We start from the raw sequence: 120,189 nt of genomic DNA, 5'->3' as shown, positions 1-120,189 counted from the left end.
AATGTATATTTAGTAACTGACAACAAACCATTCTTTTTTCAGAATCGAAGAATATCATTAGGGTGACCCTCATACTGGGAGCGCTGTTTGGCTTCCTTGCATCTGCCCTCTCAATCAAAGTTTCCTTGAAGTTTGTTGCCATAGTAGCCTCAGTTTCATGTAAGTAACGAATTCAAAGCTTATGACGATTGAATAACGCTTATAAAGTGAATTTAAGCTCGATCTGTTGGAAACAATGATAAAATAGACTGGGTCGAGCTTCTTGTTGATATGAAACATTAAAGTTGAGGTCCGCTAAATTGCAAAAGAAAGAGAGTCCCAAACAGAAGCGGGAAAATTATTTCTCAAAACCAGTGTTTTAACGATATGGTTAGGCAAAAAAAATGATTTTGTTTATGCCGAAAAGGAAAAGACTTGCGCCTTATCAGTGTAACGATATATCAAATTCCTTTTGTTTAAATGCGTCATGTGTTCTATTCTAGGCTCTTTCGTTACTTCTGGGATGGCCATCTTCACCAACGATACACAAAGTCGCATATCACGAATGTTAGGGTTTCAGTACGATTGGGCATTTATACTCGGATGGATTTGTGTTGCTTCCGGGTTTTTAACTACAATTGGTACATCAATTGCCGCATGCCTGTTGGCCCGAAATTCGGATATGGAGTCATTGGAATGAGTAACCATAAAGGTGAAAACAAAACAGAAAAAAATTTAAAAGGATTTTCAAACTAATAAGTTGTATACTTTTTAACACTTTCTGCTTTGGTGGGCTGTAACAAGCTTGTAAACAGGTTGAGATTTAGTGAATATCTCTTTCCTTGACAACAGATTTTTGAGCGGGCGTAAATATTACAGAACTTTAGAAAATAATCTAAAATGTGTAAGGAGAATGACATATCAAGAACAAATATTGTATTTTAATGGAATAAAGTCGTGAGAGATATTAAACTGACTTTCTGTGCCTGCAGAGATAAAAGAAAACACTGAAGCTCAACTAAGGGAAATATATGTGAAGATCGCAATTTATCATTTCCCAATCTAAAATGAACAGCTTATGGAAATCTTTATATCAAACTTTATCGTGAACGCCATTGACAAAAAACGTACCATTTACAATCTGGAATTACTAAGTTCTGTTTTTTCACTTTGCTGACACTACATGCTGTCTACGTATGTATCTAGATATCTAAATATCTAAATATATCTTTGTGCTAACGCTAGACATATCCGAGAGTAAATCCTATAGGCTATCTAAAAACAACAAACCATTGAGGCATACGCATATTGCAGCGTGTGAAAGTGATCACATGAAAATTTCACATCCTGATTGACACACATAGGAAATGGGTTGAGTAACCCTAATTAACGGAAAAAAACCAACATGCGGGTTGAACATGAGAAATTTCGTTAAGAGTGTAAGAGCTATTGGCAAGAAACTACAACGAAACTTTTCATGAAATATTAATCATATTTACTTTACTTTATAGAGAAAAGGTCACTTGCAAATAATGCTCAAAAATTCAGAAATAGCTGTAGTAGGATTTTGAGGCTTTAGAAGCCAGGGTTGTTTTTCTTTGGGAATGTCTTCTATTTCTTTTGAGTAAAATAACCAAATATGTTCTTAAACTCAAGGGTTTCTCATATCCCTTATCCCTTGTCAGATGAGAAAGGAGCAGTTTTACAAAGAGTATCAGGGTTGCACTATTAAGAGAATCAAAACCGAAACAATACTTAAACTTCCCGTACATACGATCTTAGAGCCAACAAAATTTAATGTCAAAAGTCAAGGGGAAAATCCTTCCAATCGTTTGCATATCTTGAAACAGTTGGAGACAACTGCCAATAACTGTCGATCTATACTGAACTCGATGTCTGCTGGGCTACTTTCAACAATGCTACAAAAGATATTCAGACATGTTCTATATAATTGCTTTTCCAAATCTGTAATAGAAACTAAACACTGACAATGCCTCATAAGACTAGCTAGTTTCCCCTACCGTCTACAGATCAAACTTTTCCTTCGACTACTGCCTGAAAAATTTGCTTAAATGAAAAACGCATATTGGTTGACATTTACCAAGGTTGTAAGATGCTAAGGATAAGGGTTTCGAAGAGCCGAACGGAAGCACAGATGTTCACCTTTGTGTGAGACAAACCAAACCTTCTGGTGCCCAAAATTTCGCTATGAAGACCTCCCATTCTAAATCTACCAACAAAGCTTCCCGTATTTCCAGATAAAATCCCTTTCTTTTAAGTATGAATATTCAACTTTGCAATTTAACTCTTCCTAGCAAAATAAGTTTAAATATGTAGGAGATACAAATAAAATGCCTCTTGCCAGTGATTGCTCATAAAAAATTAATTGCTCTTTTAGCTAATCTGCTTGTACTAATCTCTCTCGTTGTAAACAGACCATCATTTTAGCTCCGAAAGAAGAAAAAAATTAAACACAATGAGTGAAGGAATAAACCATTGACATGCATACCCATTTTCCATCGTATGACTAGAAGAGAAACTGGCATTTTGAAAGCTTTCCTCTTCAATGTTGTCTAAAATCAACCAAGGGTATGTCACAGTCAGAATTTATAACACACAAAAAAGTTGGAAAAGACATTGGTACCAGTTGGTCGATCGTCCCTCCTTGAGTGGTCCACGAAATCTTCTAATTCCAATTGAGCATTAAAAAGGGAGTATAAAGATCGCCTTCTTCTCTCAATAAATAGTGTCTCCTATAAAGGGCGTGGTCCATTGAAGTTTCCCTAAGTTAACGTTCTATAGAATCTCTACGTTCTTACCGAACCATTTCCAACGTTTGGTCTCTGTTGAGTGTTGACACAACAGATGTTTTACACAACGATATAATTTCAAGCAGATAAAAACCTAACCTAAGTTAACATCTACGATAGTAAGAACAGTCAACTTAGGAAAACATTCTCCCTCAATGCGCAATATTGCCCTTAAGATAGATAAAACTTGGAGATACTTCTGTCACTTTGAAACGCACATAACGAATACAGATACCACTTTGAATACTAGCATCAACACCTTAACAGGAGCGACAAAAAGTCCCAAAAAACGTAGTAGCAATACTAATCCAATGGTCGCTAATAGCAACAAGGAATCAATCAAAATGCTTGAAAGACCTCATGCCTTGCAAGAAGGCGTAGGCTAGACTATATCATGTGTAAGTAAGAGCAACAGTTAAAATACTCACAGCCATTCAAAGGCAATTCACCAAAACTTCTTTCATTTTCAACATTAAGTGGCTAAAAAGAAAATTAAATACATTGAAATTTTAGAGCAAAGCTGAACTTATCGGTGACTGTTTTTAGGGAAAGAATTATCCAAAAAGAATCGATGATTCAATTACTGAAAACGATGTGTCAATTTAAATGAGAAGAACAACGTGGTAGGGAACTTTAGAGCTCTTTGAGTAAATACGTGTATCATGGCAAATATGCAAACATATTTGATCAGAAAGCAAACACTTTCTGCTACAAAGCTGGACAGGTCAATTCAAGATTTACAGAAAAACGTTAACATGGCATTTTTTGATATCAACTACCAGTTTATTGTGCGATATATGAATATGTTTTCTGTATACACAGTTAATGTAACAATTCATATTGATAAATGTTTTACTTACAACAGTTTATGTAACTTTTCATATAATTATTCATGTAATCCATTTACTTTTTACAACAAAATTTGCTGATGTATTATGTTATGCCTGTGACATAAGGCTTCCAATGTATCATCCAACCTAAAAACTTTAGCTGGACACCCCTGCCCTACACCTCATGCTAGCTATGCCCATGATAACCAATCAAACAAAAATCCTTTAAAAAAACAAAGTATCTTTTATGACATACGGTTAATGACCCAGCCTCTGGGACATTTTGCTCAAATGCACAGCCAAGGTTGTTTCTAAAATCTGAAATGATCCCAAATATACGGGTTCGATGGTCTTCAACTTCTTCAGCTATTCTTTGCTCCATATCCTTTTCTGCAAAATTAAAATAAAACCCTACTTTACAAAGAAATCAATTAGATTACTATAAAAACAATAAATAATCTTACTATGTATGTTGAAAATTTATATTTGCTGCAATTCAAAGCAAATTTTCAGTTTACTAGAATCTGAAAGCTACACCATGTAGTTCTGAAAGCTACACCATGTAGTAAAAAATAGCTCTAAATTGATAACATTGACAAATGCAATATCTAAATTTGGAATGCTTTCAAAAGAAAACAGAGTGGCATTTTCAGAATAGCATTCCTCGCTAATACATTTTTACGTATCCATGCATATGTGTGTCTTACCAAAAAGCATTCATTTTAGACTTCACAACAAATCTTTGCTGACAGATTGAAGGATCCTTACATCAGTTGGATATTAAGATGCAGTAACAAGGTTTATGACAATGTTAACTCTGAGTCTGGCACTTTGACATGGTGGAAATCAAATTTAATCAAAAGCTCAAATTACCCAGATGCTGGAGCATTTCCTCTGTACACAATGGCCTTACATAAGCACAGTCTTCTTCTAGAAATGGTACATGGTGTGTCTCATACTGTTCACTAGACATCAAGTGATCAACTGGCTTTTCTTTTTCAAGATGATCAAGAATATCCCCATTTAGTCTAAATTTGCTGTTGCTAAGGAAAAAAAGCAAAAAAATCACATATGTGTACATAGTTACAGTTGCAAATGTAGGGATTCAATGAAGAAACATATTTTGACGGTAAATTGTGTATCTTACCAATTATCCTCACTGTATAAAGTCATTTTATTTCCATCATCATTCTCTACACTGGAATTCATCTTGCTTGACTTAGCTTTTAGCTGGTAAAGTAAAATAAAGAATAGCTTTTTATAAAAACAATTGTGAAAAATCAGTGACAGTGAGCAGAAAATCTCCACAGGTTAGGTGCATTTGCATTGCAAAAAAGTTATATGGTAAAATAGGGTAAAAGTAAGGTATTAAGTTCAATACTTGTATTGGAACAGAAATATGAAATGGCACAGAAACATTGGAACAGAAATATAATTCAAATCAAATTCAAACCATTGTTAAAATTGCAATAAATTTCTTAAATAAAATCAGACCACCGGAGTGGCTCAACCAGTAGTTATATATTGACTAATACAAATATTGACGAAGATAGGAAAAAGGATATAATTGACAGTTGTTTTGCATCTATCAAACTAATACAAGATTATGTCGATCTTGAGGAAACATGATTCTTCATTTACCCTTAGCAATATAACACATCCATAACCGCGGCCTAGGAAAAAAATCAAAATAGCACTTACTGTTCTGTGATCTCTGTAGGCCAAAGTCAGTTTCGATGTATGTATGGGTTTTTAAGGCAATTTGTTTTCCGAACTGGATGGTAGATTTTAATGAATCAATTGCAATAACATAAGTACCCAAAAACTTTGACATCCTTTTATTTACTTATCAGGTGGAATGGCCTTCTCTACTAACTCATTTATTTCCCGCCATTGTAGGCAATACGCTCCAGCGCAGCGTCCAGCAAAATAGAAGCAGAGAGGCACTAGTCTGTCCCTTTCAAAAGAAGTACTCTTGTCAAAAATAGCCCTTTCTTCGGGATAATAACAACTTTATAGAACAATAATGTTGATGAAACCACATAATATATCTACAAATAAATATAACCACCTTTCCTCGTATTCCGTAAAATGGCACTTTGATAAGGATGTTTGAGTATAAATTGGTGGATCAAATAACTCTTAACCATTTCTTTGATTTGACGCATTTTGACAATTTTGCTCTAGTCGAAGGATGACAAAGACAAACTTCCTATCAAGGTAGAATTCTATTGCAGCACTCTGTTTTTTGTTTTTTGTTTTGTAAAGTGAGACTAGGTCAGATAATACAGTCAATAACAATCCAATGCATTTATGCAATATTCTTCATACGATAGCTTTTGATAAAATAGTAATTGTCTTCATTTTTAATTATAAATTAGGCAATATTCAAACCATGGAGAAACTGTACAACAAAGATGAAATGATGATTTTTTGAAGACACCTGTGCAATGACAAAGGTGAAGGATTATTATCAAAATCAAACATAAACTGAAGCATAACTTTATCTACTGCTAAATAATGCAATTACTTTTCTTGTAACTTGTGTTACAACGACATTTTTTATCCTGCAAAGACTGCCAAATTTCTCAATTCTACTTTCTACACCGATTGCAAGGAACTTGGGGGGTCGTTGCATCGTGTAGGATCAATTTCTGTTACTCGCAGTCCCTAGTTTCATACACGCAAACGCGAGGTATTTTGCTAAAAGTGGCAGACCAGGAATGGATAGTTAGTCTTTATACAATCTTAAGTAGCCATTATGCGTTACTTTAATTCTCAAAGCTGAATTCAGAAATGCAAATTGTGAAGTTAACCCTTGCATTTTGCTCCTACAATGACATTGCCCAGCCCAAACCATTAATTTTTTATTGCAGCTTTTCATTATTTTAACCATTAAAAACCAATATTTAGGTTGCAAATATAAAGTTGAATGCATTGAAGAGAGTCCGTTCTCATGCCATTGCTGCTCTTGGAGAAAGAAAAATGGCCTGCATAAGTCAGTTGAGCGCAGAAGGAATTTTTAATGGAAGGGCTATTGCAAAATAAATCTTCGATAAATAACATCTTGTCGTAGAATAGTGAGTAAAAAGCTACTTTGTACCTGCTTTCATGCCTTAATCACTCAATTGTATGACAACAATAATTATTTCACAAATACCGAAAACCTACGATCCTAATTGATATAACTCGAGACATTACCGATGGGATTTTCAAAATGTAGGGAATGTTACACCTACACCCCTTCATATCCTGTACTTGATAAGGCCTAAAGAATGTTAGACGATTTGTTAGACGAACAAAATGCTTTGCCTCTTAACTTTCAAAATATAATTTACACTACACTGTAATTTAGCTTAACAATGTACACTAGGGTCCTTTGACTTCACTACTATTGATACCAGATTGATGTTTCTTTGAACAGTTTTCTGCAAAGCAAATTCTGTATCGCTTTCCTTTTTAGAAATTGAATCAGACAGTGTCTCGGTAGCATTCGGTTCTTTTAGTTTCCAGGGATTGACGTTTCCCAATTCTGACGACGGCTGCAATTCTGTACGCCTGAAGTACGTTAAAGCTGCAAGTCTCGGCACGAAAAGACACGAGACGTAGGCTGCAACAATGACAAGGCATAAGACACTAAAAGAGTACTCTTGGAGAAAACTTGTTTTATCTTTGGCATATACACTAGACGAGGCAAGGTAGAGGAACAGAACGAAGCATGTAAATACTGAAGCAAATACCGTTTGCTTGCCCTCATATACTGACGCCGGTAGCTTTTGTGACTTGGTCTGCATAACTAACACGGTGGCAAGTGTTGATAGTATGCAAGGATATAAGAAATTGACTACCAGACTCAAGAAGTTAAACGTACAGTGCTTTATAATGTGGCTGTTATCAGAGGATTTGTAGCTCTGTACAGACATAGGATTTCCAGCTAGCCAAAGTGTGGATAACAGTACTTGCATAGCGACGAGTCCCAAGCAAATCAGGCTTTGCGATCGTTTGTCAGAGAGCTTCGGAATTGACACAGAACGTCTTGCTTTCCTGACGACTCTGTAGATTACCATGGCTTTCAGGAAAAGAGGTACACTGCAAAGTGTAAGCCCTATGCCAAACAAACATTGCTGCAAGTTACAGATGATAAGAGATGGCTCTGACAGGAAAGCTATAGGAGAAAGAGCCAAAACAGCTAGGCCTAGTAGCGAAACAAGCGAAAGCTCACGACTCGAAGCTTTCACAGTACGAGAATTGAAGTATTTGATAAAAAAGAACAAAGAAGCTAACAGGAAAAAGAACAGACAAGTGGTGAAAAAGATGATTAATACTGGAAAGGGAGTGCCAATCTTGATGGATTGCAGCTTCATCGAAAGACATTTTCTCTTATCTGTATCGCTGAAGGTCCAAGACCGACAAGGCTGGCACGTGTTGTTTACCACAACATTGTTTTCGGGACACACGGAGCAAGTCCAACAACAGGGATATACTGCATCATAGACTCTAATTTCTCCGCTAGAACAGTCAAAGCCACACCGGGAGACTGGAACTTTTTTCAGCCTCCATTGCATTTTTGAATCATTTAGAAATAGCCTCTGTTTCATATTTCTATGTGGAATATTTAGCCAAGAGCCTACGTTATGGAATTTGACGTTGCCATTCCAAAGTTGTGTATTATAAACCGTATAATTGAGTCTCAACCTGTTCTTAGCATTAAAGCGTAACTGTTGGCCTAATGAAGTATTGAATCGAATTCGCTTTAGATAGTCTAAAACAGGATTCTTGTACTGACCGCTTCCTTCAAAACATTCCCCACTCAAGCAGTGCAAGGGCGTTTCGTTACCAGCTAGCTTGAGAGCGGCACCAAAAGACATCACTGCGTTTATGATCGGCTGGACTGGCGCGTCTTCATAAAAACCTCTTCCTTCTGACATTGTCTCGTTTCCATTGCATCGTTTTAGCGGTTTTGTATACGAAACAGTCTCGTTGCAAAATTCTTCAGATACTGAACAATTGAAGAGCTTTTCCCAGAATGGTTTGAAAAACGCGTTTCTTTTATTGTTTTTCGGTGTTAGTGAGAGATAGTAATTATCGAAAGTGGGATCATGTTGAGACTCTACCTCAAGAGTTATCACTCCAAGTTCCATGAATTTATCATTGGGGAGGATACCATCCTTTGTTCCAAGATGCTGACCTCCAACAAAATTCAGATTTGCAAACTCTTTGCTGTGTTTTGAAATATACCTGAAAAATCCTGCAGCCATAATGTCAGTCAAAAGTAGGAAAATAACCTCGACTTTCTTTTGCTTTTTCAATGGGGCAAGAACTTCAGAAAACGAAAAGTCTTTGTAATTGTTGCGCACTGAGGCAGAGTACTTAATGCAGATTCCTTTTTTGCTGGCTACACTTTTGAATTCGCTAAATCCACTGTCGCTATCTTTTGCCGCATACAAGACAGCGACGTACGTCCAATTGTAGTGCAGAGCAATATCGGTGAGAGCATCAACCATATCTGAGTTTCCAGGTACTGTGTGGAACAGATTGTTATACTCTTGATCATCCTGCAGAAGATCGCTTGTTCCACCGTATGTAACGACTGCGGTTTTGGTTTCAAAACTAGAATAAACCACAGACGCGATGTGGACTGGGGACGAGTCTTCCGGTCCAATAATTCCTACCACTGAATCTGTAGTGCCAACAGAACAAATTACTTGTTGGTTCGCATTTCCACAAGTGTCAAAAATCAATGCACCAACGTCAAAGTTTGTGACCGATTTTATATCCAAGTTCACTAAGTCAAGAGCATAGAAAAGTGCTTCTAATCGCATCATACCATATTTTGCATCAATTGTCTGGCAATTTCCAGCTAGGTTGCTGTGGATGCTTAAGAAGAAAAGTATATGTGCGCTGTTATCACGATAATGCACTTCGTGGACTCTGTTATCACTGCAACCTAGATAAGAATAGCAAAATTACATTCACTTATTAATAGTTCAGTTTTATAGTTCAGTTTAATAGTTCAGTTCAGTTTTATAGCTCAGTTTAATAGTTCAGTTCAGTTTTATAGTTCAGTTTAATAGTTCAGTTCAGTTTTATAGTTCAGTTTAATAGTTCAGTTTAGTTAAATGTCTTTGAAAGTAAGATAAAGGCTTCGCGTTCAAAGTGATAGTTGTTTGGCATAACATGTGACACCTGTCCTCACAGACCGCTACACGGCCTCAATTTACGCATGTTTAAAATCTTATACTAATGAAAATTGTTGTTCGCAGGCCTTCATTGAGTGCCAGTGCAGGATTAAGCCCAGATTTAGCCTGGTGCTGCAGCACAGAAAGAATCTTCTATTCGGCCTATTCAGTTTCAGGAAAAATCTGCAAATAATGCTGCAACACCAATAGCAGGCACCATAATCCGGCCCTGTAGTGTTCAATGCCGTGTAGGCAGACCTGTACTCGCTTTGGCGTGTAGAACAGGACGGTTCTAAATTTTTTTCGTAAAGATCTTAGTGAAGTGATACACTGCAGATGGTTGCAATATAGGCAGTCACCTGCGTTGCAAACTGTACGGAGGAGAATTAAGTAATCACTGGAATAGAAAAATAGCCACATGAAGAAAGTATTTAATGTTGTAAACATATGTAACCCAAATGTTGCAAAAATATTTCAAACTTGATTTATAGAGTTGGTAATTTATGCATTACTTATAATCAATACAGGAAGAGGATGAAATAAACTCTCAATTGTGTTCTTCTGTGTTAAGGAAACCTGGTACTAATCTTTGGTAAGAGAGATAGTTCATGTTTATAAAGAATTCATGTCAGATATCATGTCAGACGTCATTGGTAATTGAACAATTAAAGTAATTTTATCAAAAAACACTACTCTTAGCCAATTCCTTATCAAAAAGTTCTCTCAATTTTATTTGGTTTGCAATAGACAACAATACTCTACAATTAACAAACATCACTACATTCTGCTACAACATATGAAAACAGTTTACAAACAACACTACATGAACCACCCTCAGAAAGAGAGGGTAGGTTGGAAGAGACAATTTTAGATCTTTAATGTGTCCATCTTTGCATTATATGCACATCTTATTATCCCTATTTCCATTGTAACATAACCAGCAACACGTATATAGCGTCCCATCTTTTTATGTGGCTCCGTGTTCACTGCGCGAAAATTAAACAACCTGGAACCATTAAACAACCTGGAACCAGCACGTCTGTTGTTTGATGGAAAACATTAGGGAACTGCAGCATATAACCTATTCATCCTTTCAGCAGGGAAGTGTTCTATCGTGCAAGTACGAAGGGACGCTCAAAAGAAAACGAGCGTAGCTACACCCTCACAACGTTTCTTGATAGAAAGCTCAACTAAAGTAAGCAAAGACTAAACATGATTTCAAATTGCAAAAAGATGTAGAGAATGAGCTTCAATTTCCTCCCCCTCATTCTGTTAATGTGGAGACACTCAAATCAGTCAGAGTCAGCCAATTAGTGTTTGCTTTCAAGACGTAGACTATTAGCTCTGATAATTATTGTTCATAGGTTTGCTCTTAGACGGACTGTTCAAACAGCAATAGAGGTAACCTATAATGAGACATAATATGTCAGAGAGGCACGATGAGAGCAAGACTCGAACCCGCGACCAGATTTTCTTAAGTTGATCATATTTCTCTATAAATTCTTGACGATTTCTCTGTTTCGAACAGAATTGACTTAAATGTCAAATAATTTGTAAGGGTAAATAACGAAGCATTGCCTGCAATTGTTAGTTCGTTATACTTGGTTATACATAAAAAACCTGAAGAGCACTTACTTTGCGCAATTGCGGAATAAATCAATGCAGACAGCACGAGACCAGATTTCAGGAAAACCATTACGCTGAGAATCTTCATTCTGTAGTCTCTTGCTTTAATCTAAGAACCCAGTCATCTAACAGGCTGTGGATAAATGATCATGTAAAAATTTCATGGCAAATGGTAACCAAGAGGCACATGTAAAAAACGCATTCTTTCTAAACCATTGCGGCCATCAATTATTAATGAATAAATGAAACTCGTTTAAACAAATTAAATTCAAATATTTCTACCTAACTTTAAATAAGAATTAAATCTTCTTGCTCAGATTTGTGTGTTTGCAAACGTTCTAATAGAATGCGCCAAAGCCTCATTACACGATATAAGACAACCATTGTCACTCAGACGAAACTTGTTGAATATATCTACCCGTAAAAATCGTGTATAGCTTTGTTGATATCTTTTTCATTTTTAAAAAACTAAACACGGCTGCACTGGGTTCAAAGTATGTGGTTCCTTGACAAATATTCAAAGTTATATCAACTGATTTTATCGTCTTCAAAGATGTCCATCTGCTAGTTTTTGTACTGTTGTAACGGCAAGCCACTATCTTTATAGTTATACATTTTTAATTGTTTTTGTTCCTAGCTACCTTATTTAGAACTTCGAGCCTGAGCAAAGATAATCTGATTCTTAAATCAAAGAGAGAATTTGGCAAACAATCTTTTGGTGGCACAAAAATTAAACATTATCTATGAAGCAAACTTTTTGAGTCATACTAAAGCCTTTTTACACTCTTCAAAGCATAAAAACATCAAAAGTCATCTGCTCACTTTTCTGATTGGGTACAAATACATCCCGGGGAAGAATTTTTGATCTAATTTCCGAGGTTTTTTACTCTGACGAGTGTCAGACAAAAAGCAATAGCATAACTCGAAATGTTTGCTTTTTTCAAAGCCATTTTTAAAAGAGTGTAACAATTTATTCCAGTATCTAAATATCTTAATTTTTTCACTGCTTCTACATAATCTAATAGCTTCAATACCATTTCAGATAACGCTCGTGACTTTTAACGTCAACATTTTATCTATTTGTAGTGTTTCAGTTCGCTTTATTAGGCTTGCGTTGTCTCAGAACATTATGTTTATTTCGACTTACTACTTATGTAAACTGTCTCACACTACAGCACCTGTGCTATGTTACCATGCCTTGATAAACTGGCTAGTTTTGCTTTTATTCCCCAAAGATAATACTTTATGCATGTTATATTTTTATGTCACAACAATTTTTGTTCAAATAGAAGCAAATTTTCCCCTAAGCTTTGAAACAGACTGGAGAGTTGAACACGATGGTTAGTGATTCCCGTGACGTAAACGAAATTTGCTGATCTACCAATGGTAGGTGCAGCTTTAAAATTTCGGACACCCGGTACAAAGACGAGAATTCAGCAAAGAGTAACAGGCATGTTTTACACACCTGCTTACAAAATTAAGCAAGTTGTCAAACAAGTTGTGTTATAAATCTTTATCAACTAATAACCACATATTGGCATTCTACACAACAACAATCCATCTTTTGATATTGGCCTTGTGGAGTTCTCAATGTGATTGAATACTTCAAATCTCTTAATTGTAGACATGTAAAAAAGCATTTACTGGCAAATGTCGCTTTTTCAGAAAACGTGCCACAAATTTTTATCACAAATCACTGATCATTGATAATGGCTTGTCTTGTGCTATATTATGAAGGCTAATAGACTATAGACCAAACGTTTTTTACGTCATAAAGTAATGTAGATCTAGAGTACATGAATAAAAAACAATCCTTATAGGAACAAAGCAGATTGGATGCCATCCCCGTAAATCATTTTCCATTCCATCTATCTGCTTAGATATTTCTACAAGAATCTCAAAGTGGAGATTTAAAACACATATTTAACTAACTGAATTCATACTTCATATAGAACAATTGATATGACAATTTCCAGCCTTGCACTTTTAAGGTTTCAGAATGGAAAACATCTCTTACCACACCATCGAATATTCATATCGTCTTCTGACTCCCGTACACCAATTTCTTAATAAGCCAACGTCTGCTGTTTCTTTAACTGTTTACCAAACTATAAAGGGCGCCACCTGCTTCCATATCAATGCATTGATGCCTTTCACATGTGACTGATGTATATCAAACCCAGCTGAAAGACTCTTTGAACAAGATTGCTTTCAATTGAAAAACAATTCTAAATGATGCAATCTAAAAAAATTAATACAGATTTCTCACTATGATACCAAGCCACTAAAGCGTAATGCACAAGCAAATGTTTACGTAAATCATATATTTGTTCTAATATTTTTCTCAATATTTATTCAAACACAAAAATTAGCTTTCTTAAAACCCTCAAAATAATCAAGACCATTTTAATGTGCTTACAGTACTACAAAATTTCTTTTGATAACTTTCTGCATATTCTTCAGCAGCTGCAAACTTACAATAACGTAAATAGGACACCGCCTAAACTCTATTACTTTATTCTTCTCTTCCCTTCGGTAGCGGCATCAAATGCTAACGAGTGGTTCCTATGTTCGTTAACTTTGTGAGTCATCACCCTTTGCGCATCTCTTAGTGCCAATTCCTATACAACTACTCATTTTCCTTTAGAAGACCTTATGTAATATATATTGACCCTTCTCAAAGTATTTTTAGAACGATTCTTAGAACATTACGAGGACCATGCTTTAACACAACCACTGCTTTCCTTCAAATGGTATTTGGGATCTCCAAGCTTTGCGAAAATAAAATGAATTATTTGAAAGTAATTGATCACAAAACTAAAAAAATCGACGTCTTACTAGCCATGCATTTAGAGCTAAAATTATGCATGTACACCTGCAACTAGGAAATTAGGTAAGACATACTTCTTTGGTAGCTTACACTGTGTTTATTGAAGGGCCGAAAAGATACAAGGATATTTTTTGAATAGAAAACAAGCTATCGTGTGCGGTTATTTGCATTGAAATAGTATATGAGACTTTAAAGTAGAACAAATGCGCCTCTGGTGGCAATAATTTCCAAAAGCGAAGGCTTACTGACGCTCTAAATTTTAGGAAATCATTACAAGCTGCAAGTTGTGTACCCCCAATTAACTGCATAATGATAATAGAAATAAGCTTGAAATTAAGCAAAGAAAGGAAAATCCTATCAACTCAAGCCTACATATTGTTTCGAAATGCAAGATATTCTAAATACCGCCCCTGTAGTACAATGCTGAGAATATTTTCGACCTCGATTCTTGCATAAGTCAGTGTCATATTGCTTAGGCCACCTGATTTATTCCATGTGAAGTTATCTGTTTTTAAAATGAAAGGTCGAAAATAACGAACCCACTCAATCGAGGTTGGTTTATGATAATTGAGACGTGGAAGATTCAATTCTCCATTTCTGAACACGTGGAAGAGTTTGTTGTTACTTCTAAAGGTTCACTTATGGAATAATCAGATGATCTCCATCAGCTTTAAGGCAGAGAAAGGGATTGTTCATCAATACATTGATGACTTCATTTTTCTTATTGGGTGTTCTCGCAAGGAATGATAGCAATTGGGTGATAGCGAATCAATGACAACTCTGTTTTATCCAATCCAATGGTCAGATTTTGGCAACAAAATAATTCGCCTACTTCTGTGTCGAGGCGTTCTCCATTGTCTTTTAGGCATCAAATCATGACGGGTCTTTATCTTTATATTGATGACATCTTTCACGTAGGACAAAGGAAGTTCAGATATTTTGAGGCATTAGCCATTGCCCTATTCGCATTGCACTTCCCATGATCTGTCTTAAAATGCAGTACGAGTTAAACAAGAAGCTACTTCATTGTTGAATTCCACACAAAACACGTGAAATTGGAGGGCATGAGGGATTGATCAGAATTTATAAAAATCAACCACAAACAAATTTATTTTGCTGGGAACACAAGAGAGCGTACATAGCGTTGTAATAGTAATAATCCGATGACAATTGTGAGAAAGTTTGTTAGAATCTTGTCTGGTTGAGGCCTAGGACTGAATTTCGTGACCATTCGATAATTCACTAAGTTTTTATCAAAAACAGTTCATTGCAAAAAAAAATTAACAACGTTAATCAATGAAGACATTTGTCTAATTAGCAGGAAAATGTCTTGTTTTACGCAAACTTAATTTTGATCACAGTGCGAACTGATCAACTTTTATCGTCCTTTGATGTCCACAACCATGATTAGTTCAACATCTGGCGAACCCATGCTCTGCTCACACGGGTGCAATATGTTATGAATCATATTTCCTCTCAGTGGTAGTTTACGTAAATGATAAACAAAAAATTGAACAAGGGAAAGCAAGCGAATAGAATGAATGATAAACCTAATTATGAAATACTCTTTAAAGATTTTTTCCGAGATTTGGAATCTTTATTTTCAAAGTTTAAAGTTAAAAAGAAAAAAGACTTGAGTGGAAAATATTTTTGAAGCCCTCTTATGTATGATTAACTTATCCATGTTTATGATTCGGGTTCAGAATGAAGAACAAGATCAACATTGCGCGATACACAATCAAATAGCAGAAGACAATGGTACTAACAATGTACCATATTATATTGGTCATAAGAGGAATACCTTGATGCATACTATGCAGGTGGTATCATCATCAGAACGTTCGTCTTATCAACAAATCCTGCAAGAGACCCAGTAATAATTACGGTAGTCTTCAGACGCTTAAAAATTAGAAAAAAGCTGTCACCCAAATCAGCGCTTTCTTTGTTATTTTCAAACTTGAAATGGTATTCTATTGCCTAATGATCGCATCAAGCGTTAAACTCGGAGCAGCAACTTAGAACCGTCCTGTATTGAGCACTTTATGAAAGACTGTTAAACAGTCATTTTCATTGATCAGGATGTGTCATCTTTTAGTTCAATAATATCTAAAAACAAGAACACGTTCTTTTATATTTATACAAAGTTGGGCTTAAATAAAAAGACTTTTGTCACATAACTCTGAGTTTCAAGTTTCTGTATCGATCACTTTCTGCAAGACAGTTAAACTGTAAGGTATAACGGTGTACATATATAAATTCAACTAAATTTAAACAAATACCAGTAAGCCCATAAAAAGGGCTTGAAATTTTACACTCCACAAGTTTAAGAGAAAATCAACTCAAATATAATCAGATAAGAATAGTTTCTAAGGTTGGTTTTAGGGGCAAATGAATACAAACTTAGAATATTTCACATAACTGTTATCAGATATGTAAATATGTGACGATGTTTAATGATTTAAACATTGATCTAAAACTTTTGTGATCTTCTACTGATACTAAAATTCGCATTCCCTTTTGACATTTTTGAACCCACCCCTTTCACCCCTATCACCAGTAAGAAAATCGAGCCTACCAAGCATGCGTTCACTTAATGCCTTATTCACGCTGGATGTATGAACTAAACGTTAAAAACACAATATCATAAGTCGAAAAATGAAAATGTGACTTGTACATACCAATCTTTGATAGCTTCATTGTAAGCCTAGGAAAATCGTGGCATCCCCGCATTGGATCAGGTGATAGCTAACAGCAGTATGTACAAATAAATTCCTCTGAAGTAGTACTGTCAATAAAAAGGCCTTCGGTGACATTGTCTCTTCTAAAATCTGAACGAATGTTGTTTCTTACAATACTGAGACATGAACTTGAAGTCCAACGAAATACCCAAAGCTGCATCTAACATCAACCAATTCTATTGCCCGATTAACAACGACAAATTTTGTTCCGTTGTGTATTTTTTTGGAAAAACAATTTTTCACTAGATTGCTGAAAATGCAAGACTAATTTGGCAAGCCAGCTGCTGGAAACATTTCTGTCGATCTGTGGAAAACTACCAGTTTGAAAAGTCGATCATTGATACGATTTTTAAATTTCTTAAAGTGACAAGAACCGAACATGTATTAATGCATCTCTTCAGCCCCAATGCAGCGTTATAAAAAGATGAAAATGAAAACTTTAAGTGGTGCTGTGAATTTTTGCTCTGTATGGAAGGTCGCGAGATGTGTAAAGCAGTAGAAAAAAATCTATCCCCACAAGAAAGGCTCACTAGAAGGACTACGTAAGAATGAAATTTTCTAGGGGATTTTCGGATGGATTGGCACAAAAATGACAGCGAGTACTTAGCATTCAAGCAGCAGAAAGAATACCTACTCTTTGTAATAATCCGATAATAATTTGTAATAATCTGTAATAATCCGGAATCAATTTATTGAAATTACGTCTTTCCTCTAGATATTGTAACGGAAAATCGGGATGACGACAGCTACGACAGTAACGTTCGAATGTTAGAACAGTTTTTAGAGCTAGACAGTCACCAATCTTGGGCATTGAACTAAAAGCAGCTCAACCCCCTTCCTCACTCTAAAAAATATTGTTCTATCAAACCTTCATCTCTGTGTGATCCTAACTTTCTGAGGGGTCGTCAAAAAGTACGAATTGCAGATTTTCGCCCTATACGAGTTTTTCAAAAAAGCCTGGATTCTTCCTCAGTTATCCCTAAATCTTCGATTTATAGCCTTAATCCAAATAATCTGAGCTTGTACAGCAGATGAAAGTACAATCGCTATTATGTATGGCCAAGATTCGTAGAGCTGTATTGCCTCGTCTCCCAAACAAAGAATGACGATAATGACGTAAATAGCATCCATTTTAATAATAACATCAATTTTAGGAAAATGAAGTATTTATCTAACCATTTTTGTCAAGTAGAGAGGTAGTTTTTTCAGAGGACCAAAAAAATTGGTCGAACTTCGAAAAATTCGAATTAAAGAGACTCAGATACAGAGGTTTCGGTAAAGGTTTGTTAGAAGATCATAAATAAAACAGATAATTTCATGCGAATTAGTGAAAGTTCGAATTACAGGAATTTGAATGAGACAGAGCTGACTGTGTGTTAGCAAAGCTCTAGTGGTTGTCCAATTGATTTCTATCAGATAGTTATGATATTTAGCTTTGCAACTAACAATGCTTTAGTGGAGATGGGAAGCAGTACCGATCGTTTAACGCGGGTCACTACTTCGTTGTTTACAATTAAAAAACCAAGGTATTCGAACAACTTTTCAAAACAACTCCAGAAGGCATTCACAAATTCTTCAATTTGTTTGCATATGCAATTGAAATACGAAAAGGGTTTTTTCGCTGTTTGTTTATAAAACTACGGTGTAAATCACATTTTGTTGAAAAGTAGGTCGTGAGCAAACTTTGATTGGAGTATAAAGTTAATAAACTCACCGCTAATAACTAACTCTACCACAAACTGAGTACATCAATTATCTAAACTTTATTAGAAATAAGAATTCTCGCGTTGGCCCAGTGCAGACAGGTACGTTTGCAAACAATCCTTTTGCAATTTCAATGTCATTGTCATATCCAGGCCTTGAAAAATTTTTTTCTTCCTGGCAGCAAAATAAAAAATTAAAGATTTCCTGCGAAGCTTCGAGAAAGTTTCCAGCCACTGAAATTGATATTTCAAGTTGCTTGATTTGTTTAAAAATTTGTCCTAAAAACAAACTGTCACACTAAAAAGAACTAATTGTTGGTCCTGCAGTCTTGATCATAGCTATTCGAAACAGGAATCATTTTGTTTATACTGTATTAGATGATCAAGGAGAACATGATCAAGCACGATACTCATAGTTTGTTTTCAAGGTTAAAGAAAGTAGATCTGAAAATCTATAACAACTTTGATTAAATTTCATATCAGTACTAGCAAACTAGATACTTTATAAGTATTGATATATCTATACATCCTGCCCAGGGTGGGTTCATCATCAAAGCTAGTAGTTCATACAACATGTAAGAATACTATTTTATTTTTTAATGGTTTAAATAAATGTTATAAATCAGGCAAAAATTTAAGACCAAAACGCTAACATTTTATAAAGCAAGTGATGAAAAATATATGTGAATGCCAGTAGAAAAAAAAGAATAATAATGGACACATCCACACAGGTTTTGGGGCATGTTCACCTTAAAAACAATTGACGTAACAAGATTGGCTGTCTTTAAGTGTTTTTACATAATTAGAATGGCTAATGTAAAAAAAGGAATGAACTTTGTTTTAGCTTGCTGGAATTAAATTAATAGCTGAAAATCATAATCATGCACGGAAATTTGGCATAACAGATGCTTATAATACCAGATGATTGAAAGCTAATCTTGGTTTTTTGTTGGTAGTGCAGAACAAAAATTATACAGTATGTATATCATAAGAAAACAGTATTCCATAGAAATATTGTAACATTAAATCAAGCAATGGAGATTTTACGTTAAAAATTTCCTGGCAAACATCAACAATTTCCTGCAGTTAATTTGTTCCAAAAATTTCCTGGCAGCGCCGTTGCCGGCGCTGCCGGACATTTTCCAGCCCTGGTCATATCAAGTCAGGTTTGCTCCATTCCGTTCTAAAATAACACTGTAACTGAAAACATAAGGTTACTGAAAACAGTTATAAGCCTGGAAAAAAATCATCGGCATTCTGACTAGGATTAATCTAAATTCAACACTCTTCACAAAACGAACTTCTAGTTTGGTAGAATGGGAAGAAACATGGTAGATTTATTCTAGCTTGTTAGAAACGATTCGGCTCTTTAAAAAAATAGATCATAAACTTTGAGGAATTGCTAGGAAGAATTGCAGACAGAGATCTAGTTGCTTAGCAGTATTTCATAACTGCAATACTATCATAGCTGCATTCAAGATTGCATGGAGCACGCAGCATTTATCCTCAGAAGATAGCTCCTCAAATTTGTTGCTGGCAGGAAATGCAATTAAAGATCTAATTGTTGACTCAGCAGTATTTCCTATGAGTGTTTACTTGCCAGTTTCCCGAACCTAGAGCAAAATAGTGGTCTTAAGCTCTAAAACTACCTTGTTGTACTTCCCAAGCTTATCTGGCTATTTTCTGCTACAATTAGCATAGACAGATGTGCAACAGTATGTTACCCATTCTGGTATCAACAAAAAGTAAATTGCATGCAGTGTACTATATTCTGAATTATGAGTGTAAAAAAATAGGTAATTGAAACTTCATTAAGATCTTCTTTGGATTGAAGCAAAAACCTTCACGACGTTTGTTATGAATGAAGCATGAATACGGATAAAAGGTAGGCCGTTGCAAGGGTTATAAGACGCAAGGATTACAAGACGCAAGAGTTACAAGACGTAAGGGTTACAAGACGCTAGGGTTACAAGACGCAAGAGTGACAAGATGCAACGGTTACAAGACCCAACGGTTACAAGACGCAAGGAACCAGAGGACGCAAAATGGCAGGCAACGCAAAGCCTAGACAGTTGCGTAGATACAATCCCTGTATCTACTTCTTTAGAAATGGCTTTGAAAAAAAATCAATCATAGAGCTTCTGTCTACGCTATTGTGTAGACACAAGACAGGAGTTCGTTTCCAACTTAGGACTCTATTGGTAACATTCTCAATAGGCAAGGGGCATTGATTGGGCAACCTCAGCAGTCATGTGCTCGCGTTTCTGATTAGCCTATTTCGATCCACAACTAGGTATATAATTTTGCCTAGCGTAGAGTTTTCGATCTATGTTCTAAAAGAGTGTCAGACGAAATGCTTTAATTTACTCAAATGTTTGCTCTTTTAAAAGACATCTCTAAATTCTGCACCACAAAAAGATTCTTTAGAAACAAAGAAAGGCGACTGGCAGTTGCAGAGATAATGGCAAAGTTTGTGTATGCTCTAATGATCTAAGGAATCATCAGTGTATATGTATCTAAGGAAGAAAGAGCGTCGAATCTATCGACTTTGGGAATTGTTGAGATGCATTAATACACCCTGATGGGGGGGGGGGGGGTGGTTGGGGACATTGAAGTCCAGTCAATTCAGTTTTATATTTGTAGCAGCTAACTGGATTACAAACTACTTACTCATAAAAACAAAATAGACATTATAAAATTACCGTCATTTTCAGTCATTATCAGTCCGTCATTTTAGAAGAAAGAGTCAAGAGTGATAACATTTTAAGAATTTGACGATGGAACACTACAGCAAAGGCGAGAGGTAGCAAATTGCGAAAAATTTGTAGAAATAAATGTAGAAAGAAGGACACGAGACAAAGGAGACATGTGTACGATCTTCAAGCAACAAGAGAAATTGGATAAAACAATGTCAAATAGAACTCGAAAGAAGAACCTTCTTCATAAACCATTTTCCATCCAAAACATGAGCTAACTTTTAATATGGATTCTCACCTCAACATTCATACATTATCTTCTAAAGTTAATTTGAAAGTTACAAAGCGTCACGCAGATTGTTTGTCATCTTCTTGACTTTGCTTGCAATCGACATGTCAATGTGAAATTCACCAATATCGACAACCATGCCACCAATCAATTGTGGGTCAACCTAACATGCAGATAAATAATTTAAAAGAACTATGCAATGTACATGGACTTTACTTGATTTAGCACTATCGAGTCAGAAGATTGTTGCCATACTTTACAAACCAGTATATAAAAACAATAGCCTTTAAGAACTGTTTTTAAGCTTCTATGAAGATACATCAATTCCTAACATGAGCGTTGAAAATTTAAAGCCAAAGCAGCAGCAACAGCATTTTTCCGCCGTATTTTTACGCCGTATTTTTAATCTCCTGACCAATTGCAGTGTGAAAACAAACTGTTGGGGGAGAATGAACTGATCTCTTTTATTGTGTATCTTAAGGTATAATATGATATGATAAATGACAAAATATTAAATTATATTAAATCTATTGATAAAGTATATAATGACATCTTTAAAATTACCTTTGTCTCAACTTTAAGTGATTCAGTTTTTTTGATAAAGCCACCAAGTGCAGATGTCAAGTCCTTCAATTGTCCTGGTTCAACAGTCTAAAATGTTAACAAACAGTAATTGCACAAAGAAGATAAAATAGTGAAACTGTTGTATTATTTCAAAAATGCTCCTAGTTCATTTTTTTCATTACTGCATCATATACTGCATTATGGACAGTAAATGACAAAACAACAGAAACAACTAATGGCAACAACAAGTGCAGAGTGTATGACAAGTTGGATTAGAAAACTCCAAAATAAAACTTAATATTGCAAAAAAAAACAAAAACATTGAATAGAGAGATAAATCAGTGAATAACAGAAACTTAACTAAAAAGTAGGAAAACAAAAACCATGATATGAAATGCAGAGAAAAGCAGACAAAGTCAACAAAATATTTAATATTTTCTAACAACATACCTTTGCTGTGGTAATTACACAAGGAACTTCACCTCTGTGTGAACTCATTAATTTTGAAAAGGCATTGAATATTCCATTTGCTTTTTTAAGACGACTGTTTTCTGCCAACGAACCTAAAAATGACATCCAGATTGAAATTATGTTGGGTCAAATTTGCATAGTCAGGGCTTAAATTTTTTTTGGATGAGGTACAATGTTGCGCAGTCCAAAAACTGTATGCATGCAGACAAGTATCAAGACTACAAATTGCTAATTTCAAAAGAGAAATGCTTCGTGAATTGGAGTAAATAAAAAGGCAATCTCCTATGCAACCAACTTTGTAGTAAAAAAAATATTTTGTTGATCAACATTTTCCCCCCGAGTTGAACACATTTTAGCTGTATTGTCAAAAACGTTTTCATCATTAGGTATATATACTTTTCAAACAAATTTTGAACAATAAATACCCAAGTACGCGACAAGATTTTGTGTTTGACTGAATTAAAAACTCTGGCTCTGGCTTTTCCAATCTCTTTGCCTTGTTCCATGCAATAGGCAGGACAATTGCAAGTCCTTTTCTTGTTTGCTGACGAAAAGTTTGCCGGACAGAAAAATGCAATTAGTTTGTTCATGTTTTCATTCTTACATTATAGTGCTGTTTACTTTTCTTCATGGTTTTACTGTACACAGATGTACTTCTTAATAAATTGTTGCGCATGATAGCTACAACTTTAGGGGCAATTGTTCCAATTAACACCTACTTTTGAGCTCTGATAGTTGTAAGTGTGAACCCATTTGTAATAAATTATGCAGCTGCATCAACTGTTTAGAATTCATGTCTAGCCCATGCATAAATTCTGAGGGTTGTGGGCAGGAAAATACTTAATTTGACAGAATAATACTCTTAAACCGAATGGTATATACTTTCGAGAGTATAGCATTTGTGAGGAATCAAATTACAAATGAAGCATGATAACCATTTATCAAGTGTGGCCAAAGAACATTATGCAAACATCACTGGTCTGAAAGAAGCAATAAAGAAAAAGTATACTCACTGAAGAAGTTTATTACAAGCTCGTCAAACTTCCTTTCCTTCAATATTTTCTCTAGAACATCTGGGGTAAAAATAAGATTTTGAAATAAGGTTCTATCAATAAAGTTGTAGGGTAAGAGCTACAATATACACACAATCTATTCTTGGTGCTTAGAACGGGGTAGTTTACATTGCTATTCTTGAGTGTCAGAAGGGCAGGACATTTGAATAATGACAGCACAAAATTAAGCTTGCAGGTTGTAACAAATCTATCTAAACAATTACTTGGCAATGAAATATGGCCTGATGTCACATTTGGCTAAAATTTGATCAACATTAGAACAAAAACAAGGAAAATACTAGAAATAACCGATTTCAACTTCCTTATTGAATCTTTCTGTGACATACATTTTGTCAAAGATAAAACATAATACTGGTACTTGCATAGTCTATACAAAAATCTTGTCTTTAGAAAACAGTTTTAGTGTACAATGCATGTTTGCAGAAATAAGAAGATAAATGTTAATCTGTATCAAACATCTTTACTTTGGTGAAATACAGAAATAATTCGATCTTGATATATAACAACACTCTTATTGCATTAGGCAATTATACTCATAACATATCAAAAAAAAACATTGAACATACTCTGCTTGTCTCTTTTGTTTACAACAGGATCATTTACATATGCAGTCAGAAGTGGTTCTGATTTCAATAAATCCTGAAAAATACAATCATTTCAAAAAGCAATCAGCAAATAGCACAAAAAAGCTAAGAATAACATCCTCAGAGAATAAACTTTGGATAATTACCAAATTATAAGCATAAATTTATATCCAGGTGTGGACTTAAGGAAGCAAGAGAAAGAATGGTGCCATTTGTTGTGAAGTTTAAGCGTAGGTATTATTCCATGCGTGTAATTAGAAGAATTGTAGCATGTGATAAGTGTGCAAAGACACATGACAGGTCATAGACCAAGGTCATTATGCCATAATGAGGTAATAGTGGAAACACACACATGGGCGTAAAAGATCCGATAGTAAGAATTGTAGTCAGGTACAAGAGGGAGCTCCAAAAGGTCATAGTTAAGAGACGACTACTCCCTGGCATAGGCCAGTGGAGTGGTGGAGAGAAGCTCACATAGACACATCAATGATAATTAACCAGATAGTCGAGATAAAGGCCTAAAGTAAATAATGCAAATATATAGATGCATATCATCAACAAAGGTGTCTTTGTTGTCTTTTTCCTGAGAATCGAGTGAGAAATAACACTTTACAACACCTTGCACCCGTACAATCCAAAAACCCCCAAGGTGCGCTTTGTATCGGTTGTGCAGCACTACATTTTGAAATACTTTTCTTTTTTCCCTTTTGTTTCTTTGCTAATTTTCTTTTAAATTAACTTTTCATTTTTTGTGTTTGTTATCTTGATGGAATTTCTGTGGGCAAAATCACTCTTTAAGGTCCACTTTCCATTACTCTGTTTTCCTATATCTTCGTTTTCAGATGATTCAGTTTTAGAATTTTATTGAGCTGTTTCATTACACTGGGCCACTCTGCTTTGGTCAAAACAAAAACGAAGCTATTTGCTTGTTTTTGGACAGAGAATGAATGACTCTGTTTTCGGATGACTATATTTTTCCGTCTCATTAAAGCATTGCGTTTTCAAATGACTCTGCTTTGAACAGCCTTTTCAAATGTCTCCAGTTTGGTATCAAATGACTGTTCGAGCATATTAATATGAATGCAACATTTAAAACAGATTCTTTCAACTCCATTACATACAATTAATGGAGTAATGGCAACAGGGCATAAAAAATTGTATGCTTTTTGTTTAATTACTTTGTTTTCAATAAACTTCTTCTGAAATTCTGTAAAAATTATTTTGTAAATAAAAACCTCATACACTTTTTCAAACTGTGATACACCTCTTCCAATACATATATCTCATTTAAAAGGTTATTACGTCTTCATAAAAATTGTAAGGTCTCCATTTTATGGTTAGCAGGCCATCGTACACCTTAACTTTTTAAGGCATGCAATTACGAGCATGTCAGCATATTTCACATTACAAGACTGCTCTTCAGATTACAATATTCTTAGCGATGGTTATGGAAATGCAAGTAAAATTGTCAAGGTTATGACTATTCATTAAATCAAACTTTATGGCAGCTAATTTTAGGGATGTTGGTGGTCTGAACAAACTTTATTATAATAATTACATTTTTATTCCTATCATAAAAACATATATTTATTAAAAAAAGACCAATTAACTTAAGTAGATTAATTAACTGACCATGTGTTTTATTTGTATTTTTTGTGTTTTTTCCCATGTAGATAAAAGCTCTATAAAAGTCAAAACAAAACCATTTGAAAAGAGTGTTTTGAAAAGACGATTTCATTTTGGGAACAGATTTTCAAACACTAAAAATCTATATTTCAGCAATTGGAAATAGCAATAAGTTAAAAACTTATTTGTAAATGCATATGTGATTAACTATCAATAATTATTAAGAGCCTTAGATATGGACCTAGGAATCATTGGCCAACTTGTATGTAATAACAACTAACTTGGTCGATATTTATCTTTAAAATAATAAAAAACAGACACCTACCTTGACTTTGCCTATATCTGCTTCAACCTTATCTAATGCATTCTTTTTGCTGGCAGCAGAAAAAAGGGCATGTGCATAGCGACCTTCAACACCATAAATTTGGAGTGGTGGCTTTACCACTTGACCTCTGACAGCACTGCTAACACTAAACTGCCTTGCCTAAGATTAATGAGAACAAATGTGAATTATTGAAAAGCACAAAGAGTATGAATTCTTGAAAAGCACAAAGAGAGACATCAATTGGAATGATAAGATAGTATGACATATACAACAGACTTACAAACAAATTTGTGTTTATGCAAATAAAGAAAAGTGGTACATAGGCATGAAATTAATTTCAAATAATTTTAACAGCAATACTTAGAGACCCTTAAAAATATGATGAATCTAAATAAGAAAAAAAGTAAATGTCATCACCAAGCTGAATCATTGTGGCACTCACAATACAACAAAATAGAAACAATACAACAAAGTAAAATGAGATAAACTCAAGAAAGTGTTAAAAAAGACAACAATTTTCAAAATTGTCATTTTTATTATGATTCAACACCAAAACACACACACAGCAAAACAGCTAAGAATCATTAAAAGCAACAAATTAAGCAGAGAAGCTCCAGCTTCTTTTTGCTCAGTTATTGTTTAGGATTTTATTCATCAGAAACAAAAAACATCCTAATACAAGAATCTGCTGGATGTGGTTTTTGAGTTGGAGCCCCTTCATTTATGAACCAAATAACCCTGAAAATTGTCAAGGTTCTTAATTGCAGAAAAATTAAGCACCATCAGCAAAAAACAAAGGTGGAACTGCCATGCACCAAATGCATCATCATCATATGCTGCATTATTCTATGCAATATTGGGTGTTTAAGATGAGTTTTAACAAAAGGAGGGAAATAGGCCTAATCTTTATCGAGTGATAAGAGAAAGTGCTAGTGCATTTTGCAATTGATCCAAATATACTTGAAATAGAATGAGCATGGACTAGAAGGTCTAGTCTTGCATCAATCAATGCATTTTTGTACATGCAGTTACTCTTTCAATAATTCTTTACGGAACCTAATTTTTAGACAAACTTGAAAAAAGCACTTTGAAAAAACCCAAAAAACCTTTTTGTATTTTAACAACCTTGTCTTCTAATGACTGAAATGAAAGTTTGGGTTTATATGCCTGCCGTGCTGGGGTTAGCCCAGATTGCAGAGCTCTGCAGTTTCCAGTGAGATTTTGGGTGTGCAAGAGCAAAATTTCAAGTGTGCAAGTGCACTTTGGTTAAGTGGGCACTTTAATGCAGTGATGTACCTCCCAGGATCTTTAAATCCTACATAGGTAAACTATATACCAAACGATAGCATTTGATGTTTCCATTAATATGAGACCATCCATAGGTCCATAGGATAAAGTTTCGCAAAGTTAGTGTAAACCAGTTGAATACAGAGAAATAAACAAGACACATTGCCGTTAGAAACGAAATAAACAGGAAATTAGAATAAAACCAAGAACCAGCATCAGCACAACACTGAAAAAAAAATCTAAAATTCATCAAACAGCAGACACGTAGGCCCGCCATTTACGTTGTAGTAGCCGGAAGCCTTCAGAAACACAATTGCAAAGGAAATCGAGAGTGGAACGGGAGGTAAGAACACAGCTTGCAAGTGCGTAACTAAAATTTTTTTATTTGGGAAATGGGCGGAAGAAGGATTTGTTAGAGGTTTTTCACGATATTTTATGACTTCTCAACGAACACCTATTAAGCATGAATCATGGGATGGTCAATTTTCGATTAGGAGGTCTGAAATTGGCCTCCATGATATAGTTTATTTTTTCCTCTATTTTTTCTATTTTGAAAAATCCACTGTCATCCACTGGTTTTGTGCGAAACCGTCGAAAGTTTTGGGAGTGAGCTATCTTTTTGGTTGGCAACAATCGGGACCAATAAAAACCCTTAAGCCCTCTGTAATGACATACAGTTCTTTTTTATAAGAAACAAAGGTGGAATTAAAGTACTCTAGTTTCTCAACGCCGTGGAAATTCCAATACTCGTTGCTTCTTCAGTTTTTTAAATATGACATTATTAACTTTAATATTGGCTTCCCGGTTTCAATTTTTAGCGCTAAGAAATTTCCCAGAAAAAAATTGTTTTAAAGATTTTCGTTGCTGCAAATTGTCAATATTTATTTTGAAGTTTTAAAATGCTCATGACATTTCAGTCAAAATGTTCATTTCCAGTCTCTGAGTATTCTCTGTCTCTGAGTCTAAATTTTATGCCAACCAGCCAATCATGATGATAGAATTTCACAAAATTACTTGAGTCACTTCTTAATTATTTTTCCATCAAGTACCTAAGTTCACCCATCACGAGTTTCTTATAGCGAGTTTAATATAAAAAAATATGAGTCCATGAGTATTGTATTGTATTGTATTGTATTGTATTGTATTGTATTGTATTGTATTGTATTGATTGTATTGATTGTATTGTAGATCATTTAACGTTAGTTTTTACAATACACCAATTCGACTTACGGCCTCATTTTGAAAAATTCTTTTGTACAAAATATTTGACCTCAGATTCAAATTGACAGCAATGATTTTAGTCTACTTGTAAGTTTTCATTATGATATTGCTCACGATATTGATTTTATGACGACATAAAGATAAAAACTTTATAAGGGATTTGACCGTGATTGGCGACTAGGGGGGTAAAGTTTCCCCCCGAAACGATTTTTGCGGTCAAGTCCCTTACAAGTTTTCAAACTTAATTTCTCGGTAAAATCTAAAATACAAGCTCAAATAATATGAAAAATGGTATCCTGCCTAAAATCTGAGCGATAAAACCAAATCTGAGCTTACAAAAGTCGTATAATTAAGTTTGGAGAAATTTCCAAAACGAGGTCGTAAGTCGAATTGGTGTATAGTGAATATACACTAATTAAGTCTAACATGAAGCAATTTCAAGGATTGCATAAGACAGTTCATTTACTGCAAAACGAGCATGCGCACTTGTTTTCAAGGAACCAAGTTTTGATCAAATTCTTAAATTGTCTAGTATTTTGTGTTGTCTTTATTGATTCGGGGAGTGAATTCCAGATTTTAGGCCAGATTTTATTTGATACAAGTGAGTGTATGTTATGAACCAAAAATGATCCATCTAGTTATGAACAATGAAGTAAAAGTACACAAAAGTGATTAAAATAATACGAATATTTTTACAATATAAGCTACAATTATAAAGATAATACTGTCATCATAAAAGCAAAAACAGCAACGCCTGAGCAGAAGCATGGGGTTCCATTCAATTTGTAATCACCTACGGGATTCCTGTGTAATTATGAATGCCAGGCTATATTCATGATGACCTTTCAAGTTGCCCAATCAGTGCCGCCTGTCTATAGAGAATGTTACCAATTATTTTTTGTGCTCACGTAGATAGATTCCAAAACTGCTAGATGGAAGGACGATCGGGCTTCACCAATATTTATGATTTGGTAACCTCGACAGTCATGTGCTCGCTTATCCTATTTCGATCCACAACTGGGTAAATATAATTATATTTCCTAGCTTAGTGTTTTGATCTATGTTCTGACGTGACGTTTTATACTCTGAAGAGTTTACAGACAACAGGATTTTGAAGATAATTAATAGAGAGTGCGGGAAAATAACGTCAGACGAAAAGCTTTAGTATATGCAAAAGTTTGCTTTTTTGTCAAAGCAAAGTTTTAAGTTTTGTACCACCAAATGAATGTTTCTTTCATCAGCAAGTTTAAAGTGTTAACAAATCCAACAATAGACATAAATCAGCAATTTCAACTGAACGCAATTATAATGCAAGGAAAAAACTTTTACTAAACAAGGGTCTTGTTTTTAATATTTTGGGAGCGGGAATCAGACTATTCATCTATTGATAGAGTATCCACCTAATATCGTATTCATCTAAAGTAAAAAACTGGTAAAAAACAAGGAGACTCGTTTTAAATGTGCAGGGTTTAAACGTGTGTTGGGACTGGATTTATATGTGGTGGGACTGGAAAACGGAGGCATATTTTAGCGACTACGAACGGGGCGATGAGCTGTTGCTGGGGAGATGCGCCTTTGCAATTTTGCATTTTAAGTTAATTGATGACATTATGAAAAAATACTCGCTCGTCTTCCCAGCAGGCAAGAGCAAAAACAACTCAAGTCACAATAGGGTCAACAAAATAGAGCTTTTTACAGACTATGTGGTGGAATTCATATACTACAGAGATTAAAAGAGACATCCTAAAGAAAAGTTTAAACTAGAAATAGCTCTTGCTAGTACTACCCGCAAACAATTAATTCCTTGATAATGATTGTTTTGAAAATTTAGGTCAGGATATTCGAAGAAGACACCATCTTGGGTTTTCACAATTTTATAAAACAGCTGCTCTAGTTGATGCTAAACTATTCTTTTTATCAAGAATTTTTGGTGTTCAGTTTGCCTTTGATTTAAGTCCAACGCCCTTTTGAAAATCATGAAGTTTTTCTAGGGTTTGACATTTATTTTGCGTTTTCGTGAAGCAAAGACGTATGAAAATGGACACGTGATAGAACGGGTACAGCTAAAATCGATTGCGATAAAGGATTCGTACAGCGATGTACAGGCTATAATCACGACAATCATAACTTTTGCTCGTACGGTGTAGAGTTTTTGGGAGAAAGGTGTGGCATTCGACTGGTTTTGATTCCCAAAACTTCGAATCAAAACTTCCATCCATTGCGGAGAACCGAGCTGTGATGCAGCACCGTTTTCGTGCCAAAAAAACCGAAGGCCTTTAACAGAGTCTTGGCAGAGCAACTCTCCGAAGATAATTCCCTTCCGCACAAAGAGGTGGCGGTTAACAACCTCCTCGACAAAGCCGATTGATTGACAATGAAATTGATTGACAGTTGTCATGGCAGCAGAAAAGTGACAAAATCTGCTGACAAAGTGCTGACAACATGAACTGAAGCTTCCATATGCTACTTATACGTGGGGCAGACTATAAGCCCTTCACTCCCGCGCTATCGCGCGCGAGTTGCGGGCAATAACGTACAGTTTCGTTGCTATTTGATGTCATAAATGAAAAAATGGACTGTCCTTAAATCTCTGCAGCCACATGAACTCTGCCAGGTAGTCTGGTATAGGTTCGCGATTTGTTGAACCATGCTGGGACTTGACTTTATTCTTTGCCCGCTGCCACATTGCCTCCACATGGTTTGTAGTGGTCCTGGTGACCAGGTCGACTAAATTATAGGTGTGGCTCACAGTCCGATGTTGGTAGCCGATGATCCTACTGGGTTGTATGCCTGCCACATGTCTGAACATACGATGGAGCCAGGCACAACTCAAGTTTGCAGAATTGGTAGTAGGTTCACGGCATCTCTCAGAGGAACTGGAACCAGGAACCCTTTTTTGTCGACCGGGTCATATCCTCAGAATATCCAGTTTTGAAGAAGAAATCTGCTGCAATTATATTTCCTTTCCTCTTGGCGAACAGGCTCTCGTCAATTTCCACAATGCGGCCAGATCTACCAATCTGTTGCGGATTGTTCGAGAAAATGCTCCACACAGACATCAAGGCAGAATTGCTTCCAATCAACCACCGTGTGTTCACTTTTAATTTCAAGTACCTTGAAGACATGCTTCTGCGACAAGCCCCTTGTGCGTCCACAGTCTAAAACTCCAGGAATAGGTAAGCCCTATTATTTGCCACAAATGCAACTTCGAACCTTCAAAGAAACTCCCCTTGCGTATGTTGAACCTTCTTCGACATTGTGGGCACCACCATGTTACCCCATCCTGGCATCTATTGAGGGCACCCTCAACACAGTCAACATGGCAGCGCTCACACAACATCATTCGTGCAAGCAGCCCATTTCGCCGACACCAGGCAATTGTAGCAGTAATGTTCTCTGTGAACTGTCGGCATATTCCAAATAGAGTCATTGCGTCGAATTCATCATAATTGGGCACAAATCTTGCCATTTTGTTGATGGTGTTTCTGCCGACAGTCCTCCAGAGTGACTTACTCTTCCTTAATGATTACTGATTTGCGGGTAAATAAAGATACCTGACAGTTTGTCGGTACCAGTGAAACTTAATTTTAATGTAACTTTGCGAAACTTTATCCTATGAACCTATGGATGGTCTCATATTAATGGAAACATCAAATGCTATTGTTTGGTATATAGTTTACCTATGTAGGACCTATAGATCCTGAAAATATATACAATTATAATGTTTGATTTAATTCCTTGTTTTAAATATTAATGGTATCCGTTTATCAGTTTTGTATATAATTCCCAGTTTGGTTACGTTTTGTATATAATTATAATAGATACATTATTACAAACAGTTTCAATCGTAATATTGCTACACATTCTCTCGAATTATTGTCATTTTGACACATCTCATGCTGTTTTTAGACCCATATTATACAAAGCGCGAATCTGGGGATGAATCTGGGATGGAAAATACGCATGCCTAGGCCCGCTAAAAACATCAAGAATAAATTGGCAAGAAAAAATTTTTATCAAGTGGAATTAGAAAGGAAACTCTGGAAATAACATATTTTCTTGCTAATCATTGTCATTTCGATACATTTCGAGCAGTACAAGCAAGTTTTCGAATCTGGGGATGAATCTGGGGATGAATCTGGGGATGAATCTGGGGATGAATCTGGTGCTGAATGGTACGCGGTGCCATACTCTGCTGCCCGAGTCTGGGGGTTAGCCTTCCTGAAGAAGCCAAAACATTATAGGGCAATTGATAGCAAAAGAAAAATGCATGAATTGCCCGAACGAAAGCAACTTATTTTCCATTAATTTTGCGAGGTAGCTGGCTTTGAATCGTACTTATTTGACAGTCCGCAGATAAGAGAAGATAGAATCCCGGCGCAGAGGCCTAGGGCCTTTGCGTCTATCCTGTTTGCAAACGTAGCGTGGCAAATAGAAATGTTCGACAATTGCTGATACAAGTAGATAAAAAACTCGAATATAAATAAAAGTAAATGGTAGATTAAGTTAAATTATGGTAAAAGCTTACTCCAATCAGCCGGGCAAGTTTGCTGCAACTTCTTTGGGTAGCCATGTTGTCCTCCTGGTTGAGAAGAGACCGAAAAGGATTCTGGGCAAAAAAGTTGATTTCACAAAGAGGCCAAAACTGACAGAGGGCAGGCCACTGGGGCGGGCCATGATCTAAAAAAACTTTTTTTTTTAGATCAGCGGAGCAGGGCAGGCAGGCAGGTTTGAAGTTGAAGAGGGCCAGGGGTTGCAAGAAGTAAAGGACATCAGAACAATCCCTACGAAATATGGGAAATGATTGGGAATGCCATGCAGGCACCGCGCAGTCATTTGGCTAGCAGGGGCTTTAGCCCATCCACTTTTTTGCAATGAGACTAGAAAATTTTTTGGAAAGTTTACTCTAACGCAACTTTGGATAGTTTACTCCTATGTAGTAACAGTTTTTCTTAACTGGAAATCTTTTTTGTTCATTTTCTAGGTGTTTTATCTTGTTGAATAATATGATATATTTTCTAACTTTGTTAGCTTGGTTTTTTATTACCCTCAAGCTAATTTTGTCTATTTTTATCGTGATTGATATCTTCTCTGAACCAGACTGTTTATAAAAATTCAGTAGAAGTAAGAAAGTATTTTCTAAAAGGGGCGTTTTCTGGCGTTCTAGAGGGCCCTCCACTTTTACACTGGCGCGTGGTCCCTGATGCCATGGTATATAATAGGGACATCTTTAATATTTCTGAAAAATGCTGGAAAGTACCCTCTTTTCTTAAAATGGAGCAACTAGCTACACTTACATTAAAAAAGTATAGAGGGACACCTTCGATTAACACACTATGGCGTTGCGAAGGTTTTCGATTTTGCAACTGAGGCTTGTTCCGATATTGGCAGTTTATTTTGTCAAACAATCTAGTCCTATGAATCCCCAAATGTGGTTGAAAGTTGAAAAAACACTTCAGCCTTTGAATTATAACCATAAAAGCTTAGGTTCTTACAATTTTCCTGTATATATAACAGTTCTCTGAGAAAAAACCTTTGTCTCGCAGCGTCGTAAACTTCTTCGGTCTGCTAACCCTTCGTAAATTTTAACTGTTCTTGTACGGAAAAAGTATTTACACACCACAAAACCTGCACTCAATTAGCATCCGACAATTGATGCAATTTCACGACAACTATTCGCAGTATTTTCGCAGAAAGCAATTTGCAAGCACTTCTCGTAACTTAGTTCTTGATTATAAAAAAATCCATGTTTAGATCTCAAGGCCAAATAACTTTATGGTTGACCTTTTTTTCAATTTGTTGGCGTACGTAAAAAGCATCAAAACGCTAACAACGTCTTGCAAAAACTTCATGGAAATAGCTGCCGTACCTTTTTAATGCCAAACGACTTTAAAAAGGCCTTTCAAAAGTTTCTGCATAAAATGTTTTCCAAATTTTGAAGTTTTCCCAACATTTTTTCAACGTAAGTGTATAATCCTGAAAACAGGAAACTTTGCTGAAAAGGGGAGAATTCTTTAAGGGCCTCTCCAGCCAAATTTTGCACTTGCATTTTATTGGCTAATCTAAAGGAGTTGAACCTGCTGATCACGAATTCGTTATTTGTTTTTCGATATTTTTTACAGTTTGTGAGATATAAGCTTTTGTCGTTTTTTTTCTCGGAAAGGTGCAACTTTAAAGCCTTATAACTTCTAAGCTAATTGGAATTTCGCAAAAACAACGACTTTGCCATAATACACGCACCAGATGCTAACTTTTTAGTCAATAAAAAAATTTTTTTTTTGGCTGGAGAGGCCGTTTAACTTTTGGAAATTTGTAGGGATCAGGGCCTTCGTCTTCAATATCAGCACTTTATTACATGAGATTTTTTTCATAGAATTTCCCTTAAATTCTTCATGATTGGTTTCCTTCCATGTTAGCACCTGCTGTTTTAATAAAACCCCCCACCCATTGGAACATATAATTCCTTTGGTAGTTTTCTTACAACTATAATTAAAATGTTCTTGATTCACGATACATCAACATATAAAATTTTAAAAAGGGAAGGTCCGTGGGGGAGGTAATTTCAATAGGCGGAAGAGGGGGTTGTACCACTTTAAAATATGAAGTGAAACCCTAAAATTTGTAATTTCTCCAAAAACACTACCCCAGAGTTTATGCAATGCATACCCTAAATGTAACTCAAGTAAGAGATGAATATATTTTATGACGATTAAATTAAAGATTAATAAATCTCAAGGTCAGGGGCCGATCCATAATTTATTTTGACTGCCACATGGATGAAAAAAGAGCCAGGGGCATAGCCTTCAGAATCTTTTTGCTTTCCATGCAGTCTAGTTCTTCATCACCATTTGTGGAATCATTGTGTGATACCAAGCCTTTTTGGAGGGAGGTTATTGTCTCCCTGGATAGTTTGGGGGAAAATACTGGGTTTCAAAGTTGCAATAAAGCTAAGCAGTGTTTCATGTAGGCAAGAAACAATTAAATTGATCTCTAATAAATATGGCACCACCCAACCTGTGGGGATTTGCTGTTCTCTAGTCCTATTCTCTTTTGTAGCTAGGCTTGTTAGGAAAGAGGATTTTCTTGGATTTGGTAAAACACAAAGAAATTGAATAAACCAACAACTATATGAAGAATGGACAAAAACTCTGTCTTAATGCATGTGACATATGACAATGTGGATGTCTCATGCAAAATGTGTGAGATTTGGAAGGTCTGGTAACTTCATCTCTAGTTTCTAAGAATTTCAGATAAAAATAGATTTATTATGTATGTGCATTTATGCTATTTTAACAACCAGCTTTAACAATTTTAAAATGTAAATAGTAACAGAACTACAAAATCAATGACTGATATTAAAAGTTTCTGAATTTTACATTTCCTCCTTCTGTTTCGTGAAATAATTTAGCTTCTCTTTTGGATCAGGAACAATCTAAGAAAAAAAAAATAGAACATATATAATTGTTGAGATTCATGACAAGGAATTAAAATTGTAGCTTGGAAATAGGAAGCAGAATTTTTTTTTGCACCAGTAGTATTCTAAATCAAAATATGCAGGTTGAAACTAGTCCAGAAAGATAAGCTTTTGGATAAATGTTTGAAAGTTTTATTGTCATTTGTCAAATATTTCTCAGAACACTGCAGCATTCCATCAAGGGGCAGACACTTAGTCAAATTTTGGGGGGAAGCCTATTGTTTTAATAAGATGATATAACATTTTACCATTGTTTTAGAACAAAATACCATTGTTCTCCAAAGAATTGGGTGGGGGGGCAGTCACCCCCTCGCTGCCCAGGTGTCCGCCACTGATTCCATCAAATGAAAAAAAGGGTAGAATGGTTTACTATTAGTAAAAAATTTTTGCTTATGATTTGCTTACCGTATCTGCTCCAGGCTTCCATCCAGCAGGGCATACTGTTGTCATAAGAAGAAAAAATTGCCTTTTAGTTTGTGAACATTAGATAATATTCTACACTCTTGAATCAATAAAATCAGCCCAATTTGATTTGAGGTATGTGCTAGATTCCTCCTGACAATGATTATTGAGCCAGATTCATATGGGGGATACAGGGGGTTGTTTCAAATCGGGGAGGAGATAGGGAAACAGCAACAATTTGATACCTCCTATCCAGTGATTTTTCTAGAAAGAAAATTGAAGAAAAATTGGCCCAGTATGTCAAAAATTTAAATTTCAATGGATAGCAAAATATGTCAATACCTTCTCCATGTTTGTCTGTATATTGGAATGCTTGTACAAGCCTCAGTGTCTCATCAACTGATCTTCCAACCTTGAATCATAATTACAAAGCTATAACTGTGCATATTTAGACATTAAGATCAAACACAGCCATTGGCTACAAGATGGTGCTAAAAGGCACAACTGGTAGAATCACTGAGGGCATACGATAGAAAAAAAAATTGGTCTTGAACAAGGCTATTGCTATATATTTGCTGGTCATTGATATATATCTGCTTTTAAAACAACCTTTATGAAATTTAGTGAACTGCAGTCTATATAAAGAAAAAAATTGATAAAAAAGAAAGATGTTTCTAAGAAGCTGAAAGTATAAATATACATACATACATCTTCCATATTGTTATGTCTGGGTGAAATATTAGTATTTGTTTAATTCAATCTATTTTGGAAAATATATCTCATAACATGGGATTCTTGTCGCTGTTTTGCTTTGTTTCTGAATTTTATCCTGGTATTTCCATATTATTGCTTGATTATTATTATTGATAAACATAGACTTAAAGGTTCCATTTTATGTAAGAATAAGACAACAGCATTAACATAATAAAGAGCTGCGTACATGAAGTACTTACGGGTAAATCATTCATTGTAATCTGTCTCAGTATTCCATTGCCATCAATAATAAAAAGGCCCCTACAAAGAAACAAAACATGTAAATAAAATTGAAAATCTATATATAAATATCCCAACTATGGAGATGCTGGAAAAGCTGTCACCCACTGCACAGAGAATGCTTGTTTGTGGCAAATAAATACTTTGGATCAGAAATTTAAAAAAAATTGATTGAGATGACGAGCTTATGCAGACTAAAACATGTTACAAAAATGGCTCTTGGCTCTTGGATTTTATGCCATAGCACAACCTAGCCATGATTCCAGTGCTAAATACTTCAAAATTATAAGACCTGTAGAGACATGGTCAGGCAATAAGACAAAAGAGACAAAAGAAATGAAGAAGCTACACCTATGATTTACAGTCTTTGAATCCACAAATTTGAAGTTGCTCATTACCGTAATGTATGTCCTTCATTTTCCAATAGCACTCCATAATCCTTTGCAATTTGTTTTGTCAAATCTGCAAGAATAGGTATGCGCATCTTGCCAAGCCCACCTTGTTTCCTTGGAGTATTAATCCTACAAAACAAATCTAGCTTGTAAAAGATTTCTTAAACAACTTTCTTTCATATAAAAATATAAAAACTCTTATCAAAGTATTTTTTTATAAAAACAAAATTCATAAAGTAGCTTGAACTTATGAATCACATATTGTTTTATTCTTGCAGCCTTTTTGATGACTCTGGTAAAATAAGTTGATGCAAAACTTCCCTCTTGTCATTTAGACTCAATAGGGACAAAAGTGAAGATAAGATACAAAACATTTCTTTTCTAATGACAACTGTCAAGCAAGCATTTTCCACCCAAATTTCCAACTGATTGATATGTTGTAAAATCTTTGCTTTTTCAAAGCCATTTTCGATCGATACCTTTAAAATCTGGAATAATTGTCAAGCTCTAATAACTTTAAAAATTTTAAAGGATTTCTAATGTTGAACAAAAACTTTAATACTGACCAGGCTAAATGTGTAAAAACTGAATCTACAGAGCATGCAACAACCTCTGTATTCAATTTTTTGAATTCTTCAATTCTGTCACTATATGCGATGATTTCAGTTGGGCAAACAAAGGTGCTAAAAAATAAAGGGTCCATTAGTTTGATCAAAATAAAAATTAAAAAAACAAAATTGTATATCTAATAGAAAAAGATCTTTAGTGTCGAACAGGAACCATAAACCATTGAATTTTCATCAATCAGTTGTTAAACCAATGACTTAGCAGGAACTCTGCTAACTGAGCTCTGAATACTTACATGATAACTGAAGCCACTGGACTTGATAAAGCAATTTTAATTGAGAAGGGAGAAGTTTTTAAGGGTGATTTGTGACTTATTAAGAACATTGCTGTAGATTTTATGAAAATGAAAAAAACTTACAAGTCTAGTGGGTAGAAGAAGAACACCAAATATTTCCCTGAAAAAATACATTAAAATTAATAAATGTTGAATTGAGAAAAAAAGTTATGTCAATGGAGTACTTTCAATGATCAAAGAAATTAAAAAACTAACTGCAACATACCACCCAAATAGATCTAACATGTAGAGTAGTTTGTTCTGTTAGAATTCAATATTCAAAAAGGGTTGATGGGACAAAGACCTTGGGAAGCACAGTTAGATTCTAAAAATGCCTGTGAAGATTAGCTCATTCTGAAACATACTACTAAGCTTTTCATTGTTCTCTGGTGTTTTGATACCATATTGTTGCAGATAAAAGCTTTTAGTATCTCTTAAAATGTTAGTATTTTTCAAAGCCATTTTTAGATTCTGCACTGTCAAAAAATTTTAGTTTTTATTCTATGAGCATTGTATCAGGGAAACCTTTACAACGAAAAAAGGTCTGTGGAACTTCATTGACTTTTTAACTTTCCTGAACTGCTTATAGTTATTAAGACAACAGACTTTTCTTGAAATTTCAGTAATATTAGCATATACAGGACAAATGTTCACCTTTAAAGTCTGTTAATTTCAAGTCTTTGAATTCACCATCTACAACTGCTTTGCCTTCCCAGTATGGTGCTGGTTGTGAAACTACAAAAAACAAAAACATCTCAAACTGGTACATTGTTGTGTGAATGACAAGAACTGACAAATCCATATTGTGATAGTAAAAGCTACATGGACACTTTGAGCCCTGGAATACTTGGAATCAGCAAGGTACCAAGGAGCACCAATCTGAGCAATTTGTTTTGGAAAATACAGGACAATGCCATCATCAAACTTTCTTTGTTGTAACCTTAAAAAACTTGAATTTGCTAGTTCTGTATCAGACCCATAAACAAACAATGCAATAAATCAAATTGAGATTGGTACAAAGGAGAGAAGTACATTTTGCACTGTTCAGTTAAAGATATAGAGGAAGCAGTGATGCTTTGTCTGAAAGATTTAACTACGCAAGTTTGAAAGGGGGAATAACAAATTCCAGGCTGTGTATTTTCAAGAGATGTGGAATTCACTTTGTTGAGATTATCAAGGTCCAGACTAAGTTAAATACCAAAGCACATTCTTATTGCTATCCACTGATGCTATAAGGCTATAAAAAACACTCTTTCTACATAAGAAATGTTTTAGTCTGGAATGCATTAGTAGAACATGCAGTCCTTTGGTAAATAATTTTCCTTAAAATTGGCCTTAAATTTCAATGATTGAATACCACAACTTATTTCAAGTCTACATTTATGAATGTTGATGGGGGTGTGTGCTGCTTTGTGGCAAACGTGTTGGTGCCAAAGGTTGTATGTAACGGTACAGTCTCCTTTGTCTTGACTTTAAATCAAGCAAGTTTTCCTTTTTGCTAAATATCTCAACAGCCTCGACTTTTTTTTTGTTTCTACGGGAAGGGCACTATCCTCTATATTTTTACTGATGCTGACTAGAAGCCTGCCCTACTTCACTTTCAAGAGAATACTTACTCAATGCTTTGCTCCAGTGAAGAGCGTGGTCGTGCCCGGTTTTTACCTCTTGTGGATAGACTTGACCTCCTGCATATGTTCTGCAAGAATCATCATCTTTATCTTTGCAGAAAACTGCACCAACGATGACAAACAGTAAAAGCACAGCTCGTGTAGTGGTAGCCATTTTTGCTCATGTGAAGTTCCTCGTTTCGGAGTGAGACAAAAAGAAGCGTTGGCTGTACGTGGACCAATCAAAGATCAGGACCTGTTAAATTGTCAAGATTATGCTAGATAAACAATTATTTTCATCAATACAAGAATCACTATATTCTTATGGTTGCTACATGACAACTTCTAGGCAGCTATTATCCAGAAATATTCTCTTGATTTTGTCAAAATCGGAACACAGTTTAATTTTGGATACATAGACTGATTTTTGCCTCCTGAGCTACGGACTTTTTATCCTACGGACTTTTTGTCTATTGATTGGCCAAAAACAATATTTCAAATCAAACGCTGCTGACATTTTAGTGCAGGCAAGAAACCATATTTTTAGAAGCTTTCTTCACTCTCGCAAGCTGGCATATGAAGGACTAATTAGGCCTGTTAATCCCTCTTTCCTCAAGTCGACAATTAACACTTCTGTGTGACTATTTATATATGCACGTACAAAGGCAGTTTGAATGCTGAACATAAAAAGCTGCCGTATATAATGATACTACAAAGCTTTAAAATGTAAAGATCAAATTTTACATTGAACACATTTCATTTATTCGAGTGTATCAGTGGAATTCAGCCATATCAATATATCAACTAACGAAATAATGTGATTTTGATACTTTTTCAAAATATCAGCCTGGGATAAAAGAGTTGCCTTTTAATGGTGCTATTAAATTTACGAACACATGCATGAAATCACACATGGGTGATTAAATTTATTCGAAACGTGTCAATCGATTGATTCGTATACAAACTATGTGCCTAGGGACTATTATCATTCATACAAAGACGTGAACTCTTTAACGCTAATTTTTACGCTTTGACACATTTGTACAACAACAAACAAACACTTTCAAAAATGCTTCTTGTTGACATTGGTGACTGACAAATGGTTAGTTGAGGTGGAACTTGTTGCTAATAAAAGCTGTGTTTTGTTGAAATTTGTTAGAACGACTTGGGTACAAGGGTCGAAACCACGAATATAACACTGTTGGGACATACTTCTTCAAGTTTGTGTAAAGAAATATACGTTGTTAGAATAATGTCGTTTGTCTGGGTAAATTGGAAAAAACAAGTACCAATCCCTCTTCAAAAAGGAAGCAGAAATAGCATTTGCCAGAGGTTAAACTTAGCTGCAGATAAAGTTCGAAGACCATCACAGGAATCTCGAAGTACTTCAATATCGACAAACGTAGAATGCCGTTTGCCGAAAGTTTGCCAAAATGAAACAGAAAATGAACAACTGCACAAAGTACGAGATGTTCAAGAACGGATTGCCAGGCATAAAGCAAGGAGAAAGAGTTTTACCAAAATCAATGCAAGGAAAAGTATAAAAATTCGTTTACACGGAACAAAAGAAAAGGTCTTGAGTGAAGACCAATGCAAAGATGGTGATTGTACCAGTGGTGACGAAGCTGTTGTTTGGGAACCAGAAGCAGCAAAAGAAGAAGTTAATGTCAAGGTGACAAATGTTCTAGAAAGTTTCCCAGTTGATCAAACAGACGATGCAAATGAGATTTTTGAGCCTAAACTATTTATTAAAAAAAAGAAACAGTCTGTATCATGGGCTGTTAAGGACAAAATTACAAATCGGAGACAGAGCGTGCGAAAAAACTTTCTTGGAGCAGAATTTGGCCGCAAAGCCTCAGTTGATGTCATGGGAAGAAAAAGAAGCGAAACGTTTCCTAGGTTACATTATGATAATCCTATGGATGAAGTAAAAAATGGAATAACAGCGAGGAAAAAGGATTCCAAAGCTTATTGGAGTAAAGAAGATGGCACAGGACGAAATAGACTGCCTAGATTAAGTTACTCTGACATAAAGACACTTTGCGATTTGGATAAAGTGCTTCAAGCTGAAGGATCCAACCGGAGTCTCTTCTATCGACGTGGCACAAAAGCATATGACGTATCAGAAAAAAGAAGATCGACAATAAAAATTCCAGCCTTACCTGAAAGAAAACCGAGCCTTAATAAAAAGTTATCGATCACAGTGCCTAAGGCCGAATTTCCCGTTTTGAGAAATTCAAACAAGAAAACTACGAATAGAAGAGTCAGCAGAGGCAATCAAGAATTTGTAGAAAAGGACCTAAATGAAGAGCGTCGAGGAACTTTATTGGATGCAAAGATCCCGCATAACTTTAGATTTAATCAATCGCGAACGGTTGATGAAACTGGAAATAAAGATATCGTCTCTCCATTCCCCTCTATGCCAAGACTAATAAACAAAAGACTCTCTGAGGCATTCCGAGAGATACAAGAATGCAGATATTTGAGACTTTACTCAAAAATGTGACACATCACTAAAAAGATACACTTTAAAGCTTTGTAGATAATGTTGGCTTCAATGTTGCAGCAGTAACACTCAAGCCCGTTCTCTTACTTATCTCGAATCAATTTGCGTTAGGCCTCATGTTAGAATAATAACATTGTCCTTTAAAAACTGTGTATAAAGATATCTTCATAAAATTATATAAAGTATATTTTCATTCGATATTGAATTCTGATTTCATACTAATGCTAGAAATTTGGGAGTGTAGTTTTAATCTACGTTATCAATAAAACTAAACATATTTAACTTTCAACATTACACGCGAGGAATAAAACTCAAATTGAGGCTGGAATAAAAATGATATTGTTATTATCTATAAAATCGAATTGTTTTATTGATTATTCTTAGAATGCTTTCAGGATGACTGAGAGGCTTCATTTGGTTGTCTTGACAGCTGAATAGATTTAACATATGTCATAATTGATTTAAGGTGCTTTAATTTTCAACAATTTATAAACATTCTACCAAAATAAGAATATACCTCAATTGTTACTTTTAAAGTTAAAAGAAAGCCAATGATTTCAGCTGATGACATGGTCGAATTTATACGGCAACTTTTCTGACTAGACCAGCTTGTAAACAAACATATTTTTATGAAATTTAACCCACAATAAATTCCTGAAATGGTTTTAAAAAAATTAAAAATGCCCAAACCCATTGTACTCGATCACCAGCCTTTAAAAATATAGAATGCCACATTTACTCCGTCCATAACAATGATTTCGATACTATTAAGCGTAAAGACGACAAATAATATTCCCTACATTTGGGCAATGGTGCTTGTCAGGGCCGTCGAAAGTCAGCTCAGACCAAGGAGTGGTTCACAATAATGCCCTTCAGTCTCTCCGGGAACTAGGGAAACGCCCTTTTCAGGTACATTTGTTGAAAAAGTGCAAGAACAATGTAATCATGAATCAAGAATGTGAATATCGGATTTTTATACTAAAAGTAAGTAAGACTTTTGCGTTGTAAAAAAATCTTGTAACAATGTGATAGGAACATGGTGTAAGATCATTACGGGCCCTATCGGGCCCTTTGTTTCCCCTAGCCCCCTCTCGACGCTTATGGTGCTTGTTCGTAAGCTAACGCCTCCCTCGCATTTAGGGCCCTTCAATTTAAAGCTTACCTTAGAACCTTATCCCAAAATATCTTAATTTTGTAGATCTAGATTGGTGCCATTTTTTATAAGAATTGACGCAATGGTTTAATAATCTAAATAAACCGGGAATTTTTAAATAAAAGAAAACACAATTTCGTGGCAAACTTGCATGGAAACTTCCAGTTTATGAGATCTTGTATTTTTGTGGCTCTCTGACCAAGAGAAAGATGCAATATGTTTATCAAAAGTCTTCGAGCTTTAAAATGATACAACAACGTTCATTTAAGCAAAATATTTTTGAATTTCGAAAGTTCCTTAAAGAAACAAATACGCTAAAAACTCCTTTATTAAGTTAAATAATTAATTGAGACATTTTTGTTGAAATTTGTTTGAAAAGCAAAGAATTTTCGTGTAACGCAAATTTGTGATATTGTACTTCACGGAATACTACGTAATTAGTACCCATTCTTCTTTTCCGTAACCAGTCGCAACCTTGTTTACAGAACAGGTGCAACAACATTATATTGGAAGCAACTTCGGAGCTTGCAGACAGCCTATCGCCAAAAACTGTTTCTTTGGTTTCTTGCCAGTATTCTTAATCAGACATGTCTCTGAAAACTCTGCCGATGCTATTCCTCAATCTTGGGGGTGAAATGATGTACATCTTAGACCAGAGGCTACGTGCACAAAATATCCCTAAAGAGAAATCTCGGAAGGGTAAGCAATTAAGTCTAGAGAACGAATATAATTTTTTCTAGGTTTCATGGAGGGATTCTACCATATTTAGAGAATCAGTCGTATTATTGTTTGCAGAGATCAGGCGGGGAAGGAGCAGGGTTGCTGATAAAAAGTGCCTTTGTTATGAAATGTATGAACTTGAAAACATATATTCTTTGCAGAAGAATAGATTAGAATAAAAAGAAATCACAAATCTATAGCCAAAATTAACATGCTTTGTCAGTAGCAAATATTTCTCATTGATTGAAGTTAATGTCTTTTTTGATAGTTTTATGAAAGTCTTGTGCAATAAGTAGCGCAAAAGAGATTTAGAGGACAGTGTCTTGCATTAACTATCATCTTGGTTGGAATACATAACTAGTAGTTGACAATCCTAAGTTAAACCTTAAATTTTGAATGAAAATGTTAAGGAAAGGTATTTTTATACCAAAGCATTTACATTCCTAACTGCAGGTAGTTGTTGTTATATCAGAATATGATATAACAGCAATTAATGCAAATGCATGCAAAACTATGTGCCTAAAAACTGTAAAAGAGAGCTAGGAACAGTAAGGATGTGAATCTTCCACAATTTATGGCCTTCTCAATCATATTACTGATGATGTATCCTCTACCCAACAAATAGGATATACCCAAATAAAAAGGAGTAAAGAATTGAAATAAACATTACTTCTCCCTGAAATCCAAGGTGATACTTTGTATATTTCTATATTGCTGTTTAGAGTCTTAAGACACACAATATTTCCCAGAAATTTAGTTATCTTTCTTAAGTTATGTCAAAAGTATAAAATATATGAAGTTCTTTTCCTTAATTTCTGAATTTATTTCACAGTCATGCATGATATTGTTGGAACAATGCTGAATGGAAGATTTATGACTGAGCTCTTTAAACCACAAGATGCATACTCGAAGAAGGCTATGAGAACTGTTTTTGACAAACTTGCTCATGCGTCAATCATGAGGCTTAATTCTGCAAGCATGGATAAGGTGTGTCCCATTTTAACAACAACAACCTGAGATTTCTACATATGCATTTCATTATCAATGTTGTCAGCTTTTGGTTGCTGTACCGATTTGCTGAAATAAGATCTGAGCTCAAAATGAAATGCTTATTGCATACCATGCCATTTCAAGCATTCTTTTTCAGGAGGTAGATTAAACACTGCTTTTCAGGATATGGATCTCTTTGATAAAACTTGTCTTCTTTAATAAATAACATAAAATCTAAATAATTGAATTTGAAACTTTGACCTAGTAGCTTTTTGAATTTAGCACAATCAATCATGGTTGTTTTAAATTTTTTGTAATGTTTTTCTTTGTTTTCTAGCTTTATGATCTGATGACCATGGCATTTAAACACCAGGCAAGTATCAAAATTTCATGAATTACATTGTGAATGCTTGTACATAGTCTATACAGTGGGGTTGACCGCCCCCAATACTTTAGAGGACAATGGTCTTTTGTTCTAAAACAATGGGAAATGTGACACCATCTTATTAAACAATATCCTTGCCCCACCCTCCAATATTTGACCAAATGTCCACCCTGCTAACAGAAATCTTTAATATTTTTAGGTCAGTTTATGCCAAAGACCTCAAGATATCCTTCTTATAACGCTAAACCACCTGGATGCCATGCGAGAGTTTGTCAAGGAAAACGAAACAGTGTTGCAGCAAGTGGAAAATGTCTTTGCATTGCTAAAACAGGTTTGCTTTTTCATAATGCCTAATTTTAAAATATTTCTCTCAGAATGGCTAAAAGTGAAAAATTCTTCTTACCATCTTCAGATATTCAATTTCGTGTATAAATATATATTTTAGATTTTTTGTTTGCTTAAACAAAACTTGGAAACAAATGATCAAAAGAAAAGTCTATAAGTAAATTATGTTATTTGATCAAAGGCAATTTAAATTGAGAAGCTTTTTATTCACTTCTTTCATTTTCAGCACTACGGAAACTTATGTCCTGGGCAGTTTCAGCTAATAAGGATGACCATACTCTCTTTTTTCCAAGACATGCATATAAGGGTAAGATGTTTATCTGCCATTCTATTAATACCAGTTGTGCTTATGCATTGATAACAATTTACATTGGAAGTATTATTTTCTGTGTCTTCCCTGAAAAGTAAGAATCTGCATTAACAAAAGTAATTGATAATTTTGCTTTCAGCATTTAAAGTTTGAGGGAGAAGGTTTGCTTTGGTACAAAATAATTTGAAAAACATATTTGTTGGAAAAAGCTGGGTTTAGTAGTGCTTTGAATGACAATTAAAATATATCTGCCTTGTATTATTCTGCAAAAATGATATTGTATTCTAACAATAAACATCATTTTTAGGTGTCAATTTTCCTGAAAGACAAAGTTCAGACACCTAATGGTAGATTCATATTGCCAAAGGATGGGCAAGTTCCTTGGGACACAGAAGTACCTGGAACCATAAGGTGCGTCGAGAAATATCAACTCGCAATTTAATGACAAAGTTCAGCTAAAAAAACTTTAAATTTTGCTTATTATTTATTCCTTAGTAATGCAAAGTCAAAAAGACACTTGCAACCATTAGCGGGATGATAGGTCCATCATAAAACAATTTAGACCATAGGAACTCAGCTATATGGGAGCTTAAACTGTCCACTTTTACTCCATTAGACTTTTTGAGAATGGAAAGCAGGCTAAAACAAAGTCATTCAAAACCAGTGTGAAGTGCCAACTTGCTGACAAGCCAGGATCTTATGAGCTCCTTGGTGATAGAGTGACAAAACTTGGAAGAAACATGTGAGTCTTTATGTTATATCTTTATGCTCATGATATCTAACATCTTTTCGCAAAAAGGCTAATATGTTTGCTGGGATGAAAGCTATACAGTCTCTTGAACTGTCCCCCAGATCAATAGGGAAATGTTCGAGTCTGTCCACACTTAACTGACTCTATCTAAAAAGTAAAAACATGCTTCTCATTCTGACTTCAAAACATATCTAATCACGAATTTTGTTCACAAAATGCATCTTTCTTCAAATACCTATCATTTCATAGACTATTTAAACATACTCTGAATCTAGAAAGTAACCAAAGGCATATTATGCCGATCTCTTAAATTCATGATTATATTTGCTGCATCATGTCAGATAGTAATTTAAATTATCTAAATAATTTCATTTGCAGCAACTTACATTTCCTTAGTGGTTATAACTTGTTCAATCACATGTTTGTCTGATCCATCTTGGCAGAGGCATTGTACAATCTTTGTTGCTTTCAAATCTGTATCAACCAGAAAATATCATTATTAATTTAAGGTATGAAGCTGCTAGGCAAGTGGATACCACTATTCAGAATTCTGGGCCTAAGCCTGCACCACAAGCTGTTCCTGAACAAGTAAGTGAATGCACTTTATTACAAACTATATTCCAGGAGATCCCAGACATGATTCTTCTAGCTTGGGGTCTTGAATAGCTCTTGCGACAGTCATGCAAATCATAAACCTTTTTGTAAAATTAGAAAGCCGGATGCAAGCTTGATATAAAAATAGAAAATAAAAAATATGTGGTATTTTTGATAGAGTTATAGTGTTAGCATAATTTGATTTTCATTTAAAATTTTCAGAATCTTTGAACTTGACCATCCTATGTAATAAAACACCATAGCATGCCATAAGAATGTCTGTTCCAAACACCATAGCATGCCTAGATAATTGTTATAGTTTTGGCTTGGTTCACAAGACCAAATTACAAAACCATGATTTGATAGGAAGTGTGAATAAGTTTATTGGGATATTTTCAGCCATTGTTGATCAGATTTAATTCTTTCATCATATGCATGTCTTTTTGTGATGCTATTTCAGATGATATGCTGTATCCTGATCTAAATTGAAAAGCTCTTTGAATATTTATAAGTTTTCATAATTCTAAAAGAGTGTCTGAATTATTTGAATAAATTCCTTCCTTTTAATGTGCACCGCTCTGATAAGCATCCCCTAAAACAAAAAAAATTAGATGAGCTCCCCGCCCGTCGATTGGGCACCCACAGCCTCATCAACAATTTAAGACCTAAGAAAATATCAGTGTATTCTATCACTAATCTTCGACAATGTATGTGGCAATCTAGCTGTATGTATATTTTTAAACGTAAATTCAAAGAATATTTATTTCACTTTTATCTTCTGACGCTTATCGTCCACAATCTATTAATGATCGGTTGTTTTTGCTGTTTAGGATCTGCAGAACGAACTTAATAATAATGGGCACCCCTTTGAATGAGCATCCCATTTCGAGTGAGCAACCCTTACGAATAAACAGCCCTTGAAACCGCAGAACATTTAATAACGCCTCGGGCACTCATTCGAGGATTTACAGTAATTGAGCAATTGAATCTGTAATAGAAATGAAAACTCGTCATCTTTTTCTTTTCAAGGATTTGGAAAATCGAAACCCTCTTGCCAAAGCTGAACTAAATCTTCTTTCATATCTAATAGCAGGCGATCGACAGTCTAGTGGTATGTTCTTAGAAGAAGTTATTATTTTTTTTACAATCACTTACATGCTTTGTTGTATAGAATATGATAGTTCAAAGTATTAACTCTTGAAATTAACGTTTAATGGGATTATCAAGCAATATTTGTGTCCCATAGTTATATCTTCAAAGATGATATACCTACAATAAGGTTGCGGTTTATTTTCAACTACTGTTAAAAATTAGAACTTGCTTGTTGCAGTAAATCAAGGAAATGAGATTGATTATAAAAAATGAATAATAGGTAATAGCGAATTCTTTTTAACATAAGTTTGTTGCAGTCACACTGTAACATTTTAACATTTTATTGTTAATCAGCCACATAAATTTGAAACTGAGATTGATGGAAATAATGAATTAGTTGACGATCTTTAAATCAAGTTCAAAAACTGCAAAGTATAATTGTATTTAGTTTCTTGTATGACATTGCCAATTTCCGATTTCCATTGACATAGGTCTGTTGCTATTCTTGGCTATGTTTTTATTTACAGCCATCTAGGTATGTAACTACAAAATTTCTTTATAGGGAATTCATTCAGGCTTAATCTATTTAGCACAGACGAAGAAGAGCAGTGAGTAATATTTTAATTTGTTCTTTGCTTTGGAAAGCTTAAAGGCATTTGACACAGGTAAATGTGGCTTACAGCCACTCGACCACGAGCGGTTGACCAATCAAATTGCGCACAGAGGAAAACAGGTGTAGGAATTCACCGAATCTGTGAAATCCTTTCTGCAAATCTGTGAAATCCTAGAGCAGCGCGCAGTGGTTTCACATGAGCAGTTTGCAACTCCTTTCTTGTACGCGTTCTCTGATCAATTTATTTTTAGATTCGCTGTACTTATGCATGTCAAATGCCTTTAAATTCTTTCAATTTTTCTAAAAGGCAGAAGTTCGGCATATTAACGAGTTAAAGAAAAAAATTTGTACAAGTAGTTAGTTCAAAGGAAAGGCGTTGGGCATATTTATGTAAAATATTAGTATTACAGAAAAAGCGAGCACCAGAAACCTGCGAGCTTGAACTATATTGAATCGTAATGAACTATTGTTTGAACTAATATTTAGCATACTATTCAGGCCAACATGATTCAAGAAAAGAAGCATTCATACCATCTGCAGGTTCTAACAATATGTAATAACTTAATTTACAATGAGGACGTTCAGGGGACTCTTTGAACATCTTCAAAATAAAAAGCAGTGGATTTAAACTTCTTGTTGTTTTCATTGACACCGTAAAGGGATGGAAGAATGTCTTTCAACTTAAGTGCTGCAGAATGACGTTTGAAGGGTTTGGTTGTAACAACAAGGTGTCATTTTACTAGGATGTTGGCTTTGCTTGAAAATTATACAGCTCAACCTTCCTTTTGTTTATGCAAGTTGCTATTGTGAATAACATCTTTAAGGCTTTTTTGAATTTATGGTTCAGTCTGAGGTTCATATTAAGAAAGTCTGGATAACACAGAAAAGAAGGGCGATTCTTTCATGCTGATATTACATGTTCCTCCTAAGAAGCTGTTGATTCAAAAATGCAAGTGTAAAACTTCTCTTAATGTCATTACAATTCTCTCTTTTAATCAAATTTAGACATCAAATATAAATATTAGTTGTCCTTTTCCTACTAGAACAAACATCAAAACCGTTTATACATATCTCCTTCAAAGCTTTGAATTCAAGTTGAAAAATTGTTCAAATATTGACTCAGAAATCTCCAGATTTTGTTTGATCAAATTTTAGATGGAATTTATTTCCTCCAATGACTGGTAGAATCAAATAAGAAGTAACTGGAAATGTTTGAAATCTAGAATTTCCAATCACGACAAAGGCCACTCCGCAAAAGACCAAACACCACTCGGGTTTGGCCCCGGTATTGCTGTTCTGGGCCAATCTATCTGCACCATAAACTAGAACGAATAATGATGCTATTTTTTGCGACACTGCAAAATAATCTAATGGTGTTTAAAATTTTCATTTGTTCTTCTACCTTTCCTAGCTGATCATTTTTATTCTTCATTTATTACTTCCCTGTTTGGTGAGTTGATCTTGGTGAAATACTTCATTATATACTAAGAATTTTTAGCAATCATTTCACTGTCATTATTTAGAAAGTGTCACTTGCTAATGACAAAAAATTGCTGTTGAGTACGTGCTAATGAATTTTTCGTTTCATTTCTATATTTTTGAACAATAACTGTCGCTTCTGTCCTTATTTAGTCTTCAATGGAGAGAAATTATCTTATCGTTTACATGTTATCTTCAAATTTATAGAAATGCCGAGAAAGAATACGCAAAAGTTCGCCATCGAGAAATACTTATAGATGCAACACAGGTGAAGATAGTCGTATTCTTTTACTACTGCTCAGAGAGTTAAAAGTAAGAGATGTCTTAAGGGTAGGATTTCCAGGTCATAGTCCACAAATAAAATCTCTGCCCCAACCCCCCCTCCCCCACCCCCTCCACAAACAGACTTTCAATGTCACATTAGTAGGCTTATGCTGTGTTTTCTTCACTTCTTTGTTTCGTTCATAGTATTGTCATTATTGATTGCTAACCTACCCCTTACTATTACTTCTGTCGCTAGCCAAGCTCTTGAGTCGCCCTTGAATATCAGGGCAGGGTTAAAGACATTCTTGGTAGAAACTAAGGCCTTGCCATAGTTTCTACCATAGAACATCTGTCGATAGTCAACATCGAATAGCCGTTACATGGTATATCAAGAGCAGTTTTCCTTGTGAGCAGATTCAGTTTTTGAAGCTCAACTTGTTTTATATAAACTACGAAAGTGTATTAAGCTCTAGCCTTAGTGCTACCCGACATTTCATTGAAGTGAATCGTCAAACAGCATGGCTGATTGTAGCCGATTTTACTACTGTGCCCGCAACATTGTTTAATGATTTAATTCAGTGGTATGATGGAAACGCTGGATCAAACATATTCTCGTGGAAAATCTAATATACGAGAAGTAGAAGCACTGCTAAAATGCGGTCGGATATTTTAACCTTGTTGAAATTATTAAAATGTTTAGCTACATGAGGTGTTTATTTATTTAAAGTCGTCAATCTTTTGAAAGTATCGCAATTTTATTCCAGTTTTACAGGAATATTTCACATGTAGTATTATATATTCCAAAATATCATCAGTCTAAGTCAATCATTTCTTCATTCTTTTCAGAAGAAGCAACAAGGAGCATTAAGTCAGCTCATGAACGAGTTCTCCATTGAAGGAACAACCGGTTCTACTGATAAAGGCGATGATTTGCTTGAGCTAATGGATGCTGCTTCGAAATGAACACAAACTCTTAAACATTAGAATTTAATAACAACGACAATTAAAAAGGGTAGCGGTTTAAGTTACTGCTGTCAAAAAGTAGGGACTTCAACTAGTAGGGTTTCGCTTATCAATTTCCTTTTAACCTATCTTGTTTTTTTATCAATATTTCCGTCACCTTTCTTAATGTTTGGCCAAAGTGAAATACCTTTGTCAACAAAATTTTGTTTGTCGTGTTCTTCATTCCTTGTTTTGATTCTCATTATAACAAGAACATTATAACAAGGAAGATGGCATTTTTTCGACATTTTGTTGGAGAATCCAGTGGGAAAGTGTTTTGTAACATTATTGGAGGTTACATCTGTGGACTAAGATTACCAGGAAAGAAAAGAAGAATGTGGTCAGATGATTTCAAGGAACGGGCGAATATTGATAATTATGGCGATTTTAAAAGAATAGCAAACAATAGAGTTTGGCGGAAGGTAATGATTGGCAACCTGCAGTACACATAGATACATATCAACAGGAATGAATGAATGAACAAGAAAATGATTCATATTCCCCGCAACTAAAAAATCTGCATCTCTTCAAAAACAAACGAATAATAATTCAGAAGTGGGGGAATAATTGTGCATGACGGTGTGGGCGAGGGGAACACAAGGTTCAATTTTGGGCCTTTTGCTGTTTTGTTGCCAGCAATGCAGCCGAGCTTTTAAGCGATTGTAATTTAGTAAGATAAGCCCTTCATTTAAGAGCTAGCAAACGTTTGCACAACCCTTGCAAAAGATAAAAAAAACTGAGAATTCTAGCTTGCTATTGTTGCTGAAGATTTTGCAGGAACGAAATTTGAGAAAAAGTCTTTAGACTGCTTATTCTGTACGGATTGATAACTTCATTTCCCAATAATATTTTGATGTAAGCAAATGGGTGTTTCAAATGCAAATGGCAGAATACAGCTCTGGTAACTAGTGACCTTACATGGTATATCGTCTGTTTACTTCACTACAGAGTGTACATTTTTCAAAGCAAATTACTGATTTTTGAATCATTTGTATCAACACTATGTCAGTCGTGTCTGATTTTACCTCAGCCCATAACGTACAGCATTGGCAACATCAGAGCAAGCAATGTTTGGTTGACTAGTTTGTAAAAATATACCCGGAATCAAACCTTTTCAACACAATATTTTCAAAAAAACCACAAATATACCTTGCGACTCAACCCGAACAAGCGCAATTTTTAAAGTTCTAGGGCAAGTTGTCTGTGATCTATTTGAGTCCAGCCTCACTTGGGTCAGAGAAAATTTGATTAGCTGCAGTGTTATTGCCATGGTGACATGATATCTCTTAACTTTGTTTCATTTTCTACGTATAAATTATGCGAATGCAGCTGGCATTGAAAAAGTTAGCACAAAGTCACTAATTTCAAGTTATTTGATTGTAAAGCCATATCAGGTATCTAAAGAAACAGAATTTGAGTGTATCGAAGTTCTAGATGAAGCTTTATGTGCAATGGGAAGTTTTCACTTGTATGGGATGACAGATCTTGCAAACGAGTTGTTTTTCAATTGCAAACAACGGATGAGATTTTCCAATCAAACAGACTCCCACCTGCACAATGGATGCTACAAAAACATTAATTCTTGCAGGTGACAGGGAAGCAACTGTATATCTCAATATAAACCAGTTTTTGTAGTTATCTAGTGGAAAAACTTTTTAGCTCCTATCTGTTATTTTAAACATAGCTTTTTAACACAAAAATGTAAAATAATGTTATCGATCGCACAAAGGTATATATCCGATTAAAGATATCACGCTTTGACATGGGAACAGGATCATTTTTGAGCTTCGCGATCAGCTATCTCTATGGAAAATCTTTATAGTATGTTTTTGTCTTGGTCTACACTTGTGCCGATAATTTCATCAGTTCAGTTGATTCTGATGCACATAACGGCCGAGAAACAAACAAGCAATAACGATATTGCATAAAGCAGCATAGCATAAGTGAAGAATTTGTGCCAAACCAACAGAACGCGTTGTGGTTGAATGGCGTTTAGAAAACCTCCTCATACTTTATATTCATCGCCAAGGTCGGAAAGCAAATGGCTTAGACAACTTAATCAACTTAAAGAAGACTAGGGTTAAAATTAACACAAGGTACCATAAATCTATCTGAAACCCATATATGCTACGAAATTTTGGCAAGAGAAGACGACTTAAATTGTTATTATGACGTCATATTATCAGATTTTGACAGCTAGATTTTGATTTAGTTCATATAAATACCAGTAAAGTTGTAATAATGGTAGACGTTTAAGAGTTATAATAGTTGAAAATGAGCTTACAGCGAGACTTTAAGGGGAGCTGGTGCTTGAATGGCGAGAAAATTTCAGTGGTAGAGTTTTTATGTTGCGCAAGTCATAGAATAGAAAATAGAATGGGAACTAATTCGGCTAAAAAGGATCCAAGGAAGGCAAAGAAAAGCAAAATGGACAAGAAAACAAAGGATACATTTGCTAAGCTTTTGAGTGTGGACAAACATTTGCCAAGCCAAAGGCAAGAAGACTACACTACAAGTTTTCCACTTCCTCCTATCAGCCGTAAGATTAACCCAACATCAGCTGCACAAACAGGTCAGTTTAAAGACCTTTCTCTTTATGATTTTCGCAGAAATGAATAGATGGACAAACATTACAAGCCCCCACCCAGTTTCGTTCGTCACCCGTCCCACGTTGGAAATAATTGGAAAGCAAATTATCTTACGCTTTGCTCTGGATTTTCAAAGCATAATGTCTTTTAACGTAGATCGAAAAGGGGGTATGTTTTAAAAAAGACTCGATCATCAGAAACCCCTGTAAGATTTCGACAGATTCACTCTCAGATCCACTCTCGTGTAAACGCAACCTATTGGGGCTCGAAGCAACAAAATGCATGTGCTAAATATTTTAACGATTATTTGTGTAAAAATAAGTAAAGAGGTTCACGTTTCGTAGATTTAACTCTATTGGTTGGAAATGGCTTTGAAAAAAGCAAACATTTAGTAAACTAAAGCTTTTCGTCTGACACTCTTCAGAGTTTAAAACGTCACAACATAGATCGAAAACTCTACGCTAGGAAATATATATAATATATATCTATTGGTTGGGTTTAAAAGATTTTCGACAATACCTTAATAAAATCCAACTGTTACATCCTAGATTCATTTCGGAAGGAAACGGCTAGGCCATCAACCGAGAGCAAGATAACAAAGAAACTGCCTCCGATTATTGAACAAACAGAAAAGAGGCTCACATTGGAGAAAAGAGCGCGAGATCAGGCCCTAACATACACTCTATGGAAAACGCCTCCGTTGCGGTCAGTCTATATCAGATGGAAAAGCACAAATACCTCTGTAGCTTTTTGCGATGTGCAAACAATGATGGGCTTTTTTAGGCCGTATGGACCGATCGAAAGAGTAGTTTATTCTTCCCCGAACAGTGCCATTGTTGTTTTTAATCTAATCAGGTCAGCTTGCAGCGCCGCAGCAAATGCAAGCCAAAAATTCGCACAGTATTCGCTGTTTGTCGTGTGGCTGCCACAGTATTTGCAGGTACCAATGGAGAAAAGCTTTAAAATTCGCTAGATGTTGGTTTATTTTCAATTATCTGAGTAAATTCGTGTTATTTATCATTTCCCTGCCTTTGTCATGTTTTCTGAAACTAATTCGATGAATAATGGGAAGCCATTCCCAACAAGCCTGAATGTGACATGACATGCAACAGCAAAGCATGAATAAGTTATCTGAGTTTACTGAGTGGCTGGCGCTCGCAGATGATACTTTAAGACAACTTTGAGCAGATCATGTCAGTTTTGCGTAGGTACTTCAGCAATGAGAAAGCACAAAAATTATCTTTTTCGAGTTGTTAAATCTTGGAGGACTTGTCTCGATATGGCCGTCCAGGTAGAATTTTCAAAAGCATGTGTTTTGTATGCCCTGTGATATACTGACTGAATGCCAGAGTCCACAGAAATTATCTATACAACTAGTTTATAGTCAGGGAAATCTATTTTAAAGAGAATACAACACAATCAATCAGTTATTTGAAGTTGTAGCCCCTAGCTCCTCGCTTTCGATACTCCTGATAGTTACCTTCCAAACCGAATCACAGAGATGAAAATTGGCTGTACATTAAGCTCATCAAAGCATATTTTGATCTGTTTGAGTCTGTTTGGATCTTTACCTTTCAATGTATTCACTAGTGATCTGATTTTTTTATACAAACATAAATGGAGATATGTAACTTGACTAATGAAATATCAATAAGGACTGAAGGAGGCACTTAATATTCTATAGCATTTGAAATCACTCAATGCCAAAATCCAGCGAATTGTAAACATCGATAGAACCAATTTCAAACTGAAAGTTAATAGGATAAAATTACGCCAAAAGGTTATCCAGAAAGTACAGGCAATGTCTCTGAATGAGTTAAAAAACAAAAAAGGCATGGATCACAAAGCTGGCCTTGATAAGTTGCAGTTAACCAGTAAAAAAGCAACTGTAAAAAGGTTTGGTACTACGATAAGCGTTATTTTTTTATGGCGCCGCATGTTTAGGCATGCTAAAAACAGCACGATTTATTTTTAAAATTTTATTTGCAGCTTGCGTATGTCTTTTATTGTAAAGTAACATATAAGAACTTGAAAGGAAGAAAAGAAACGAAAATAAGAAGAAAAACTGACAATGGGTTCAAAATGTTACAAATAATATGATACTTAACTCCAACATCTAAACATAACCAAAATCTTTTCAAACAATCTTTTTTCTGAACTTTTCCAAACGTATTACAGAGTTTGGACTAAGCCTACGTAAAGCATAGCCTTATAATGAGTTGCAAATCAAACAGGACATACTAGCGCAGATGTTGGTGAAAAAAAGTGTAAAAAATTTGAGAATAATTAAGCTTTTTAAATTTATATGTTTTTACTATCCATGCTGAAATAGTTAAAAAGCTTTCCATTGATGACATGCAGATAGACAAACCAAGCCTGAAACTATCAATATATCACTGTTGCTTAAAAAAATTTGACATCTTCTACCAACCCTCTCCTTCGCCCCGGTACAATGTTGATTTATTTTCTCCGTATTTCCATACGCCTTTCAGTGACAAAAGTCTTACATTCAGCATCCAGCCGGTGTAGACTGAGCACCATTGTAATGGAGAGAAGGGGGAACTTTCAAGGATTTACGAGGAACAGAAGGGGAAACTTCCTCTTAGACTTCAAAGTGAAACAATTCTAAAGGCTTTTTTATTCTCACGACTTTTGCTACCAATGCAACATAAATTGATCGATAAATATAAGGCTAATACTGCAGAGGGGGTTTGGTGTGGACTACTCATACAATAGTACCTGGAAAAGAAAAGAGAACCCGGAGAAATGATGGCCGTTAACTTATCTGGAGGGCAAATCTTCGAGAGCAGGGCATTTTTATACCATTTGAGTCTGAGATTCAAGGCAATTGGTAGTTCAGAGCCATTGACAATTTTTCGATGACAAAATCCGGACCACTATGGAGGATAAAGACGGAGTCAAAAAATACCCTTAAAATATTTTTCTAAAAATCTACATCATCATTTTCCAGAGAGCGGCCTGTTTGGAAACACAAACAAGTCACCAAACTTGCATCAGGTGGAAAAATTGACACATTTGCTGAGTTGAGGTGACAGTATTCCGGGGCTCCGCCCACTACCTACCGATTGAATGTTGCAGCTTTTGCAGAATGATAAACATATTTTACTGGTGCAAGCATGTTCATAATGTATTCTCGTGGACAGATATTTAATTTTGAATTTAATCCATTTATTTACCCTGATGACAAAAGCAATTTTCTTTGCAAACCAACAGGTGTCGGCAGTTGATCTAAGAAAGAGATCTACAGACGACGGCTTATTCAAGGGAAATTGCACATAATTGCACGTTTTAAGTCTAATGTTGAGTTGTGATTGGATAAAGTAGATCATTTATGACAGTCTGTACCTGTAGTCTGTTATCAAAGTGATTGCTGTAGAAAAGAAGAATGAACTGGAGACTGAAATTCATCTTCAATTTGCTTGCCGTTGGAATTTGCACCATTGCTTGTAACGGTATATATACCTTTTTTACATCAAATTTACTCCGCTTATCTACAAGGCAGCAGTGGTGTTACAGACTAAAGTTACCTCTAGTTCAAAAACTTAGGGCCTCCAACCTCTAGAAGTCCTCAACAGAAATTTTATCTGTGTTATTTTACTTTGAAGGTGGTATTCAGGATGTCAGAAACGAGTTAAAGGGGCATTACGCTGGTATTGTACCTCAGTCTAAATCAATGGGAAATGTGTTGATCAGCTTTTGATTTTTATCTATATTGTTTACTGACAAAAATAATGTGGGGCTGCGAACTGAAAAATCAGGAGGGATTTGCGGCAACAAGGAAGTTACGCCATTGCAATGAAGAAGCTCGTATCTTAAAGAAATTGATAGATCTGCTTCTGAATCCTCAAAGGCTTCACTGACAATATTACTTGATCAATGAAACAACATAGCATTTAGAATCTTTTGTATATCCGAATGATAATATGTGTCAATGGGTAATATACCAACATTTGAGGTGAAATTCCGCCAAAGGAAAAGTGACTTATTGTTATTGGCAGATATTTTTTATTCCTTTTTTAATACTATAAGCTTAGTGACTCAAATTTTTTCTCCAGTTCTAATCTAAAATGAGGGCAAAAATTTCACAATCTTAGCCAATTTTCACAATCTAACTTCCTGCAGTCAACATCATGGAGAATAGTTCTGTTTATTCTCACAACTGGATTAATGAAATGTGAATTGCCTGAATCTCTCGCATATGTAATAAAGCAAATTTTAGATACCTGCTTCTCAAGATTGCAGATTCAAAATAGTGTTACAGGTTTGTGAGGTTTTTTTAACGCTGCATTTCGTATAGCAATGATTAATGATGTCTCTTAGTTATGACATTTTATACTCTGAAGAAAGCCAGACGAAAAATATAGGGTATGTTTCAAAATGTTGCTTTTTTCAAAGTCGAGAAAATCTCATAGTGTTTGCTTCAAGTTAATCAAAGATCAGACATAGCTCAGAAGAGGTCCACCTCCTAATTTCTAGTGTTACACTATCATGGCCATATTGTTAACAGAATAGAAAATCTTGTGCTCTCTACATCTTTGAAGTGCTAAAAACAAAGAGCAAGGTAACTATTTGTATGGTTTTCATTTTGGAAATTTTTTTGGGGAGGGGGGTCTGAAGCAACTCAGCCAATTCGCTTCAGTGGTGCCTGGTCTCTATATCTTTTCAAAGATAATTCCAGGTTGAACCTTTACCTTTTTTGCGTCTAAATGAATATCTGATATTTTGCTCTTCTTACCTGGCATGGTTTCTTACCTTTTTACATTCGATCAAAGGTTTTAAGATTCAACTATTGTAGATCTTTATGTTGGGTGTTCTGTATTCTATAGGAAAGATATCATTTAAAGTAATGCTTATTCATATGTTTATACTCTGAAATATAGTTTGAAAAAATCACAAGGTATATAAACTTATTTAGCCCAGAGGTAGTGCTAAAAGGATAAGGAAGAAACTAGCCTCCTCCACCTTGCAAAATCTAAAATTAAGCGCTTGCACTAAAAAGCAAATTACGAACGTGTTGGTGTGTTGTTTCAATGATGGTTTTTGAACTCAATAAAGGTACCAAGTTACCTAAATATGATTTTATTTCAGTAAAATTAAAGAGTAGATCAGCGTATTAAAAGTATTGAAAGCTTCATTGAAAGTATTTTGATTGACGTAAAGATACCATTACAGCAAATCGAAAGTTGCAAGGGCGAAGATGGAAATTGCACATTGCTCAATTGAAGTTTCTTTTGAGCCATGATTAGTCAGGCAAAGATAGAAAATGCTTGAACTGAAGCCTTTTTCCGCGAGGATTTAATTCATAAATTCAACAATCAACCTTGTTATCGAAATTGTTCTATTCAAAATTGTACGACTTTTTAAAGCTCAGATTATGATTAATCACCGTAGTTCTAATTGAATCGGTTTATTTCAGCGGCTTCAACCCAGAGTAATTTTTAAGAAATTCCAACGCTTACAGACCAGTTGCTATTGGCATTTTGCGAAGTGAATATTTAATCAAAATAAACAGAGAAGACACATACGTCCAACGCGCTTTCAATACACGGTTAAGATAACAAACAACCTTTGTTAAGAATTTGATTGATCTTCTCATGATCACAAATTTGATCATCTTTGCTTGTTTTTCAATCTAATTTAGCTCCACCAAAGGATCCTTGATTTTGGAATATCCTGTTTGAGCTTCGGGAAATTTATATGCACCTGTCTGCCTATTTGTAAATCTAAAATTTAACACTTGCATTAAAAAGCAAAGTATTGCAAGTTTGAAATGTTTGCGCCAAAAATTGATCCTTTACGATTACTCCTATCGATGTTCCACAAGGAGCTGTGCGAGGGACAGTCATATTCATCATTGGAGCAAGCATCAAAGGCTTGTTCAATGAGTGGCATATTGCAAGCAAACCAATCGGTCTCTTTATTTTAACTTGGTCTTAATTTTGTAATGGACTTCATTTGTCAAGCCCAATCTGATTGCAAATGTTTTCCACAAATTAATTCAGAACTGCAAGGCTCTGTTCGCTTGTTTTGATAACTAACTTTACATAGTACATGTACACACCATTTGTATCTTCAGTTTTGCTGAGCCTCAATGTTCTTTAAAAAGTTTGCCCGAAAGCCAAATATTATTCTAAATCCAATCTTAAGCGACACAGTGTCGGAAACTTTCTACGAATTGAGAAAGAGAATTGAAATCTTTGCTTCTGTGTTTCTTCTCAAAATGAAAATATGTCAGGAACTGAAAAATTCAAGCAAAATACAAGTAAAGCTTGATAAGTGTACTTCAAATATTTCACTGTATTGGAATGAAATTTGAAATGTCAAACTATCTGTGAATGAAATTCAAGACTTAAAATTCGAGATAGAAACTACGATTAATCATTTCTGGAAGTTTAACAATTTCGAGCCTAATTTCGTACCAGATACTTTTTTATATGAAAAAGTATGTAAATCATTCTTTTTAAATCAGGCTTTGAGCACCCTGATTTTCATTGGACATTCGACTTCAACGATGGACAGAGTACATACGAGGTAAAATCAGCGCTTGAAAACGTAGGAACGTTCGCAAATGGAACAAAGATGACCAACAGCGACGGCCGACATGGATTAGTGGCCTACTTCAGTGGCAACTTCTCCGGAATCGTTATCAAAAACGTAACAAGCAGCTGCTTTCTGGACCCTGCCACATGTCGAACTGGGTTCAGTATGAGCTTTTGGATTAACTGGGTGCAGGCTAAAGAGCAGTTTTTATTCATGTCTCCAGGCAAGTGGGATTAATATTGAATACATGAACGTGGATTTTAACGGAAACCTTCCAATAACGGGTGAGGAGCATATTCTAGCCCATCTCACCCAACGCCCCCTATCGCCCTATATCGGAAAATTGTTAGCGTTGTTACTGCTTTGAAAAACAGACAAATTGATACCTTCAATAAAGGACGCCTTCAAATAGGGAATTCTTAAAATGTCTGTCTTCCCAACAAAGCCTTGCAAAAGTAACCTGCAGGAAATGTCTAGGTTTTTACAAGGGTCTGGAACGCTAGTACTAGAAGTTAATTTCATAGGAGCTTTTGATGTATAGGAGGCATTCCACAAATGTAAACTTGAACCGATTAATTTTGTTTTTAAATCACTGTATTGTTTATTCCATTGCGCTAGTCCACAAAGTACATTTATGATATTTATAGCTAGATTAGGACTGGGACCTAGTTTCTCTTACTCGTAGATTTTTTTACTTCGTGTTGAGATTTATACATTTTTGACTGGGTTTATAGATAATTTGGTATATCTGATTATATTGCAACATTTAGTGAAAGTTAACTTGAGAATCTTTGATAAATTTGGTACAAACTTGAGACTTTTACAACGTAACCTAACGTGACGTACAAATATACGTAATCATACACTTAACTTCAAGTACGTAAACGTAACTTCAAGACGTTTTAATTTTTCAAATAAGCTCTGACGAGCAGAGAGTTAGCAGCCGTAGACAAAGATTGAATTATTTTTTAAAGGCATTGAGTCATGGTAAATAGGCCTCCTCTATAGGGGGTCATTTGGTTTCGGCGTGATTTCTGCTGTTTCATGTGATATTTGCATCCGTTGTTGAAAACTTTCTATTGATGAAAACTGTTTTGTCATTCAGTACGAGGTGAGTTCATGTGACCAGTTCAAGGTCAACCAATAGCATCGCAGTCATGAAAATCATGACTTAACGGATTTTGGCACTTAGGGTATACCCAATCTATTTTATCATGGATTTAATCAATGCCTTTAATAATAAAGATTTATAATCGAAAGTATAATTGTCAAATAAGAACTGTTTGATTTAATTGTTTCGGATTTTTTACCAGCCATTTCAGCGAAGCATGTAATGGCCGAAAGAATGGTGGTCGAAATATGGAATGGTAGTAAATCATGGACCATTTTTCACGGATGTTCACAATCAGCTGGTTGGCAACATTACATGATAACATGGGACAAAGTGAAAATGAAACTTTTTGTTGATGGTGAAGAAAAAGAGGAAGCAAATTTGGCAGATTTCCGCAATGGTCTAATTGGTAGTGCTGGCGCCACGTTTCCAACGAGACTAGCGTTAGGAAGAGCATCCACAGACGAAAGTGTCACGAAGTTGGCTCAAGTTTACTATGACGACTTTAAAATATGGGAAAGACCGTTCAATGATACGGAGGTGTTGGAAATCTACAATACAGGTAAGATCGATCTACATATTAAAAGAAACGGCAGCCTTAAGCCGATAATACTATACTACAAAAATACAGCTTTGAATGCTGGTCCAAATTTAGGTCCACTTCTTCGTGCATTGGAATCAATATGACGTGACAGCAATCCAAGCTGGAAATCATCTCATAAATGTGTACATTTCAGGCACCACGGAGCGTTAAGAAAAGTGGAGGGTCTAAAAAAGTGGGGGGGGGGGGGGCTAAAACCGTATAAAAAAGGCTTTTCTGGTAGTTTGATAATACTTAATATTTGGCATTTTTTGCAAAAAGTAGGGGGGGGGGGGCTAAAGCATACACAAGAGCTCGCGCAACGTTGCTCGTCGCTCAAATACCTTTGCTCGCAGGTTGCAGCTGATATTGTGCTGTTCCGCACAGCTAAGCGCAGCCAAAATCATACATGTCTTCTCGCCTGGAGCGATGATGTGATTTTGGGGTTTCAAAGATTCCCTTAGATTCCTCAATATTTCTACTTCGTATCGACAACTCGGGCAAATTCAATTTCTTGTAAATTCCTATAAAGTTTGCGTTGTCAGTTGCAGACCAAAATTCATGCAAAGCAAAATAAATAAGGTTGGCTAGGCTATGCATACATGTTTTCCTTAGTTTCCAAAAATAAGACAATGATGTAAATTCGATTCGAAATGTTGATTTCATAAAAAAAAACAGAAAAGGTGTTTCTTTAAAAACTGTTTATCAATTAAGAATGAGTAATTACCTTTCACTTGTTGACTAATTCATCGGTTTCTTCCGTTGTGGTAAATGACATTTCTTACTTACTGAAAATGTAGAGGACCGTTGAAAGCGTGTTGCTATTTATGCTACCCTTATTTGATAGTCTCAGATTGATACATAACCCTCGAATACGAGATTACGCGGGGAACATTGAAAAGCTACAGTAGACTGTAGATGTTTTTTGAAGAATATATAACTCCTTGCTTGGCCTCAATATTCTTAAATCTGATGATTTGAGCCTAAGATTATTCTTGAATTATTTTTAAACGACACAAGGTGTAAATTCGCCTGAAGATCAGAGAAAAAATGGTTCAGCCGCATAAGTTTTTTCGCATGCATGTTTAACTACACCAAAAAACCTGAGAGTTGACAAAATCATATTTGCATTAAGGGTGCATAACAATTTATCTAATTTGCTCATCTTCGACTTCAGTGGGTATATTGACAGCAACTTTTTTTTCTTTGTGCTTAAAAACCATTTTAAACTCGAAAAACCCTGTGTTCTTTGACGCTTCCAGTTCGAAACCTCTCTGAACATACTACATCTTGCTTAATTGAAAACAACTACATCGTTCCACAGAGCTGCTAAACGTTACGCAAGCTTTTTGGCAAGCATAAATGTTCATCAAACTTTTCTGTCAGAAATGCGAGACGAGCTGGCAAAGTTTTGACCAAGCGTTTTATAAAAATAGTACTACAGTTTTCGATGAAAAGAACAGTTTTAAATCTCCGTGAAACTATCATTTTTTGGTAGAACTGACATTTGATTTCCTAACAAGAAATGTGTAAATTAGGAACTAAATACATTTAAAACATTTCTATGCTTTAGCTACTGTAGCGTGGCACGGAACTCTGTTTTAGCAAAAGTCTGAAAATGTATTTAGTGACTTCTCGTAATAACCCAGGGTTGATACCTGCTTTTCTTTTTCTAGAAGTCTACAAATTACATCAGCCCATGACAGAAGATATCTCTCAAGCAATTCAATTCACTTCATTTATGAGTAACACCAAATACACAATGAAGGTGTCCTCGGTTATCACTGAGCAGCAAGTAGCCAGTTTAGAGGACTGCTACAGAATCTGCTCAAAAGAACTGAATTGCAAGTCGGTCGCTTTCAAGACAGGGCTGTCTCAAAATACTTGCAGAATTAGTGACGAGCCTCTATCAATTGCGGATGAAGGCGAGAATAATGATGGATTTCGATACATTTTTGTTGACAAGGGCAGCTAAAATCTAGCATGGCTACAATTTTCTGACTATAAGTGAATACAAAATGGCTCTCGAAGCTTTTGAATATCAAAACTTTGTCACAGAAATCGTCTTTGGCGATCTTAAAAACCTTTAAAAATGACAATCCACCGGAAAACTGGATTTCTTTACTACTTATTTGATGAAAATCTTTACTAAAGGAAGACTCCATATCATATCATAAATCGGCGATTGAATAGTTCAAGCAATATTTCTTAGAATTATATTTTAAAATGTAATGGTAAATTTCCATCAAATTTTTTATTAGTACGGCCAATAACGTGATAATGAACAGCATAAGAAGTCGAATCACTTTGTCTTGTCAACAAGAAGCCATATCTGGCAGGCCCAGATTTTATGTTGTACTATCACAATTCAATATCTGATACGTCCAGATTTTATGCTGTACCTTCACTATTTCCCATTAAGTAGGCCTAGATTTTCTGTTGTACTATCAAGATTCAATATCTGGTATGCCCAGCTTTTATGTTGTACCTACACGATTCCATATTAAATAGGCCCAGATTTTATGTTGTACTACCGTGACCTGAGTCATTGATACTCCATCGACTTTCTTCAAGATGTCTAGTGCCCTTTTCTAAAAATCCCCATACGAAAGTTAGAACCCCCCAATCCACTGTTCTAAATTTTCAAGAACCCTGTCTTAAAATTATAAAGACACGTCAGTTTTCTTGCTAAATCTAAACAATTAAGTTAATATCAGGCATATGTTGCTTCGGAACAGAATAAAAAAGGCCTTTATAACCTTGTCATCATTTCAATTTTTTCAGATTGTACCACCTTAATATACAAGAATGTATTGCGAATATATTGTAAAATGTATTTCGACGAATGTATTGCGAGGAAGTTCAAATATATTGTAAAATGATCGGTTTTGTAAATAACGAGACATTATAGCATGGTACTAAAGTAGCTTTGGACGAATAATTCGTCAAATTAAGAAACCTATATTCTTATAGAAAGAGTATGAACACTTGAATTAGCTTATCCAAAATGTTTAATTTTTTTGGAACTGCTTGGATCAGGTTGTTGTAACATCTGTGACGTTTTCTTATCTCGTTTCCTCATTATATAAGCCGCATCCTCAGTTGACTTTGCAAATCTATCATCTGTGACGTCACATTTCAATTCTCGTCCACGACTTGAGCATCGACCTCTCCCCAGGGCAGCAGCTAAGTAACTATCTGGGTGACTTTCAGCCAGACTATTTTGCCAAACACTGTGAATTTTTGATTGGACTTCAAGAAGCTTCCTTTTTCTAGGGTCTTTCCCTTCCCTACCTTTACACGCCTCGGCTTGTTGTTTAAATTCTCTCAAACGGCGTTGTTTGACTTTCTCAACCCTGTTCACCGATTCAACGGTGGAAAGAATATCTGAAACCCGAAGACGTAGCTTATTCTTAACTCGATTCTGAGGCAAAAGCTGTTGCTTTGGTATCTCATTTTCATTTTGCTCGAATATGATATGATCAAAGGTATGACTCTCCATTTTGGAAGATGAACTTCTCGATCGCCTTTTTCCAGTTTGGCTGTTTGGCGAATGACACGAACTGCTACCAGCAGTCCCACAGACTTTGCTAAAAAAGTTCCCTGTTGAAACATTACGTGATTTTGAAATCGTCTTTGAGATATCGTCCCCAGCTTTCTCGCTAGAGAAACAACCATCAATCTTTGACTTACTGATAATGTTTTCAATTAGCTGTTTCTTCTCCCAGTTGCTTAAAGGAGTTTCTGCCGTCTTCAATAGCGCAGGGTTCCTTGTAAATGACAAATCAATAGTCATGTTTTTTGTGGAGCAATTCTTTTTTGACCCGCTTGTTTTAGTGACATCCCCTTCCCGTAATTGCAAAGTGTACTTCTGCACACCTTTATGCGTCAGCATAAAAACGCTCCGGCAAGCATCTTTGTTGCTGTCCACCATTTTGACTGGCCTATAACTGCATTCAATGTTCTTTAAATCGCTATACGAGTACCGACAGACTTTCAACGGTGATTCACCAACACCTTGCCTGCTTTTGGATGATGTGTGACCATCTGATTTTGCTGCTGATACCTTAGATGCTTTGGTCTCGTTCCTGCTGCTGCCAATGTTACACTCAATGCTTGGTGTAGTGCTGGATCTTGGACGTAAACTACCCATACTAGACTGCCAGCGACAGCCCTGCAGATCACTGTCACAAGCAATAACTTCATCCGCATCAAATTTCAAAACACTGATCTTCCGCCTAGATAATTTTTCTTTAACTCCATCTCTAGCACTTTTTGAATCACGTTTCTTCTTTTCGCCATTTCTGTCTTTATCCTGTTTGTTGCTTCTACTATGTGGTACTTCATTTATACGGCTGCTCTCTATATCTTTCTCTTTTTCATCAAATATTTCGTAATTACTCTCTACTGGTGATGTTGCAGGCGGGATAGGCATTTCTGTGAACAACGAAAAGGAGATTCGCAACGGAATCGGTATGTTGTGATCAACAGAGTTGCAAAACCTTCGAATCTTTGCACATTTTATAGAGCATCGGTGCTTCTTGCACAGCGGCAGTGATGTGCATCTAGGCCCAATTATATCAGAACCTCTTGTACCACCACTAGCAGCACCATCAACTTGGTTTAGTAATGCCGAGTAATAACGCCGAGCAGCTGTAAACAGGAAAATACAGCTTTCAAAGCAGCAGCAATTTACAAAAAATATCATTACTGACGAAAAAACAACGGCATTTTTATACTGCAGCTGATAACACTTTGCATAGTCTTGAAATTAGTCTTGTATATCTCTTATCTTTATAAAATTACAGGGAAAACTAGGAAAAGTATTACAAACCTGTGAAAGTTGTCTTGATGACGAGTACGTTTTCGAAAATTTGTGTTGTCAACAATCAAAACTAAATTTATTTTATTTTATTCGCTCATTATATTGTCGTTATTTGGATGAGGTACCCACGCAACTTATATATTTAATTGAATTTTTCTGTACAAGTTGTGCCAACGATATATAGAGTTGGTAAGAGAACTTTAAGGAAGCAGATTAGTAGGAATAAAATACGCCACACGTATTGATTGAAAAATGTGAAAAGTGTGAAATGTGAAACTTTTTTTGTTATTTGGAATTCTAAAAATGGTTTGTTTTCTAAAAAGAAGGCAACTCGGCTCGATATCAAGTGAAAATTGACTTTGATACAAAATTGATTTTCGATTGATGATCAGCCTAGTGTGTGAACAAATTGCTGTTGAATAGTGTTTGCAAAATCGCTCTTATAGTTTTTATTTATACCCGATTTCATATCCTATAGATACGAAAATAAAATTTAATGTAAGCAAAATAAATTTAGGGCGGGTCAAATGTTATCTATCTGACTTTAGCGACGCGTAACAAACAGAAGACAGATTCTGGCAACCTCAAGGTATCTCCTCGCCTATTTGTTTCAAGCCTTGCAACCCTCCCCCTCCCCTTAAAAATTAAAAGCTGAGATTTGAGCCTTGCAGTTGGATTTTCTTCGCATATAGCATGATTTCTTTTTTCTTCGCGAAAACATAACCGGGTAGAAAATAACCGGTTTATTGCAGAAACTGGAACAGGGCCCACCTCATAGATAATATAACAAAAATTGCTACCGGAGCAAAGAGCCGGCAAGTTCACAAAGACAAGCAAAATTTTGCATCTTTTACCTTTGCTGCCTCTGTTTTTCATTTTTTGTATTTCTTTTGCATCCGGACTTCCTGAGTTTCTCTTCATCTTGCTTCTGTTGCTTCTATTAACAATCGAACCCATAATGGCGGAAAGACATCGTGAAGATGGCTTTCCTGTTTACTCATCGATAATTTCTTGTCATCTGAAACCTAAAGAAACTTTTAGTCCAGTTGCACTTTTACAAAAAGTTACCAAATCTGACGTCACAATGAGATGCTTATTTCAAACTAAACCATACATACCATATGATCATGTGATGTATAACGAAGGAAATGTTGAGCCTCCCACACAAACCAGGGATCTGATCACGAGGCTGGTTTGAACTGGGCAACAGCCCTTGCGGATGAAAGGTCAAAATGTTGTATCAATACTGACTTGATGAAAACTTTTCTAAAAAACTTGGCAGCAAGTTATATATTAATTGAACGCCGAAAATGAATTATATATGGCAGCAAATTACTTTTAGTTTCATAAAAATAGTCATTCTGATGAAATGAAATCTATGTATACGTAATAAAGTGGACGCATGTTTGGTGAAAATCACATCAAATGCCTTAATAGGAAATTATCAATGAAAACCTTCAAGAGTTTCACTTTGGCAAAGCCTCCACTACAGATAAAACTTTAAGATATTCACAGGCTGGACAGAAATACAAGAGAGAAAATCGAAAAGAAAAAAATTTCAAAAGGCATCGACAGTTATGACACGAAGCAGTCCTAAATAGAGAGAAGAAAAGTAGCAAACAACAGACCAAGTCATGGGTGTAATTCTATCGTTATCAAATTTTATTATTTTGCAAACAGAAGTTTATTCAGATTAGGAATATTTGAGCATGTTAATAAGTTGTTGTCGTTTGATTCAGGTTATTGGTATTCCGGTTACTGGTATTCCGGTTACTGGTATTCCTTGGCTGCTGCAAGCATGGCTTTGAAAGTTTCTTCTCCGGTTGGTATGATCTGACTTGCTGGAAGAATGAAGCCGTACTGGCCTTTGTCTCTTAACTCCAGAGCGTATGAGTATTTCACCCCAAGGACACCATAAGTCCAGTCAATACTTCCACCAGAAACAGAATCTATTAAAAAACATAATAAGATCACTTATCTTTATCAGGAAATAGTTATGATAACATCGAGGACGATATAACACCTAAGCAATTTTTAGGTAAAAATTTAAAACACAACATTGCATCAATTCAAGAAATATTTAAGTTTGTTTGTTTGTTTGTCATCAGGACCCTAATGACAACAGTACATATTGTACTGATAGGTTATCCTGTTAAAATATTCGATTTATTATTATATAAGGATATGACTTGGTTAACTGTTCCTTTTGGTATCATAGAATAAAGATAGAAGTTTTTTACAATATCAACCCGGGAAATTTTTGCTGCAAGTTTTAAGGTTTTTGCAAGTCGTAAACTTGTATAGGTGTTGCTTTCAAAATATTCGAATGAATCTGGAGCATGGTACATAGCAGTGGAGAATGAGCCTTATTTGTTGAGATAGTTTCTTTGGCAATAGTTTCTATAGCAAGTGTTATGGTTTTAGATGAACTGTGCTACAGGTTAGGCACTTGCGAAAGTAAAGTCCACATCAAAGTGATTCTACATTATCTATGAAATTGAAAAAACAAATTGAAAGAAAACATAGTTTTAGTTCTTTTGAATGTGTCCAATATTATTACCGTTATTATGAGAAACATATTTTTCGTAAGTGTAACACATGGTTTGTAACTGAAATTTTTTTACCAGGCATGTCCATCTTATGCTAGTTCATATATTTCTTTCCATTCAATTTTATAGATGTCCCGTAGGTTTGACTTTACTTTTGAGAGCCAAGATACTTTTGGGCGGCCTCTTGGTCTCGGTTTAACGTGCCCAATCGCCATAAAAATTTTCTATGGTTGATTGGTTTTTTGCTTTCTGAACTGTTCAAAGTCTTCTTAAATCTTCTTAAGAATTCCGTACTCATTACCATCACCTCTCCGCATCGAGGCTCGCTGAGCATAGAACAGCTCATTATGTTTTAGAGTTGTATCAATATCGGCTTGTGAAGCTCGCCTGCTTTCTAAGCAAATGTACAATTACCACTTACAGATGACTCTTGAAGGAGGACCAACTCGGTAAGAGGTTTGATGGACTGAAGTCAAGGCTCGTGTGGCAATATCAGCAACTCGTTTCTAAGAAAACAAAGCAATCCAAATGAAAACATGTATTACCGTAAAATATATGTTATCGAAAAGCAATAAGTACATTAGCTCCAATTTATCAACATTGCTGAAACATTTCTATGGTGATATCGAGTATCATATTAGGATCCTTTCAAAGTAATCACCTGGTCAAACACAAATGCAAGCGTCGAGAAAGACTGCTCAAACATCTTGCAAGGTGATCAAACAAGTAATTAATGTTTTTAAGACTAGCTCATCAAAATCAAAAAATGATCCGCAATCTGCAGTACAATTTACTTTGAGTCTATGAGCAGATAACCTTAACTGGCAATTAAACAATAACTCTAAAACCATTATAACATTAAACAGTTAATGACAGTAAGTACATCAAGTTCTTGAGTCAATATTACATAAATATCTTGAGTCAATATAACATAGACGAAAATTTCAAATTTTTGATATATCATCGTCAATTTTTGGAAAATCTGCTATTCCTAGGATCCTTTGTTTGACCAATTCCTGACTATTTCTTCTCACTTAGAATTCGATAGTCTTTGCTGGCTCGCCCTATAAATTCTTCATGTAGCTCCATGTTTCCAATCTCTTTTCCTTTTGTCAACTAATATGCTTTCACGTACATCAAAATTGAACAGATTTTCACCCTAAAAGTCTCTTTCCCTTTTCATCCCATTATCAATATATCAAACCCATTCTATTAAACATGTAAACATTGTATAACACATAAAAAAGGACAAATGGTTTGTCAGCTGTTGGTCAAGGGGATGCGCTGATCTATAACCTATAGCTTTAAAATGCTTGATTATTTTCAAAATTTTGTAAATCATCAGCTTTTTTATGTACATTCAAGCAACAGATGTTTAACCGATGGTCTATTTTCTTGTAGCACTGCATCATAGTTAATTTTAATTCTTTATAAAGAATGTAAAATGAGAGCAAAAACTTTGATCTACAATTTATGCAAATTATGCATTTACGTAATTTATGACTTCTGAATCGCGATGTAAAAGACTGCTTGGCTCTTTTGAAATCAAAGAAGACAGGCTGATTCAGAAACTCACAATTTCTGCATAATCTCTTGGATATGTTGTTGTGTATGACCATGGTGTCATCCAGAGCTGGCTGTAGGCATGGATATTGTAGTATGCGATGAGCTTTGTACGTATGCCATACAAATATCTGGCAACACTCGCTACTTCAACCTCGGAGAAAGGTTTTTTGCCGTGGTAGGTGTCCTGGCAAGGATATGAAGATGTTCCAACGCCTTTAAAGAAGAGAAACAAGAGAAGCATCAACGTGATGCAGCCGCATAGTCAAAACTTTATTCAAAAGTGACAGATCCCCGTCGAATGCAGTTGACAGATCCCCATCAAATGCAATTTTTTCCTACGATTCTCTGAGCAAAGAAATTTGAAAATTAAGGTTTTCTATCATATCAGCAGACAACTTGGCCCAGTCATCTCTTGAATAAAATTCACTTATTACCTCATCAATGATATTTCCTCTCTGAATGAAACACGTATAATATCCCTCAAACTCTTACCTCCCCATCTGTAATTCCAGTTTCTGTTTGGGTCAGCCCCTTTACAGTTGTATCCTGCATTGTCTGACATAGTCTTCCTCCACAGCCTTCTTCCATTGTGCGTGTACTCGTAACCATCGACATTGAAGACCGGCAGAATCACCCAATCGTATTTCTGTACTAATTGCATGACTTCACGATCCCCGGCTGTGTACTTCTCCAAAAGCTGCAGAAAAACGGGATATGCATGTAAACACAATGACCACCGAAGATGAAGGTACCACAAGGAAGATGGGTGAAAAAAATGTGAAAACTAACAAACGAGGCCCTGCTTCAGTGATCCAATAACTGTTCCAAAATTGATGAAAATTGTTAAATTTCTTATATTTTAGAATATCTACTAATAGAAAGTAGCGCTTTTTGTACAAGCGTAACAATGAAACTCTACAAAAAACAGACTTGTGTAAAACTATGGACTAGCTACACATTTTCCCAAGGGTCAGGCACTCTGACCAATGCTTTCGTTACTACCGCTGGTACTGTTACCGTCTTTGCTTGTCCATTAAAAAAAAATTATTTTTCATATGTGGATGCTAACATAAGGCAAGCAGTTGCACTCTAAAAACAGGTAGGTATTAAAGGGAACCGCAAACACATTTTGGAGAAAGGATGTAATCCAAACTCAGTACTGCAGTAGAAATGTAACGTGGGCTTAGTTGTCTGGTGGGTTTTCTGTAAAGTGCATGCAATGATGCGATAGAATGGACTGGAAAGACAAGCACATCAGCTAAAAAGAAGATGCTTCAAGAAGCTGATATCATAGGCGTAGGAGACATAAGGGCTTGGATGGCTGCAGCCCCCTTAATCAGACAAAATTTGTCGCATTAGAAGTTCTATTCAGACATTTATGTCTTAATGAAGCAATAGAATTCGGGTATGATTCATACCAAACCCCAATAAAGGGATAGCATCCGTTGCGCCCATGGCTCTCGAGATCTCTAGTTTTGGCATCTAAATTACCAATACATGCCATCACCTGATACGCAGGATGTCTTTATCGATTTTTGAAAGGAAAAGGAAAGGAAAGTTTCTTCCTTGTCGCGATTGTTTGATAAGACATAAGGAAGAATGAAAAACGACATTCCATCTATAGTTCATCCAATGGAAAGAGGATCAGTTTAACATAATGAGCTCTCACCTGTTTAAGCATGTACATGCATGTGGCAGGAGTGATCCATTCTCTTGCATGGATACCACAATCAATGAAAATCACTTTCTTGTTGGATGATATTTTCTGTGACTGGATCTAAAAAGCAAAAATTTTAATTTCTTTTAGAGAGAACATTGTTCTTTCCAATGAAATGGATTCTCTCTCATCAAATTGATTAATTATTTTTAACGACCTTTAAAGTCACATCATTAATCATTTCACTCAATTTTTTACCATCCTGTTGTCAATATGCCTCCAAATTAAAAATAGATGTCATTAATATACCAATCTTGCTCTAGAGCTGCTGTGCATTATTTGTCAAGTTCATTTGACTTTTCAACATTGTAACTACTGGGGGAAATTCCCCAGGTAGGCCCAATGCCTTCCCCAGGTAGGCCCAATGCCTTCCCCAGTAGTGAGAGTCAAAATCACAGAATTTCCCAAGTAGTTTGGGCCCTTACATTTTCTGTATTTCTTGAATTTGTACTTTAATGTATTTTTTGCAATTCATGAATTAGATTAATATTGTATCGCCGATTGTATCGCGCTCTCACATAGGAAATATATATATATACCCAGTTTTAGATCGAAATAAGCCAATCAAAAAATATTGACTGTTGAGGTTGCCCAATCAGTGCCGCTTACCTATTAAAAATGTTACCAATGGAATCCTAAGGTGGAAGCGAACTTCCATTTCAATCCACAACTAGGTATATATATTTCCTAGCGTAGAGTTTTCGATCCATGTCTTGACATTTTATACTTTGAAGAGTGTCAGACGAAAAGCTTAAGTATGAATGCTTTTTTCAAAATGTTTGCTTTTTTCAAAGCCATTTTCAAGTTTTTTACCACCAAAATATTGTTTAAATATATTCTCATTATATATACATCTATAAAACAGTAGATTTATCTATATTGACATGTACTCCTTTTATTTAGCCACACTACTCAAAAAACAAACTGGATTCTACCCTGGGTACCAAATCCACATTAATTTGAGCACAGAAATAGAAGACAGAAGTGGGAAGTGGAAGAGCGTCTTCCTGAGAAGAATGAAAAGTGGCTCTGGGCTAACCCTTCTTCTCAAATAGAGGCTCCTCCGGCTCTCGCTCCTGTCTTCCATTTCTTTGCAGATTGTAGGTCCAATTGCTTAAATTTATGTGGCTTTGGCACCCAGAGTAGCTGGATCCCTTAACGGTTTAAGATTGTCTGACAGCGTCCAGTTCAAACTGGCTGAGGTTGGCATTACACTGTTTTTTTCTAAATTTTTTCCTCTAGCTGTGCTTGTCTCTTTTCTATGGTTTCAAATAAAAAACCTCACCACAGCATAGAACTGTGTGCTTCTTTTGGTTATTTCTCTTTGGGTCCTTTTGGCAAATTTTCGTCTGCAGCATGAGTAATAAGTACCATTATTATCAACAATACTAATTATATTCATATTATTACTTTAAGAATTAGGAAATGTGGAGTAACAATTATAATATGACACCCAAATGCCAAAAGAATAGTATGGCATGCAGTAATACAGAAATATGCTTACTTTCGAAGCACGCGCTTACCTTCATGGCATACATGCTTCTTTTCTGATAGGATGTTCCAATAACAAACTTAGATACAATGTTCGAATACTGATTAGCCAAGTTGCTCAGTTCTGCATTGATCTACAAAGATAGAATCTAGGCCAGTTATAGGTAAAGGAAACTATCCCCTTTCTTTAAATGTGCTTGTCACACCAGTGAGGTCTTACCGATGATTGTAGTTTCTAAAATTTTTGCAAGGAATGAATAGCTTATGTAAACTGTGAGGAGAGTCAGTAATGTTATTGAAAAAAGATTCAGAATCAAAATTTTAAATGAATCTAATCACATAGTATTCATGTATCAACTTTAGAAAATAGAATCGAGAATTGTTGCAAAATGGTAACGTTTTCAATAGCTACCAAGCTTTCTATGTCATGCCAAGCAGTCGTTAAACACAGGTTTGATTGCATTTTATTCATTTCAGTTCTATTCAATTCAATCAATTCCAATTCAGTTGAAATCAATTCAGTTCAGCTTAGTTCAGTTCCGTTCAATTCAATTCAGTTAAATCAATCCAATTCAATCTTCATTCAACAAGAAGTCTTGAATGGCAAAAGACTTACGCTGGACAGAGTGTTGTATTTGGCATAATCAAAGCCAATTGAGCTGAATAAATGCTGGGTTCCTTTATTCTCGTTATCAATTGCCTTTTGGACATCGTCAATGTACAACTCGTACTTCATTCCACGGCGTTTTAAGCCTTTTGAAAGCTTCACAAAGTGCTGTCGGCCAACATTGATTTCAACAGGACTACCTGCCTCACTTGGTTCACTCCAGAAATCAACCTGAAAAAAAATAAAGAAACATTCAACGATATCGCAAAAATGTTCCCATGAGCACTTACGTAATACAAATTCCCATAATGCCGCTCCTCTATCAAGCGGAACGCAAGTCAATCACTGGGATAAAATATTTGTTTAATTTTTTAACTTTTCTGTACAAGACATGAAGCATTTCAACATTTTCGAAAATATTAACAAACATATATTTGATAATTTTGTTTTTGTTATTATTTTTATTGTTGTTGCTCCACGAGACACGTGGAGTATATAAGTTCCACGAGAGAGGAGTATATAAGATCTATTGATAAATATTCAAAGAAACCCTTCCAAGATTCTTTGTCAAATTCACGAGCACTGTTCTACAACTTATCTTTTTCCCCAGATATTGTAAACTTTAGAACACTATGCCCCCGTCCTCATTCAACATTTGCTTGATCTTCATTCTATCTCTTCCAACCCCCACCCCCCCCCATCCCTTGAAGGAGCCTTGCTACAGGCTCAGTGGATTTTCCCTATCATCTCCAACTAAAAAAATATCAAATCCACCTGCGCTTTAAGGAAAACAGCATTCCCTTCCTCGACATTCATTGAACTCTCTATACCTTGCGACCAAATTACCACCTACGCTTTACAAAGAAACAAACTCTTACTGCTATTTCAGTAACGCTTCATCACAGCAAAACAAATGCAAAATTTATGCCCAATTGTGCCTCCTACACCGCCTCTGCTCGCAATAAGAAGATTTTGAATTCAGACTTAAAGTATGTCCGTGTTTTCCACCAACAGCAATTACAATATTAAGGTTTCTACATCTGCCACCAACCAGCAAAACACTTGCAAATGTATATAAGCAAACGAATGAATGACTTCGAAGATATCCTACGCAGCATATTCCACCTGCTCACAGATAGCAATTCAACATGTCATACAGATGTGAGAAGAAGAGTGGTGAAATGCATGTTCAAAGTACCACACAGAAAGGCTCTACGAACTGCACCCAAAGGCCACACTTGCCCAATACAAACCCCTTAACTTCAATCACAAACCATTTTAATTTCAATATTTTCCATTTAAGAACCACATTCCTCTGCCTGTTTTATATACTTCATCAACTGCATCAGGTTCAATCTTGATACATTGGGCGACCTACTTTGGTTTCAATGCCCGTATTGGAGACTCCCTTACCGATGTATTGAAAAGAAAATAAGTTCATTTTAAGTTTCCTGCGAGCAAGATAAAGACACCAAAGTTTCTACAAACTTCATTTCAGCCAACCACTCTAAAACGGACACAAAATTTGCTGGAATATACAATAAAACCAACTCTTGAAAACTGAGCCAAATCTAAATTTTGAACTCTTCGATCTATAAGACGTAATAATTCGACGTAGAGTACAGATTTATTGTCTTTCAAAGTTTTTAATCACATGTTAAATTTTCAAATATCTATTTTCCTTGCCCTTTTTGCACATCTTATACTTACTTTTGTACACTACATCTCATTACTTTTGCTTTCTTCATATCCAATCACTCAATTTTACTAATATTCTATCCGTCACCCTTCCTATTCCTATTAACTTGATGATGAGTACAACTCGAAACGTTGTAATATTCAGTTACTTCCTGCAAAAAGCTTTTTTCATCTGATATTTACCTCTTCATCTTGTCCAAATTCCTTCAGGTACTGTATGTCTCCAGCATTTTTCGGTATCACACGAATGACTTTATGCCTAAAAATGATCAAAACGTCTAAATAAACATGGTTAACTGTACATAAAGAATTCATATAGTACAGGCTCTAACCGAGAAAGATGTCACCAGGACAGGTAGAAATTCTCACATAATTTTCCTATACCAAATTTTTATGCGGAATCTGAATAAGTGGGGTGAATATATGAATTCCCAAAACAAGGGGCAAATTATATCCGCATTTAGTTATAGTTACGTTGGAGGCAATAAAAATGAAATGATTGGTTTACAAGTCGTTTGGACCTCTCAGAATCTCAAATCTAACGCAAATAATGTTCGGTCTATAATAATATACAAAACAGCAGCTTTTACAAGCCATGATGTCATAAAATGGGGGGGATGGGGTGGGGGTAACTACTGGACAATTACCTGGTATTCATTGGGAAATTAATCATTATCCTCTGATATTCATCACACTCCAATTAAGAAAAGGGTTTTTGATATCAGCCCGCATTAGTCTTTCCAATCATTTGGTGGGGAATGGTCGCCAGAGAGCAGAATTTATGGGAGCAAGTGCTTATGGGCCTGTAAAGCTGATTTCGAAAATCGATGTTAAATGGGGGTTTTTAGAGGCAAGCAGCCTCTTTTTCCAGTTTGAAGTCTCGTTTATGCATATATGAACGTAACCGATAAGAAAACAGTTCAAATAGAAATAGGCAAAATCTCAAAATTTATCAAGCATATTTATTGTGCAATGCTCAAAATTGAATTTTGGACTGTCAAGGGGAAGGGGAAGCCTCGTTTTCACGAGGAAATAGCGAAATATTACAATTTTACTGATTACAATTGTCGTCCATAAGAAATATACAGCGCTATTCATAAAAAACTTATAAATAACACTAACAGAAAAATTACCGGATCAACTAAACATAGTTAAATCGTTTCAAAGTTCCTCAAAATCTTCTTCTGAATTTTCTGCACACGTCGCTCTAACTGTAAAGCTTTTTCTTAACTTAGCTTTGTTAAGAAAACTCCAGGCTTCATATTCTGCTTGCAATATACATCGCAATGATTCTAAAAGTCTCGGCCCATGTGAAATAGCACTATCAATCAGGGAAGCATCTTTCAAATCTAACAAGACAAACTGCCTTAGTGTAAATAAAATCACTGGTTCATTGATTAATTTTGCTGGTTCAGAGACTTTTCTTCACTATATCAAGAGTCTACGAGTGGGAAGTCCAAATAAAGTGAAGAAAGAGTCAATTTTAGGCTTTCTTCCTTTGCCTTCCATCCCCGAAGAAAGCTAGAAAACCACTTCACCGATGCCCACAATCCATATCTAGCATAAGAAAGGTCACATATTTATTTCTCTCAAAGGATTCATCTTTGCCTGGTGTTGTGAGCTCCATCTTAAATCTTGCCGCATTAGACACTAAAAGTTTTTAACCAATATGTTTGCTAGCAGCTACTTGTTGGTGCCTTTTCTTTTAAGAAAATGGAATTCCGAAAGAATTTCAGGATTTTGCTCAACAATAAGATATGATAATTGATTTTTCAAAATAAAAATATTGAAAAAAGTGCTGTTAATTCAGATGTCCCTAAAATACAAAAAGCAACAATGTCTAGAAAATCTTACGGCTACCATCATGTCTCCTAACTCTTCGTTGTGCTGTGTTGCATGTTACCCATATAATTAAGTGACACTTTAGAGCACTGTATCGAAACACACGAATTAATTGCCAAACGAAGTAGTTTCAAAGGTTCAGGAAAGTCATTTGCTGATACCTACCCTGAATAAGGCTTATCATCAGCAATAGCTAAGCCAAGGAGAATGGCGAGCACAACAAGCGGAGACATCACGAAGACTTCTGCAATAAAAGCGTCAGTCTTCAAAATAATCAAATTTTTATCTGAATACAGTCTATATACCAAACGAAAACAGCATAAACAAACAATGTAAAGTTGTACAAATTATCTCTATGCATACTTAACAAATGGTTGGTATTATCTTGCTTTCAGACAGCTAGTAAAACACAGCTTGTTAAATCTTTGTCCTCTTCGCTCGAAAGTTGCTTAGGAAAACTACAAGTGCGAACGTATGTGGTTATTTTCCCTATGCCAAGCTTGTAAGTTCAAATAAAAAGCTCAAGATGCTTTAAGAATGCTTCTCTCAAGAAGATGTGGTTCGCAAAAGCAACTGTTTTCAAATGACACTTACCTGAAACGAAAGTGCAAAGCTGTAGTAAGGTATCCTTTTTTATCTATCACCCTGCTTGTCATATGGGTTGGCACTTTGTGAGGGCATGTTGATCAACGCAGACTGTTGATTAAAAATAGGTTGAATTCAGAAAAAGCTTGAGAACTGAGCATGTGGATAGACTAACTTTCTTAGTTGAATGATCAAAAAAAGCTATAAAGTTTGCTTTGAATCACATTGAAACAGTGTTTTTGATTTCATTTGACTTTTAGCGCTATCAGCAACCTGTTCGTTGAGCACAACTTTCTTTCGATGCGGAAAACTATTCAAAGAGATCAGTCCTGTGATCTGAAATAAAACAACTGAGATGTACATAAACTTACGCAAAATGAAATGTGTCAGAAGTCGATTTCGCTCTATTCTGCAATTTAAGCTAACATCTGTCATGAGATTAAGAATTGTGTTACGAGAGCAAAGATATAGAAGTAACTGCCATTCCTATATCAGATGGAAAAAAGAAATTCATATACATTTTACTGCGTATGAAGGTGACTTTATCTTTAAGGGGACTTATAAAGCTTGTCAAGCGACGAAGGGGGGGGGGGAGGGGGTAGATTTATTTAACTTCAAATATTTATTGACTAAGGTATGAATGAGACGGGTTTTCACTGTCTAAAGATCACGTATTGCAACTAAAAAAGAAAAGTGACTAATTGTTTGATGGGGCTGGAAGAAATTTCGCATCATTTTAGGGATTCTGAATTCAGTGGCGGACACTGGGGGGGGGGGGGAGCGAGGAGGCACCGCCCCTAATACTTTAGAGGGCAATGGTCTTGTGTTCTAAAACAATGAGAAATGTGACGTCATCTTATTTAAACAATAGACTTGCCACCCCAATATTTGACCAAGTATCCGCCCCTGATTTTGATCTTAAATTGCACAATAAGATGACGCCGCAATTCGTAACGCGGTCGCAATCTTAGTCGCAATCTATTGTGTGGTAGCACCCAATCGTCATTTTATTTTCGTGTCACTTATAATATAGAGGGTTGCCTTTCAGCAAATTTGACTTAAAGGGGGCCACCATTTCTCAGTGTTTATATAATTTACTTTGAACGTCATGGAGGTTGCCTTCGTACATTTGTATATACAGCATCTAATATCAGGAACTGTACTTTCAAAAGAAGTTTAAAAGAAGAAAGAATATATACTGATTATAAAAACCAGTGTATACGAAGACGTTCTCATTCAAAATTGGCTACACCATAAATATATTACAGTGTTCAGCAAGTCTACAGTTTACTGCAAAGTGCAACTGCTTTAGTGACGGCTACAAATGTCTCCTTCCCCGTTTCCTCTATTTGTTCCGGGGGGAGGAGGAAATTCACGATCTCCGACTTCCCGCGAAGCTCGAAGCAAAATGCGCAGGTGACACCCAGTTCTCCATAAACAAAGTCCATGCTTCCACCGCCAACTGAATCTGTATAAATTGAGATAATGGGAAAATACATGAAATAATAAGCTTTAATTTTAGATAATCGAAGACTGCAATAACTCAGTAGTTTTACATGACTACATTCTGACAGCCACTTTTAACCACTGTAAGGACAAGTGTTGCATGTCATCAGGCAGATTAAGACTCTAAATTGGGAAGGCAGGATACATAACGAGATTCGATTGCAGCTGGTACGAAGCACTTGTGAGGCCATATCTACTGTTGCAGAAGGTGGCTTTTTTCTGAAGATCGCTTTTAGTGCAGAGAAGAAATTTTGGACCAAAATTATCTATCTTTTATATGAAGCTTGCAAAGTAATTCTTTTTACGCAAAAAGCAATCCCATTGTCAAGTGACAAAACATGCATAATCAGAAAAGGAGAATTATCCAAATGGACATAACAAAGAAATTCTCATTGCAGTATACAATATTTCTTTCGTTTATTGTGTAGAGAAAGCTTGGTTATTAATTCTTTATCTAATATTAGACAGCCGAGATCCATCACAAAGTGATGTCTTCTGCAGTAAGGATTTTGCACGCATTTAAAAAATGATTAAAAAATCAGGCACCAGCCCTGTTCGAACGAACTTGCAATATTGAGTCGTGCAGTAACAACTTTGTTTACATACATAACAATCGCGATGGAGGGCCAACAGAATACTTTGTTCCATTCACGCGCCACAAGGCATTTGCAGTCATATTCGCAATAGCATTCTAGGATTAAAAGTATAAGGTTTAATGCATTTCGAATGTGCATTAAAAAATGCAGGGAAAGAGAAAGTCACCTTAGTAAGAAGGGAAGCAACGAACACATTAAAAACTACTATATTCGATTTTGTCTTTGGCATTGCATGTATCATTGCCTTATTTTCGTGTATGACTAGGACCAATTTCCTATGTAGAATAGCTCAATAATAGAACGAGGAGCCTTAATGAATTTACTGAATTCTATCTGATACTAACAAGAGACATAGGTGTTTCGAAACGTACAGGTTAAGGCCCAAGCTTAGTCTCGTTATATACTAGACTCGTAATAGTCTCAAAACCAACGGTCCAAACGGAAACTGTCCTTCCCAGTCAAACAAACTATTTTGGGTTTTCCTTAGCTAGTTAGTTGGCCTGTTTGATTCTCAAGAGTCAACCATGTCTATATTTTGCCACCGACGTTTGAAATTCTGGTAAGCTTAGTCAAGTCTAAGGGTGCAAAAATCCTCGCCAAAAACCTGACTCAAAAAAGTCGAAGGTTACCGTCAGGTCTACAGAAAATGACAGTTTGAAACAGCTTCCTACATTGCACCAAAAGTTTGCCTTTAGATCCTTTTGAATGAGCCCTTCTAAAGACTCTGTAATTGATGCCCTGAATAAATTTACATAAAAATATCCTAGCCGCCTATAGTAGAACTTAAGAAATGCACGTGACCGACGTATTGCAGTCTCTACTTACCAGCTTCTTTGCATCTGGGGATGGCTCAGTCGTATAGGACCATGGGTAGAAAATAAACTGTCCATATGAATGAAAAGTAAAAAATGCCTTCAGCCTCGATTTAACTGACTGTAGGTAATCCACGACATTCTTGACTTCGATTTCAGAGAGTGGCCCTGTTCCTTTGTACGTTGGGGAGCAAGGGAAGGGAGAGGAATCGGCGCCTGAAACGCGATCCAAAAACTATCATCGCAACGACAACAACCTTTGAGGGAATTACTAGGACCATGAACATAACTGAGTCAGGCAAAATATAGGAGATAAATTTCAATAGCAATCTAAGTTATTGTATGTAAAGTTGTATGGTTGTTCTAATGATTATGCTTAATGAAATCATCAGGCATTGTTGATATCAGTCAACACTATTGAGTAAAATACGACTATATTTAAGACACAGGGGCTTCATCTTTACAAAATAGAGGCATACAGACTACTATGAAATAAGACACTCGGCTAACGAGTTCTCATGATCATACGTAGTAAGTACCTACACATGATCATACGTAGTAAGTACCTATTAATTGAATACAACATCTTAGAAGGTCGGAATATTATATTGGAAAAGTAATCAAGAAGGAGAGGGGTGAGCAAAGGCTGAGTAACAATAGAAGGCTCAGGTGGGCTTGGACCTTGGAAAAACTAGAATGCGCATGTCAAATATGCTTTGCATCTAGCAAGTAAAAATATTGGCAGTTAAATTAAAACCAGGCCAACATCTTTCCATAAAGATTTTAAAAATTTAAAGGACAAACGGAAAATTTATGAGCTGCAATAAAAGAGTAAGTTAGATCTTTATAGTCACTAGACTGATAAGAAAGAAAAAGGCTATGAAAGGGCGGTGGTAAGAATTTGGAAACGGTTTCTTGTTTATAAACGCCCGCATACCTCCAAACTGAAACGGCCAGTTCCTGTTTGCATCAGCTCCAAAGCAGTAGGAAATCCTTGTTGGGGAGCGTGTTTTTCGCCACAATCGATCCGTGTTGTGCGTGTAAGCATACCCATCAGCGTTAAATACAGGAAGAACGATCCACTCATATGGAATGATGCGCAGTCTTGAGTTCTGATCTTTAGACTGAAACTTCGCAAGCAACTAAATTGGAGAAAGGTTCGTCCCTGATTTGAAATCAAATTGAGCAATATTTTAAATGAAAACTCTGTTGCGATGCGGCAGCATTGAGAGGCATTTCCGGCTAGAGAAATGTTTTAATACCATTTCGATAGCATTCTCTTATTTACTCAATATGAAAATTATAAGATTTCTTTCGCTATTCTCCTTCTCACTATCAAACATGTTAATTAAAAAGAAGCTTAAAACTTCATACCTCTTTAATTATGTACATGCATGTTGCATGGGAAATCCATTCTCTGGCGTGGATGCCGCATTGAATAAAGATGATCTCTTTATCTGCATCACCTTCGGAGATCTACGAAATATCTTGATATTGTATCAATATACTCACTTAAAGGAATTATTCTACTTAAGAGTGCTGAAAAGTTTTCCATTTTCTGCCGCCTTAGGTGATTAAAGGCTTGGCAATATAATTAGGATTTACATGAAACGAAGAGTATAAATAAGTTTATAAAAACATACTTTCAATGCCAGCATACTTCTGTTCTCATATGTGCGGCCGAGATCCGTTATAGAGGCGTATTTGCTGTACTCATTTGCAAGTCTCTTCAATTCACTGTTAATCTGGTAGCCAACAAGAGATACATCTTATCAATTTTTATCATGCAACAACGCGACTGTCCTGTCCTGTCCTGTCCTGTCCTGTCCTGTCCTGTCCTGTCCTGTCCTGTCCTGTCCTGTCCTGTCCTGTCCTGTCCTGTCCTGTCCTGTCCTGTCCTGTCCTGTCCTGTCCTGTCCTGTCCTGTCCTGTCCTGTCCTGTCCTGTCCTGTCCTGTCCTGTCCTGTCCTGTCCTGTCCTGTCCTGTCCTGTCCTGTCCTGTCCTGTCCTGTCCTGTCCTGTCCTGTCCTGTCCTGTCCTGTCCTGTCCTGTCCTGTCCTGTCCTGTCCTGTCCTGTCCTGTCCTGTCCTGTCCTGTCATGTCATGTCATGTCATGTCATGTCATGTCATGTCATGTCATGTCATGTCTGACACAATACACGACCTATCCAATCCAGTGCCGACACAATACACGACAGAATACACGACCTATCCAATTGTTTATAACTAGAAAAAAACAGCTAATTCAATTCAACAATGCTCGAATGCTTTATATTTCAAAATTGCATCAATCCCTCACCTTCTCAATTGGTTGGTATTTTGTATAGTCATATGCATAAACTTCACGTTTGTATGTCTCATTTTCAACTGGAGGCAAGGTTTTGTCGATGAGCTCTTGTAAATTTGAATCAAGGACTCTAACTCGAGAACCAGAATCCCTAAATTCATCTCTAATTATTTTTTCTGCATCGATATCAACAATGACATTGACCCTGTCCTTGTGCTTCTCGGGGTCATCAATAAATGTCATCTGCAAAGAACAAGGTTATGGCAATAATATAAGAGAAATAAGTACACAAAATAGAAGCAAAAAAATTATCAAATTAAAGGCAATCGATGGCAGTGCCTGCATCAGGTATGAGGGGAGTATTTCCTGTGTGTCTTTCATTTCCATACAACAAGGTCTCGAAAAAAAGCAGATTAAAGGCATTTGCGAGCATAAGTACAGCGAACCCAAAAGTAACTTAGGCCAAATTGATCAGAGCACGCGCACATAAAAGGAATTGAAAACTGCTCACGTGAAACCACTGCGCGCTGCTCTAGGTTTTCACCGATTTGCAGAAAGGCGGAAACTATTCACTTTTTTTCTCTGTGCGCAATTTGATTGGTCAACCGCTCGTGGTCGCGTGGCTGTAAACCATTTTTACCTGTGTCGAATGCCAATCATATTTGTAAAATGGTACAGTATTTTGCATCTTAAGTTAGGCAAGGCTCTTTTTTCTTTGGTCATAGTTCGAAATCTTAGTTCTACTGAAGATATCTCAATCTAACTTAAAATACAATTTTCAAGATTGGGTAAAAGAAAGTTTACAAAGTTTTAAATTGGTTTACAAATCACAACAAAAAAAAAAAGCAAATTCTACGTATTGAGGACAAGTCTACTCAATTCTAATCTGCTTTCAGACATGATCTACTCATTAACCCCTATTGAAAATAAAAGCTTAAAATTAAGTACAATTAAATTTATAAATGTTCATGGCGCTAAACTCCTTCACCTTAATCAAATCAAGAACAACATCTTACTGACTTTCAAAATAAAGCCAAAAGAAAGAAAACTGACTTTTATTGTATCATTATTCACCATTGTCACTATAAATTTGTTTACACAATATTGCTGCAGCTGCATGATACACTTTCGGCAATTAGGATAATACATAAACAAAATCTGTTTAGATACTAATGTAATATGTCCTGTTCTCACTCCAAATCCAAAGCTCATTATCTTTACAGTAAGTAAGGCTATCTACTTCCAATACTATGTTGTAATCGGTTGAATATTCTACAAGCTAGTGTTATCACAACGAAATAAGGACTAATATAAAATCATAAAACATGCTGAGTTTTGAAGCAAATTTTGAAGAAAAAGTTTCATTAGACTATCCATGCCGTTGTGAGACTTTTGATAGCCTCATGTCTATATTTGTTCATAGATAAAAAAAATTGAGTTCTATTTAGGATATCTTTGAGTCATTCACAATTAATTTCAAGGAAATATTAGGAAATTTAGGAACAGGGTGTAAACAACTATAAACAATGCTCGTCAAAAGTGTCGAAACACTTTCATCGTCTTTCTAATTCAATGTTTGTCCCCTATACAATGTTGGATTCCTACTAGAAAATGACGAAAACTGAAGGTGGGAATGGAAATTTTTGTGTTGACGAAGGCCTAAAATACAAAAATAGTAAACATACCCCGTTAAGACCTTGATGGTACAGGGCTTTCAGTCTTGTTATACTTTCTTCTGAGCTAGGCTCCACCGATATGATTTTATGCCTAAAAGAAATCCTTACTTGTCAACATTGCAAATTCTTTTATTAGGAATTATACGCAACTTAGGTATATACTTTTCTAAAGCATTATGCTTTACTAAAAAAGTATGCCGGTTCAAGCAAATGCAGGGAAAATACCGGTTCAAGCAAAAAGTATGCCGGTTCGATCAAACAAGAGTTGCTTTTCACAATACCTTTTGATTGACTGCAGGAGAGGTCAATAAAATTGATTTTGTAAACTACTGAAAACAAATGAAACAGTCATTTTTCATCATGGAAGTCTGCGATGTCATTCAATGGCAAAATATACAAGACATTTGATGTTGTGAACCCAATTTTTGTGAATGATACTACCATCCCCCCCCCCCCTCAAACTGAATGTAAATATTCAGTTTATGAAATCAAAATCTAAAACAACGGGTCCACATTACAAATGATATGGTTCTGATACTGTGTCATTGAAAAAAGAATAAAGAAGACATTCTCGAATAAAATTGTGGATGAAACATTTCTAGTGAAAAGTAGGACCATAAAAACATATAAATACACTTGTATGCTATTAAATTGATATTTCCGTTATTTTTGAAACACCAACTGTTCCTCGTAGTTATTTAGCTAGATATATAATTTTATCTTGAAATCTAATTAGTTGGCTTAAATAACTTGTTTACAAGCTTTAAATATTGGCTCGTTATTGATACAAAGTGTTACGAAGACTTAAAAACCGTTGAGGTCTTAGCTTATGCAGCCTACACACAAAAATTCGAGTATCCATTCCTTTTGACAAACAAAAATTGATGAAAGAATAAGATGTTGCTATTTTTTGTAACAGCATAAGAACCTGCCATTGAAAGTCCTACTCGCGAGAAATTCAAATTTCGTTCAGACGACAGAGTGATTTTCCTGTACTTTAGTGAAAAAGAATCGCACTGAGAAAGTAGTAATGATTTCATGCTTAAATCGATGAGCATGGATGAAAATCAGTTCAAAGTCTGCCTGAGCACTTAAACAACATATTTAGCTATCCATTAATTATTCACTTTTGAGCTGCTGTCCTTTAGCTGATTATGACATTAATTTTCGTGTTTCATGTGCTCCCATCATGTTATTTATAGTTCACGCAAATTTGTTTGTATATAATATTGTTAACAGCTACAAGCTTCGTCCTTTCAGATCGTAAGAATATATGTTCAATGCTTAATATTGTCGTCCTTACATTAACAAGCATAGATGATTGTTGTGACAAAAAGAAATGCTAATTGTAATTCCAAGGAGACATTACAGAAAAACTCTAAAGCAGCTAAATAAAAATGCTTTTTTGGAAGTCTACATCTATATGCGATGACATTATTTATTGAGAAAAAGGCTGAAAGAGTAAGTGAGCTGCCTTCGATCTTAGGGTTATACTAATTAGAGGATTTGGGTGTAGAGAAATGCAGCAGGCGAGTTGCCAACTTATATACAATTTGCAAACCTATTTAATATATAATATATAATATACTCAATGTATAATATACTCAATGTATAATATATATATAGTTTAGAGTAATGTAAAGCCAATAAACCAACTTACTTGCTATAGTCTTGCATTGCATAGGAAGAACTGAACAGCACTAGCAGCCACAGAATCATCTCCTGAAATGTTAAATGAAATACGCTTAATAGTTTTAGGTTTTAATTATGAATGCAGTACGGATAGAGTAAAAAACAGTATGGACAATGTTCAAGTAACACTCGAAAGACGCTTCAAATTCAGCGCATGTCATATGTTTCCATAGGCAACCTACCGATTTTTGTGTAGTTATACTTTAACCCAGAACTGTTTCAATGTAACTGATAGCAAACAAGAAAATGATACAGTAACCAGAGAATGCATAAGACTTGAAAACAGAAGAATGAAAAACCACCTGTATCAGCAAATACATTGAAAAAAGAGTGCTTTGTCTGGATTAATGTTTTGTAATTGCAAAATTGTTTGGACAAAAACATCAAAACATGTCTTGCACTCTGCAACAAAAACAATCGAAAGGATTTAAACGATGAAAATATTGCTCTCTTCGACAACATTGTTTACAAATCATATTGCCAATTTGAATAAGCAAACATTTTCTAGTACTTCAAAAGATTTCATTCTCTTAGTTTCAAAATCTATTCGGTTGTTTAAGTCTTCATCTTCTTCACTTGCAAGTGTTAGTTATAAGAAGCTAGGCAAGGGCACTGATATTAAGACACCAAGATTTTCAAGATACCCTTTTATAAAGTCTCTTAATTCTATCTTAATAATCATTTTTTAAGTAATACTTTCCTCATTAGCTTGGCAGGACAAGCTAGGAGTGTTGAAAACTAATGGAAAGTCATTACAACAGAGCTGTTTTGTTACATAGAATAGAAAAAGGGAAGAAGGCAACCATCCGCGGCCAATTTGCTGTTTCCACAACGCGAGGAGAATAATTGTCGCTTGGTTAACTCCATTTCGGGCAAGGAGTGATAGACCATAAGACGATATGATCTCGCTTTCCCTGTGTTTTGCCTATGACAAACAGCATTTGGCTAGCTCCAATCTGCGAGGAAAGGCATCATTTGCTATTATCAAGACCAGTTGTTTCCCTTCAGCAAGCCTTTTGGCCGATGACAAACTTTTTAAGCCTCATATACATTATGCAGGCGCTTGCAAAAAGTCTTGAATGTTTGTAAATGAAGTTTCCCTTCAGCCTTATCCCTACTTTGTGGTCATTATAAACTACTGTATCTTCAGTACACTTTAGTCTGACATGATCCTGAGACTGAAAAAGTACTTTTTTAGGTTACAGCAATAATTGGCTAAAATCAATAATGATTACATTTCTCTTGCCATGACATAAGAAATTTTTGTAAATCTTTGAAGCTCTTCCATCAGGACTATATTTCCACCAAGTCAATGCTTTTTTCTGATATACGACAATATATGTCTTTTTATTTCAATGCAATCAAGGTAGTTGCCTTTGTACAAAGGTGGTACCTTTAAACAGTTTAGACATTATACTCGAAAGGTTTTGATTGATTAAAAAGCTAACAGACAGATTTTTCAAAGAGATGGGTACACATTATTGAATGAATAAACTCAGTACTCGCTTTTCACGATAGTTATGTAAAGCCTAACTATACAATTAGCTTCGTTATTGCACACACTCGCTAATCATTGAAACGACAAAAAGTTATCACTGGTGCAAAAAGAAAGCGCTATCATAGGCGTTTCATCCTGTACTTCCAGACAGCGTTATCTTAAAGTAAGATTACATTAAAAATTCAACGTTGTCAGCGCAAAGAGATCCTGATTAAGTGTCTCAAGCTTCTCATGAACAAATACTTTATGGAAATTGGAGATGATTTCATTATCTGTCTGATAAGACAACAATCATTGATTTTAAAGTTTGCTATCCTGGTATTGGTAGAAATTGCGGTTGCAGAAGAGGTTGCAGAATCAATTTCTTTATTGGCATTACATCACACCGATCATTTTCTGTAGCCATTCGACCCAAGCTTAAAGTGTCCAACTTCAAAATGGGAGTTTACAAGAGCTATTTGTATTTTCGCATTTCAGACAATTTTTATTCAAGCTCCCTCGAGCCAGCCCCATTAAAAAATGTCTCTAATCATAAAAACCCTTGGAGCTATTTTGTACATGATGAATTTTTGCAGATCTACAAAAATAGAGGAACAATTTTATTAATAGAGGATCATCAAGACTTAATTAGCCAAGCCACACCTAAAATAACTAAATCTTTTTAATGCCCCCAGAAACATTACTTTATTACACTTAGAGATCATGGAATAAGCCTTCGAACATTCGTAATGAATCCCAGAGCTACAAATTAAATAAATCCTATTCTTGCAAGACCGATCAACACAGCTTTACCTACGTTTGTGACAAACAGGACATTTTTCAAAAGCTAGTAAATTTATCAATGCCGATTATTATAAAAAATTGTACTTACTTTGACTGCGTTCAATATACCGTAATAGTAATGCGAGATTTAGAGACGAGTAGATCAATTATCATACATCAGGCACATACAGAAGTAAATTGTAAACTTGACTTGGTCTTATTACCTTCAAGGCAGGCACAACTTTGACTGTTAAGAAATATTTATCGGATTGTCACATGGAAGCTAGCACGTATCATCTAGCAAACTGTCTAAATTTCCTAGCTTAGCTTAGAGGCCTAGCTTTTTTTAAGATGACAAAATATATGTAAAAAGAATCTCAAACGAGAAATAGATTTTCATCGAAGCATATAGTTTACATATAAACAAAAAGTAAAATGACGCTTGGTATCTTGCAAATATCGCTGTTTCCTTCCAATGAATGAAAGTACTGGTCTGTAGGATAAAAGAGGCTCCGCAAAGGGCGAAAGTCTTTCTCTGGCTCCCAGTAGGCAATGTTTAAACCGAATTCGCGGTGTGGTCGCAAAAGTTCAAAGACTCGATGCAATGATCTTTCCAGTCCCAGGGTGATTTTTGGACCCCAGCTACTTAAATCCCGATTCCCTGGGGCATACAGGGGCACAGTGGCTGGGGCGCAGGAGAATCCTTAGTGAGACAATCTTCTTTCAGAAAATTTCCAAAAAAATATCTTTGTCAGTAGATTGAAAACATTGCCTTTAGCCTTCCCAAAAACGGGACACTCACTACGCCCCTGGTACCGAAATCAGCAAATTTTATTGCCTTGCCCGAAGTAAGCGAATCCCATTTTTCACACAGATACAGGAAAATCCCATTTTTCAAGATCCTCCTAAACACACGCTTAGATGACAGATCCAAGAAATCAATAACGGTCGTAGTGAAATCGTTGTTTTTACATAGGCAACAACTATAAAGGCAAAAAAATTTCAGATACAGAACTTTCTCTTGCTGCAATCAACGAAATTTTGAAGGGAAAACAAAGTTAATCCTTGCATCGTTATCTGAAAGGCCCGATTCAAACTAGCAATACTTCAAAGGCCAGAATTCCGGGCACACGGTCAGGAGAAAGGCCAGCTTCAAACTAACAGTACTTCAAAGTAAAGGGAGACTGTAAAGTAAAAAGAAAAAGTTTTAAATGAAAAATAGCTAATTTTCTGGTTGAGAGATCCAAGGAAACGAGAACCTTTTCTAACTCTTTTGAATACTCTAAAAATCGATCCCTTTACGCTGACATAATAAAAGGTAATATAGCATCTAAACTCACCTTCGTGAGAATTTGGAATTCACTTTTCAACTTACATGCACGCCTTGGCAAAAAAGAACTTCTTATTCACTGGAGGTGCTGTGATATTTGAGTAATATTTAGAAAAACACATACATGAATGCAGTATTGGGTTGAATGTCCTTGAAAAGTCGGTTGAACCTGTTGACTAAAAGCCGACATAAACATTGAATTAAATGACACCAAAAGGAAGGAAGAAGACCTAATGTAAACAGTAAAGTCTGTATCAATAAATATTTGCTGGTTTTGAAGAGTTTAATGGGTTTAAATAAAGGTTTCTTTCTTTAACATTTCTTTCCATTTGAATCGGAAAACGCTACCACGAAGCTTATTAAAGCTGAAAAATAATGACTCTTCGTCGCAACAAGAGATCCGATCGTTACTGACCAAGAAGGCTTTCTGTCTGTTTAACAAGACGAAATCTTCGTTATCTGATTTGCCAATTAATATTATATGATCGTTTAAATGATTTTAATTGTTGACAGAAAAATGATGAGCAAGATATCGGGTAGGTTTACCGTCAAAAGATAAGCCGTTTGAATGTGTGAATTGGCAATACAAAGATATTTAAGAGCAGCCACAGCAATTATTATCTTTTAAGTTCGAGACGATTCAGATGATGGATCTGTAGACAAAAAGGATCATCCCCCTGACATAATGCTTTAGGACCTAGGAAGAATAAGGTGAAACCTTTAAACTAATAAAGGGGTATCTCAGGAAGATTCACTCAGTCTTTTGCTGTTCATTTGGAAAGGTGCTTACCGGAAATTAGGGTTAAGCTTAATGATGGTTTGTCTGAAAACAGGTAGAGTCAGTGAAAAGAAATCCAAAAAGCAAATACGTAGCTAAATTTATGATTTTTGAGCATGGGAAGAAGCTCGAAATGGAATACAATGAATAAAGCTGACAAGGCACCCATCGCCATAAGAGAAGAAGGTTGAAAATACAGGGCAATTAATAAAGCGCACATTAACCTTTGGTCTATTTGATTAGTAAAATGACACGATACAAAGCAAAACGAGAATCAGCAAAATTATAGGAATATATTGATCGTGTAATGGTGCGAGCAGATGACCGGTACCTACAAAACACACGGCTAAACATAACTGCGATGCTTGATTCTTTGCTTTCCTAACCACAACAAGAAAGAAAGAATGCTGTTTCTATAAAAGAAATCATTCGTCTTGTCGAGGGCAACAAAAAGATATAGAACATTCAATTTTGCTTCCCGGCAACAGAAAACAAATACTGCATAACTATTTACAACAAACCATTCTTACATTAAAATAAAGTAAATTGTACTTTTCTTTTATTAATTCTTGGCAGTATTTCAAGTTGCAACAGTTGATTGAAATCTGATTTGACCTGCAAGGAAATATTAACATCATTGATTACCATAGAAAAAATGTTTCGAAATTTTTGAATGAAAGAAGGAACGCTGCAACGGTGGATAAATTAAGTTTGATCTACAATTATTTTATACTGCCAAAATATACATTTGTAATACGTTCAGCTCAACTACAATTTAACAACTACAAGTTTAGCATCTAGAACACTATTTCCTTATCGTGAAGTTGAAGCAAGAGTCCAAATACGTTCAGCTCAACTACAATTTAACAAATGCAGCTTAAAGTATCGTCTGCCAGGGAATCGTATTGCCATTGGATTTCAACTAAACGTATTTTCATTTGATTCTAAACTGACACAGGGTAAGAGCTTCCTGATCCAAACCTTGAAAGGTTAGTACGAAATTCTATTTTGGCATACTCTAGACGGTACCTTCAATGCTTACCAAAAGTACTTAGAATACCCGAGCAGTTTCAGCCAATTCTCAATCTTATTTCAATTCACACCTTTAGAAACAGTCGAGTTGCCCCCATACCTTTTCCCCAAACACTACTAGCATATCTAAGCCGTCCTACTTTCTAAGTACAGGCTGTTTCCGAATATTGTGTTGCTTTGAAGGATAATCCAATATTGTTTTGAATTGAAGAGTGGAAACAGCTGATGCGAATGAAAAATATGCTGTTGTTGTTTCAAGACGTTTGGCGGACATTGTAGGAAATTGAAAAAAATTTAAAATCTTGTTAAAAGTTGGCGTGTTGAAACTAGATTTGAAATGTTTGGATTTGAATTAGAAACAATTTTCTGATTGCTAATACCAAATCATTCGACATTTCGAGACTCTTTTGCTTCAACTTCACGATAAGGAAATAGTGTTCTAGATGCTAAACTTCATGAGTAGATGTGCTCTACAAATGGCATTAGTAAGAAGGTAATTCAATCGATGCTCCGGTTGGAAAGATGTTCTGTTGTACAAATGGGAAATAAAACAGACTATGCAAGTAGCAATGTCAAGAGATGATACATTTACCACCACACTTTATACTATGCTGGAAAACTGCTATCAGAATGAAACGTTTCGGAAAGCTACAACTAAAGCTAGAAAGGGAAAAACAGGCTAGCCATAGTCAGACTTGGAGCTCACTTTCAAAGTTTTATAGGATCGCAACTCAAGGTAACATAAAATCGCTAAAATTAGCAACAGGAGATCAAAAGTAGGCACAGCCCTGTTGAAGACAATGGATCTATGCTTGATTCTTCTTTTATTGTGTTGTGAGTAATCTGACCAAATTTTTAAGAGCCAAGACGTACCACAAATAAATAAAAGAACCTACTGTATCTTCAACATTCAAACATATTTTGATACATTTTTTTGCTTTGATTTTAGATTTAAAATTACCAACCTATTAAAAAAATTGGCTACACCTAATTTTTAGGCCCTTTGATAACCAAATGGTCCTTCACACATATCATCTAATGAAAGTCAACAAAAATGGTACAGACTAGCCCCTAATGATTACAGGCAGATTTTTTTAATGGCTGTTTTTGAAGCAGAAGCTGGCTTGGACGAGCCTCATTGAGATCTTTTATCGACACAGAGGAGCATTTGAAAGATAGAGGCTCCTCTGTTGGCACTTACTGTTGGCACAGGCGGAGAGAAGGCTTTAACACAGAACCTCTCTATGCTAAGAATGATCAGACCAGAGAATCAGTCAAATTTATGCACCTTTGAATAAACATCTGAGAACAACTATTAAGGGGAAAGATCTTCAGAAACAAATATAGAAAACAAAGCAGCTTTTTAGAACAAACCTCTTTAATATCCACCATTTGTCTTTGCTTTGCGTCTTTGAATGACCAATCGATTAGAACATATTTCAGTTTTTTGAATTTCAAATACCCTAGGAAGGTGATAATTTGATAAATAATAGATGTCCATTAATTTTTCACAGAATCATTAAGATTAAATTGCATTTCAAGCTTTGAGACCCTAATTACCATGTACACATCGACTTTATTACCATCTGCTAGGTTCCAAAATTACGGGGACTTAATCTGCAGTGCCAAGAGGAATATAATAAAAAAATCGCGTTTCAGTATAGGTAGGTTAAATTGAGGAAATGAATTCATAATTGTGAAAAAATAATTATGTAGAAAGAAAAATGGGACCATTCCGGGCTTTATTAACATAGCAATTAGGCTTAAATGGGAAAAACTACCATGCTAGGAAATTTAGAGCGCATATCATTTATACTATCATTAACCATATCGGTTGAAATCGTAATAATTCAAGATTTGCCAAGACCCTTTCAGCTGGGGGTTGATTTATCACAAGCAATGAAATTACATGAAAAATGAAAAAATGAAATTACCATTTGATGCTAGTTTTAAGATCCTGTTTGGCGTGCCAGCGCAAATGTGGACAGCAGCCTTCGTTAAGTAGTGTTGTTGTTCTTCCAGCTATGGAATAAAAACTGGCTTCATCAATATAAAGTAGATCTCAAAACAGTGTACTATAACTTCTGCTAATAAACGTATGCAGCTTCGCTAAAAACAGAAACTAATAGAAATGTTTGGGAAGGAAATTCTTGATCATTCAGTGTATAATAGAATTATAGAATAAGATGGCAAAAGTTCATTGAATAAAATAAATCAGTATTTTCTAGCATTTTGAGAAAGCTTAAACAGTAGAGCCAAGAAACAGTAGGGCCAAATTGGAAGCATTTAAGTCTAATGGAGAAAGAATAGAAAGTCTGTAGAAGAAAGAGGGTAGGTTTCTGGATTTAGACTGGCTGGAATTAAGTTAGTAAAAACCAATCAGGATATCCAAGGAAACCAAGCCAACCAATCAAAACAAACAACATGCCAAGGAAAAATCCGGAGACACATTTCATGTTAAGGTCATTCATAAAAATGTTACAGATTTACAATAAGATAACATAATTTTTATTTGCATTGGCCTTTCCTGGACATTTTCTTTCTTGGACATTTAAGAGAAGGTGGCCATATAAATACAGAAAAAAATTATTAATGTATTTGAGTGGATATAGACGAATGTTTGTTTAAGCTGGTTGCTTTTAAAACAATTTCCATTGTCATGTTTTACCACGTACGAAAAACATCAAAGCAACACGAAAGCCGTTGCTAGGCAAATCTTTAGAATTAAAACGATTTTGCAAGTTTCTTAGAGAAATGCCAAGTAATCTGAAATATTCCTAGATTGTTTACAATGAATGATTCTTAGAATCCGAGGTCTTTAATGTCTGCCTCCTTAGTATCAAAAAATAAATGGACAATTTTTTGTAAAGCCTTTTAGAATGTAGTAAAAACTCAGAAAACAGAGAAATAAGCAAGCTGGGTTGCCAAGCTATTTGATCTTCAATGCCAGGCAATGCATTGACCAAAGACAATAATAATTAAAACAGGCACATAGAATAGACAGCAAGCCCTATGCTTTAAGCAAATTATGTCAATATATATATTTGACTGCTGTCCAATGTTTTTTGCCTCCTGACATTATACTACAGTTTTAAAAATATAGAGCGTTAAAAAATAAGAATTTTAAGAAGGAGAGGATGAAATTTCAAAAGCAGCATTTGCAGCTGAAGCTATTTCTTGCTATTTTAATGTCCCTATGGTGCAGTCCCACGAATGGATATTGACAACGAAATACTAAGAATTCTAGAAAGTTCTAGCTAATTCTAGGAAAATTATATCTGTTTAATAACGAAAAATTTGCCTTCAAACATACAAAGCTTTATCATTAAAAGTATAAGTCTTCATAATATGTATGTATTTGGAATTGAAAATATTACCTTAAAATGCTTTGCAAAGAGTTTAGCTGTCTTGCATTGTGATGTTCTGAACGGTTTTATTTCTCTGAAATGCAGAAAAATAAATAAAATAACCGGAACCTCTCTGTAGACAAACAACTCAATTTTAAAATGGCTGCGAAGCTTTCTGATAGTATTGAACATTTTATATTGAACGTCTTTTTAATGTCAGAATTTTGAAACACTCTAAGAAGATCAAAGGTGAATAATAATATTCTTATTCTCTATTGACAGTAAGATTATTGATGTCTCTATTGAAAGCAAAAGGCAACAAATACGAGCTGTGCTTCAATCGCAAACAAGTCTCCAACCTGAGTAGATCAACACATCTTATTGCAGATCCTGTGATGATTAGCAACAAAGGACATCCTTTATCACTCTCCTTCACGGAAGAAAGATTTTGTTCCCAATTCGGTATCGCTACAAAAAGCATGCAAGAGCATTAATATATGAAAAAATAAAATTTAGTCAAATTAGAATGAAATCTAATGCCAAGATTGTATTGACTTTTTCACAAAACAGCTAAAGAAGCAAAGGCTAAGTTTTTGAGCAAGAGATATGTTTAAATGATATTGGAATAGGAAAAGAAGATAGACTTGGAGGGACATAAATGAAGGCCAGAAAATGAAGGTCCAGCTATCATTTCACTAACAAGCAGGAACTGCAGACGCTGGGGGCTGGAGAGCCTAAGCCCCACCAATAAATTTCAAGACTGTACATAAAACAATAGAGAAATAAACTTGCTTTTAGCCTGTTGCTTTTTATACTAACCACCCCCACCCCCACCCCCCACCCACCCTGTTAATCAGCCTCTTTAACAAATTCGAATAGTCGATGGGAGTCTAGAAAAAGACATTGTGCGCGACATTTGCTTTTTGCATTTTTAAGAAAGACATTTATAAAAGCAAAATTTTTCAGGCCTGCTATATAGAACAATTGTAGTAACGCAACAGATATAAATGAGTAAAGGAAATAGAATATATCAAAAAAATAGATAAGAACCAATATCAACAATAGCAGTTATTATTGGATGTAGTTTCAAAAGCTTGTGCTTGCTAGAAAGTACGACTGAAAGAAGAGGGTCAATTGATATAGGAGAGCAATATTTCATAATGATAATCAAGCTTTGTTCCGATATCTACAAAGCAATAAGAAAAAAAGTTGTTTTTACGCCATACCTTTTTTAAGGCTTGCTGACAACTGGTCTAGTGTTACTGGAAGCTTCTCAAATGCTAGGTATTGGCTCTCTGCGACAAAGATAATTTACAGATAACAATAACATTGCTTTGCAAAAAAATCGTGAACAAAATTAAGTTTTCAGATCTGATACAAAGTTAAAATTCTTAAATGAGATTTAGCAAAGTATTTTTCAAACAGTATTGATAAAATAAACCATTACACCATGAAAAAATAAATAAATTTTAATAAAATTGAATCATAGTAGTTCAATCATAGAAAGTATTTTTATTAAATTGAATCAGTCAACCATGAAAAAAAATTGGAACAAAAAGAAAATTAAAAAAAATTAAGTAAAATTATATAAAATGAAAAAGACAATTTAAAATAAATAAAAAATAGGTTTAAATAGAGACCAAATCACCAAGCATGTAGTCATTGCTAACTACAGACGATGGTTTGGGTAACTTCGAAGTGTGAACCCTACTATGGGTCATTTTCAGTTTACGTCATGGCCAAATTATTTAACATTACCACAGGATGCATTTGCGTAAACGAGAAAAATTGATCTGGTTGCAGGGATATCTGTCAAGAAATTCAACGATAAGGATTGTGAAAAACTGGATTATGCTATTGCTAGATCTGGTTGAAGAAGCAACAGAAATTAAACGGGTTTCCACGGTGAGAAAATGGTTACAGACGAAAGCTGGATCGGTTTATTTGATATAACCCAGTAGCTTGCTATACAAGACACACGAACCTACATGAGCAAACAAGTTGTGGATTATAGAGGAACAGTTCCAAGAAATACTGCAAGCTATAGCAACAATGCCCTGTCTAGATTCTTGTTCCAGAAAACTAAGTGTAATAGACTTGATATGAAGTGTCATACGGACGGAGCTGTGCAATTTTACCAGCACTGATTTGAATTTTGAAACAACATTAAACTAAGCCAAGGAAAAGCTCCAAACACTGCCAAATGTACGAACATTTTTAGACGATGGTGTTTAAAAACTTCAATAAAATTGCCCATTTATTTTTAAATATCATTTCTTCTTTCTCATTGAGCCAAAACAATTGAAGGTCAGAAAACAAAATCAAGATTCATAATTTTTGAATTTGTATACGAAAGTACATATACTTTGAGGGAATCAAATTTAAAAAAGGGCCATAGGGAACGCTCCCCCTTTTAGTCTTATCTGTGAAGTTGCAGGAATTCACGCTAAATCGAGAAATCTCTTATTCGAGGTGGAGCCATCCATTGAACACGGTCAAAGGGAGTCTTTTTCGCGGGGTTTTCTGTCGATTTTTTCATTAAAAAAGAAATAATAAACTATATACCATCTGTTGCTAGTTCCTCTAATTCTATTTCGGATAGTCTTCCTTTCGTTTCACGTAAGAAATACTTCCACAGTGTTGTACTGTCGACAGAAGATTCTTCTGTGTTTCCATTCTGCGAGAGATAAAACAGTTATAAAGAAAAATATTATTATTGTGCTTAAAGGGTATCTTGTATAAATAATCGAACATGGAAAGTAGATCTTGACGATGGAAAGCATAACAGAAAACACAACTGTGTACTTTTCTATTTGGCTAAAATAGCTAAATCAGTATTGATCTCAGAAACAGCTCTCTTTATGTGGAGCGTGGACGACATGCCTTCATTCTTATCGACCAGATTTTGTTTACGTAACTGGAGATTGGACCCTTTACATGCTAAAACTCACTGTTTGGTTCGAGATGCAGGGGAAGTTAGAAAATATGTTAGGAAATCAGATCGTCGTTCCATCTAGCAGTTTTGGAATCTATTTACATAAGCACGAAAAAACCGCTACTGTGTAGACAAAAGGAGTTCGTTTTCGCCTTAGGAATCCATTGGTAACATTCTCAATAGACAAGCAGCAGTGATTGGTCAACCTATACAGTCATGTGCTCGTGTTTCTGATTGGCCTATTTCGATCCACAACTGGTTATATATATTTCCTAGCGTAGAGTTTTCGATCTATGTTCTGACGTTTTAAACTCTGAAGAGTGTCAGACGAAAAGCTTTAGTTTACTAAATGTTTGCTTTTTTCAAAGCCATTTAAAGTTTTGTACTACCAAAAGATTGTTTGAAATTAGAACTAAACCCCGCCTTCAATTGCGCGATATTTCTCATTATATGAGTGTTCATTGTTTTCCAAAAACTTCGTGTAACTCTTCTGAAATGCTACAGTAATACAGTTTTGACTCAAGCAACCTAAATCCGTCTTCATATAGTTTATGAAGTTTCTGTGCGATGCAACTACAACCTCTTCTGACATCTTGCGAAATCCAGAGCTGGTTGATTTCCAGAATATGACTTTTCAAAGTATGTCGGATTGTCGTAAGTTTGAAATAATTTCAAAAGAAAAGAAATACTTTTTTAAAAAAAATTATTCTTATCATGCATCCATGAAACCTTAAAATAAATTCTATTGCAAATTGACTTCCTATCAAATTATTTTTGCAATTTCAGCCACTGAAATTTCAATAGCAATAGAGAAAGAACCAGCAAATAATGGTAATACTTTTACTAGAAAATGATAACCTTTTTAGCAGTGTGGCTTTTCTTCTTTTTCTTCTTTTTCACACTTTTGTCAGAATTTGTAATACTTGAGGCTTCATCGTGTACCTAAAGAATTCACACCAATTTAGAAACAAAAAGTTTTTTACATGAAGATTCAAATTGCCATAAAGATTGAAAATGAGGAAAAGGCATTAGCTCCACTTACTTCTGGTGCATGTTTGCGCTTTTTGGCTTTCTTGGAGATCTTTTGTTTATCTAAATAAAACAAAGGCATGAGGATTATTACAAGTTTTGAATAGTTGAGTTTGTACAGTTTTTAGAAAGATTAAGATAACCTTGCTATATGCTTAGGCAATATAAAATACAGTTATAAATCCAAGTGAGAAAATCTTTACAGGCGCGGATCCAGAAAAAAATTTTGACAGAAGCAAAGAATCGGGGTATTTGGCTCCATAGCTCTCTGGATGTGCTCTATCATAATCTGTTACCACTTGTGCATTGTCTTGTACACAGCCTTGTTTCCGGCTTCTTTGAGCTTCTTTGGGCTTCTTTGAGCTGTTGATTTGATGTGAATGATGTACAACATAACTGTTTATTGTCGCCTCATTGTATTTGCTCTGCTTGTGATTAGGCCTAATTATTTTTCAGTTTTACAACCCAATACATTTACTATGGTTTACTGGAAGCTCTGAGCTTTCAGCAAATTTGCTAATAGTTCTTCAACTCAAGTGAAAAGAAGCTCGCATTAAGTAAGCCAAGATAAAAATATTACAGTGCTATTATTTGATCTTGACTAAACGTTGTCTATCATTTGCTGAGTTTAAATTTAAGATCACTGATTCGCAAGGACCTTCTTTACAAATAAACTTAAGTTTAGGCCAGACATGACCTAACCCGTTTGAATGTAACCAGAACTTTTTTATGTGGAAGGCCATGCTTTGGGGCTGACTCAGGGTTCCAAAAAATTGGCAGATTTCTACTTTTGCTATTGCCTTTCGCAACATTTTGTGCAAGAGCCCCCTTGTTATTTTGAATGCACTACACCACTAGGCTGACTGCTCTTGTGGCTTTCATTACTCGTAAAAACATGGTTATCAACATGATATATGTCGAGGCTTACCTGGCAGCACGTCTACTGGTTATGTCGGGTTATGTGGAGTTCCGAAACTCGCTGAAGTAAAGATATAATGGTTTGACCGTTTTCGATTCCAACACAGTCACCGCCTAAGTTTCTATTTTGTTTCAATAGTCTCATCCTTTTTCTACCCATTTCTTCCCTTACAGTTGAGGGCTTTTTTTGCCACGCGGAGAAGGTAATCTATTCACGCTGTGCTCCAGAAACTAGACATGTGTAAAAGAAGTGGTCAACCCCCAGAAAGTTGAATTTTTAGGTTTTTGAACTCCCGCCACAAGTTTTGTTTCCCTCATTATGGCCACTGATTGGCTAGCTCCCTCTGACTGGAGCAAAATTCTCGTGAGTGGAGCACACATACGTTTCCTGATTGGCCAGAGAAGGAACTTCCCATGAGAAAATACAGACCAATGGAGAAAAGCGGAAGGTATTACTCTAGCACCACTCGAAACAACCCGATTTTCAGTTGTTGGTGGTCTGCAGAATAAACCATAGAAAACCGGGGGCATATTGACTTCTGGACTAAAGATGGCAAATACTAATGAACAATATGCATGAGCCAGAAAGACAAGGACATACTGTAAACAATATCCATAAACAATATAAATATGCCAGTGAGTTGGGTGATAAAAAATCTGCAGTTTTTCAGAAACTTTTATCCTAATATTATTATTATCATTTTTCAAAAAAGAAGGCGCTATAAAAAATCTGACTGGAGCCCTTGCCCCCTTTGGTCCCATCTGGATCCGCACCTGCTGCTCCATAGAGCTTTATAGTGCTTGCAAAAAATGAGTCACCAACAAAGGCTTGCACTCAACTTTAATTGTATAGAGAAAATATTAAGAATTCAGACTTATCAATGTCAGCTGGAGTTAATCATTAAGTGTTTCATAAAGGCTTCATTGTTTCCGATTATATGCAAATTGTGAAAGCCAATATTCTTATTACATGAGTTCACAGTTCGCAACTTGCGAATTTCAGACTTTTGAGTGCCTAAAGGATATTTCCTTGGTCTATTCTCTTTGCCCTTTCTTCTTTGCCTTTTCTTCTTTGGAACTGCTTGATGTTATTCTCACTGATGGCAAATGAGAAGGTCTTTAGTATGAGCAACTTCACTTTAGTCCATGACTTCCATTAAGCAGGTGTTCCAAATTATATAAAATTTTAGTCCAGGACTGATGTAGTGTGGTAATTTTGAATGAATTACTGATTAAACACAAATTGAATACAAATTGAATACAGTTTGTTGAGAGGTAGTAATAGAATGGAGCTCTGGGACTGAAGGTCCTAGGAAAATTTTTGCAACCAGACCCTCTGCATAACTTACAAAATAAGGACAGTGCCCATTAAGATAAGGACAAGTTGGGGAGGTTTGGGGCAAATATAAATCTAACAGTAGGAGTCCAGGCCCAAGAAAAATGTTTTGCAGACCATGTCCTTAAGTATATGGAAACATGCCACCTATTGCAAATACATTTTGAATAAGGTATGGCATTTGTAAGTGCCATTAGTCAGGGCCACGAAATATTCCTTTGATGTTGGATAAAACTGAAGTGGAGCCCCCTTGCAAGGAAAGAAAAAGAAAATTTTTGGGACGATGCCCAATAGATTTGGTTAGAATGTATCCACTTTCAACTGCTTAGTCACATCTTGATTTTGATATTTCCTGTTGTTGGATCCAATCTCAATTTTGCATTTTGTCTGGCATATCAACCCCTTGCTCCTCAGGGTACTTATTCTATTGCAGATTTTCTCAGATACCAACTTCCAAAATAACGAGGAGGGGAGAGCGTTTTAAGGATGAACCGTTCAGTGCCATTTCCAAACTTTTGCTAGTTTTAAAAAATAATTTTTTATGTCTACCACAGAAACTTTCAGCACAAAGGGAGAGCATAAACAGAAGGTGAACCTGAAAAATAAATTGCTACATGCGCTTAAAAAGACAGTGTTTAGAAAGCTTTAGAAAACTTTTTAAATATTACACAACATCAGCAAATATTTGAATTAAAAAGAAGTACATTCATGGCACGCCAATTTAATTACACCAAAATTTTGTCAGAGAAATATGCCATAATCTGGTGGAAATACCGCTGTTGTATGCCAAAGATCTTTGGCGGAACATATATTTTCCTGTATGGATTCAAAGTAAAATATTTTCCTATCAAGAAATCTTCAGTTATGAATAAACAATTTAACTGTTTTATACACATTAGGAGAAGTTATGAAATTTTAAAGGCATAAAAATACCCAAAGAAAAATAATATCATTACATTGAAAAAGATGTTTATCTAGTGATATTGTGCTAGAAGAATAAGCTTCCAATACAAAAAGTAACAAATTACTTCTCATTGGTATTGGCGTTTGAAGTATTTTTCAGTACACTCCTTTGCCCCTGTTCTTTTCGTAGCTCTATGCCGCCTCTGCTGCACATAATTATATTTTTGGGAACGAACCATTTGTCAAATTGCTTCATTCGTTTTTGTGCGACATGCTTGATCAGGGGCGGATCCAGTGGGGTGCGAAGAGGGCTCGAGCACCCCTCAGATTTGAGAAAAAACTTTTTGGGGATTAGAGCTTATTCTACCGCAATTTTGTTTATTATTATTCAAACCATTTAAATAATACCGGGAAGTATGCACATCTCTTGAAATTGTTATTTCCGCTTCAATGCCCCGTCTCACAACTGTTCCACATTGTTATTTCAGTCCATGCATTGAAGTGTTATGAAACTCCCCCTGGTTGTCCTGTATAGCATTCTACAGACTCGGAAAGCATTGTCTCCTCTTATATCCAGCCACTTAAGGAACCCGTGGCCTGTAAATTATACGAGTTTCTGCACCCGTTGAAGTGAATCTAGCCAATCACGGTGCCAGGTCGAGGGGTTCTAAACTTTGGCACGAGAACCCATGGATTTCAAAAATCCAAAACATCAAAGAATACCGACAAACCAGGGGGAGTTTCTTCGCTTCAATCTACAGTCAAATTTATAAGTGATTTTATGACCAGGGGGAGTTGAGCTTGAACAGGGGGAGTTGAATTATGATCCAGCAGGCGACGAATGCTTAGGCGCAAATTTGCAATATGTTTTCATGGATCTTTTGACGATCTTTACCTGATGCTCGATGCTGTAACGGCAGAACTTGTAAACACTTTGGTTTATATAACAGAACGGTTTTCAAGTTTCAACTCCGTGTTTCACGTCTTATTCATAGACCATGAGGTATGATTTATATTCAGAGGATAAAGCTTGCCCGAGCCCTTGTTATTCTTTTTTTAAATCATTCAAGAACTACATAAAAAACATCTCAAAAACTTGCCCTTACTATTATTGACCAAAAGGGGTTTCCTTTTTATACCTACTTATATTCCTGCGAATACTTTTTTCTCTAAGAATTTCAAATACATAAAAATACTCAAAACGCCAGGCCCATAGCGAAACGTTCAGGGCCTCATTTGTTTGGTTTGGCGTCATATGTCGATGCATGCTATCCCTGTGTTCAACTTTTGCACTGCACTTCAAGGGCTTCATTCCACCAGCCACGTTATTTTTTGGTCAAGCTGATCAAGTTCTAATAAATGGCTGCAAAGAGTCAAAAATTAAAATTTGCTTTGAAAATTTGTGGGCTCGGTCCTTTTGCCACTGCGGGCCATCATATCATATTTGACTACAGTTTCTATACTTTTGTACCCTAAGTGAATATAAAAGCGGCGAGCTGCAAATTGCGTTCAATTGGCATAAAAGCTGAAACCAAAAATTACTATATAAATCAAGGCATCCAGGCTTTTTAGTTTATGGAAGACTTTCATTTCATTATGGCTTATTAGCAGGGGTACGGAGTTTGTGCATAGCAACACCCTAGGTTACCAAGCCTTACGTTTTAGAACCCCTCAGAATAATTTCTAGATCCGCTCCAGCTTGATTGAAGCAACATAATATCTGTTGCACTCTTGAGATACTCCAACGCAAAATTCCTAATGATTATCAAAGGAAATTTTATGCAGAAGATTGCGGTCACAAGAAATCTTTCAGAATATATCACCCTGCCCTGCCCGTTGCCTTCCTCGGTCCTCGATCTCAAGTGTTAGCTTCCAAGATGAAACCAGCGGAACTTTAGGGAAAACTACCTCATCTCACGTGAAATTGGCGATATAATCCATAGTCACAGTCGATTAATGAGTAAAGATTTCAAAATAAATCCACTGAGAATAGAACACTTACCATCGTTACTTTCCCACCAAGCTTCCTCGTGCAAATCATCGGCCATTTTCAAATCCCCCTCCACAATGATATAGAAGCGCCGAAGGCGCTAGATGTCTAACTCGCAGGTCCGCTGTGAGGCCAATTTGTTTACTACTGCCATTTTGAATAGTGGCAAAAAGGAACTTGCTCCATACCGAGCCCTTATAAATTTGGTAAAAGTGAGGATTGATTTCGTTCACTTCTCTTTCGAATATCGATGTGAAATTTTGTGAGTGGCCTTATATTGTACTTAAATTTATGAATTGATGTTAACATTGGAAAAATAAGCAGTCGTTCACAAATTCGAAGCATTTACAGTCGCGGTGCTTGCTGTGGTGTTTTCTGTCTCGTCGAAATTCCAGAAAATAATGATTGATCTGTTTTAAAACGGATCCAGCAACAATATTTAGCCACTCAATGCATAAATTTCTTAACACATTTGTACATAGATGTGATTTAGTTACTTTTTCTTTGTTTGTTTACAGAAACTGCTATAAAATATCTGGGCCAAACTCTAGCTAGAAAAAGCTGAAAATAGGTCATAATTCAATGCTTGGATATTAATAACAGAATCTAAATATGGTAACCAATTTTTAATTTTATATAATTACTGATATTTTTAAACTATTTCAAAACCACACTCAGGGGCGGTCTGGCGTCAAAATCGCAGGGTGGCTAGAAAACTCAAGGGCCCGGTTTGGGGCGTGGCGAGAAAAATTGAGCCACACCCACTAAAAATGTGGCTTAGAATACGATTGATTCAATAATAATTGATAATAAAGCAATACGCTAATAGCAGCAGTATATCGACTTTAATTCGTAAATTCGGACCCAATTGGATCCATACCTTTCCTCTCGTGTAAACAGGCTTTAAAATCCCATGTAGAGTTAAGAATCAAGATCAAAACTTATTTAAATTCTCAGAGTTTCGACTCTTTTCGAAGAAGTGCAAATGAATCAGCAAATTGGCCAATGACTTGCTCGCAATCAAGTGGAAAGTTTTCTCTTCTTTTGAATTTATCAGTAGCGCTGAATAATCTTTCAAAGGAAACTTGGGTGCAGCTAAGTGTCATCAAGCATTTATACGCGTTGTAGAGGGAAGGGTATGCTGCTAGGTGCATGTTGTATTCAATAATTTTTTATAGAAACCAGTACTCGGGCCGAGTCAGCCCGGGCCGAGTCAGCCCGGGCCGAGTCTGCCCGGGCCGAGTCAGCCCAGATCAACCTTGGCTAGGTAACTTTGTGTTCGCACTACAGAAAATATTACTTGGGCTCACTCTACCCCCTACTCAGGCAGAAACAAGGTTCGATAGTATAGTGTAGACGAGACATTTGACATTCATGACAGAGTCATACATAAACGTTATCACCTATAATTTAAAGATTTTTAGGCCCCCTGCCCCCCTGTGTCACCATCTCTCTGAACCCCTCTATTATATTGCCAATGACGTCATTTCTCACACACCCCCAGCCCTTCGCTATACATTCATTTGAAAAGTAGAGCAAAGCAAAAAAGCATAATTTCTATTTTATGAAAAAATTTTGCAGATCTAAAGTTGCGAAAAGTATATTTTTAAAAAGTTGCGAACATTAAAACAACTCTGAAAGGTAGTTTGGGATTTCTCCAGGCTCCGAATTCCCAGGAATATCCTTTATTCATGCTTCTTTTTATGCAAATTCTCTTCCATGGTTTTGATTCATGTTTTATCTAAGTAATCAAGAAAATCAACAAAACTGATTTCTCTACGATGTTCGTTGCTTCAGTGTTTAGTCTAAGGGAAACTAATAACTCTTACAAATCTCAACGCGTTTCAAAGATATGGCAAATATTTTAGGCAGCTACTGCGATCGGAGAAAAATAACTCACAGCGCTGACTTACAGCTAAAATTTAACATGTACCCAAGGGAGGAAAAGATTGAATGGTGAAAACTGTTGTTTAGAATGCATCGAGCATATTCTGTCTACGCAAAATTGAACTGATAGAATGACTGATAATACATTTAGAAAACTACAATATGAGTACAAGGAAGAAATAATGTTCCAAATAGCTCGGAAAAGTGGAACAAAATTAACTTGAACTCTTCGTCCGACGCTTAATAATGAAAGCAAGTGAAATTATTTCCAAACGAAAACCCGGTTTACACTACAAAAAGCTACCCGGGTTCAACCTGTGTTGAGTTCACCCAGGGTAAACTCTCTTTAATTTGTATTCTAAACGGGAAGTGGGACTAAACTTGGTTTCCAAACGCAATTGTGAGTCAGCCCGGATTGAGTCAACTGCCAACTCTGATTCTTTATTGAATAATTTTGAAAGGTTTTCTGCCAAACGTTACGTTTCTGTTCACTTACATTTTTTACCTCCCCTTTCTTTCTCTTCCAGCTTTCTCCAATTGTTTATACTGATTTCCTTCTCATTTCTTCAGCTTTTTCCATTTCTGCTGTTTGTTTTTCTTTAACTTGCTGGGATGCTGCTTGCTGATCAGCAATTGAGAAAAACTGTATCAATGATGTATCACATTTCCACCAGTTTTTTTCCAATTCCTCATAATTGTACAATTTATTGAACAGTTTTCCGATATCTTCAAAAACGCCCAAAACCTCTGATTAACCAAGACTTGTGACTAACGCAAATTAGTTTCTTTACTTATGACTAATGCGAATCTTTCCAAGTGCCTGATATCGAATAGCTGAGAGGGTTCTCACTTTTGAAGCATTAACTCAGGGGCGAAAATATCAGGGGGGTGTGGGGGGGGGGGGGGGGGGTGTGACACCCCCCCCCCCCCCCAATCTTAAAAATAGCAGATTTCGCAAGGCAATCGAAGATTTCGCAGGGCGCCAAGAAGAGCTTTATTATCACGCAGAAACGCCACCTCTGAAGTTCGAAAAGGGCCGTTTACGAATTTTGAAATGGAAATATTATATTTGTTATGAACCTCCCTTCCTGACATTACATTTTAGAGAACGGAACAGGTATGTCAGGAAGAGCTCCTTTATTAGCAGAGCGAAAGCATTCCTTAGCGAAAGTCATAGCCAATAGATGCATTGATTGATGCATGAGTTTATGAGGGCAAGTCAACACAAATTAATTTAAGTTGTAAATTATTTTCATGACAGGTACGGCGCCACTGGGGGGAGTAGAGGGCTGAAGGCCCCCACTATGGTCAAGATAAGAATTTTTTTGTAATTTTTTCCATAACTTTTTAACAGTGTATGAAATAAAAAGAGAATAAACTGTTAGGATGCCGATTTTGTTTGATCCAATTGCTAACTTATTCACGTATATTTCTATTATATTTCTTTTATTTGCATTAATTCAGTAAATCACTTTCTGCATCATTGCAATGTTTTCATTTTGGAGGTGTAAACATGGCTTTCTCAAGATAAGAAACTGCACATTTCTGTTCAGGAAATAAAATTCTCCCAATCGAAACAACATTGCTCTGTCATTCACAACTATGTGCAGTCTGAAACGAAAGGTTACTGTTTCTCTCCTTCCACAACGTCTATCATTAGAGTTTTAGCATACCATCCCCCCTCCCTATTTTTCAAATAAACAATAATCAGTTTTTTAGCAGTATAGTATTTTGCTAAATTTTAGTCTGGGAGATGCTTTTTAGCCCTTTTACAAGGTATAATTTCAAAAAAAATTTCACCTCGGACCCAACCATGGTGGGTTATCCTACCTCACTAAACTTGATATGATATGACAAAAGAAAATCAAATTTGACATTTAATTTACGCTCAAGTAAAAAAATAGATATTTCATAGGCAATGAAATTTCAAGTTTGTTTTTATTGCTTAGAAGTAAAGCTTTCACTAGTAACCTATAGAGAAAACCTTTGCTACGAGGTCTGCAGGACACCACTCATTTTCGCAGGGCAGAAACCCTTTTCACCCCCCCCCCCAAACCTATTGGCCAAGTTACGCCCCTGCATTAACTGAGTACAATCCTATGTTCTTTCCTTTCAGAATGGTTGTATCTGGATAAGATTATCGATGCGTTGGCAGTTGGGTATGGGAACGTTCACATATTACCTAATCAAAGATGGAGGGAGGGGGTTCACACAAATTTTTACGGTCATTATGATCAATAAATGATGCAAATTAGATGATAATTTAGAGGGAAGAGGATTTTTCCAATGTTGCCTATATTTTGTTATGTAATTTGTGCATGTTCCTTTCTTGAATGATAATGCTCTTTCCAGGGCCTATTTTAGTGTGCAGTATTACACACTTTGTTCAGTATTAATTTTAAAAACGTATAGTATTGATTTCCAAATTGTGCAGTATTGAATTTTGGATTTGTGAAAATGTCTTTTTGCGGCTATCCCAGATTCCTGCTTTGTTCACAAAATGTGAATTTTCCTCGTCACTTTGATATAGAGTTCATGTATTGTGATTTTTGTATAACCATCGGAAAGACTCTCTTATCAAAACTTAAAACAAATCGAAATTCCCAAAACCAAAAACAAAACATCTCCTGTAAATGTCAGCATTGCTGTAAATTTCGTAATTTGATATTGTCGAAGATAAAATATTCAGACAGCCTTTCCACTAGCCTGGGTTAAAACATATCCGGGTTAAAAGTTATCCGTTTCTGCGTCGCGTTCCCACTAACCCATTTGAAAAACGGATAAGCTTGAAAACGGGTCTGTCTTGTGGGTCAGTTTTTACCCGGGTATCTTTTGACTCACCTGCGAGTTAATGGAAACGCCGAACCCGGATAACTTTTGATCCAGTTGCAACAACAGCAACGTTTAAAAATTGAGACGGCGCCAAAAATCAAAAAAACAAAATCCTGGATGTCGATGTTGCTTCCATTGGCCTACAACGATAGAAATTGAAGGATTTTTTATGCAAATACTGATTTCTCTTACAACTTTTCACCCTGGATACATTTAAACCCGGCTTAGTGGGAACGATCAAAAACGGATTAAAAACCGGTCGAAGAAAAATGCCGTTTCCATTGACTCACTTTAAAAACGGATAACTTTTAACCCGGGTATGTTTTAACCAAGGCTAGTGGAAAGGCTGCCTCAGTAACAATTTATCAGTTTCCCTCAGTAACAATAAAACTTTTTTGTTTTACTGTCCAGACAAAACATGAGATAGTGACTCTGTTTACAAGAGATAAATGACTATGTTTCTATTCAGGTTTTGTAGCTTCTGTTTGTTTTGTTGCTGTTTTGAAATGTTATTATTAATTGTGTATATTATCGTATATCTGTTTGTAATTTCTCCGTCATGGCCTATACACGTGTTCAAAATTCGCTACACTTGCATGACTAAGATACGCGAGGCTTGCAGGGGTTTGCACTGATTGCAACAACAAAAATTCCTATGAAAAATATGATTATAAATGTGCAGCATTGAAAATTTCTTAAAAATGTGTAGCATTGAAAATTTCTTAAAATAGGCCCTGGCTCTTTCCTTGGACCATCAAATTTCCCTTAATAGTTAAGTCTGCTCTAAGAATGATAAAGGATAAAATTTTTTAAACGTCCTGTGACAGACTATTTAATTTTGCATTTCAACTAAGAACTCAGAGGCATCTTGATTTTGAATTTGAAGCGCTAAAACTCCTGCGTTTTGTACTAAAAAGAAATTTTGTCCAACTTTATTCAAAAGTCGTGTCTAGTGACAAACGAGGCTTTTTATCCCCTGACTAATGACCAGCCGTACCCCATCCCCCCCTTCTTCTCCTTGTTTGGAACTTGGCAGAAACACGTCAAACCTGGAATTCTATAGAAAGAGCCTGGAAAATATGAAACTCCTACAAGTATTAATGGAAGATTAAGCCGTATGTTTTGAAAATAACTTATTAAAGTATTCCAATTTTTCCTCAAACTTAAATAATTTTCGTTACTGAATAATATCTGTGTTTTTTCTTAAAAGATTCCTTGTCCTTTTTACCATGTCTTTCTCATACAGAAGAAGCCCATCAATCTGCAAAATTATAAATTTGCACAAACGGGTGGCATGAGGATCCCTTAGAACCCATTTTTCCAAATGATGTTGTCAGATATCTTTCTGAAAAGTCAATAGTTTATAAGCACATGTTCAATGCCTGACCATAATTACGCATAATTGTACGGGCATCATACTAGGCTAGTAGAAGCTAAAGCTCCTCTTTATTTTTTCAAAGACACGCTTTAAAACTTTCAAAAATTCATAAATTACCGTTTGATGAGAATGAAGTCATTATTTTGCTAAATTTCAGAAGATTGCGTGTTTAATCGAAAATAATCTCGTCTCCTACGCTGGAAAGAGAAGTTGCTTTCTCTGTAAAATCTTAGAAGATAGTGTCGCGCTAACTGAAAAACAGCTTTAGGCTTTAGGCTTTAGTCTAACTTTCAAAATCTGGAAACCACTTTATATCATTTGACACCTAAATATTTTGCCACTCTTTCAGAGTTTCAAATACAGTCAATTTGACTGAGAATCTTCTTCCCAAAGCAAATTGTGAAAAGAAAAGACATTAAATTTCGGCAATTTCTGAATTTCCAAATAGCGTGATTTAAAATATTTTTCCGGGGAGAACAAGGATGGCGCCACCGGGGGTGCTTTGGGGGGAGTGCAGGAGCCCCCCAAAAATTCATTGAGCCCCTCCGTCGGCACTACAATTTTTGAAAAATTTCAAGCAATGTTGGCACTTTCATAACTTCCACTTCGTGATTTTTTTATTTTTTTTCATTGTTTGATTTTTTCATTTTTTTTCATTTTTTGAACTGGAAGTACCACAGCGGAAATGGTGTTATATTAGATCTTTGTTGGTGGTTCACTCACTGTCGGCACTCTGACATTACAGCTCCCCAGCATTTCTTTTCTGGCGTCATCCCTGGGGACAAGCCCCAGTTTTGCTTGCAATATAATTCTCCATTCCGTCATGCATTGCATGAGATTTTAAGAATGAATTATGACACAAATATACTAATTTGATAACGGGCTATGCTCGAAACGTCGTTTATCAATTCGTTAATTTTTTCAAGTCTAATTCCTAATTTAATTGAATTATGACATAATTTGCAGTAAACTGATTCCCAGCTACACAAATTTGAGACACACTTTGCTTACCCGACATCTGTCCTGGCCATGTGCAAATTTTTGAGCCATTCGATTATATTTTTTTGGGTACAAAATAGCTTTTTCGTACCTGTATGTAGAATAGTTGTAAGACCGTAGAAAACGGAATTTTTCTGATCGCACTTGCAAGGTACACTCGTAAACCACAGTAAAATCCAAATGTCTTCCTGTAAATATATTTGTAATGTTGCATTGATAGCATTGCCAAAGGGGAAAAACAGGGTTGAATGCATCTCTTGATAATGAATCCTAAAATTTTGAATAAGGGATCCTTCCAATGAGGACCTTCATACCCTGAAATTCATCCAAGTACCTTCCTAATAAGAACCTACTTCAGCCTGAAACTCAAAAAAGCAAGGATTTACTGTATTGTAAATGAGACATGCGACCACAACCGCAAAGCAACGATAATCGGCTTAACAGGTCAAGAGATTTTACGACCTCAACTAGTAGTTTTGATAAAGAAGTTATGGAAACTTCCGTTTACATGGAATTTTTTGCCTTTTTCAATTCGCAACCTTATTCCGCATGCGCAGTAGAAAAGTTAACCGGGCTCAACCCTCTGGTCAAGCCTGGGCCGAGTCAGCCTGGGCCGAGTCAGCCCGGGCCGAGTCAGCCCGGGCCGAGTCAGCCCGGGCCGAGTCAGCCCGGGCCGAGTCAGCCCGGGCCGAGTCAGCCCGGGCCGAGTCAGTCCGGGCCGAGTCAGCCCGGGCCGAGTCAGCCCGGGCCGAGTCAGCCCGGGCAGAGTCAGCCAGGGCCGAGTCAGCCAGGGCCGAGTCAGCCCGGGCCAAGTCCTTTGTGTTTGCACTACAGAAAATATTACTTGGGTTCACTCTACCCCCTACTCAGGCTGTAACAAGGTTCGATAGTATAGTGTAGACAAGACATTTGACATTCATGACAGAGTCATACATAAATGATATCACCTATAATTTAAAGATTTTTAGGCCCCCTGCCCCCTTGTGTAACTATCTCTCTGAACCCCTCTATTATATCATCAATGACGTCATTTCTCACACTCCCCCCCGCCCTTCGCTATACATTCATTTTAAAAGTAGTGCAAAGCAAAAAAGCTTTGCAAGAAAAATTTTGTAGATCTAAAGTTGCGAAAATTTTATTATTAAAAAGTTGCGAACGTTAAAACAACTCTAAAAGGTACCTTCTTAAGGCGGGTTTCCACTTCGGCGATTCAGGTCACGCGATCGGGCGACTGCTGTTCTGGGCATGCGCATTAAACCCATTGGCAGTGATTCCCCTTTGCACTGGCGATCGCGCGATCGCTTTTGGGAGTTGAATAGATTTTAACTTTTCTGCGACCAGATTATCAAGAACCAATTAGATGCTTTGTTTTTTGTCTGGTTTACGTAAAATGCCTCTTGTCTTGTTTTCTTTGGCGCTTGTCCAAAAAGTCAACTCCACGCTCTGCTACGCTGAGAAGAAGACGATGGAAAAAATAAGGATCGATCCAGAAGTCATGTCGCTCTTAAGTCAATTTCAGCAAAGTCAATCCCCTAAAGCAGGGGCGGATGCAGAAAGAAATCTGACATTCGCAAAGTTTCGACCACGCCTATATGACCACGCCCAAAAAAAATCAGTAACATTTTACTATAGTCTCAGAATCGAAGTTTTCCACTTAAAGATGTATTTTTCCTTATATTAAGTTTTAGGATTAGGAAACAGAAAATGTTGAGGCTCAAAGGTTGAGAAATTTAAGGATAAATATTAAGAATAACAGCCAGGTCTGGATTTAATTGACAATTTGGCATTTTACTTATTGAGTGAACAAGAAAAGAGATCTCTGGAAAAATTTTGAGAAACACTCATCAAGTTTTTGTTGTGTTGGCATGTTTTGTTTCCTACATGGCTTTTGTGATGGAAAAACAGCAGCAAAGATTTGAAATGTCCTCTTAATAATGATTTAATGGCAAGTCTAGGCACAGAACCAAAAATTGTCAAGAACAAAGAGGATGAGCTAAAATAAGGGTATATTAGATGTGTGTATCACCCCTTCTCAGGGAGAAAAACTCATGAAAAACATTTTATGTCACTCACTTAAAAACAGCCATTTAAAGAAAGGAATCTTAGTTCTATTTATACAATGATATTATTTAACAATCAAATACTGTGTTTAGTGTAGAAATTTTCAATGCAATATCCACCCAAATGTTTGACTTCAACACCAAGTACCTTAGGGGCTCAGAGCTTTTCTGTTATTTATTTTGTGCATTCACCTTTCTATCTAAACTGCTGTGTGATGTGCCTTAAACATGGCCAAAAATACCAGTTAGGTCAATACACATCATACAATTTTTAGTATTTTCAGGTGTTGGTAAAACAGCAAATGTAACAGAATTTAAAACAATTCATTGTCTTTCCATAACAAGAACATCATAAATATATATTATATACAAATTTTAAATGTACATCAAACAAAGTCAGTAATGGCAAAGAAATAAGGCAAACATGGTAACTTTTACTATATGGATTTATATGAGATATTTACTTGGCAGAACCAACTTGCTGTGAATTTCTTATTAATAATGTAGTAATTCCCCCATTAGGATCATTCCATTGATTGCACTTATTTACTACCCATATTTACATTTATTTACACACACAATTACATAGAAAAGAAAACTGTCAGTCACTTGCAAATTCATAAACAAAAATTAATGAATCTTAAGGGTATTTCAGAACCAAAAGTTTCAAATGGTATACTCTTATAATTTTACTAGTTTTAGAGGTTAAACTCGTGAAAAGGGTTACCATATTTATGGCATGACCAGACAAATAAAATCAAAATACTATTACAATTTCTCATTTACAAATATGGCAGTCTAGATTTTTCCAAAACTGACAGCATAAAATTAACAAGAAAAGAATACGCCGTAGAAAATGCAATATCTTATTCAAAAACAAATCCCCAGCACAGTCAAACTATTTACAGGTTTGTGATAATAACAACATCTATCAATAAAAAATATCTAGAACTCTAAAATTCAGCATATTCAAATTCATCAAGATATTTATAGAACAGCATCATTCGTCAGAATGCTACATCATCATTATCAAGATGTACCTGACTTGAACCCTAAAAGTTCTGATTGAAAGCCTGCATAAAAATGGCTATTTACCTTAAAATGCAACACGTATTTTTCAAAATATTATTTGAGTCTGAATCTCTGTCTAAATAACGTCCTCCATCATGAAAATGAAAACATAGGCAAAATTTTGGTTCAACAATTTTAGGTCCAACTGAACTGTCCTCGCATATTGCCATCTATCAAATTCCATCCATCAACCAAAATCTTCGACAAACTTTGAACATCTTCATAAGAAATTCGCTGATTCAAATTAAAAATCATCTTATATTTGACTCCTTTCACTCCCTCTGAAGTACAATTGCTCCTCTTCTGCAAGCAAATATCTCCACAGCTTTCCAACAACAATCATGGCGGTTGATGTGGAAGCGAGGTTTCAATCTGCTCTCTTTCCAAGGTTCTCTCCCTCAACTGGCTACCGAACATAGTTCGCATCTACCTTCGCCACATTCGCAAAAAAATTTCCCATATACATTTCCTATTGGTTTTCAGATGGCTAAATAACATAGCTTGACTGACATTCGCACAAATTTTTGGCATACATTTTTCAGTACTACTTCATTTGCGCACGCATGCCTAATATATTATAATTCCATTCGACATTCGCATCAAACCTTATTGGTGCTCTGTGAATTTATGCGTAAAAGGGGGAGCCCTCTTTCGAATATATCATCTCTAAATCACGAAAACGAGGGAATAAAACCTAAAAAGTAAACAACAAGGTGACATCAAAGCAACTAGGGCAGGAAACAAAACTTTTATTTCTTGTATTCTGTGGACCTTTTTTTATTATCTGGCCATTTCTAGTACAATATTCACAATGCTAAAATGTATTAACAGACAATTACAAAAAGACATGTGGAAATCTGACATTCGCCAGTGCGAATGTTGCGAATGTCTGGATCCGCCCCTGCCCTAAAGTACAGTCAAATTATCTTGCGTTTGAAAATGTCGAAAAGTTTCATCTATTTGACAAGCTGGTGTTACTCTCCCTTTTCATATCTCTCTGCACATATTTTCCTTACCCAGCATCTCCTTTTCTTACGAGTCTGCAAGGCTTTTCTTTTTAATCGTCACCTCAATAAAATGAGAATCAAAATTTGTGGCCTTATAATCGCCATATTGTTTACGCGCCTAATTATTCTAGGGCACTGACAAGGATCTCGCGGCCAAATCTCAAGAGTGGAAATAAATCCTGCGATAGCAATCGAGCGATCGCAAAGTTCGCGCGACCAGATTCGCCAAAGTGGAAACCCGCCTTTAAGCCTGCCTAGTTCGGGATTTCTCCAGGCTCCGAATTTCTAGGAATACCCTTTATTTATGCTTCTTTTTATGCAAATTTTCGTCCATAGTTTTGACTCATGTTTTATCTAAGTAATCAAGAAAATCAACAAAACTGATTTCTCTACGATGTTCGTTGCTTCAGTATTTAGTCTTAAGAAACTAATAACTCTTACTCTTAATCTTAACGCTTTTCAAAGATATGGTGAATTTTTTAGGCTGTTACCGCGATCGGAGAAAAATAACTCACAGCGCTGACTTATAGCTAATATTTAACTGCACCCAAGAGAGGAAAAGATTGAATGGTGTAACCTGTTGTTTAGAATGCATTGAGCATGTTCTGTCTATGCAAAATTGAACTGATAGAATGACTGATAATACATTTAGAAAACTACAATATGAGTACAATGAAGAAATAATGTTCCAAATAGCTCGGAAAAGTGGAACAAAATTAACTTGAACTCTTCGTCTGATGCTTAATAATGAAAGCAAGTGAAATTATTTCCAATCGAAAACCCGGTTTACACTACAAAAGCTACCCGGGCTCAACCTGTGTTGAGTTCACCCAGGGCAAACTCTCTTCAATTTGTATTCTAAACGGGAAGTGGGTCTAAACTTGGTTTCCAAACGCAATTGTGAGTCAGCCCGGATTGAGTCAACTGCCAACTCTGATTCTTTATTGAATAATTTTGAAAGGTTTTCTGCCAAACGTTACGTTTCTTTTCACTTACATTTTTTACCTCCCCTTTCTTTCTCTTCCAGCTTTCTCCAATTGTTTCTACTGATTTCCTTCTCATTTTTTCAGCTTTTTCCATTTCTTCTGTTTGTTTTTCTTTGTTTGAATTTCCTGTTTTGAATTTTACGTTATTTTCATTTATTGAAGCCCCCCTCCCAATAATTGCAGCCTAAGCCTTATGTCCTGTATAACAGTGTACTAAGTGGAAATAAATACAATAAGCAGCCGCCCCCCCCCCCCAATATGAATTTCGTTCTCACAGCACTGTCTCTGACGGTCAGATACCCTGGGCATCAGAGCCACATAAATTAGAGAGCGGAATTGAAGATAAGAGTACGCTCATTCGCTTCTCTGCTCTGTTTACGCGCTCGAAATTTTGTGGCTCTGGGACCCCGGGTACACGTAAGATTGAACACATGGCTGAAATAACGGAAACCAGGGTTTGGTGGTTTGAAGCGCATGTATTGGAACTTTAAACGCAATATAAGCAGTCTAGGGCATTGAGTATTTGACTTTAAGTTAAAAAGTCTCCAACGCGAAAAGGCCTGTAAATTTTTTGCACACAGGGCCCGGAAGGCGATCGCCACTTTGCCACCCGGGCCAGACTGCCCCTAACCACACTCGATGGGGTATACTTTCACGACAAAGATTTCTAATTTGGCCTTACCAAGAGGAAAGAAATTTGATTCATATCAAATTTTTTTTTGCAAATTCAATTTGACAAACTAAATAAAATATATTCGCACTGTCCTACTCATGCCATATTAGGTTCTAAACGACAGACAGAAAAATTCAAGAATTTTATATCTAAAATGGTCTATATTATTAGGTAATAGACTTAAAAGTTTTTTCTAATCTAAATGAAAATAAAAATTGCAAACACATACTTTTTCAACTTATAAAAACACGACAAGCCACTGCCATATTCCCCCAGTAACTGCGTAAACTAAAAGAGCCATAATTTTTAAAATTCTCTTTAAAAACCCCAAAAAATTGTTATTTG

The 120,189-nt window shown here is 35.8% G+C and overlaps 8 protein-coding genes across 16 annotated transcripts; 2 read left to right on the top strand and 6 right to left on the bottom strand.

Moving 5' to 3' along the window:
- Positions 1 to 1,551: 1,551 nt before the first annotated feature.
- On the bottom strand, positions 1,552 to 16,794 carry LOC135685302 (metabotropic glutamate receptor 3). Of its 3 annotated transcripts, XM_089112803.1 has the most exons (9): positions 13,368 to 16,794; positions 11,434 to 11,557; positions 5,321 to 5,576; positions 4,767 to 4,849; positions 4,493 to 4,662; positions 3,876 to 4,009; positions 3,218 to 3,269; positions 2,489 to 2,552; positions 1,552 to 1,898 (listed from the first exon to the last, which is right to left on the bottom strand). In XM_089112803.1, the coding sequence occupies exons 4-9, from the start codon at positions 4,826 to 4,828 to the stop codon at positions 1,787 to 1,789; spliced, it is 594 nt and encodes a 197-aa protein (XP_088968929.1). In that variant the 5' UTR covers positions 4,829 to 4,849; positions 5,321 to 5,576; positions 11,434 to 11,557; positions 13,368 to 16,794; the 3' UTR covers positions 1,552 to 1,786. The 3 variants fall into 3 exon arrangements, with proteins under 3 accessions (XP_088968929.1, XP_088968927.1, XP_088968928.1); XM_089112801.1 differs by lacking the exons at positions 1,552 to 1,898; positions 2,489 to 2,552; positions 3,218 to 3,269; ... (2 more) ...; positions 4,767 to 4,849; positions 5,321 to 5,576 and adding an exon at positions 5,603 to 9,566; XM_089112802.1 differs by lacking the exons at positions 1,552 to 1,898; positions 2,489 to 2,552; positions 3,218 to 3,269; ... (2 more) ...; positions 4,767 to 4,849; positions 5,321 to 5,576 and adding an exon at positions 5,603 to 9,566 and having other exon boundaries at positions 13,442 to 16,794.
- Positions 16,795 to 21,566: 4,772 nt separating this feature from the next.
- Positions 21,567 to 33,494, bottom strand: LOC135685331 (ATP synthase subunit O, mitochondrial). The gene is made up of 7 exons (XM_065201241.2): positions 33,360 to 33,494; positions 26,324 to 26,482; positions 24,355 to 24,427; positions 23,729 to 23,788; positions 22,695 to 22,807; positions 22,245 to 22,331; positions 21,567 to 21,843 (listed from the first exon to the last, which is right to left on the bottom strand). The coding sequence occupies exons 1-7, from the start codon at positions 33,402 to 33,404 to the stop codon at positions 21,730 to 21,732; spliced, it is 651 nt and encodes a 216-aa protein (XP_065057313.1). The 5' UTR covers positions 33,405 to 33,494; the 3' UTR covers positions 21,567 to 21,729.
- Positions 33,495 to 36,092: 2,598 nt separating this feature from the next.
- Positions 36,093 to 40,807, bottom strand: LOC135685330 (peroxiredoxin-1). Its single transcript, XM_065201240.2, has 9 exons — positions 40,610 to 40,807; positions 39,648 to 39,728; positions 39,078 to 39,114; positions 38,659 to 38,775; positions 38,099 to 38,221; positions 37,661 to 37,721; positions 37,050 to 37,119; positions 36,711 to 36,745; positions 36,093 to 36,263 (listed from the first exon to the last, which is right to left on the bottom strand). The coding sequence occupies exons 1-9, from the start codon at positions 40,773 to 40,775 to the stop codon at positions 36,204 to 36,206; spliced, it is 750 nt and encodes a 249-aa protein (XP_065057312.2). The 5' UTR covers positions 40,776 to 40,807; the 3' UTR covers positions 36,093 to 36,203.
- A 3,941-nt stretch (positions 40,808 to 44,748) lies between these two features.
- LOC135685240 (protein OSCP1) lies at positions 44,749 to 56,407 on the top strand. The gene is made up of 13 exons (XM_065201110.2): positions 44,749 to 44,958; positions 45,812 to 45,966; positions 46,307 to 46,342; positions 46,554 to 46,685; positions 46,926 to 47,006; positions 47,317 to 47,420; positions 47,626 to 47,751; positions 48,270 to 48,348; positions 49,384 to 49,465; positions 50,009 to 50,054; positions 51,746 to 51,806; positions 52,649 to 55,376; positions 55,941 to 56,407. Exons 1-12 carry the CDS (start codon positions 44,847 to 44,849, stop codon positions 52,763 to 52,765), a joined length of 1,131 nt encoding a protein of 376 aa, XP_065057182.2. The 5' UTR covers positions 44,749 to 44,846; the 3' UTR covers positions 52,766 to 55,376; positions 55,941 to 56,407.
- On the bottom strand, positions 47,307 to 69,715 carry LOC135685238 (uncharacterized). Of its 2 annotated transcripts, none has more exons than XM_065201108.2 (4): positions 69,588 to 69,715; positions 69,324 to 69,494; positions 64,372 to 68,297; positions 47,307 to 48,234 (listed from the first exon to the last, which is right to left on the bottom strand). In XM_065201108.2, the coding sequence occupies exons 2-3, from the start codon at positions 69,424 to 69,426 to the stop codon at positions 66,643 to 66,645; spliced, it is 1,758 nt and encodes a 585-aa protein (XP_065057180.2). In that variant the 5' UTR covers positions 69,427 to 69,494; positions 69,588 to 69,715; the 3' UTR covers positions 47,307 to 48,234; positions 64,372 to 66,642. The 2 variants fall into 2 exon arrangements, with proteins under 2 accessions (XP_065057180.2, XP_088968930.1); XM_089112804.1 differs by lacking the exon at positions 69,588 to 69,715 and having other exon boundaries at positions 64,372 to 66,046; positions 66,133 to 68,297; positions 69,324 to 69,458.
- LOC148958439 (uncharacterized) lies at positions 57,672 to 66,682 on the top strand. Its single transcript, XM_089112806.1, has 4 exons — positions 57,672 to 58,865; positions 61,883 to 62,176; positions 63,267 to 63,626; positions 65,321 to 66,682. The coding sequence occupies exons 1-4, from the start codon at positions 58,799 to 58,801 to the stop codon at positions 65,617 to 65,619; spliced, it is 1,020 nt and encodes a 339-aa protein (XP_088968932.1). The 5' UTR covers positions 57,672 to 58,798; the 3' UTR covers positions 65,620 to 66,682.
- Positions 69,716 to 70,101: 386 nt separating the features above from the next.
- On the bottom strand, positions 70,102 to 80,258 carry LOC135685239 (carboxypeptidase B). Its single transcript, XM_065201109.2, has 9 exons — positions 80,105 to 80,258; positions 78,281 to 78,356; positions 76,409 to 76,630; positions 75,825 to 75,926; positions 74,254 to 74,361; positions 73,077 to 73,281; positions 72,595 to 72,797; positions 71,440 to 71,524; positions 70,102 to 70,418 (listed from the first exon to the last, which is right to left on the bottom strand). The coding sequence occupies exons 1-9, from the start codon at positions 80,170 to 80,172 to the stop codon at positions 70,240 to 70,242; spliced, it is 1,248 nt and encodes a 415-aa protein (XP_065057181.2). The 5' UTR covers positions 80,173 to 80,258; the 3' UTR covers positions 70,102 to 70,239.
- A 1,485-nt stretch (positions 80,259 to 81,743) lies between these two features.
- On the bottom strand, positions 81,744 to 107,094 carry LOC135685335 (carboxypeptidase B). Of its 6 annotated transcripts, XR_016144648.1 has the most exons (12): positions 106,964 to 107,074; positions 101,818 to 101,867; positions 101,634 to 101,717; positions 100,406 to 100,517; positions 99,067 to 99,135; positions 98,200 to 98,308; positions 97,871 to 97,934; positions 96,428 to 96,515; positions 95,868 to 95,956; positions 92,694 to 94,076; positions 89,062 to 89,123; positions 87,417 to 87,492 (listed from the first exon to the last, which is right to left on the bottom strand). XR_016144648.1 is itself a non-coding variant. In XM_089112805.1 (10 exons), exons 1-10 carry the CDS (start codon positions 92,877 to 92,879, stop codon positions 81,805 to 81,807), a joined length of 1,332 nt encoding a protein of 443 aa, XP_088968931.1. In that variant the 5' UTR covers positions 92,880 to 93,995; the 3' UTR covers positions 81,744 to 81,804. The 6 variants fall into 6 exon arrangements, 4 of the variants coding, with proteins under 4 accessions (XP_088968931.1, XP_065057316.2, XP_065057320.2 ...); XR_016144649.1 differs by lacking the exon at positions 101,634 to 101,717 and having other exon boundaries at positions 106,964 to 107,094; XM_089112805.1 differs by lacking the exons at positions 95,868 to 95,956; positions 96,428 to 96,515; positions 97,871 to 97,934; ... (4 more) ...; positions 101,818 to 101,867; positions 106,964 to 107,074 and adding exons at positions 81,744 to 81,992; positions 82,637 to 82,721; positions 83,452 to 83,654; ... (2 more) ...; positions 85,082 to 85,183; positions 85,738 to 85,968 and having other exon boundaries at positions 87,411 to 87,492; positions 92,808 to 93,995.
- Positions 107,095 to 120,189: the final 13,095 nt, after the last annotated feature.

Source organism: Rhopilema esculentum, chromosome 15 (genome assembly GCF_057945365.1).
Source record: "Rhopilema esculentum isolate cy_ngs chromosome 15, ASM5794536v1, whole genome shotgun sequence".
NCBI lineage: Eukaryota > Metazoa > Cnidaria > Scyphozoa > Rhizostomeae > Rhizostomatidae > Rhopilema > Rhopilema esculentum.
The sequence above is the reverse complement of the archived record's forward strand: the minus strand, read 5'-3'. Positions and strand labels throughout refer to the sequence as shown.

Bases quoted from the DNA above. Each gene is read 5' to 3' on its own strand.
- LOC135685302 (XM_089112801.1), bottom strand. From the start codon at position 11,512: ATGAAGATTCTCAGCGTAATGGTTTTCCTGAAATCTGGTCTCGTGCTG. The intron at 9,567-11,433 runs GTAAGTGCTCTT...ATTCTTATCTAG, and splicing joins TTATTCCGCAATTGCGCAAA to GTTGCAGTGATAACAGAGTC.
- LOC135685331 (XM_065201241.2), bottom strand. From the start codon at position 33,404: ATGGCTACCCAAAGAAGTTGCAGCAAACTTGCCCGGCTGATTGGA. The intron at 24,428-26,323 runs GTAGGTGTCTGT...TGTATTTTTCAG, and splicing joins CAGATATAGGCAAAGTCAAG to GATTTATTGAAATCAGAACC. The intron at 22,332-22,694 runs GTATGTTGTTAG...TTAACATTTTAG, and splicing joins GTGTAATTACCACAGCAAAG to ACTGTTGAACCAGGACAATT.
- LOC135685330 (XM_065201240.2), bottom strand. From the start codon at position 40,775: ATGGCTACCACTACACGAGCTGTGCTTTTACTGTTTGTCATCGTTGGT. The intron at 38,776-39,077 runs GTAAGTTTTTTT...TTTATTTTTTAG, and splicing joins TTCTTCTACCCACTAGACTT to CACCTTTGTTTGCCCAACTG. The intron at 37,722-38,098 runs GTAATGAGCAAC...GTTTCTTTGTAG, and splicing joins AATGAAGGACATACATTACG to GGGCCTTTTTATTATTGATG.
- LOC135685240 (XM_065201110.2), top strand. From the start codon at position 44,847: ATGTCTCTGAAAACTCTGCCGATGCTATTCCTCAATCTTGGGGGTGAA. The intron at 48,349-49,383 runs GTAAGTGAATGC...TTTCTTTTCAAG, and splicing joins CACAAGCTGTTCCTGAACAA to GATTTGGAAAATCGAAACCC. The intron at 49,466-50,008 runs GTATGTTCTTAG...ATTTCTTTATAG, and splicing joins AGGCGATCGACAGTCTAGTG to GGAATTCATTCAGGCTTAAT.
- LOC148958439 (XM_089112806.1), top strand. From the start codon at position 58,799: ATGAACTGGAGACTGAAATTCATCTTCAATTTGCTTGCCGTTGGAATT. The intron at 62,177-63,266 runs GCAAGTGGGATT...ATTTTTTACCAG, and splicing joins GTTTTTATTCATGTCTCCAG to CCATTTCAGCGAAGCATGTA. The intron at 63,627-65,320 runs GTAAGATCGATC...TTCTTTTTCTAG, and splicing joins GTTGGAAATCTACAATACAG to AAGTCTACAAATTACATCAG.
- LOC135685238 (XM_065201108.2), bottom strand. From the start codon at position 69,426: ATGGGTTCGATTGTTAATAGAAGCAACAGAAGCAAGATGAAGAGAAAC. The intron at 68,298-69,323 runs GTAAAAGATGCA...TCCTGTTTACAG, and splicing joins GAAAAACAGAGGCAGCAAAG to CTGCTCGGCGTTATTACTCG.
- LOC135685239 (XM_065201109.2), bottom strand. From the start codon at position 80,172: ATGTCTCCGCTTGTTGTGCTCGCCATTCTCCTTGGCTTAGCTATTGCT. The intron at 75,927-76,408 runs GTAAGTCTTTTG...CTATCTTTGTAG, and splicing joins AATACAACACTCTGTCCAGC to ATCAATGCAGAACTGAGCAA. The intron at 70,419-71,439 runs GTAAGTGGTAAT...GTTTTTTAATAG, and splicing joins TCCTCCTTCAAGAGTCATCT to ATTCTGTTTCTGGTGGAAGT.
- LOC135685335 (XM_089112805.1), bottom strand. From the start codon at position 92,879: ATGTTTATGTCGGCTTTTAGTCAACAGGTTCAACCGACTTTTCAAGGA. The intron at 85,184-85,737 runs GTGAGGGATTGA...GTTGGCTACCAG, and splicing joins AATACCAACCAATTGAGAAG to ATTAACAGTGAATTGAAGAG. The intron at 81,993-82,636 runs GTATGTAAACAA...CAATTTATACAG, and splicing joins CCCTCCATCGCGATTGTTAT to ATTCAGTTGGCGGTGGAAGC.